General features: G+C 39.1%; 3 protein-coding genes and 3 long non-coding RNA genes across 13 annotated transcripts; 3 read left to right on the top strand and 3 right to left on the bottom strand.

Annotated features, from left to right (window-relative positions):
* Positions 1–40,250: 40,250 nt before the first annotated feature.
* LOC307009271 lies at positions 40,251–42,002 on the bottom strand. The gene is made up of 3 exons (XR_013799979.1): positions 41,865–42,002; positions 41,250–41,305; positions 40,251–40,332 (listed from the first exon to the last, which is right to left on the bottom strand). It is a non-coding gene; the product is annotated as an uncharacterized lncRNA (long non-coding RNA).
* A 3,016-nt stretch (positions 42,003–45,018) lies between these two features.
* tmem229b (transmembrane protein 229B) lies at positions 45,019–69,215 on the bottom strand. 3 transcript variants are annotated; one of them, XM_079632268.1, is made up of 4 exons: positions 68,961–69,169; positions 51,276–51,435; positions 48,671–48,773; positions 45,019–46,861 (listed from the first exon to the last, which is right to left on the bottom strand). In XM_079632268.1, exon 4 carries the CDS (start codon positions 46,855–46,857, stop codon positions 46,282–46,284), a length of 576 nt encoding a protein of 191 aa, XP_079488394.1. In that variant the 5' UTR covers positions 46,858–46,861; positions 48,671–48,773; positions 51,276–51,435; positions 68,961–69,169; the 3' UTR covers positions 45,019–46,281. The 3 variants fall into 3 exon arrangements, with proteins under 3 accessions (XP_079488394.1, XP_079488393.1, XP_079488395.1); XM_079632267.1 differs by lacking the exon at positions 51,276–51,435 and having other exon boundaries at positions 68,961–69,215; XM_079632269.1 differs by lacking the exon at positions 51,276–51,435 and having other exon boundaries at positions 45,025–46,857; positions 68,961–69,184.
* LOC307008951 lies at positions 59,039–61,672 on the top strand. Of its 2 annotated transcripts, none has more exons than XR_013799929.1 (8): positions 59,039–59,728; positions 60,228–60,307; positions 60,644–60,793; positions 60,988–61,122; positions 61,207–61,267; positions 61,385–61,411; positions 61,496–61,567; positions 61,660–61,672. It is a non-coding gene; the product is annotated as an uncharacterized lncRNA (long non-coding RNA). The 2 variants fall into 2 exon arrangements; XR_013799930.1 differs by having other exon boundaries at positions 60,628–60,793.
* LOC307008950 (uncharacterized protein) lies at positions 61,669–63,755 on the top strand. 3 transcript variants are annotated; one of them, XR_013799927.1, is made up of 5 exons: positions 61,669–61,734; positions 62,331–62,540; positions 62,697–62,857; positions 62,951–63,038; positions 63,206–63,755. XR_013799927.1 is itself a non-coding variant. In XM_079632279.1 (3 exons), exons 1-3 carry the CDS (start codon positions 61,716–61,718, stop codon positions 62,774–62,776), a joined length of 309 nt encoding a protein of 102 aa, XP_079488405.1. In that variant the 5' UTR covers positions 61,669–61,715; the 3' UTR covers positions 62,777–63,197. The 3 variants fall into 3 exon arrangements, 1 of the variants encoding a protein (XP_079488405.1); XR_013799928.1 differs by having other exon boundaries at positions 62,697–63,038; XM_079632279.1 differs by lacking the exon at positions 63,206–63,755 and having other exon boundaries at positions 62,697–63,197.
* A 2,054-nt stretch (positions 69,216–71,269) lies between the features above and the next one.
* mta1 (metastasis associated 1) lies at positions 71,270–116,455 on the bottom strand. Of its 3 annotated transcripts, none has more exons than XM_079631972.1 (18): positions 116,141–116,455; positions 103,406–103,473; positions 100,186–100,279; positions 91,629–91,755; positions 89,764–89,827; positions 87,574–87,691; positions 86,799–86,901; positions 86,469–86,568; positions 84,257–84,445; positions 82,361–82,435; positions 82,210–82,268; positions 81,967–82,094; positions 78,768–78,919; positions 78,292–78,481; positions 77,195–77,284; positions 76,938–77,090; positions 74,546–74,699; positions 71,270–72,965 (listed from the first exon to the last, which is right to left on the bottom strand). In XM_079631972.1, exons 1-17 carry the CDS (start codon positions 116,166–116,168, stop codon positions 74,590–74,592), a joined length of 1,848 nt encoding a protein of 615 aa, XP_079488098.1. In that variant the 5' UTR covers positions 116,169–116,455; the 3' UTR covers positions 71,270–72,965; positions 74,546–74,589. The 3 variants fall into 3 exon arrangements, with proteins under 3 accessions (XP_079488098.1, XP_079488099.1, XP_079488100.1); XM_079631973.1 differs by having other exon boundaries at positions 71,270–72,909; positions 116,141–116,437; XM_079631974.1 differs by lacking the exon at positions 116,141–116,455 and adding an exon at positions 103,567–103,656.
* LOC307008805 lies at positions 108,495–110,330 on the top strand. Its single transcript, XR_013799904.1, has 2 exons — positions 108,495–108,683; positions 109,637–110,330. It is a non-coding gene; the product is annotated as an uncharacterized lncRNA (long non-coding RNA).
* Positions 116,456–121,001: the final 4,546 nt, after the last annotated feature.

Here is a 121,001-nt window from a genome sequence, read left to right as displayed (position 1 = left end):
TTTCAGATTTTTTCAATTAATCATTGAACCAGTTTCAATAATTTTTTCATGAATTGGACTGATCTGATTCTCCAGTTTAACTCACTTGCAACAACTGACACAGCAGAAGATTACCAATAATTAACGGCCTAAATTCCAGTCTGTTCGTCACACAAAGCTATTAAATCACTTACTTGGAATATAGCACACAATTCATGAAGACTACCTTTGTGATACTTTGGCATTTGAAACTTGAATGCTCCCTAGAGTTTCAAGGAAGAAAGTCATTTGGGTTTGGAACAACATGAGGGTGAGTAAATGATGACAACATTTGTATTTCTGGGTATAATTATCCTTTAACGAGCTTAACCAGCTAGACCAGCCCAAAATTTGGACCGACATGGAAATAAAGCTAGTCTAAGCAGGTCACTTCAGCGGGAGTAACATGCTCAATAATGTCACAGGAAGCTTTTTGTGTCCACGTCATTTTGTCCACTATCATTAAAGCCAAGACTAAATATCCAGTAATAGTGGCTCTGTCTTTCTCATTGCTCGGCTAGCTCTCCTCCCTCCAAAACTCATACACAGCCGCATTGTTCCACAAGCAGAGTGCTTCAAAATATAAGCGACGGCATTCACTATCTAATTTGGCAAATAAAATTTGGACTGTGAGCCACCTGACTTGGCCTGGTTTTCTTGGAAAGACAAAGAGAGACGTAAATAATGGAGAGCACTCAAATACATGTATCCTGAATGTACATGAGTACGCTAATGACTTGTTGTACACTAGTGCCTGGAAGTCATGGTCAAAGTGTTTCGTCATTATCCAAAGGAAACATCTGATCTGGCATCATCTTAAACGGATCCTGCCCACTTCTTCCATTCTCCCTAGTCTGATCCCAGAGCGGTACAGCAGACTTACATAAGAGTTGTACTGGCTTGTGCATTTCCCCTCAGTTTTTCCAGTGCCTGTAGTGATCCATGAAATGTGGTCTAATCATGCTTTTTATGTCATATTACCAATGCTGTTACAAGACCTCACATTTCTCCAGCTATTATTCAACTGATTTCTGAAGTGAAACCATTCCTGCACACCCTCTCCAAAGCCAACTTTTTAAATCCAGAACTGAGCCCGAAATCAGCCTCACAGACTGAGCCGAGCCCCCCCTTCCCATCGGCTTCTTTTGAGGTCCTCAAGAGAGTACGGAATAAAGGAGGAATAAATAATAATTGTGTGTAAAAAAGCAGATAGGAAAAGAGAAGTGAATGAAAGACACAAAGAAAAGAAAAGTGCTGAGATGCTGAGATTGAAGTGGCGGGACGAGACCCCCTATCAACCACCCCTCCCCATCTCCCTGTCGGACAAAGAAGAGGCATTTCCTTCAAGAGAGGAAGAAAAGTAATTAGTCCCCCCTCCCCACCACCACCACCCCCCACCCCCCACACACACACGTACACACAATTTACACTCTCACTTCTTTCTTTTCATCTCTTTTTAATTCCTCTACTCAGCAATTTCTAAACCTTTTTGTTCCTCCTTACAACCCTACTTCTCTTTAAGACTCTCCTCTTGGACGACACTGGCAGAGATCGAGTGTGGAGTCTGAACCGTGTGTGTGCATTGTGAATTTAAAGCAGTGTCTCCTTCAGGGGTTTTGCATTTGTATGAGAGGCGAGGCGGTTGGATTTGGCCGTAATCACGGCTTTTCTCTAACGCACACAGAGACGAATATTCTCAGAGTCTAATTAATGGCAGTGCTGCAGGGGTGCTTAAATCAAGATATTATAAAAGTTTTGAAGTTTTGTTGCTTCGTACCTCTGCTGTGAACTAAACTTTCCACCTATCCAATGCTAACTAGTATCCTGGTCAACTTAACAAGACCTACGTTGAGAAGTTATTTGTCAATTAACAGATGCTTTTTATCCAAAGCTTTACAATATGTACTATAGTTGTTATGCTGGTGAAAACTCAGAGAGAGAAGGATCCAAATGCAGTTTTATTTAGACAAACAACAATCCGAGCACACGGAGCAGAAGCACAAGACCCGACAAAGAAACACTGGTGTTAATAGAAACTAGGGGTAATTGGCAAACAAGACACACCTGGGAACAATCAGAAAACGAATCAAAACTTCACACTGACAAAAAAATGGCGCTGGAAACAGGAAAAGACCCGGCAGAATACAACGTAAAAGTCCAAATAACAGAAACACCAGATACACAAACCAGAGAACATGTAACAGTAGTGTTGCCGTGGTGCAGTTATGAATAAAACTTTAAATACTGTATACGTATTTACATGGAACGCCATGGCCCTTTAAATAAACCTATGGTGCACCATCATGGTGGTGTCTTACCAAGAATTACCATTTGATTGGTATTTTAATATGGCGTTCGAACAATCTTGGCAATCCCTGCTAAAAAAAGACTGGCTAAGGCAATCATGACTTTCTATGTATTGTCCATAAATTTCGGGCAGGTTAAATTTCAGTGCTAGTTTGATGCTTGTCTAGCAGGTGGATCATCATAAAAATGCTGTTGACTAACATGGTATTTCTGGTGAAACTGGCTGAAGTCTTGCTGGTTCAGGTAGTTAGGGAAAAAAGAAAGACACTGACACACCAGCGTCCAAAACAACAAATGATGGTGACCAATGGAAGCCTGCTTCTGCTTAAGAGTAAAAAAAAAAAAAATGAGTGAAGTAAAGTTTAAAAGAAGATATAGATTTGCAATTGCAATATTGTTGCACTGATAAAGTTGCATTGTGAGTTGCATTGTGAGATAATAACGTCACATTATGAGATTAAAAAAATTGCAATTATGAGAAACAGCTTCAATTGTGAGATATAAAGTCACAATAAAGTTGCAATTGCAGATAAAAAAAGACAACTACTTTTTTCATGTTTCAGGTTTTCAGCAGAGGACATTTTATTTTCACCCAAGTTTATGCCAATTTAAAGGCAGATAAACAATACAGGATGGACAGAGAGAGAGTGAGAGAAAGAAAGAAAGAGGCAGAAGCAGAGAGGGATAGAAGACCAAGTTTGGTAGGGGAGTGGTTTTTAACATTGATAAAAGTTAGGCCCTATGAAAATCCCCCTCTGCTCACATCAAAGCCCAGCCTGCCAGCTCAATTCAGAGAGCCAATCTGCATTCCCATAGGCTCCCCCTGTTTCCTGCCCCTACAAACACCCCCAACCCATCTCCCGGCTCCCCCTGACCACGCTCTCTTAGAACAGGACCACCATTGTCCCTGCGCACTCCCTCCCTCTGCCCAGCGGGTGACCATTCAGACGTCCCCCACCTCGCTGAACTCCACGTCCAGGCCAGCAGACATCCTCCCTGCCCCCATGAGAGGACAGGGGACAGAGGCTTGCTTTGGGAAAAGACCGTTACATGCTGAGCGGATCAAAATGAAAGAGTCACGTGATTGTGTGTGTCATTGTGCGGGGAGGGACAGACTCTCATGTGGGGTGTGAGACAGGTCTTGACGAGAGTTAGAGGTTTGTGGCAATCTTGAAGGAGACAGATATAAGAGTGTGGGACCATGGGGTGCAAGACGTGCATGGAGAAGAAAGGTCAGGTGATGGATGGCGTACAAAACAAGATCTGACTGCCTTAACCGAAACAAAGAAAGGGAAGAGAGATGAGATGAGACTGAGAGTGACAGAGAAACTGATCTGGAATATTTTAAGTAATTTATGTTAGACTATTTTGAGACACTGATTCACTTTCAAACTATCAACAGATAAATGATCTATGCAGCATCTTAAAGGGATAGTTCAGCTGGTCCTTCCAAACTTGTATAACTTTATTTCTTCAGTGGAACACAAAATTAGATATTCAGAAGAATGTTGAACCAGATTGGACTCCACTGACTTTTATAGTATGGACAAAATAAATGTTTTCGAAAAATATTTTTTTCTGTTCCACTCTTGCTTGTACATACTGCATGTTGAAGTCTATGCTGAATCTATGCGTCTTCTCTTCTTTGTCTCTTCCTGAAACTCACTCAATTTGCCTCTGAAAGTCTACAGGTTCAGTCAAGGACAGAGTCAAACAGTGTGTTTTAAATGTCAAACCAAAAGAGCAGAATACCATGGATTCCTAAATGACATTTTAAGGCTCTACACCAGGTTGCCTAGTTGCTCAGGAAAGTTAATGAATGTAGGGCTCAAGTAGGGACAGAGGCCTGTTGTACCATGCCATCTAAACAAGAAAATAAAGTGCAAAAGAGAATAAACACAAGACAATCCCCATTACTTAAAATCATAAAATCAATAATAATTTGGTTTAATGCAGAACAAAGAACTTTTGTCCTCAAAATATTGAACCTAGCAAGTTCAAACGGCTTCCGAACAAAAGCCCCCAAAATTGAATACAATCCCTTTTAAGTCGGGCTTAGAGTTGTGCTTCCAGACACACTGGGGTGCTCACACTCATACACACATTTCCTCTGCTTTTCTGTTTATTGTGACAATAGGGGGATTTTGGGGATCAGCGTGCACTAGTCTGGATTTTACGCTCCCTTACTCAAAGAGAGCTTTGCTTTTCTGACCCCATAGTTTTCACTGCTGTCAATCAGCACGTCCTCTCATCATGTGTGATAAGACTGACTCGCTTTCTTTCTTAATCTTTCTTGCATTTTTTTTTTTTTACCGATTCCTTTCTATGCTTTTGTTTCTGTGATTGTATCACATGATCTGAAATTCCTTAGCACCCAATGCTAGCATGCTATTAGCAGTTCTTAGAATCACATTGATAAGTGCATTCTTAGAACATCATCCAATCCATTTCCTTTCACATTTTTCAGAATGCTATCAGTGTGCACACTATCTGAAACAGAAAAAATGACAACAAATGGATATGAATCTAACAGCTTTTTCCTCTATGAACTCTCACCTCCTTCCTTAAAGTGACCTTGTTTGAAATCAGTGCTCTATTTAAACGATCTTAACCTAGCGGACGATTTGGCAGTGTATTTATTTACAGTTACTCATGTGTGGCCAAGGGTTAAATTGGGCCGAACAGTACAAAAGCATTCTGGAACCAATATTGGTTTGTTTGTCAATCCAGTCCATCAATGTATAATGCAGTTTTTGTTTGATCCATCAGTACACCAATTCTTCTTAAATTTAGTGTACTAGCTTGAAAAATTGTACATTATATGCATTGGCCACTAGAATCACCACCAGATTTTACAGTTCTCCAAACTCCAAAGTCTCAGTGTAGCCCTGAGTGTGGTACATTTCAGTAATGTGATGAATTTCACCACGATAGTGTTCACGTATATCATAATGCAGTTTTAGATATGATTTACTTTCGAAATTTTTTTTTTATGAGAATGTCTATTCATCCTGTCACAAGTTGGACTTGTGCCAAAGAAATAGTCAAATAAACCCTTTCATTGGATGCGGCCTGCCAGTCGTCATCGTACGAGAGCTTGTGGAATGAGATTGTTCTGGTTATTCCATAGGCACGAATCATCAGTCAGTGTCTTTTTCTGACAGTTACAATGTCAATCGTTCTCAGCAGATCAACCTCACTGACTTGTGAGGTAATCTTCCAGTTATTCTTATGGGGCATTATGCAAAGCTTGTCTCAGCAGAGATCAATGTAGCTTTTGTGAGACTGTGAGAACTAGACTAATGTCCCTCAGTATCACTTGGGTATGAGATACAGCGAACACCTTCTAATAACCAAGAGAAACTTTGCTGAATGGCAATGGGGTGTTAGTTTACCTCTAATTTACGAGTCAGCAACAAGGAGAGAGTAAACCAAAGACTGTAAATACAAGGTAGCACACAAGCTCGAGTCATCTGAAGTCCTCTGATCTGCTCGATAGCTTCATGTTTGCTAAGCTTCCTTTGGATGAGGTTCTAACAGTTGCTGTCCTTCAAACAACAGCACATATTCACATTTAAAACGAGAAAAAGTGGCACTTTTTTTTTTTTGCAAGGCAAGGTATGCGGGAATAATCAAGCAACAATGCGGATTGATTCCAATGTATAATTCATGTGTCAGGGTGTATAATATGTCCGGATCTGAGGCAGGATGTCGGATAAATAAACATTCTTCTGTGGCATTGTGAGGTGGAGGACTCGAATACTGGTGACTTTTGAACACGTCCATAGAGAGTAACAGGAGAAAGAGGAAATCTCATAGATCCTGGAGATTTTAAATGTCTTCCTCTTAGCCTGATATAAGCACCTGGTGTCTCTCTCAATGAGTGAAACACGGTTGAATTAATTGGTTTCATTAATGGCACTTGCTAAGGTAAACATCACTATGGCTCATACTTGGGATTTGGATTTTAAAAACTTGGCACATTAGTAGTCTTATAACAACAATAACAATGGGACACTTTCAGTAAAGAGTTTACAGGCTTTCAACAGGCCTCTCTGTTGTTTATTATTTTGCTTGCATGTTCAAATAGCTACCTCACAGTTTAAGGCTAATGCTAATGTTCATATTAATGTTTTAAGTATGGTGTTGCCTGTTAGCACGTTGCTGTTTGTTAGCATGTTGCTATTTGTTAGGATGCTCTGGGTGGTTACTTACTAGCCCAAGTCAAAAGAGCACAAGTCTCTATGATATTTTTTGTCCCTAAATATTTCAGACTACACAAGTGAAGTGACACAGTTTTACATTTCCAAGACTTACAATTTCTCTTTATGAACAATAAAATACTTTATTGTCAAAAAGGACAAATGAATTCTAGACGTGATGCAGTGAGACACTATAAAATATATTTCTTCCATGTTAATCTGAGTTTTTATCAATGGTGATAAGCAATGAGTGATAGGGGTATTCTATTTTTGAAATGTTTGTATTTTCTCAGCGTTAAAGCTCATTAATTATCTCAGGAAATTATGTGTTTTGTATAACATTTAATTGTTAAAATTGTTTGAGATTTGAGATCAATTTGAAATCTTGCAAATAAATGAAAGGAAACAAGAAAGTACAAACTGTGAACAGACAAGTGTATTCCATGACAAAGATTGGTTATTCTTTTAATTCTTATTGTATATTTTGAATAATGTTAAAGTATTTAAAAATGTTATGACATTGTTTAAATCGCTTATCCATTTTTTTTGTGACACGCTCTTCTCATGTGATTCGTGTCTTCTAGTGTTGTCGCATCTGATGTGGACAGAAAACTTGCTTGTCACTGGAATCTTTTTGCTTAAAGTTTGGTTAGGACACACTGTAAGATTGAAGAAGGGACCTATAGAAACCAAAATATCATAACTTGGGGTAAGTTTTATTATATATTGAGCCAGTAACCAAACATATAATAACCATCTAATAGCAAAAACGTACACACAACGCCTTACCAATCTTACCAAAACATTTTGGCAATATAAACCTCTAATAATATTATTTGCTTTTCAATTTCTCAATATGTATGTGCTTTCTCTGCTGAATATGGTTATGAGCACAAACATTTTATTGTTTTTTATTTAGGTTTTCAAAATCTCACTTGGCAGTAATTTGAAATTTGCAACTGGTTTTAATGGTTAAGGAGTAAGAGACTGAGTTTAATAGAGTAAAGAGGGATTTACAGCAGAGAGGAGTCAGTGTGTCCTTCCAGGAAGCGTCCTGCTTTGACCCTGTGAACCCACACATCACTCACGGGTCACCAGCACAAAACAGGCGATTTAACGGCTAACGTGGTATTGAAGAACAGAGAATTTCCCAGAATAAGTTTTTTTTTTTTTTTACGTCAACCCTCCTGCTGAGCTGCAGTGTGGTTTCAAAGCCCCTGACCCTCATTACTGTCTTTTCTCTGCCTGTTTACAAAGCCTGTATAGACATACATACAAACCGACACAAATCCAATATATTTAGTCCCAAATATTGGGAAAGAGTAGATTAATTTAATCTTATACTATTATGAATGCTACATCTATTAACGGCTGCTGAACAGTGATTATTCTTCAATAATTATTTCATCAAGAAATATGAAAAAAAACACACACAATGTAACGCATGCTGAGAACGTTGGTTCGGTCTATTTGCATTTTAGGAATCAAAGTGTGAATATAGTGGCACATCAACAACAAGTCTTCTCATATAGACCAAGGAGATTTTGTAATGTTTTTGAAAGAAGTCTCTTATGCTTATTTTTAAGCGGCAATTACGCCAGTCTCATAAATAAAGATTTGATTCTGTTATTTTGATATGCACTGCCTGAGAGTCTGTAAAGGATTGCACTTGCCTGATCAATAACACTATTGAAGCTTAATTCTTTAAATGAGTGGCAAACTTGATTCAATACTGCGACCCTAAACAGGAAGCAGCAGCAGCACATCAAAGAGGGGCTTTGTGAAGAGAATCAGCAAATAGGTCCACTGACGCAGAGAAGGAGGGTCACACACACACATCCTCAATGGCCTTTCCCCTTCTCAATGTTATTGCTTTTGTCACTCTAATATCTCCTCTCTCTCTCTCTCTCTCTCTCTCTCTCTGACCATGCAAAGAACTATATAAGACCACCGTGACAAGCTCAAGATTAACACCAGAGGAGGGGGAAATAAAGGGTCTCTGAGGGTGTCATTCATCATAATTACAGTACATTACAGAAGAACTGTGCTCTTTATTTCCAAATGTGATTAAGATGATTTACACATATCTTCATGGAAATAAGGCAAAAAAGGCACAAAGACGGCAGCAGCAATGTTCCCTCTATATGATGGAACATTCCTCTGATCTAATTTTCACTTCATTCCTATTATATACAGTACATTGCATTATTTAGGTCAATCGCCACAATGTATTTGAAAGCTGCTGCATGTGTGTGCAGGACAGAATGTCTGCAGGACAGTGGCAATAATGTGAAAAGCAGTATATGGTTTGGTTTGGGCCATGTGAGTACTTCATTTAACAATAAAAACTAGAAATTGTTATTGGTAATTAATATTCATTAATCTAAAGGCCTGGGAGTTATATACTTCTATGATACCATCTCCACAACCTAAGCTTCCTGTGCCCACAGTCTCTCACACACACATATGCATATACCCCGCCTCTATCTTTATGATGCTTTGTTCCCTAATAAACTTTTGTTGTGTTTGAAATTCATTAGAAACAATTTCCTGCTTTACAAAACATCCTGGCACAACAGTGGGAGGGGAGAAGGATGACTCTGATCACTCACTGAGGTGATTCTCATAGACCCCACATCAAAATGGATCTTTAATGGCATTTAGTCGTCTGTTAGCTTTAAACCCATCCATAGGCATCTAAGTTAGTCTTGTAAGCTGATAAAACTTTTTGCAGATTCAAAGTTGTGACACACCAAGCCTACATTAAAGAACTACGAAAGCTGACAGTGTCACCTCGCATCACCTGAGTTTGGGCCAAAAATTTGGTCTTTCTTGAACGCACAAAGACTAGTTATCGGCTAACTTGCACATACGCTCTACGTTCAGAGTTCACTACTGCGCAAACTCGGGTCCAGAGTTCACCACTGCGCAGACTCGGGTCCAGAGTTCACTACTGCGCAAACTCGGGTCCAGAGTTCACTACTGCGCAGACTCGGGTCCAGAGATCACCACTGCGCAGACTCGGGTCCAGAGTTCACTACTGCGCAGACTCGGGTCCAGAGTTCACTACTGTGCAGACTCGGGTCCAGAGATCACCACTGCGCAGACTCGGGTCCAGAGTTCACTACTGCGCAGACTCGGGTCCAGAGTTCACTACTGCGCAGACTCGGGTCCAGAGATCACCACTGCGCAGACTCGGGTCCAGAGTTCACTACTGCGCAGACTCGGGTCCAGAGTTCACTACTGTGCAGACTCGGGTCCAGAGATCACTACTGCGCAGACTCGGGTCCAGAGTTCACTACTGCGCAGACTCGGGTACAGAGTTCACTACTGCGCAGACTCGGGTCCAGAGTTCACTACTGCGCAGACTCGGGTCCAGAGATCACTACTGCGCAGACTCGGGTCCAGAGTTCACTACTGCGCAGACTCGGGTCCAGAGATCACTACTGCGCAGACTCGGGTCCAGAGATTACTACTGCGCAGACTCGGGTCCAGAGTTCACTACTGCGCAGACTCGGGTCCAGAGTTCACTACTGCGCAGACTCGGGTCCAGAGATCACTACTGCGCAGACTCGGGTCCAGAGTTCACTACTGCGCAGACTCGGGTCCAGAGTTCACTACTGCGCAGACTCGGGTCCAGAGTTCACTACTGCGCAAACTCGGGTCCAGAGTTCACTACTGCGCAGACTCGGGTCCAGAGTTCACTACTGCGCAGACTCGGGTCCAGAGTTCACTACTGCGCAGACTCGGGTCCAGAGATCACTACTGCGCAGACTCGGGTACAGAGTTCACTACTGCGCAGACTCGGGTACAGAGTTCACTACTGCGCAGACTCGGGTCCAGAGTTCACTACTGCGCAGACTCGGGTACAGAGTTCACTACTGCGCAGACTCGGGTCCAGAGTTCACTACTGCGCAGACTCGGGTCCAGAGTTCACTACTGCGCAGACTCGGGTCCAGAGTTCACTACTGCGCAGACTCGGGTCCAGAGTTCACTACTGCGCAGACTCGGGTACAGAGTTCACTACTGCGCAGACTCGGGTCCAGAGTTCACTACTGCGCAGACTCGGGTCCAGAGTTCACTATACTGCGCAGACTCGGGTACAGAGTTCACTACTGCGCAGACTCGGGTCCAGAGTTCACTACTGCACAGACTCGGGTACAGAGTTCACCACTGCGCAGACTCGGGTCCAGAGTTCACCACTGCGCAGACTCGGGTCCAGAGATCACTACTGCGCAGACTCGGGTACAGAGTTCACTACTGCGCAGATGTCAGATGTCAGCGCTATATTGGGACATTGGCGGCTTCACTTTTCTACAATGGAAGAGAGTGAAGGTGCGTTGTCCATCTTTTTTACAGTCTATGATTGGAATATTCATATAACATGAAGATGAAAAATTAGAGTTGCCTTCTGTGTATGCCCAATTTACCTGTTTTTTTCTTTTCATGCACTGGTTCGCTAAGCCAGTGAGAATTCAACATTGCTCAGTTGCTGGTCTGATTGGTGCCAATGGTCTGGACCACACAGCAAAAACTAGGCTGACAGACACTCGATGACGGCCTGACATTGGTGTCACAGCCTTTACATGTTTAAAACGTACACTTTTTCTCTTCCAAGAAAATATAAATATGAATGACTCATCCTGCACTCAGGGGAGTGTACAACTTTTTCTCCAATAATACTCACTATGAGAATGTCCCTCCTTCCTCTGACTAGCAATAGCACATAGAATATGGCTATAATGTTATTATATTCCACCCCCAATTTTCTGGTCCATCATGCCTAGAGACAAAAAAAAAAAAGACACAAGTTTTAAACACTTTTTCGATCTGTTGTCACAGATAAATCACGAGATTTATCACCAGCAATAAACAAAACCGTGGGCCACAGGAAGCACATGCGTAAACAGACTTAGTCACTGGGTATTTTGTAGGACATGTGCAGACCGTGTCTCAGTGAATACTGTCCTTAAAGCAGACTCATGTCTGTCTTGTGGTGATTTGCAAAACCCTGAGACGTCACTAAAGCACCTGACTGTTCTTGTCATGTGAGATATGGACCGTATCTGCAGAACCACCAGAGCTTAAAGACAGAAAGCTGGACGGCTGCCAACACAGCATAACTACACGATGAGCGGGAATACGACTGCTTAAGGAAGAAAACAACAGAGCACTTTCAACAATGTCACTTCCCGCCAAAGAATAGCAACAAAGCCTCTTCCTTTCTGCATGCCCCCTTGCATGCGCCCTCACTTCCTGTTTCAGAGCAGAGCCGGCGCTCAGACATGTGCCTGACGCACTCGCCAACTCCCACCCACTCACAGCACTTACAGATATGCACTAGTCTATATTAGTGTTGTTTTTGTTAACTACAACTATTAAAAAAAAAAATTCTGTTAATTAAATGAAGCTGAAAATATTAAAATATAAATATTAAATGAAAGACTTGTAAATGAAAATCACAAAGCTAAACTTGATTGTAATATTAGAAAACTGAAAATATAAAATATCAAAATGAATTCAAAATAATAATAAATGCTATAATGATATATATATAATAAAAATAAACTAAAATAACACTGGTCTAACACTAAAGGAATAGTTCACCCAAAAATCTGATTCTGTCATCATTTCAGACCCATTCAACTTTCTTTCTTTCTTTCTTCCAAGGAACATAAGAAACATTTTAGAAGAATGTTCATATATCCAATATTGAAGCAGTGACTAATGAGTTTAATTCCAAAAGGAACAACAAAAAATGCTTTTTTCAGCCTGCAGGTGGATTTTTTACATTTAGAGGCCATTTACCATAGGCGTAATTCTATGGGGGGACAGGGGGACACGTCCCCCCCAATATTCAAAGAAGGACAATTTGTCCCCCCCAATGTGTGATTCACAATTTCGCCCTTGCCATTTACACTGGATCTACCAGACTCTCGTACATTTCATTTGTACAGAGAGTTTGGCCTCTCTCCATTGACAAGTGTTAACTTCCTTGAAGGCGGGTACTCTGTTGAAGTTTAAAACTATTGGATCTGCCTAGAGCCACTCTGGATCTGCCATAACCAATCGCTAACGTTTGGTCGTGACGTATGACGACTCAAACTAGCGCACAACCTCAATGTCATCGTTCTTAGCAACTCCCTCTGTTCGCTGATTGGACCGGTAAAACATTGACCGGAGAAATCCCAAGAATACACCACAACCCCAGATGTAGCACTGAAGCAAAATTAATATTGAGCGGAAGTACGTAGAAGGGCGGAGCCAGGCTATATTTACACGACACCATTTTCAAATAAAAACATAAAACTTGTTAATGCGTTTTGGCTGTCCATTTACATAAAAACAGCATTTTGTGGGCCTGAAAACGCAAACTTGTGAAAATGGGTTTTAAAGTGCAAGTTTTTGGAAACGGTACCGTTTTCTTGTGTAAACTACGAAACAAATGCATATTACATCGCCAACTACTGGCCTGGCTGAATACAGCGTTTTTAGTCATTCTCGCAGATCTGTGTGAAAGTCCATTTTGACAATGATGTCATCTGTACGCAAAAAAATGCAAAGGAAAAATGTTCAGTTTTTAGTACATCGGAATCGTATAAATCTACCCTTAAATACTTGAGCTAATTTCACTAATAATAAATTCAATTATAACAATTCAAGTTCAATCATGTGTAGATTTTTCAAAAAATTCAAATGACTAAATACAAAAAAATACAAATTATTCCACAAAAATGTAATCTAAAATACAAATTTACAAAATGTTGATTCAAATCTATTTGTATTTTTCCATCCATAAAAATCTGAATAAATTTTTCGCACTGACATACCACATGCAAAAATGACACAATTGTTTAGTAAATTCGCTCCCGCATCTTTTAAAGTAAAACGTAACAGCACAACCAACGTGAATCAATCGTTTTACTATTCGGAAACAGATGCAAAGCAAGCGCCTTTATTTTATCTAGTAGTATACAATAGTGGTGTGCAACATCCTGAGTTCAGGGTGAGGCATCAAAACAATAAGAAAGTTCCAGTCATCCTTAAGTGTACTATTGTTCTACAGAGTCTTCCTCTAAGGATCCCTCCCATCTCTGGGCTTTGAGAGCAGCACGCTTTGATGAGGGAAGGGTTTCTGCAGCTAATAAAAAGAAAAGAGAAAAGGAGAACACCAGGGCTTGTGGGTAATTATGGCACAGGCGAGAGCGTTGGAGGGCCAGATGTGTGAGGAATGTTCTGGCTGGATCCGTCGACGGGGGAGGGGGTTAAGAATAGTCGACTCACCGTCTGCAGATGGTTACAGGGCTGTCGAGCCTCCAGCGGTCTATTTTATAACGTTTAGCTCAATGTCACCACCACAGCGATGCTAAAGATACAGCACAACCATGAGTTATTTGCGACAATGGCCACGTTAAAAATGAATGGCCGAGATTCATTCACTCAATCTGGCACTGTCGGCTAATGCCAAAGACATCACAGTGATTGAATGAAGTAAGTCACATGTTTTCAAAGGTGGGGTTTAGCATGAGAATGATAAATCTGCGACTAACAAAAATAAGCAAGTGGCTAATTGTTTTATCTCATCGGAAAAACAGCATTAAAAGTGGAGTAAAGCAAATTAATTTGAAGTTTTATCTTATCTGTAAACAGTACCTTGGACACAAACCCCCACCCCTCATTCGCTCAGTGAGCCCATTAGTTATGTGCTGCTATGGTTGAGCAGTGCTCCAGAACAGCCTCTGTTTGTTCAGCTGTTTCAGACCGGCCGCAGAAACCCTGGGAGGCCGCAGAGAATTCACAACCCCAACTCATCAAATGAAAGAGGAGATGGTGGAGGGAGAGAGGAAGAATGAGAGGGAGATGAAGAGGAAGGATGAGTGCAGTGGAGCCCAAAGATAAGATGACGATTATGATGATGATGATGATGCCTTCTTTTAATCACAGGCTGAGAAAGCTACTTGCCTATGATCTGAGAGAAGAAAAAAATGCTTTTAAGAAACATAAGCCAGCCCCTATGGAGGAGATTCTGGCACGTGTTGGATATATTGCGGTGAGAACTGCAAATTCATAATTCATACTTTAACCCCACGGCCCTTTTAACATTTTAGTGCTGGCTTCCACAAAATAAGAATGAGCCAGTTCCTCTAATTTGTTTGCAGTACTGCATGAATTTAAATGCAATGAAAACTGAATTAATGTGTCCATTGTGTTTCAGCAACCCCTTTTCGTAGTTAAAAACAGAATTATGGTTTTATACATGTTACAGAATGTATTTCTGGTAAATTCAAACACAAGTAAACACTCAGGGTTCAAAATTACTTTTTGACATACCTGCCAATGGCGAGTAAATATTAGTCATATTTATGGTAAATATATTTACAGGCCACGAAAAAGTTTTACCCATGACTCAGTTTATTACCAAAGTTATTTCACCATTTTTATTATTTTGGATTAATGCCAGGAATATTTGTCACCATAAAATAAAATACTTAATTAATAAATAATTTCTTCAAAAGCGGTTAACGCAAGATTATTAGCCTTATTATTCTTCATAATGTGGCAATGCAAGATCATTAAACTCTTTTTTATTTTTAAGCATCAGCACGCCTAGATTTTTGTCTTTTAGCCTAATTTTCTTTTTCTTTCTTTTTTGCATGGTCTTCAGCATTCTGTCAGCTTATTAATAGTGTGTGTCTTTTGCACACGCCTATTTACAGTTTGACATCAAGACCTTTGTCATCCAGTACATGCACTTATTAACTTTGATCAATTGCCTGATACAGTGAAAGCCAGTCTTAAGAAAAGGCTCTCTGTTTGACCGATGAATTTGAGTTTTGCACACTATTTCTGGTCGTGCTGACAGATACATATGTTTTCGTAAGTGCTAAATAGGCAATCTAGTTCCATAGAGCGCAGAAAAGAATGAGTCAGTGTGTCCAGTTAGTGTTGGCATTTATATGTGCTTCCCAAAGCGCAGAACATTTCCCCAGTCATCACCAAGGCCAGCACACAGCCTCTATTCCATCCTGTTGTGTTCCGTCCTAAAGCGAGTGTGGCCTTACTAAAATGTCATGTCAGCAGCCCGTACTTCCCCAAAACACCCCAGATCAGGTGAAAACACCTGAAGTCTGATGATATGCCAGTCCACATGAGTGGCATATGGTGGTAAGACCAGTCAGGGTCAGAACCAGTCAGCCAATCTAAAATGCTATGCTGTTTTAAGCTGAATATTTTTAGATATTCATTCCATGCTGCATTAAAGGGATGGTTCGGAGTAATTTCAACCTTAGGGTTCTTTGCACCATGACCTCGAGCCAAACCCGGATGTCGAGGTCACTTCCGTGATTTGGGAAATGCCTGTAAAAGTCTCCCCCGGTGTTGCTGAAAAAGTTTTTTGGTATCAAATTTTTTTTTTATTTTTTCCGAAGTGTTGGCAACTTAGTGTTGGTTAACTAATAATTGTTGCAAACTGGAACTACCAACAAAATATTAGTGCATTCCTGGAACTGGGCGTCATTACACTACATCCTTATGCATCGCTTTCTGCCAGGACTTTTACTGGCTTTTCCCAAATCACGGAAGTGACCTCTACACCCAGGTTAGCGGTAGCATAAGCCATCAGGCAAGTGTTATTTAAATAAACTCCTGATGTACTTTCAAACTTCCCAATGCCTCATTTTATGAGTACAGAAACTTTTTGTACTACTGTAGAAGTTTGGTACCATTCCGGGCATTATTAGTGGGGTCATTTACGAGATACAACCTTGGATCCATTAGCGCCTGCATTAAGCCATTCGGCTGATATCTCTAAATAAGCTCTAACTTTAATAATGTTCGACCAAGGGGAAAAAAAGTTTATGTGGGGGTATTTGGCTTGAGGTCATGGTGCAAAGGACCCTAGGTTGAAATTACTCCGACCATCCCTTTAAGGCAGCTTTGTGTTTTTTCTTGCGTAATGGATTGATAAAAAGAGGAGAACAGAGACAGAGTAAGAAAAAGGCGGGAAACCCACACATCGCAGTTGTTTTGAGAGCCAAGTCATTTATTGCCCTCGATTTGCAACGGGTTGAAATTTCAGCCTCGCTAAGCGGGGAAACTTGAACCGATGGTCCAGCTGTCCGCAGGCTGCCGTCCCACAGAGCCTACCGCCACACACTATTCCCTCCCCTCTCTTATTCCATTCATCCCCTCTGTCCCAAAGAAGCAGGTGATCGATTGGAAGAACAGACCCAAACAAAACATGGTCCTGAGTGTTGAGCTGTCGCCCAGAACTCTGTTTCCCTAAACTCTTAATAAAAGCCCAGTTGAGACATGCTACTGCAGATAAACAAATCTGTCATCATGCAAAACAGCTGTTTGATTCTATTAGTCAGTCATGACTGACTTTTTAATCTTATTCATGCTATGGTTGGTTGCTAACAAGTCATTCATAATTGAATTTAGAATTACCTTTAAATTTCAAGTCAATTCCTGAATTTGAATTGAGGTAGCAAATGGGTTTTAGAAATGCAATAAATTGTGAATTTAAATGTGAGGAAAAAAACATTTTTTTTTTAAACAAAGTTTTAATGTTGGCTTGACAAAGGCATGTTTGAAATGTTTATTTATACCTAACAAGACGTAAATCAAATATTTAATTTCCTAGAATTCATTATCTGTTACATTTTTCAGTAAATTTCTCTTCATGTCATTCCAATTCAAATTCCAGCTGAATTTCCTGTGAGTTGTGGCCAATTTTCATTCAAATTCCAATTTATGATGTGCCTTTATGCACAATTTAAGGGAGCAAATTCTTCAATTCTGAATCCAACAATTAAATTCTGTGTCCAACAGTTGCTTAATCAAAACTACCCACCCCAAATCTCTAGGATATTCTGGAACATATATATTGCTCGCAACCCTCCTTCAAAGTAAAGGACATTTTCGTATGCGTTTTTTTCATATTCGTCATCCGAAAAATTCCAACGCTATCTCACGACCAATTCGTACAAGAGATTAAAAGGTGCAAATTCGTACAGGTTGTCTAAACCCACTTGATGGGTAGATTTAGGGGCGGGGTCAGGGGTAGGTCATTTGTACGAATTTCCCACGAATTTGGGGTCGTATGAATTGGTACGAATTAGCCACCTTGTAAAATTTGTACGAATTGCCATGAGATTGGGTTGAAAATGCGTCACGCACAGAAACCTTGCACACTGAGTCCGATGCGTATTAATTAATCCCTTGCAAAAAAAATTGCAAACCAATACAAAATGGAGTCTTCAAGCAGTGAGGATGATTTTGTTGTCCTCTAAAAAGAGTAAAAAAAAGAGGAAATATTGGGTCCATCCAATCCTGAGATTGCGTAAAGAGGAAGGAGCGTTCCACCTCTATTTATCAAGAAGCTGCGGGATTATCCAGCAGAGCGATTCAAATTTGACTTCAGGATGTCAGTGGCTCAGTTTGATGCTTTGCTAGCGATGCTGGAGCCACATATTAAAAAGAAGACCACCAATTTCCGTGAACCAATTGATCCTGAACAGTTCTGGATTTTGCTTGTACGGTGGCTCTGAATTCTTAAAACACCTCTCAAGATGCTTGCTATGTGAAAAATGCAGAAAATTGAACCCAATCTGACCTAATTTTTTTATGACAGACGAAATTGCAAGGAGCTTAAGTCTAAAGGATTCTTCTGTCAATTGTATGGTCCAAAAGTAAAAAAATAAAAAAGTCATGTAGCACTTATCATTACCAAATACAGAAAATTAAAGTGAAACAATCATGAACGACTTTTGGCCAAGATCACTTTCACGTCTCATAGAAAGCTGGTTAATTCTTTGCTCAAGACTTATGACCAAAGTGCTTACCACTGTGGAACAAGTTGACACTGACCTGTGACATGTTATACATGGTGGCACAAAGGCACAAAAAGAAAAAAAAGAAAAAAAGAAGGACAGAGATCGAGTTAAACCTGTCTGCAGATTTGTCAGTTGCACAAGATTTGTAAAGAATTTGAGTCAGAGTTACTTTGTATGTTTGGACTGAGTCACGTCTGAAGTCACCAGTCATGCTGGTGTTATTACACAACCAGACCATGCCAGTTCAGATGGCGAGAGCTATATGGGACGACACAGCTCAGCATGACAACACTGATCCCCATAAATTGCACATACTCAGGGCTAGAGGAAGGAACACTCAGGGACTGACTGACAGACTGACAGAACAATAGATAGATCGAAGACAGAGAGACAGGCTGCAGGTTTGGTGGCTGTTACTTAAACTGGATTTCAGACACGTTTATTGGAAGTTTAAGGGATTTGGGGTTTATTTGATCATTTGCTGCTTGAAAACCATAAATCCGATTGGTTACAAAAATATAAAACACCAAATCAGATTAGCAATATAGTTTTAGAAACCATAACCCAAGTGTGTGCAATAACAGTGTAAACGTGCTTTCCACTAAAGCTTGTGGTGAAACTCCACGTTTCAGAATTCGGTTTGCTTGATTGGTGCGACAGCTGTTATCTGAACAGCCTACTTGAAAAGGTGGTCTAGGGTTCAGTTCATAACCTAAATTACGGAAGTGAACCATAATAGATGACATATAATTTGTATTGTAGCATAATGCATTTCTTAACAAAAATCCCTTTGACCTCGGCTTCGTCCCAAGAAGTTCAACCGAGTGTAAAATAGGCTAAGAAAGAAAGTAGACAAATTTACCCAAACACTTGTGACTGTTTGTCATCTGCTGGAGCTGTCATGACAAGTTTTGTATGCACATCTGTGCTTCGGCATCCGTTTCCTCTCTTGTGCAGTGCTGCATATATGTCCTGTGGTAAACGTGCTATCTGAGACAATTGCTTCAATATGGTTACCATACAACTGATATCAATCTTAATTATTAAATGTTCATCTGATTATGGTGCTCCTTTCACACTGTCTCTTACTATTCTTTTGGCATTGCACAGGATTGAATGGCAGGATATTAAATGAAAGAGTGTGTACAGAAACCCTTTCTTTGTCTTTCTCTTGCTCTACATCTTTAGTGCTCGCTTTTTCCCTCACAAACACTCGAGGCAGAGTGAGACAGACAGTAGCAGCATTATCAGGCAGATGACTGGACGGCAACAGTGCCCTTCCCTCTGTCACACATAGTGAATTAGGGACCTCGGGTGGGACAATGAAGGATTGTTCTCTTTAAGTTCATAATCTTTCACGTCTCCATTGGAAGCCAGAAAGGTCAAAACAGCAGGAACGGTCAGAGGCAGAGAAATTGTATCTGATCATTTGATTTTTAGGTTATTCAAAAATTATGTTTTATTAAAGTTTGTGAGGAGCATGTTCAGATAATCTACCCAATCAGCACAAGAGGAGGCATATATAGCCGACTTACCCGCCCACTCTGGGTTCGGGCCAACTTCCAGACTCGGAGCCCTCTCCTCGGACAGCACACCAAATACGCATACTGTATTCTGTATCTGGTTATATGCAAGTGTAAACTCATGAAATGAAAGTTTTGTCATTATATCAGTAAATGCAACTCCACTAACTCTCATTAATTTGCAACTACATGTCAGCTAACTCGCATTAGAGTATTAGTAGACTGTTAGGTTAAAGGGGTGATGAACTGAGAAATCAAATTTTCCTTGAGCTTTTGACATATAAGAGGTCATCATACTATAAGAATATACTGTAAGTTTCAGAACTGAAAACTTCCTTGTTAGTCCAATAAAAGCTTTTATTGACACCAGGCACAGAGAACGACAGGTTTTTTCAAAGTGGGGATCTATGACGTCAAAGGGTATCAAACACCACCTCCGCAGAAGAAGATCAACGCCTTCAACACTGCCTGTTTAGCCCCGCCCACCGATTCGCGCATTACATGAAACTCATAATATGCAAAACTGTTATCCCATCATAGCAGTGGACGCTTACTTCCAAGTCTTCAATGCGGCACGCCCATAAAAAGCGAGCATTTCAGGAGCTAGGCTCAAAACCAGGGTAGAAAATAGCCTATTACTTATTCATTTTGATGTTCTTTAATGTAAAAACCAAGCGAACATCATAAGTTGACCTCAGACAACAATATAAAAAATATAAAAAAGCCAGTTCATGATCCCTTTAAGGTTAGGAGAATAAGTTGACATGGACTTGCAAAGTTACTTATACAGTAGTCAGAAGAATGTTTGTTGGGGACCAGCAAAATAAAGTACTCAAAATAAAGCAGACAGTCTACTAATACTAAATGACTGGTAGTTGACCTGTAGTTGCAAAGCTACTCATAGTTAGTAGAATGTCTAAAGTGTTACATTTTTCAAAAGATCTCTTCTACAGAAGATAGTCATAAGCCCAAAGTACACTTTGGTTTTTAATCGTATAGATTAAAGAAAATCTATAGAATCGTATAGAAAGAAATAAAGGAGACAGAACAACCAACTTACTGAAGTTTGCAACAATAGACACCTGTGTGAGGTGGTTAAGAGATACACACAACTCTAGTTTAAATGAGTACAAAGACATTTTATCTATCATAACTTTTGTAGATAAATAGCATAGAAACTGGATACTGTTCATGCAAGCTGTCAAGGCTATACGTGTTGGACTGTAAAGTGTTCATGTCAAAACTGAAGTAATTTGGGCTATACAGGTTTGGAACGACGACAGAATTTTCACTTTTGCATCTATTTGGGTAAGCTAGTCACCAGTTTATCTGGTCTGGGCTGTCTCAGTAGGGTAAACTAATAGAAAATGCTATTATTAAACAAATTACACTTGGTACATAAAAAATGTCCTTCATTCTGCATAGAAAACGTTCTCTTAGTGAGTGTGAGAACGTAACTGTCCTGTAATGGCCGTGCTGCTGGGAGGACAGGCTGGCACGGGTTCTAATTGTATATGGTGCAGGGCATGAACTGGAGAAGAGAAGAGGAAATCGGGAGAGGAGGATGGGGGCCAACAGATGTTTCAGCTTTGGGTTTTTGGCTGGAAAGGGCAATTATGAGGCACTCTTAATGACGCTGGCAGCCGCCCCATAAACCTGGTTCAGTGGAAGAGCTGCTCATTAGGGTGACCCACCAAAAAACACTGCAACCTGTCCAAACTCTTCCATGTCCCCCCAAGCCAACCAAACACGCCAACGTCATGGCTACAGGAAGCCCAGCTGCAAGAGTTGGGAACTGTATACGGGTCCCATGGAATATGCAGACGACGGTGTTTGAGCATGTGGATCTTGGGTAACAGTAAAGCGCTCTAGACGGGAAGCGAGTGGCGTAATGATGTAGGTTTTCCATTATGCAGGTCTGTGCGCAGAGGTGTTGGAAGCTGGTCGACCAGACTGCAGAGAAAATGATAAACGGAGAGAAGGGAGAGGTGGGGTGACTGAGGGGGGGTGTTGGGGAATTGGGCACATTAAAAAACTGAGTTAAGAGCCCAATATAAGACATCCTGTAATTTACACGAGTGATTTTCCCACTCGTTCATACATATTAACTTCACCGGGCGCCATAAATCTGTTTAACGACCACAAGGCTCAGCACCGACATGGCTACCTCTACAAGTTGCTTCGGCTTCGGTGACGGCAGGCAGACTGCGACATGTTCCCTAGCGCAGGGGTTTACGAGAGATCTCCCCCATTCTCATGCACCTTGGCACGGCTAGACCTCAGACCTGTCTTTCTAGGCGAAACCGCTGGCACGCGAAAGCGCTTGGCACGGGCCCTGCTATTGAGTTTTCATGAAAGTAGGTCACTGCAAAGCTCCCGTCAGAGCTGTGGAGCATAAGAGAAAGAAAATAAATGAGGAGATGAATGAAGATAGAAAGAAGATACCAGCAACTTCCTATCCAGCAGTATAGGAGGACACATAGGGACAGGAAGTTACGCAATATACTGATAACGGTCTTGTCTTCTGCAATCTTGAGACACCTTTGAAATGACAGCAAGAGAGTAGGAAACACGTTTGCTAGCCATATGTTGCCATTGCTGTGGTTTGCTATGAGAACAAGCTGTGTTTGGCAGCTTTATACCTACGATAGATTTACTCTACAAAGTACAATTTAAAATGTTAAAGCTCAACTACATGAGGTTTAGGTTAAGGCTCATCATGCACTGGTTTTGGTCAGTCTGGACATGGAAAGGTCGAACCTGTTGAGAACGTAAAAATCTCAGTCAAAAGATTCAGCTGCAGCTGACGCATGTGTCTTGCACATGTTCAGAAGGATTAAAAATAAAAAATAGCAGAAAGGTGCTATGGCTCTGTGAAATAATTTTCATCCTAATTCATCTTAGCACATGTGTCTTTCCACTGCTGGACTTACCAGACACTTCATTTTCCATGTGTTTGATCTTGCACCCCATAGGTTTAACAAATCATTTGGGACTTTTAGGATCATTCACTCCCTCCGTCTTATTCCTGTCCATCACACATGTGGTCATCCTCCAATATCCCACAATTCCCTTGTCTCATCTCAGATACCACATGGAATGGCGTAGATGGACGACATTTTAACAACCCGACGTGGAACAACGATTCTGAGAAAGAAAACTCAGAATTCTGTGGAATAAATTTAAACTTAAAAACATTATTACATACATCAACATTATTATAATGCAAGTATGAATACTGGATATTCATTTTGAAAGATTACGGTAACACTTTGCAATAATGGATCATTTGTTCAAATTAGTAAACTAAACACTTCTAAAGCATGTATTCATCTTAGTTAATGTTAATTTCAACATTTACTAATACATTATTAAAATCAAAAGTTGCTTTCTGTGGAGTTCTTGGGTTCTTTCTTTGCAGATTCCATTCTAATTAAGTGTATATTATCAAATCATCTAATTACAGTAAAATGGGATCGGATACAGGACATCAGGACAGCACTCCCCATGTCTCTTTCGCAATATGCGAGGCCAGATGGGAAAAGAGAAAAACACTGTTTTTACGTGACAGATCCAAAGTCTTGGATTTCAAAGAACACACACACCAACAGGTGTGTTAGATCATATTGTGGAGAGATTCAATTATACGCTGCGTGCATATGCACACACAGACACGTGCGAACATTCAACATGCTGAACATTCTGGCAGATATTTTTATCATACGAGCATGTTTTTTTTAGCATGTTACATTTTTAACATTTTTAAAGCACTTTTCAGTTCAGCTAAAAAAAAGAAAGAAAAAAAAATTCACACTTGTCCGCACGTGAAACTACTCATATCTATATTCAGATAAAAATAATCACTTCCTCCTCTGCAACACCCAAACACACGCACATATCAACACAGAGCCAGGCCACTGTCAGTGTGTAGGATGTTACATTACTTAATATAGAACTCATATCAAAATCCCCTTACAATCACGTGAATCAATTGGGCTGTTACGAAACCAAATCAGAAGTGAGTTTTGAATTATTTGTATACTGTACATGTAAGTTTGTTTACAGCGTCTCATCTGAACATGTTTTAAAGAAGTCGAAACCAGGTTTGGACATATAGCAGTGTGTAGCAACTCTTATAACCACGATATGACTAATAAGCTAAAGTTAACCTATAACCAGTATAAAACATCACTCTCGCAGCATTCAAAACACATATTCATCACTATGGAAGAGTATAAAAAGAAGAAGGGAAAGAAGAAGTGGATAGAGGACAGTGCACTTGATAAAAGGAAGTGAGAGTGTTTCAGTGCAACATCTGCTCCTCCTGTGGCCCGTCTCTCGGCGAGCCGCTCTGTTTGTCTACGGGTCACAAACGGCCAAAAAATACAAACACCAACAAAGGCATTCACGGACATGCGGACGCATAGAAAGCCAAGTTAATAAGTAAACAGGCAATGCTCCATATCTGATTTGGCATGGATGGAGCTAGTCTCACTGAGAATAACAAAGGGGAGTGACAAAAATCAATGTTATCTTTTCATTTGGAAGGGAGAAAGCAAAAAAAGTGACGAGGGCCCACGTCAAGAAAGGAAGCGAGGGAGAGAAAGCCCCCTTCTGACTGCTTTAAACCCACATACATCTCCCCTGCTTAGCTTAACCTCCCTTTCTCTTGGCAACACAAAGTCCTGCACAAAGAATTCCAGCGTTCAGCCAAAGGTAAAAAACAGCTAAAGCTCCACCTCCCAGTTTGATAGACAGTTGCCCATGGCAACATGAGCTTGATAGATTTAACCTGTACTGTGACTGGGATCTGTTGTAGAGAATACCCAGAAATAGTATTTGTAGCAAAAACTCAAAACATTAGTTTGAGTTAGCATGGTGACTTCTTTTAGAAATGGGCTAATTTGATTTAGCATAGCCGCGATGCTACAAGGGGCCTTTTTACCGTGTGGGTGTCCTTATTAGTAGTCCAAAGATGCTTTCTAACTCCTTCACTGCTTTGTTATTCCACATACACACTCTCTCTAGCTCTGTTCCAAAACCTAGCAAGCTTTGCCTTGCTGTCTGCCAATGCCTTCTAAGGCAGCAAACTAAATAAAATGGACCATTAAGTGACTGATTTGGAACATTTTACATTAGCGGCAAATGTATGCAACACAAAAATAGAACACTTTACGTGAAGTGACCCGATTTACATGATTAGCATGTTGCTAAGCTAACAAACACAATAGGCCTACTCTAAAGCCACAATACTTTCAATAGCATACTTGCAACAAACAAAAAGCCATTCATTTCTAACAGTTGTACGTGGAGTTCTGACCAAAGGTTATTATAGATACGGTTTGCGTTTAATTATTTCATCTTGCGAGACTAAACAATGTTCTAATCCAAATATGTGTGATAGGAGAATTGTCAATAGTTTTTGTTTAACTTTATCTTGCAAACATGTACCTGCTACATTGAGCAGACTTTTATACAATAAGAAATCAAAAGCAAATACTGTAAGTTAATACTCAAGCCTTGGGCAATTTATAATATGCTTCCTTCAGAAGTATTGGCAGCTATTTGTCCCAAATGGATAGCTATTCATTCATTATTCATACATCCCACAATGGTCAGTAAGTGGAAAGTAAATGGTCTTGCTTTCACGCTCCTTTACATGAAATGTAAACAAAATCTGCTTCATAAACAAATTGAATGCTGAACTATTGTCATTTGCAAAAACAAAAAACATACCCAGGCATCACTGACAGTGAACAGACGTGCACTTACTGTTAATAAGAAAGAAAAAAAAACTTTTTACAATTACATTAAAATGAATCACATTAGCACTCTATACTTTTCATTATTAAAAAGATTTCAGGTTTTGCAACACTGCTTTTCTTCCTCTTACAAACAAATAAAACTGATTGGGCAGAGGTTAACTTAAGCTGATCCATCAGTTTGGACTGCATCAAGAGAACGGACATGCAGACAGGGCCCAAATCACCCACGCCACATGACACACACACACACACACACACACACACACACAGCCCGCCAGCATACTGAACAAAGTGAAGTGCTAGAACTGGACTTCTCGCTCATCACCCGCTTTCATCTTGGCGTTGGCAGAACGGTTCATTTTCAACGCGAGCCCACATTTGTGTCTGGTCTGGCCACTTCAGAACGACTGATGTACTCTTTACAGCTCCCTCCACCACTGCGGCTGCACTGGGCCAAAGCCACAGGCGTGCAGGAGAATCTGATAGTCGTGGAACCCGCGCTGCTCTCTCTCCGTGCTGGAATGCATTTTTGCAGAACTGCACTTTTCACCATATCAGGGGAATGATTGGAGGTCCCCACCAGAGCGATCAACTTCCATGTTCAGCCAGACAACCAAACCGCCCACACACACACACACACACACACACACACACACACACACACACACACACAAGCACACACACACACACACACACTCCCTATAATACTGGACAACCTCAGCAGATTGAATGTGTGCTCAAACATATGATTCACATGCAGAAAAATAGTTTTTTGGAGTTCGGCTTTCACTTCTGCAAATTCTGGTGTTCTAACATTTCAAGAAATCAGTGTCAGTTTAGCTAACAAAAACACACGTACACATTGAAACACAAAGTATAATGGCCCAAGAACAAGTTAAAGGAATAGTTCATTCAAAAACATAAACGATTCACAATACTCACTATCATGAAGCTTTCACATTCATGAGATTTCATGAGGAAAGTGAACATGAGAACTCAAGAGCTTGTTCTTTGGAGTCATATCTTTTCAATGATCTAGTTTGCTGATCTAGTTCACAAAAGCAGTCTGATTGATTCTTTCAAGAATTATACTGATCGTGATCACTAACTGACTCAACGGTCTGGTCACAGGGGATGACTTCAAAAACTTGAAATACACTTGAAAACTTGAAATAAAAGAACAATAATGGTGCTTTTGTGTATCTAATATCGGTCTCTCGTCTGAGATTGAAAACTGTGATTTATGGATACGGAGAAAAAGAAGATGAGCAAAGCAATCACTATTAAGATGGTGTAGGTTTTGAGTGAAATTTACATTTAGAAACTGTGTCCATGTGAAAAGTCAGTTTGCCATTTAAGACATACAATCTATGAAACCTCAAGATCATGAACATGAATTTGTCAGACTTTTTTATGTTGCAGCCTATACTTCACTTGATGGTCTACAAAGAGAGATATCCCCCTTTAACGTCCTCTGGGAACTGTTACATCGCCCCCTGCTGGATCAACTGCTAGTAGCTCTGTTTTCAAGCTGCCTTTTCTACAGGTAAACTGTGTTAGCCTCTCAGATATAATTAAAAACACTCATATATCCCTCTCATACTGGCTAAGCTCACAACCTTTGTCCTCCTGAGAGCTCCATCACATGATTCAATACCTTTAAACGGCCTCAATCTTGAATACAGCCCACGACAATAATTTGTTGGTTATGAAACAAAGCACTCACAAAAATATGATGTATGACTTTTTCCACATTTTACAGCTCTTCACACAGGCCATGAAATATCTCAATGAGACAGGTAGAGGACACATGGAGTGTCCGAAACTTTTGACAAGAAATGTATAGTGTTTGGTGCATGGTTTTGTCATTTGCACTGCTTTTCTCTGTATCTAGCCATCTCTCATTTTCCCTGAAGGTGAATGGGGGAATCTGACACCACAAACATGCACCACACCCTATTTAACTCCACACATCCTCATTTAGTTTTTCAGAGCATAAAAGGGGCAATAATCTCAGCTTTATCAGAATCATTGTAAAGATATATAGGCAAGGGCAATAGACTGCTGTATTTTGTCCTGATTTGATATCACTGAAAAATCGGAATTCCCCTCAAGCTGGAAAGCTTCAAACTTAAAAAACTTACTTGATAATAACACTCAAAACTGAGAAATTCTTAATTTGGGTAGTGTAAAAATGCTTCTCCTTGCCGGTGCTCCAAATAACATACTATTTTTGACTAAAATGAAATATGCATGGTCTGAGTATGGCTATGTGAATTTCTATATGCACATAAAACCATAGATATGGCCACATTTATAAGCTATAGCTATATTTTGTCCACGTTATACACTGTTAATGTTTATTCACACAACAATGTTTTATGCATTAAAGATGCATTCTCAAAAAAAATAACTTAATACCTTTATGCATTACTGCTTCTCAAATTATTATTATTATTTTTGGATATTTTAACTGGAAAATACGACAAAAAAACAGAAGGCGTACAGGAATATCTTGTCAATTTGTTTTTCAAGAGCATGTGGACTTTACGTTTCGGCACTTGTTTTATTGACTTCACGAGTTGCCTGATGGCGGGGATTCCCCAGCACTGTATTGTCATGAGATGGTAATCGCCGTGGAAGTTGCTTTCCATTACATTCCAATTTTAATAAACTTGTTGTAAATCATTTTGTTTGTGTCCAGCAATTTCCTTTCTCTCTTTTAGACCAACAATCAATGTGTTGTTCTTGCATACTGCGTTCAGTATCCAATGCTGTTTTTAAGAATTGTATGCCTATGGTAGGCAGTATGGATTGAATCCAGGCCCTGGCTCTCATTTCAGCTCATAAATCTCACTGTGAGCTCTACAGCCAGTTCTGTGCAGCCGCTGAAGGTAATCTTATTGTAAAATATTTTAAAGTCCCAAATTACGTCCAGTTAAATGCAGATCTCACACCAAGTTTTACATCAACTTCAGCATGAAACCGTTGAGTAAAAGACCTTGGAACATATAAAGATACTCAGTCTTTTCCAAATCGTTTTCTTGCTTTTATAAAGAAACATTATCACTGGCAAGTGTGGTGGAAAAAGAGTATTACAAGCCTTTGTTACAAGCAAACATTCTGGCTTGTTCACTTGTCAATCAGCGAGTTGTTCAGACGAAATAATGGATGAGCCGCAATGAATTGACTGGAGATTCCCCAGTGGTTTTAAGAAGGCTTGTGCTTACTGGTTTGATGGCCTGATTTCCAAGAGAACAATAGGTAGAAGAGAACACTACCTGATAAGGAAGTGAGAGGCACTGCTGTGATTTGTTTTTCCCAGCATGCGCAGAGTACGTCCCATTCAGGTATGGTGACTCATCAAGTGCTCAGAACTGAGACAAAGTTTGTCTCAGGCAAACAGCCACAACAAAACACACAGGGCAGGCGAAAGAAAGCGACAGGGACAAACACTGTGCATCTTCAAACAAGTGATCCATCGTATGCACTGGGCTGACGTACGGTCTGAAACTTTCGAGGCACTTACCACAGATCCAACTTAACCACTAAAGTACATCTAACATCACATGTAATGCAAAGACCTACGCAGAAGTGGGAAACAAGTCGGTCATGTTGAAAGGGCGCTCCTATGAGATAATGGCCGCAGTCTTATCTGACCAAACACGGGAATGGTTATACCACCCTCATTACATCTCCTCTGATCTCACACCTGCTTCAGACATCCATAAATTCTCACATATACAGCTCAGCTATTCAGCTTCATGAAAAAGGAAACAGCGTCCTTATAAACACAACACAGGCCTACATAGATTCGCCTGGACACTATTGACCTAAATACAAAACAAAGTGTTTAGAAGTCACAGTGTGTGTACGTTTAACTTTTTGAGAGTGTACTAGATGTTACATCTGGATGTAAACAGAGATTGTCTGTCCATAATATGAGGAAATAAACTCTAGCTTAAGTCAAAGGTGAGTCTACGACAACATCTCAAGGACCATAACTGCGGATATGCTGTTAGCGAGATGTTATCGCAAAGTTTTGACTCGAGACATTGTTTGGATTTGCGTGTCATGAATCGATGCTTTCCAGGAACACTCCTTCCAGCAGTATCAAGAAATCATGACTCATCAGCGCAGCAACTTTTGCTACACTGACCACAGACACAAACAGCTCAAATCCGACCTTAAAAACCCCAAACAGGACTGAAAAGGTCTTGATCCCTTTTAATGGAGGCGACAGACCCTCGTTGTCCAGACTGGAGATACTAGATAGGACAGATTCAATGTCTAGTGTTAGACCGGTCACGTATGCTTTGAACGCGACGCAGGCTGTGCGAGCAGGCAGGTTAAGATGGATCCAGATGGGCCCGAGGGTTGGGGGGCGAGGGGTCGAGGGAAAGGCACGGTAGAGATACGTAAACCTGTACGATCTCAAAACCGGGTGGTCTGTTATGTGGCTGAGGAATGTGAGGATCGCAGGAAGAGCAGACGCTCAGGAAAGCTGAGGAGCCCACATCAAACGTGATGACCAGGCGGGCGAATGTTGAGGTGACCCGATACAGCGTGTGTGCGTCTGTGTATCACCGAGAATATGTCGGTCGCACGCTGCTCAAGCTGCTGTTCGTTGGATCACAGCAGCCATTCTCAGATCTGTTACAGGGTCCCACGGGAAGAAAGAGCCACCCACCCACAGTGCCACTGTCAAGAGCATCAGCCCGCTATCTCTGAGCCTTAAGTACAAACATATGACCCCCGATATCTGACCCTAATATGACCCACATTATACAGGTCATTGAACTCATAAGAGTGCTGAAAAGCTTTCCTACAGAAAACATACAAATGAGTTGTTTTTCAAATGTTTGTGCCATTAGGTAGGTATATACACAATAACTAACTCTTTTAAATGTTGCTCTGCCAGTTGACATTAAAAGTGAAAATTGACCATAGAAGAAGACAATATGCTAATGTGAACTATAGCGCCCCTTGTGTTTACATGGAGACCACAGCATGTGGTGTTCTGACACATTTTGTGAGACAACCGCATGTGAAATTGAACTTAAGCAGCCATAAGCGTTCCTGTTCACATACTAGCATAAAGTCAGGCCTAATTTCTAGAGCTAGCTGCTTTAGCATAAGGCTACATTTGTCCAGGACATTTTTTTCTTTAAATACTCCTGTCATACAACTGTTTTTAGTTAAGCGCCCATTGTTTTGTTTTGACTATGGCTCAGGGATTGACATTCCCCCCATCTAACTCTTTTCAGATGTACTCTTTTCCCCATCTTCTATGATAACCCCAGGAACAAGGTCAGTCAGGATTAGGACCAGTACAAATATTTTTTCCCTTATCAGTATGTTTGTCTTGTTTTGAGTAAAATATCTAAGGGTTAAATCAAGATTAATTTAATGTTTAAGATAATGGTCTGGTTTCACAGACAGGGCTTAGATTAAGCCAGGATTAGGCCTTAGTTCAATTACAACATTTAAGTAGCTTTCTCATAAACATGCAGTAGAAAAAAACATCACTGGTGTGCATCTTGAGACAAAACAATGGTACTGACATATTTTTTAGATATACCCGGCTGTAAATATTTCTGGAAACGTTTTAATTGAATATATATAAAATTATTTGATAAATTATACACCAATATGTATATATATATGTTTTGTACATAAACTTAGATTTATGCTAAAAACAAGAAAATAATGATGAAGAAATTAAAATTAACTGATATTGTTATTAACTGATATGATTTTGTTTTGCAAAAAACATGACCCAACTGTGATTAGGCTGATTAGCTCTGCCTGTTAACTCAACCTAGTTTCCTTTCATTGTCATCGGGGTGAAAAGGATGATTGACATCTTAAAAAAAAGCAAGAACAAACATGAATGAGGAGGTGTAGCAAGCTTAATAATAAGATAGGCTAAATGTCAGTAGGTGTGTGTAGGTGTGTGTGTGTGTGTGTGTGTGTGTGTGTGTGTGTGTGTGTGTGTGTGTGTGTGTGTGTGTGTGTGTGTGTGTGTGTGTGTGTGTGTGTGTGTCAAGTCACTTTATCAGTGACAAAATAAAACCCCAAAACACAGAGCCATCTTAAAAGAGTTTTCCCACTGTTACATCATAATATATTTGGTCTTTGCTCCCTCTGTCTGGTGACGAGCTGTCAGCCAATTAAATCCTGCTGGGAAGCGCCTCATTGATTGGTAAGCCTCACAACTATTGGCAGTCAAATGTAGAGGCCTGTTTCACAGCCCAGAAACAAAACATGATTTCTGTTATAGTCATATAATGATCTGCGATTGATCAGTTGGTTTATGCATATAGCTTATGCAACATCAATCAATCTTTAACAATAAACAGATGAGGTGATAGTACTTGGGTTAGTAAAATTGTAATAAAACTGATCCTATTGACAGCTGTGATTTGTTCACATGTAAGAAATCACTCAACCTCATCAATCGCATGCACACAAAAGAAGGCATACAAAAAAGCCTGTCTATGACTTTGACCTGACCTAAACCTTGGAGCCGCTTCAAGTCGAACACACCTAAAAAGCTTGTGGAAAAACTGTAGTCGGGAATTAAAATGTAACAAAGGTGAGCGATGATGCCCAACAAGTTGCTCAGGGGAACATAGTGACAGCAAAACCCTGTCCTGAGGGAAAAGAGCCAACACTGAACCAAACTCAAACTTGCTTCTGATCCAAGAACAACATTCCAAATGTAAGCGTGGTCTTTTTTTAAACCAAACTAAATCACACTTTTTACAATCTGAAACTTTTTATAGAAACCCAAATGAGCCTCTCGCTTGAGCTCCTGTGGCTCTAGTGCGTTTTACAGGTCCACGGAGAGTCAATGAGCGCATTGGGACTACTATGTTCAGAGAGGAAAACCACCTAGACCGCAAGACATTCGGCAAGTTGTTCAGCAGTGTAAGGACCAACCCCTCTCTATGAGTGCAGATGATTTGTAAATAATAGCATCATGTTATGTTATATTGAAGGGATGCACAAAACTACAGATTTTTTTTTTTTAAATCAACTAGTTGGGGGTTGCCTCAATGACTAGTTGAGTAATCAGTAGTAATGATGCATTTGCATCATGTCGGAATTACTGTAATTAAACATTTCTGACTTGAAATCCATTTATGCCTGCGTCAACCTCATAATTACAGGTTGGAAATGGAATTGTCAAAGAGCTCTGACTTCTAGCACCTGACCGCTGTGATGTTGTGTTTAAACAGCCAATATGGCAGAACTTTGGGAAGTAAAATGTATATCTGGTGTGCTTTCTGTGTCCTTCAATATTTTGTAACAGCATACAAATGTGAATTAAAGTTATTGTGCTGTAGTCGACAGCACAACCTCAAATATTATTTTTTTGCATTAAGCGTCGTCAAAGAATAATCATCTTCCAGAAATCGCAATTGCAGTAATTCCAACATGATATGAACACACCATAAGCATGTGGGACAAAACTATCGAAAAATAATGAGAATCATAAAGACATATATGAAACAAAATGAAAAGAAAAGAGTCTACAACTAGCTGAACAATTAGTCAACCACTGTTGTCCAATCCCTAGTGGCCTATATTGTGCCTGTTTGGTTCAAACGGAATAAAAACTTTTATTAACACCCATTAAACACAAAGACAGTGTTTATACACAAACACACATGACTTGGAGATTAGATCATAGGTGACCCCACCTTTAGAGTCCATAATGCACCTCTCAGTCAGTCAGTCAGTCGTCATACAGAAAACATTTCTTAAAATAAACCTCATCTTTTTTCCTCTCATGCGAGGAGCGGAAATTTCATTGCTTTTCTTAAAGCCTCAAATGGCCACTTTAACACCGACCGAGCAGTTGAAAAAACAGAGGTAGTGAAACGTCTCACATATTTCATAATCAGATGTAATATGCGCACACACCTGCAATAACACGGTTCACACTGTATCGTACACCCCAGCGGGTGTGCTCTTACACCAAACACCCCAACCAAGACCGCTATACCGCAACTCTGTCCTCAGGCATCATCGTCGCTCGCACCTCACTCTGCATCCCTGTACGCAGCTAAAATCTGGATTAAATCAGGATCAGACCACACTGAAATAATACAATAAAGTAAGAGCGATGGTTGATACACAGTCACACATTTCAGTAAATAGTCAGTACATCTAATGCTACAGTTAATGCTCTTAAGTCCTTGAAATTCATTTCCCGTCAAGGGCTGGTTTGGATGCTCTTTGTGGAAACAAATGCATAGATCTCACAACTGCCAGCTGTTCGCCTTAATACCTTATTAAAACCACACACACCCATTACACTTAAAACTTGGATACTAATCATAAAGTTTGTACAGCTAGCAGCTGCTTTGAAGGAGACGCCCGTCCATAGTTCATTAAAAACATAACCGATACTTTTATCTTTATTATAGTAATAATAGATTTAGACTAATCTAGTTCCACTGAACCGAACGAAAACTAACGACTTCCTGCAGTTCATTCGATAAATGATCTGTGGATATGGGAAAAGTAAGTAAGTAAACTGATCTTTTCTACATGACCTTTTGACTATCAAAGAAAACATACCGGTACAGCTGTTTGGTACCAACCGTTTGGATAGCCTAGAGCGGAACAAGCAAATCTGTTACCTGCTCTCACATGCACGGTTGCTCAACTTAAAGGGTTGGGATTAATGTCTTACGGCTTGAATCTGTCATTAGGACAAAAAAAAAAAAATGGTGTGTGAAGGGAACTTTGAGAGACTTGGAGAAATGGAGACAAAAAAAAAACAAAGATTAAGCCTATTCAGCCAAGATTGACTTTTGGGTTTTATGACGTCAGGTTGTACCAAATACTAGTATTCCCACTTCAAAGGCCAAAGATGGGGGTGGATTTGTTCTTCAGGAACAAACTGGGTCCATCGGCAGTCTTATGGAGCTTGTTAAGGACGTTAGGCAGAATGGGGCCAAGGACCGTCAAGTATCTGGCAAATGGCCTAACCATGCCATTGTGCCGAGCCAAACCAACTACGGAAAAGTCCGGAGAGAGGGGGCTTTGACGTGTAATGGGAAGACACATACAACATTGATGGAAGTGTAGGTACGAGACGGAAGAAAGTTGAGAGGCCTGGCTCTCCACCCCTGCCTGGGGTCTGGACCGCAGGATGAGCGGCAGCTATTCATTTTAATAACTGTACTTATTTTCTCCCCTGCCAGGAGCCATTACCATAATTCACACTTTCTGCACAGTACCTGGAGAGCTTTAGTGTGGTTTACAAGTTTTGGATTTTAAAAAGTCTGGAAAAGTCTTTGAATTCTGAAACGGAGCAAGGCAGAGAGAAACGAACCAACAGTGCTACAGATGTTTAGCGCAGACATACAACAAAAAGAGCGAGTCAGGTTTTAGATCACACAAAAATGAAAACTCTTAGGTCGTTCCAAATCCGTATGATTTTCCTTCTTTCTTGGAACGCAAAAGACGGATTTCGAAAAAGTGTACTTTTTACTTTTTGTAGAGTGTACGCTCTTCCAATCGATTACAATGAACATGCACTTTCAAGTCTTCTAAAGCTATATAATAGCTTTGGGCCAAAGATTAAATCATTATTTCCTGAACATCTTGAAACTTGCGAGTTCATGATTAGAGCTGTCAAATTTGTAAATAAATCATTGTTTTGACTTCTTGATTTCTGACAAAACTGGATTTGCCCGCAAATCAGACCAGTTCGGTTTTCAAGTTAAACTCATTGACTTGAAGTGGGTGCAATAGTTACAGTAACAGGTCAATAGAGTTCAAGAGTATTCAGTGAATCTTGACTAAAATGTTGATCGGTTTCCCACACATTACATGCAAAAGAAAAAAAATTATATTGTAGCCACGATTTAAGAATTAATTTCCCTGATTTATTCATTTGTGGCCTTGTTTTATTAATACATCCCCTAGTTTTAGTTAACTTGAGGCCACGTTGTACTAATTTGTTCCCTAGTTTTAATTTGGTTGAACCATGACTAAATTTTGACTTTCAAAATTCTTAATTAAACGCCATGACATTTTAAAATAATTTCCCCAAATGTCATGTGCGTGGTTCCGTACAAATCTGTGGTATGACTTCTAATGACTACTCCACAAATCATATAGACCAGGGGTGTCCAAACTCGTGGGAGGGCCACTGTCCTGTAGAGTTTAGCTCCAGCTTGCCTCAACACGCATGCCTGGAAGTTTGTAGTATGCCTAAAGGCCTTGATTAGCTGGTTCAGGTGTGTTTAATTGGGGTTGGAACTAAACTTTGCAGGACAGTAGCTTTCCAGGAGCAGGATTGGACTCCCCTGATTTAGATTATTTTTGTATGCCTTTTTGAAGGTTGAAAGCTCAGATCTCCATTTATTGTAATTGCATGGAAAAGAGTGACCAGCACATTCAAAATATCTCTTTCTGTGTTCCACAGATGAAAGTATAAGTTTAAAATGGCATGAAAATGGATTTTCATGCATGGGAACCATTCGTTTAAATTTGCCATCAACACTGAGGATTGTTTTACGAGGCGGTAGCTTTGACGATATCTGCAAGATAGCGAATGGAGAGACCGCCTCCTTTAAATCACACCGTGCAGAGATAAAACAAGGTTTCCATCCATGCTTGTGCAAATTCCTCTTCCCCGTCCTCATCTACTCTATCACACACATTGTACTGGAGCTATGGAACCTATAACAGTCCTTCTGAGACGTGACAGCGGTTGACAACCACTTGGCATCTGCTTAACTGTTTACACAGAAGCCTTACCCTCAAGCAGCAAAGCACTAAATTTAACAGAAGATACATATACCATAAAGAAAAATCAAGGGAAAGTTATTGCTCTTATCTCAAAAAAGAGAAAGAAAACTGCTGCTCAAATAGTCTGCTGCTCAAATACCCTGGTAAAAATGCAAAGCAGTGTGGGAAACCTCTGTGTAACGTTATGCAAAGCTGAGTGGGAGATAAGCGATGGCCGTTTACATAACAGCGACAAGCCAGAGTGAGACGTACAGCTGTCCACCGTTTAAAAAACTGTCATAAGCACTCCTACAGGTGGCTGTTTGTTTTGGCTTTTGAAAATTACATTATTGGCGAACGATTTGGGCTTCATGCGGAGAAAAAAACTGAAGGAGCCGAGGAGGAACATAAAAATGGAGGTTCGCAAGAAAATATTAAAATAATCACGCACATATAGCTCACAATACACTCAACCCTTAGATACAATCTTTTTTAAACCCCATGTTAAGGCCACATTTACACTCTGTGTTAAGCAGCATTTAACCCTAGGTTATGAAGCCTGGCTCCAGAGAACTCTATTGGCAAAGGTGTACATTAACCCAAGTACAAACACAATCTCATGGCAATTTGTAATGTTACATTTGGTGTAATTTTACATTTCGTACAATCTGCTTGCGCCCCGCTGGGTAATTTTATGGGTGGAACTTTATGCATACTTTTTTTTTTAAATCATACGTTTTTGTATGGATCAAATCATATAAATCGATATGAATTAGTCACAAATTCACTAAAATGTTAAACAACGTAAAAACGTTTCATGAGATTTAGTTGGCACGAACAGTTTAACAATGAAAAGCCTATGTACATCCAATTTACAAACCATAACATCACTATTACACTGTCGTGTAGAGAGGATACATACATCAAAATAAAAATTCTGATATATTTTTTTTAAAAGTCAGTGGTGTTCAAACAACATTGTAAGGTCAAACAAACGTATAACAAAATACTGTTGTGTTTCAGAGAAGACAGTAGTCATACAGGTTTGAAATGACATGATGGTGGTTATTTTGGGGTAAACTATCATTTTAACTACCAAATATGAACTAATATACAGTTTAAAGCGATGGCAAATTAACATGATTTATGATGTGTTGTACTATTCTAATAACTTTTCTATCTCTAAGTGTATAATTAATCTGATTGGCCAGTTTATAAACTGGCATTACCATCACTGTGTACCACATTTCAGGGTTAAAAAAAAAACTGGTTTACAAAGCAGATCCATTCTGTAAGGCGAAAATAAGTAAGCCTAAATATAGTTGCTCTACTAGTCTTTTGTTAAAGGGATAGTTCACCCAAAAATTTTAATTCTGTCATTTACTCACTCTCAAGTTGGTCCAAACCTGTATGAATTTATTTATTCTGCAGAAGAATGTCAGTAATCAAAGTTGCCGGTAGGCATTGACTTACTAAAATAATACTATGAAAGTCAATGGGGCCCATCAACTGTTTGATTGCCGACATTCTTCAAAATATCTTCTTTTGTGTTCTGCAGAAGAAAGAAATTCATAGAGGTTTGGAACAACTTGAAGATGATGACAGAATTTTCTTTTTGGGTGAACTGTACCTTTAAAATGCCTTAAAAACAGGCAAGAAGTGTCTCAAACCAAGCCAGTTTTTCTACGGTCACTAGTACTACCACTCTGCATCTCTAATAACTCACATAACATGAGCCCAATTGTCAAGCAGGTTTCCCCCCATTGTATGTTTTATATGGTCTTTCTCCATTTTAAACCTGCTTTATTAATGGATCTGAGCCTTGACACTCAGATCTATTCAACATGGGCTGCTCTAGACACACACCCCTTAAATGCAGCATGAAGCCATCGTCTGCTCCACCGCTCTCCGACAGCTTTGATGACTGACATGTTTAAAGAATACTGTAGTGATACCCCTCCCCACAGACTCAGTTCCCATGCAACACACTTCATTTAACACCCCTCCCCCCAACCCAACCTCCTGGAGCTGTTTGAGCTGGATTCTCTGATTGTGAGCCGCTTTGCTGCTTCATTAAACTGGAATGGATTTAAAAAAAAAAAGAGCACAGAAATCAGACAGAGACTCTACACACACACACACACACACGTCGGGAGGAAATAAAGGCTATTTATGTTTCACCTGCCCCTTAAAGGTTAGGACCTGTCCATATTTGGAGTGTTGACGTATGATTGGCTGTGTCGCTGCACAGCAAAATCCCCAGAGTTAAATTAACTCTGCTCAGATAACATTTGGTCCCTCTCTACATAGAGTTAAAATAACTCTGAATCAGTGTTAAAGTTAATGAGATACTTAAGTGATTAATTAAGTGATGATTGGGCATGAATGATGAACACCTGCTGTCAACAAGCAGAATCACTGAAGGAAAGAGAAACTCAAGAACTACAACTGACTTCCAGCCACAGCAAGATCTCAGCAGAGGAGGATTAAAAACTCCACAAACAGCATTACCAACCTCACTTATTACTAACCAGACTGACTTTATTTCTGTCAGACGTCTACAGAAGGTCTTAGTGAGAATTAACAGAGGTATAGATGTTGACGATTTATTTAAATTTTTTGTTTACCATTCTGGTGAACAGTGTTTCCTTTAGTTGGGCAGTTTTACTCTTTATTTTTTTTGTGTGAGTTTGTGGTTTTTGTAACAGTTTTTACCAAAACATGTAAATTGTTACAAAGAAAGCCAGAAACAAAGATGATCAGGTGATTTAATTTTCAATTGCAAAAAGTAGAGTAATGCACTTCTCTCATCACTGTCCAAAAGTGGTTATTGGATATTAGTAGATTATTTTCACGAACGATACTCGCTACAGATTGGACGATCTGAATTTTAAAACACTTTTTAGGGATTTTTTTTCTTTTAAGACACAGATGTCAAGAATCAGCATATGAATCTCAACAATGGTGACAGGTTTCATGCCGCAATGCATCCTGGGAGCCGTGAGTTTTATACTATTGTGGCTCTCAGCATGCATTGCGGCATGAAACATGCCACCATTGTTGAGATTCATATGCTGATTATTGATGTCTGTGTCTAAAAAAAAAAAAAATCCCATAATGCATTTTAAAAATCTAAATTCAGATTGTCCGATCTGTGGCAATGGAGTATTGTTAGTGAATATAATCTATTAACATCAACTAACCACTGTTGGACAGTGATGAGATAAATGCATTATTCTACTTTTTGTTGTTGAAAACTAGATCACCTGATCATCTTTGGTCCTGGCATTCTTTGTAACAAATTACGTGTTTTGGTAAAAACTGTTACAAAAACCACAAACTCTCAATAAATGCTATGAGTCAAACTGCCCAACTAAAGCAAACACTGGTCACCAGAATGGTAACCAATAAATCGTCAACATCTATACCTCTGTTCATTCTCACTAAGACCTTCTGTAGACGTATGACAGAAATAAAGTCAGTCTGGTTACTAATAATTGAAGCTGGTAATGCTGGTAATTGTGGAGTTTTAATCCTCCTCTGCTGAGATCTTGGAGAGATGTAATGTCTTCTTTTGTCTTCAGTGGATTTTATATAAGGCTTTGGCTCGAAGTCAGTTTTAGTTCTTGTGTTTCTCTATTTTCTGTTCTTGTTGTTTCTCTTTCCTTCAGTGATTCTGCTTGTTGACAGCAGGTGTTCATCATTAATGCCCAATCATCACTTAATTAATCACTTAAGTATCTCATTAACTTTAACTCTGATTCAGAGTTATTTTAACTCTCTGTAGAGAGGGACCAAATGTTATCTGAGCAGAGTTAATTTAACTCTGGGGATTTTGCTGTGTGCTGGAGGCGGAGCCTGGGTGTGTGTTTTTTTAAGCAGACCACACCCACCACAGTCAGGTGAGCTCATAGTTGAGCTGTCACTGCAATCAAAGGAGATGAGAGAAGAGTTACCAAATCACAAATGAAGGATTTGTGGTGACACATAATCGCCTTAGATAGCCGCAAGGGATTTTTGACAGTCTACAAAAAGGGCAGGAAACTGGAGAAAAGAAAGAGAGCGCATAGGTTGAAAAGCCTTTCAATGATATATGGTGACACATGGATTAAAATGAATTGTGAGGATTAAGTGACAGCATGCGATCAAGTGTAAATGTCTGAAGCTAAATGAGCTGGTGAATTTTCCGAAGTTCTGAAATGAATATTGAAAGAAGAAGAAAAAAACGATCATAAATTGTATAATCTGGCCTAAAGTCTCAAGTATTTTGATAGAAAGCAAAACCGGCTAAATGGACTAAGATATCATGTTCATATAATAACCTGCAGATTCAAACCATTGTAGGTTATACAAGCTGACGTGGATATGAGGTGTTGACCAGTCTGACACAGAAATACACACACAGCTCACACATCACATCATATTCTCTGAAAGATAACTAAACATACCACATACCCTGAAAAACAATCCTTCCTGTTTTGTCTTTTTTTTTTTGTTCTTTTTTTGTTGTATTATTTTTGTATTTTGATGACAGGTATGATACCAAGTTATTATTGTTGTATAGTAGCCACCATATAGGCCTATAGGCTAACATAATATTCATACACTTTTGCAGTTTCATTAACTTAATGAAACTGCAAAAGTGTATGAATATTATGTTAGCCTATAGGTCTATATGGTGGCTACTATACAACCAGGTTTATTTTGTTCATCAAAATAAACCTGAAAGAACAAAAAAAAAGACAAAAAAGTTCTTGAGATTGAGATGAGATTATTTTATAATGATTTTTATACTAGTAACAACAGCTGTAGAAACTGAGGTAGGTTAGCAGAAGCAATTACCTTCAACGTGTTGGTAAAGGCTCCAAATCCAGGTTCTTGTGGTGGTGCGACGCCATCTAGCGATCAAGTGAAAGCATCACACATTTATAGACTAACCTGCATTTAACAATGTCAGCACTGATTAGATAACCGCTGATAAAAATAATAAAGAGCTTCGCCGCTGTTTTAACAGATTCTAGAAGAGCCAGCATGTTCACTTAACATCTCACTGCAGGCCAACAAAAGCTAAAATCTGAGACCTCATTACAATAGTATTATTTGCTAGATTTTGTGGCACCACGATACGAATATGGAAAATGTTCAAGTACATCTTTCAAGTATCAATTAGAGTTAGACATAAATTTTCTTCGGTGAATAACAGAGCAGGCGTTTTCCCCCCGTCCACATGAGGGGTCCGACGGCCTCCATCTGAGGCGTTTGATTATCTGCCCTCAGAAGTCGAGTCGAGCACTAGCCAATTTCATAGAAGGGGCTGTGAAGGATCATTTCATTTGTTGAATATGTGTATTACGATACGCACCATTTACTGAACGAGTCGCTTTTTGGAGTCAGTCTGATTCGTGCGGCACTGAGGCATCTCTAGTCACACGTAGCCTAACTTCTAATAATACTTACTTGTTTTGATCGTGAACGACTCAATTGAATGATTCAGACAGCAAAATGCAGTCAGAGATAGCACCTCTCACTTCACTAGTGACTATTCCATACATTACAGCACTTCACTAGCCCACTGAATGAGGGAATGAAAACGAGTGTGTGAACTTAGACGCCATCTTCTGGTGAGACAGAGCATGGATATTAGAGGCTAGCCGTTGAGTGCCTAAGCATGTATAGCCTACATATTTATTATGTCTTGATTAAGTGTTCTGGTGCATCTCAAAAATTAAGGCTAGGCCAATCAGTGTTGCCAGATTGGAAATATCCAAGTATCGTACCAGAAGCTCAAAATTATCGTATTTGGAAGAAAATGATCGTACATGATGAAAACATGCGCAGAATTCTCCATTTCTGGGGGGGGGGGGGGGGGGGGGGGTGTTGCTGAATAATTTGCTTGGTTGGGTCCTTACCATAGACTGTAAAAAAAAAAAATAGGTCCTTACATGCGCTTCGTGAGGCACACACGCACACTAGCCATAGACAGTATATGACACTAGCACACACACGCAAGGTCTCTCGCACCCTTTCTCTGCTGTGCACGCGCTACACATGCGCGCTCTTGCTTGCTCGATCTAGATTCCGGGAGATTTTTTAACTAATTTGCGGGCAATTCTGAAATTATCGTACATTATGGGATTTTTTTCATTATTGATCGTACATCGTACAGAGGTCAAAATTATCGTACAAATACGATAATTATCGTACGTCTGGCAACACTGAGGCCAATCTAGAGAGGGTGTGTCCATCCAGTCATTTAGAGGCTTTCGGTTTAGTAAGTGCCCCCCACGGCGCCAAAATAGCCTACTAGTAAAATTATAATCTGAAAAATAATTTGTATTAAAAACATTTATGACAACTGACTTTATATTAATGCAGCACAGTTAAGCGTTAGGCTATGTGATTAATTTACAACAAAATCTACTCCAAAATCTTTTATTTAATTTTTTTTGGAAAAGCTCAATGTGATACATTTTTTGCTAATTCTTTTTTTTTTTTTTGTGAATTGGAATGTGTGCAAAGGATTGTGGGTGATTGGAACACTCAAAGGATACACTTGATGCATCCTTCAAAACATGCTGAATAAAGGATGCAAATTGCGAATTGCCTTGTGATTGAGAAGCACCCTACATTGTTGCTTGGCCTAAAATACACTTTGGCGCATTCTTTATACTTGAATATATCAGTGCCTTTTTTTATCTTAAGATGGAGGTCCCTCACATGATGATGATGGTCCGTGGAATCGAAAAGTTTGAAAAACCCTGCTGTAAGCATTAAGCAATGCTTATTGGCTTTAGTGTCAGGTCTGCCAAAAATTTGGTACTACTCCCCTATCCAACAAACTAATACTAGGTAACTGTTCGGGACAGCAGCAAGGGAAGAACACACAGTCACAGACTGGTCATCTTCCAGGCCATCTTCTTTCAGTCTCTTTAGTTGTTGTGTTTCTACTTACATGAGAAGGATCACGGTCACTGTCACAGCCTTTCAACATTGACAAACTATGTAAAACCATCACTGTTTTAATTAAAGGATAATTCCGGTATTTAACACCTTGAGTCTATATTGTAGTTTGTTTTGGATGAACAAGAGTGGTGGACAACATTTTTTTGACAATGGTTCCTCTCTCGAGTTTTTGACTATAATAGAATTGGCCATGGACACATTTAACATTGGAGTCAATGGGCATGTCCGAAAATGTCATTAAAACAGCCAATAATGTTCGTTTACAAAACTGTTAAACTCACCGAGTGGTTAGTGGTGTTCGTTGATGATTATAAACAATATATCGTCGCAATATATGATTCCAATCCGTTTATTTTTCTATAGTGGAACTATTTTTTCAGACACTTCACAACCGTGTAACTTCCGCTCAGTATTTGAATCTGAAGCGTTAGCACACTCCCGTCCACTTGATGGCGATAACCGATGTTTATGTCTCGCGGGACACTCACGGTCACAGTCGAGTTCAACTTCATATTGCACTGGTCAGTGGTCACGTCTTTCAATATGGTTAGAATTTGTGCGGTCAAAAACTGCGGTAAAGTTCCTTAAAAAATTATTGTTTATTTCGCTTACTCTCCCGGAGCACAGTTGCTCTGCTCGCTAGCCTTATGAGAAACGGAAGCGAGCAAAAAGACTACATCGACCAAATGTAAACAGCCCCCTTTCCGTTTCCGGTAGCGCATTTATATTAACTAGCACTCAGTCCTTCAACAGAATTCAATGGGATTTTACAAAATGACGAATAAAACACGACAGAAACTGTATTTCGCAACACTTTTTGTTTCTGGAACATCAACTAACATCACTAATCACTCGGTGAGTTGCACAGTTTTGAAAACTAATGTTAAAGGTTGTTTTAATGACATTTTCGGACATGCCCATTGACTCCAATGTTAAATGGGTCCATGGCCAATTCTTTTATAGTCAAAAACTGGAGAGAGGAACATTGTCAAAAAAATGTTGTCCACCACTCTTGTTCATCCAAAACAAACTACAATATAGACTCAAGGTGTTAAATACCGGAATTATCCTTTAACTGAAGAAAAAAAAATAACAACTGTCAAATGTATGAAAGTTTGAGTTGCAGGTTCTTGCTTAAAACCGCAAATTCAATAGAAATTCAAATAACAAGCACTTATTATCGCATTGCTTCAGAACCTCAAATTGTCAGTGCCTGAATGCACGACCGCGGTGAACAGACATAGACATGGCATTGAGAAACGTCTACATTTCTGCTGTACCTCTGTTGAAATGGTCCTTGTCTGAGGGACTGATCTGTATTATGACATTATAGAGTGTGATTACAATGCAGGAACACAAAAGCTGCACACCGCTTACAAATAGGAACGTGAAATTTCAAGGGGGCATAATAGCGCTATTCATCAGTACTTGATAATCATTTAAAAAGTATACCTTTGAAAATCATATAGCACACCAAAGAGACAGACATACAAAGCGCTGTGACATTACAATAAACTTCAAAACAATAGATGCGCAACTAAAGCTATGAAAATAACATATAATATTTATATTGCACATTTTGTAGAAGGTTAAAATAAAGACTTTTTCACTTTAGACAATAATATTGAAGGGAAATATGACAGGACTTGCATTCAGAAATAGGTGGTTTTAATACATTTTTAGTTTGGTCAATAACAACATAACCAATACAGTTAAGCAAAACTTTCTGGCAAATCCACAACCTGTAACTGTAACCATGCGGGTAATACCAAGGTGATGTTGGCATTTTAAAAAAAATTGCCACAATATTTTTCTCAATTTTCATCCATTGTTCAATGGCATATGAGAGGTGGAGGTGAAACAATTCAAATTGACATACCTGAGGTCAGTGAACCTACATATTAATGCCTTTATTGTGACCATTGTCAGATCCCTCAACACGACTCAATGAGGATCTAGCACCAGTTCATAACACGCAATAACATTCTCTCCAGTGAAAAAAAAACAGGATACTGTGATGTTTTTATGGTTTCAGTGCTGAGCACCCGGACTCTATATATGTAACAATACAGTACTCCTTTGTGTGTTCATCTCCATGAGAAAATCATTTTTAAAAATGGAGGAAATAAATTGTACACAACATCGAAGATCGGTCTCAGAATGAAACAAATCTCCTGGAAGACAACTTTCATGCACGTTCAAGCACTGAATATTTTGATGAATATAAAAAAACACCAAATTCAAGTACAAGGCATTGCTTTAGGTTATACAGTGTATATACACAATACATTTTAGTTATCATTTCTTAACTACAGTACAGTTTAGATATTAATAAATAGCACAAACTAACATTCAAAAGGTAAGCTTTTTTCCTAACAGTTATTTGCATTTCCAACTACATACAGACAGTGTTTATAATCTAAAAGGACTCGCTTTGTTAAAAGCATTTGATAGGCCTACTGTAAAGGTTATCTCTTTTCAACTCTTTTCAAGTGATGTGTCTGCGTTTTGTTTTGGACGAGGGAACACAAGTCAACCCTCCCAGAGTGTCTGGATGGACTGGTTTGAGAGGTATATTGGAAGAGGTGGAATGTTTTTTCTCTTTTTGCCACCGGGCACCACTCCTACTGACAAACCTTGAACTTAATAGCTACTCGCCCGAAGTGAAGACAGTAAAGATTGTGCACTAAGGTGGCAAATGAACATCCCTCCAGTTGGGCGGTCTATACAGTAATAAATCAGAAAGTTTCTCGCAGTTGTGCAACTGTCTCAGTTGGCGCTGCACCAACTGTGTCGGAGCGACTCTTTCCCTGGAAGCAGGTGGGAGAGAGACTAAGATATGTGCGGATAGAGTCATGGGTGGGAGTCATGGGAGGTTTGAGAAACTGGGGAAAGGGTGTTGAAAACCTTCTCAATCCCCCTTCACGTAGCCGTTTGCGCTGGTTGCTCCAGCTCTGGCTCCTCTTCCTCTTCTCCCACTGCCTGCTCTTCCTTCCCCGCCTCTGTCCGACAGTTCTTCAGCCTGGCCGGGCCCGACAGCCTCGTCGAAGCACAACCGGAGCGTGTTGCGTATCACTAGGCGCTCAACGATAAAGGAGGCGCAGAACCAAGGCACGGCGTACTCTGCCGTGATCAGGCCCATGAAGTTATATTTAAACTCAGAGTAGTCCCACGGACAAGCGTTAAACTGCCGAAGCAGCAAACCCGTGCCAAACTCCCACAGATATGTCCACAGTGTATAAATGATGCAGCGGAGAAGCACATTGCAGCGGTCCCGCAGACAAAGATACATGCGCTCTACGATCAGGATGCAGGTTCCGTAGATGAAGAGCGCCCACACACTCGTCACGCCGGGAAACTTCCAGTTGCAGTTCACCACAAACTCCCAGGCAGCCGTGAACATGACTTCACAGAAGTAACCGTGGATGGCATATAGGTACCACCGAGAGAGGGCAGTAAGGGGCTCAGGGGTCGCTGTGGTTGCCATCTTCCTTTTATTTTGATGTGTGGAATTAGTAGGGTTAAGGAAGTTAAAAAAAGAGTGTGTTACATACTGAATACCCTGCAACAAAGGCTATATTCGAAATGGAATACTAGTATACTGCATTTTGGCCACAATAATGCAAAATTAAGTGATAAAAAAAAATGGCCACTGATAAAATATCTGTTATAACAAAACAAAACAGCCAATTTATGTATTGCTAGCAAAACATTTTATTTTGTTAAAACACATGGCTAGTTTTGAATGGCCGTCAATCGAGAAGACAACTTTTGGCTGCTGAAAGTTGGTTCATGCTAACCAGCCAAACTTGACCTCTGGGATTTAGTGAGTGATATCCAGTTATCATATCAGTATTTACTATTTTCACATGGAAATGGAAGGTCAATATGAGTGCATTACATAGTGGGATACAGTATTTCACGCAGAGTGCTTTGTTGGCAAATCAGGACCAAATAGTAGGGTATTCGGGTATTCTCTGCCAATAGAATCTGCAATAATATCTGCATGTGGTGGCCAATTTAAACTACTGTTCAAAAGTTTGGGGTCAGTAAGATTTCATTTATTTTTTCTTTTCTCTTCTATTCTGCAAGAAAGCATTAAACTGTTCAGAAGATACTGTAGAGACATTCATAATGTTACAAAAGGTTTGTGTTACAAATAAATGCTTTTTTTGAACTTTCTATTTATCAAAGATTTCTCAAAAAAGTATCATGGTTTCCATAAAAATATTAAGCAACACAACATTGTTTTGACAACGTTGCTCAATAAACATATAAATCAAAAAAATGTAATCACAAAATCAGCATATTAGAATGATTTCTAAGGGATCATGTGACACTGAAGACTGGAGTAATGGCTGCTAAAAAATCAATGTTGCCCTTATAAAAACTGTTACTTTAAATTGTAATATTTCTTCCCAATATGACTGTATTTTGATCAAATAAATGCAGCCTTTGAAAGATTAAAGACATCTTTTAAAAACATCTTACCAACCCCAAACCTTTGAACGGTAGTGTATACTGCAGAAATCATAGTGTGCAATGCTAGTATACAATTCCGAACATAGCCAACAAAATACAAATGTTGCATGACAGCACAGTAGTAGTATTTACTAATGATGATAATATATAAACTTACGCATGCAAGTTACATGAACATGGATCACATAAGGACATAATAGAAAAAAATGACTGATCTTAGTATGCAAATCCATGCACGCTGAGCACACACGCTATACACAGCTTAAAATACAGTATCATGTGTCAGTGGGCCTATGGAGAGCTTAAAGTCCTTAAATCAGCTCATCTGTGTACAAATAATATCTGAGTGAAACTGAGATGACTGGTCAATTCTAAGGCAATTATGACTCTTCTGATATTCAACTGTTGCTGGAGATGTGTGTAAAACTGAATTAGAGGTGAGTGTGATCTCATTATGAGCTATCAATTACACTTTAGCAATTTTCCATTTAGCAGATATTTTTCTCAGCCAAAGCTGCTTAACAGAAGGCCAATTGAGGGACAGTCAGCTGCCTGGGAGCATATGAAGGTTAAGTGTCTTGCTCCAAGGGCATCGTGGGAGCTCAAGTGACTCTTTAAGTCTTTAAGTTTTAAGACCTCCCGGGACGAACACAAACTTTTACCACAAGTGTGGCATCACATCTAAAAATATATCTGCTAAGCCAATTTGAAGAACGAAAACTAATATAAGCTGTACTGTGACTAAACTAGACTGAGGATTTATTTGATGGAGAGGTTATGTAGGGAAACGAGTAATTTTTTTTGCAGATTTCACCCACCCTGCTGTCTGGCAGTCTCAATGTCCACACTCAACACCGTCTGTCAGAGTCCAAGAGGAGCGGTACTGAGTTCTGCTGCCGATGCTGACGTGGTACTCATGAACTGAAATAAAAAAAACACACAAAAACAAGTCATCAACATTAACATCCTGTTTAATTGAGTGAAGTACTACAGGTGCAAAACAAGTTAAGTCAAGCTTCTGTGACATGCTGTATATTCTTCCATACAAATGTTCCAATTGAGCTGTAAAGTCTATAAAGTTTACTATAAGCAAAGCTCTTAATTCCTCAACAGTGGCAAAATACACAGCTGATAAATATACAGCCCTATAGGATTAAGTAATAGATACAGTAGGTGTCTTATTAGTTGGCTATGAAAGCTCATACGTTGTTGAGGGAAAATAATAATTATTATTATTATTATGAGGGTTGGTAGGATTTTTTGATATTTTCTTAAATATATATATATATATTTTTTTTATATATTTTTTTAATATATATATATATATTTTTTTTATGATTACATCTTTGTTTTGTGAAGTCATTATTGTACTCTTTTTTTGTTTGTGTCATTTAAACATTACTGTTTTGATAGACATTGTTATGTCCACTGTTTTTTAAAACCAAAAAAGAAAGTGAGAGATTGTTGGTGTTATAAATAACACTCGATAAAAACTGCATTTCATACTTGAAAACTCCAAAGGTTTTTATCAGCGTAACTCCATGAGAGTGCAGTGCACTGCTAAAAGGGTGAAACACTCTAGTGGAAAGGCCATTATTAAATATTAATCTATGCATTGAGATAAGACACAGCTCTTGTGCCGCAATAGAAGTGCTCAGTCATCCGGACAACCTAAAGGCATTAAAAAGTGCCTGATACAGAGCCCAGTGGATGCCATGGTGTTTACATGTAGTGTTTGTATCCCATCCCCCTCGTTTACTGGCCTTGCAGTCAGCATTGCTATTGATCTTCTCCAGTCAAACCTCTATTGACCTTCTCGGCAACCTGAACAGACCAGTCAGTGATGTCAGCATGGCCTTCACTATACTAAACAGACACGCAAGCTCATCTGCACAGATCAGCATCAAAGCAGAACCACTTCTGAAAGTGCTGGTTAATGTGACGCTGGATGATGATAATTGCTTCTGTCTAGGCGACGGGGAATCATTGTGAAATGTGCAACCAATAAAAAGAGGAACTGGATGAAGAAATTGTCTTTTAGTGAGGGCAAAATACATGAAATTGAGGTTCATGTAATGTGCAGTAAGAATGTGCACCAAATTTAAATAAATAGACAAGAGTTTCAGCAAATAATGCTCAATCGACAGCCTTCAAGGCATTAGGTTGATTACCACAAACAATTATTTTGTTAAAACAATTATTATTATCCCTTATTTTCTTCGGTAAAAAAGCTGAAATGAAGGTTACGGTGAGGCACTTACAATGGAAGTGAATGGGTAAGATATTCTGAGGATTTGAAAGTATAAATGTAACGCTTATTTTGTAAAAGGCAGGGGGCAGTCGTGGCCTAATGGTTAGTCAGACTGGTAACCTGAAGGTTGCGGGTTCCATTCTGAATACCGGCAGAAAAAGACTGAAGTGCCCTTGAGCAAAGCACTTAACACCCAATCGCTCCCCGGGCGCTGCAGCAAAAATGGCTGCGCGCTGCTCTGGGTGTGTGTGTCCACGGTTTGCAGTGTGTGTGTGTGTGTGTTCTAATTTAAACGGGTTAAATGCAAATAATTTTTTACTGTTTTTGGGGGGTTGTGAGTTTTGGACGTTTAGTTTGAAAATTGAATATAACTACAAAAACCAGGTTAGTGATTTTATTTTTCACTAAAACCATCTTTACACTCATATTGTAACACAATTCAAATTGTGAGTATTTTAATGATGTTTTATTAACAAAGTTCGAGAGGACAACGTTCAGATAATCTACCCAATCAGAGCGAGGAGGCCCATTTATAAATAGCCAACTCACCTCTGTCCCACGACCCAGCATCCCTCCTCCACTCAAACTCCTCACGCTCAACTGTTCCTCTCCCAGTCATGGATGGGGAGGGGAAGTACTCTGGGTTCGGGACACATTACGAGCTCAGAGCCCTTCCCCGGACAGTACGCATGCATACTCTTTAGTCTATTCAATTATATGTAAGTGTGAACTTGTGCAAAGTTTACAGATTGACCCCATTCACTTCCATTGTAAGTGCCTCAGCACTGTAACCCAGATTTTTGCTCTCTTTTTTTAAAGAAAATGAAGTGGAAATTACTTTTTGTGGTAATCAAACATTATCAAGTGCCGTTGATTAAGCTTAATTTGTACTGAACCCAAACCAGCCATTACCATTCTCGGTAATTTAAATAAACCTGAAATCAAATCAAATATACACTGATGAGCCAAAACAATATGACCAGTCACAGGTGAAACCAATACCATTGATCATCTCCTAACAAGGCCACATTTTAAAGTCTAGATTAGATGGTAAGCAAACAATCGGTTCTCGAAATCAACATGTTGGATGCAGGAGAAATGGACTAAAGATCTCAAGCCAGGGACTTTGACAAACGCCAAATTGTTACGGCAAGGCGACTGGGTCAAAGTACCTCTGAAACGGCAAGGCTTGTGGGTTGCGCCCGGTCAGCAGGGACAAACCACAAACCGGCGACAGGGTGTTCATCGATGTTCATCGTGCCCAAGGCTCATCGATGCACAAGAGCAATGAAGGCTATCCCGTCCAGTCTGAGCCAACAGAAGGTCGATCTACTGTGGCACAAGTCACACAAAATTTTAATGATGGTTATGGGAGGAATGTGTCACAACACACAGTGCATCGCACTCTGCTGCGTATGGGGCTGCGTAGCCGCCTAGTGCCTGTCCTGAGTGATGACCCCTGTCCACCGGTGGAATGCCCCTGCAATGGGAACGCGTGCGTCGGAAGTGGACCTTGAAAGAAGTCCCGTTTTCTTTTATATCACGTGGACAGCTGTGTACTTAGAAATGTTGCTGGGCAACTAACTGAAATAAAATTTGTTTAAGTTAAAATACAAGTACAAATAAACAAATAAAAACACAAAAATTACTAAAACTAAATTTTTTATTAAAATATCAAAATAAAAGCTAATTCAAAATGTTAATAAACAGTATAATAGTGTATAGCCTAAATAATACTAATATAACTTTAATAACTTATTCATTTAATAAGACTTACAGCACACACGGATGGACATATGGACTACATTTATGGTGACAGCCCCTGGTTGTTGCTTCCACCACACAGATTGAACATTTTACTAAATATCTTTTTTTTGGGGACCTGTCCCTTTAAGTGCCTATTTGAGTACTATGAGAATTTCAGACATAATAAAGGCTACGCTATCCCGGTTTGTTTTTACTCTGTCCTTCCTTTGTCAATTTCAACCACACACCTCCCAAGAGAACAATGGCGCATTAATGACAGGGACAATATACTATAACTTTCTCCTTTGCCGCACTGGAATGACCGGCTCTGATGCATTCTTACTGCCGCAATATCTAGAGGTGACTGATGAGAGCTCTGGTCTCCCATCACGAGTTCACTACACTCTGCACAAATATAAATGGCAATGGATCAATAGCGCACACAGCTCAGTTACTCTAGATAGCACCTTGGCTCCAGGCCGCACACAGACTTCATTCTTCTCATCAGGTATGAGCAGTGCTGCTGATAAGCCTCCTAAGATCTGTTAAGTGATGATCATGTTTCAGAGGGAGGCAGAACCAATTTCATTAAATTCTTCAGCATGAGGCGGACAATTCAACCTGTGTTTCACTCATCAGGGTGTTTAATGCGCCTAATCAGGCACAAACGAAACATAATGGGTAAAACAGTAGCTGAAAGCTGTTAGTAATGGGGAGTGGCTAAATAATTATGGTTTGTGATTTTCAGATTCCAATATATATATATAGCCTAGTCATGTAAGTATTTCCGTGTCGACTCAACCAGAGGTTCTAGCTAAAAATTTAGATTTTGATCATTGAAATACACTATTATTGGAGGGGAGTCATGTCAAAACGATCATTTTCACCGGAGATTTGGAGCCAGATTCCAGGGGGATAGAAATGACTTTAAAAAGATGGCAGCATCATTATTTTATTTTTTTTACAGTGATTGGTAGGTCTATTAGTAAAATCTTGTTGAGACTTAAACAATCTTTGCTGCATTATATGACAATGGTGACAGTTAAAAAAAAAAGCCCTTCTTGTGTTTTTTTGCCCAAAATGTACATGCCTGTAACTCAAGAAGTATTAAAGATCACTTAAAGGGCACCTATTATGACATTTAAAATGTTCCTAATGTTGTTTTGGGAGTCCCCAACAACAGTTTTACATGCATGCAATGACAAAAAACACTTTTGTTGTCATATAATATGCATTTAATTTTTCCTGATTTGCTCACCGACTCCCAAATGATTCGTTTAACGACTCACTTTTCCAAACCCCTCCTTTGCGCGACGCTAATCTGCGTTGATTGGTCAGATGACCCAGCAGTGTTTACAGTGATAATACTTATTGTTTAACACGGAGTACAATGATGCTTTTATCAAATAAATTGTGTTATAATAATGATTATAGTCCACTGCTTTGTAGTTTGTAGTAAAAAACTAAAAATAAGATAAAGAATTTAATGTTATGTTAGCGAGCATAGCCCAGAGTTCATATTGTAAAAGCACAATCAGTCTTTTTTTGCATTAGCCCGATGCATAAACATAACGTTTTACAAAAAAAAAAAAAAATTTGCTGTTACGTTACTGCGAGGTATTATTCTATTCTTTAAGACAACTCCGAAAACAACGACAAACACTTCACATATCTCAATACAATTGTCATTGAAGACCTAGAAGCTAAACGGTGCTTACACAACAAACAAAATCATTATTAAGCATGCTACATAAAACATAAAAGCAACAATTATTAATAACACTTACAGGTTGTGATACGGAGGAGGAAACTGATGCAAATACACTTAGAAATTAACCTTCCTTCAATATCAGCCAGCTCGCGAATCCAAGTTTGATTGCATTTAAGTTGGTAAAGCAATCGTCTTCAAAATGGCGCAAACAAAGCACAAGGCTCGGACTATACTTCTGTGGTATAGTTGTATATATGAATTGTAGCCACTTAGTCTTCAAATGCTCCTCCTTGGGCAGATGAAAAAAGTTGGCTTTTGAGTCGCACTTCAGAACACAGCGTCTCGTCGCCATGATATTTTCCCTGGCCTTGGAGCGCAATAAGTGGGCGTATCGTATTCAAATAACTTGACAAGTTGACGTCATCTAGTCAGAGAAAAAGCTTCGGTCTTCTAACGATTCATAAAAATGACTCCGAGTCGACTCTCACTTTTGAAAGACAATAACTTTATATACGGTGCACTTTCATATTTCAAACTTTGCAGGATGTTTTTGTTCACTTAGATCTTTGTTACACACTATGAAAGGTAAATGTAAAAATTCCATAATAGGTGCCCTTTAACATCTTTTATAAATTGTGTTTTTTAACCATTTTTTTCTTTTTGGTATCTAATTTTTAATGCCCAATATGGTTCATTTCCAGAGATATGGGGATTTCAACGTGGTTCCATGAGAAAATTGGTAAATTGTAGTTTTCAGTGGTCAAAAACCAAATACTTTTTTCTTTTAAAGAGGAATATGAAGAACAAATCATGTTGAAACTAGAAATGTAACTTTTTTTTTTTTTTTTTCTATCAACACAATTTGCGTAGAATATTCCTGTCTGGGTGCCATACTAAATATTGTTTTTCCAAAGTTTGCGCACCTGTAACACAAAGTATTAAAGATATCTCAATATCCTTCTAGATTCTCATTTTTAATAAACTTTTCTTAGTAAATATGGTTATATCCCATAGATATGGGGATCCCAGGCAACTCCATGTCCAAATAGTTGAATTTTACCCATTTTCAACGGTCAAAAACATGTGGGTAACCTTTCAAATAGCTGATTCTTATTGTGTTTGAAGAAGAATGTCTGAAGAATAAATAATACTGTCACAGTGTCTGGTTTATGTTCCTTGGGTCACCACTAGATGTCCTCCTTCCCCACGGTGTCCATCACACTATTGAACTACATTTCCCACGATCCTTGTCTTCTCATTGCACTCGGCTGGTTCCTTATCACTGATCATTGCACTCAGCCATTTCCCCATTATCATTGTCTATTCCCTGTGTATATATACCCTGTCATTTCAGTGTTTGTCACGGAGTCCTTGTTAGATGTCCTCACACTTCCTGGTTGGTTTCTTGTCTGTTCCTGTAGTTTGTTATTCTTGTTGGATTGCTTACATGGTATTTGACCCTTGCCTGGACTGGATTACGCTTCACGGATTACCAAATAAATACATCTGACTGCACTTGGATCTGCTGTCTCTCCATTGTGTGTGTCGTGACAGAAGGACTCCGTCACAAATAGATCCAGCAGTACGGATACGATCCGGTCGGTATGTGGATACCGCGTGGTGAGATTTTCCCTCCGGGAAAGGATGAAGGATCCTCGATTTCTTTGTTGGCCTATTTTTCAATGTGTGCTAGAAGGAATGAGGAGACCATAGCCGCCAGGTTCATAGAGGAGACGGTAAATTCCCCAGAGATGGTGAGTTCGATGCCACCGAGACGCCATCATGGACGGAGGAGGAGACACAGCCCGTCTGCCCAGTCAGAGTTGGTTCACGTCCCGTCTGCCCAGTCAGAGACTGTTCACGTCCCGTCTGCCCAGTCAGAGACTGTTCACGTCCCGTCTGCCCAGTCAGAGACTGTTCACGTCCCGTCTGCCCAGTCAGAGACTGTTCACGTCCCGTCTGCCCAGTCAGAGACTGTTCACGTCCCGTCTGCCCAGTCAGAGACTGTTCACGTCCCGTCTGCCCAGTCAGAGACTGTTCACGTCCCGTCTGCCCAGTCAGAGACTGTTCACGTCCCGTCTGCCCAGTCAGAGACTGTTCACGTCCCGTCTGCCCAGTCAGAGACTGTTCACGTCCCGTCTGCCCAGTCAGAGACTGTTCACGTCACGTCTGCCCAGTCAGAGACTGTTCACGTCCCGTCTGCCCAGTTTGAGACGGGTCTAGAGATGCCCATTTGTGGGGCCGCCAAGGCAATGATGGACTATTTGGAGCGTCTGGCTCGGATCCTGGACATGCCAGTGTCTGCTGTTCCAGAGCCGGAGCCAGTGTCTGCTGTTCCAGAGCCGGAGCCAGTGTCTGCTGTTCCAGAGCCGGAGCCAGTGTCTGCTGTTCCAGAGCCGGAGCCAGTGTCTGCTGTTCCAGAGCCGGAGCCAGTGTCTGCTGTTCCAGAGCCGGAGCCAGTGTCTGCTGTTCCAGAGCCGGAGCCAGTGTCTGCTGTTCCAGAGCCGGAGCCAGTGTCTGCTGTTCCAGAGCCGGAGCCAGTGTCGTCTGTTCCTGAGTCGGGTCTGGTGGTTCCGATTCCGGTGGTCCGGAGACGGAAGAGGAGAAGGAGAAGGGCCTCTTCAACGGACCGTCCGGTGGTTCCTAATCCAGAGACCATCCCAGAGGTGACTGCCATCCCTGACGCACCGGTTAGGCATGCTGCTCTGCCGGCCCCGCCCGAGCTGCTCACACTGCCGGCCCCGCCCGAGCTGCTCGCCCTGCCGGCCCCGCCCGAGCTGCTCGCCCTGCCGGCCCCGATCCAGCATCACGTCACGCCCGCCGAGCCTGAGCTTCACGTCACCCCAGCTGAGCCTGAGCTTCACGTCACGCCCGCCGAGCCTGTTCCTGAGCCGGTGCCCGTGTCTGTTCCTGAGCCGGTGCCCGTGTCTGTTCCTGAGCCGGTGCCCGTGTCTGTTCCTGAGCCGGTGCCCGTGTCTGTTCCTGAGCCGGTGCCCGTGTCTGTTCCTGAGCCGGTGCCCGTGTCTGTTCCTGAGCCGGTGCCCGTGTCTGTTCCTGAGCCGGTGCCCGTGTCTGTTCCTGAGCCGGTGCCCGTGTCTGTTCCTGAGCCGGTGCCCGTGTCTGTTCCTGAGCCGGTGCCCGTGTCTGTTCCTGAGCCGGTGCCCGTGTCTGTTCCTGAGCCGGTACCCTTGTCTGTTCCTGAGCCGGTGCCCGTGTCTGTTCCTGAGCCGGTGCCCGTGTCTGTTCCTGAGCCGGTGCCCGTGTCTGTTCCTGAGCCGGTGCCCGTGTCTGTTCCTGAGCCGGTGCCCGTGTCTGTTCCTGAGCCGGTGCCCGTGTCTGTTCCTGAGCCGGTGCCCGTGTCTGTTCCTGAGCCGGTACCCTTGTCTGTTCCTGAGCCGGTGCCCGTGTCTGTTCCTGAGCCGGTGCCCGTGTCTGTTCCTGAGCCGGTGCCCGTGTCGTCTGTTGCAGTTCCTGAGCCGGTGGTGTCTGTTGCAGTTCCTGAGCCGGTGGTGTCTGTTGCAGTTCCTGAGCCGGTGGTGTCTGTTGCAGTTCCTGAGCCGGTGGTGTCTGTTGCAGTTCCTGAGCCGGTGGTGTCTGTTGCAGTTCCTGAGCCGGTGGTGTCTGTTGCAGTTCCTGAGCCGGTGGTGTCTGTTGCAGTTCCTGAGCCGGTGGGGTCTGTGACTGTTCCTGAGCCGGTGGTGTCTGTTGCAGTTCCTGAGCCGGTGGTGTCTGTTGCAGTTCCTGAGCCGGTGGTGTCTGTTGCAGTTCCTGAGCCGGTGGTGTCTGTTGCAGTTCCTGAGCCGGTGGTGTCTGTTGCAGTTCCTGAGCCGGTGGTGTCTGTTGCAGTTCCTGAGCCGGTGGGGTCTGTGACTGTTCCTGAGCCAGGGTCTGTCTCTGTTCCGCCTTGGTCTTCACCGCCATGGCCGCCCGAGTGGTCGTCTTCACCCTGGTCGTCTCCGCCATGGCCGCCCGAGTGGTCGTCTTCACCCTGGTCGTCTCCACCATGGCCGCCCGAGTGGTCGTCTTCACCCTGGTCGTCTCCGCCGTGGCCGCCCGAGGGGTCTTCACCGCCGTGGCCATCCGAGGGGTCGTCTTCGTCCTGGTCGTCGCCCGAGGGGTCTTCACCGCCGTGGCCGCCCGAGGGGTCGTCTCCGCCTTGGCCGCCCGATGGACTGTCTGTTTCGCCCTGGCCGCCCGATGGACTGTCTGTTTCGCCCTGGCCGCCCGATGGACTGTCTGTTTCGCCCTGGCCGCCCGATGGACTGTCTGTTTCGCCCTGGCCGCCGCTTAAGCCATTCCCCTTTGTTCCTGTTCCCCTCCATGGACCTGGCCCCCCATCCCACCCCCTGATCCTCCACCTTTCCACCTCCCGCCTGGACTCTTGTTTTGTTTGTTTCTTGTGGTCTTGGAGCGTCTGGTAGCCGCTCCGTAGAGGGGAGGTTATGTCACAGTGTCTGGTTTATGTTCCTTGGGTCACCACTAGATGTCCTCCTTCCCCACGGTGTCCATCACACTATTGAACTACATTTCCCACGATCCTTGTCTTCTCATTGCACTCGGCTGGTTCCTTATCACTGATCATTGCACTCAGCCATTTCCCCATTATCATTGTCTATTCCCTGTGTATATATACCCTGTCATTTCAGTGTTTGTCACGGAGTCCTTGTTAGATGTCCTCACACTTCCTGGTTGGTTTCTTGTCTGTTCCTGTAGTTTGTTATTCTTGTTGGATTGCTTACATGGTATTTGACCCTTGCCTGGACTGGATTACGCTTCACGGATTACCAAATAAATACATCTGACTGCACTTGGATCTGCTGTCTCTCCATTGTGTGTGTCGTGACAAATACTGAAACTAGAAATGTATTGTTTCCCTCTATCATACCTCTCTGAGTGCAAAAAAAAATATTTTTCTGAAGTTTGCATGTCTGTAGCTAATGAAGTATTAAATATATCTTATAATATAATTTTAGAATCTTGTTCCAATGAAACTGTTCTTTTAGAATCTTAATTGTTTTAGGACCTATATGAGTTAGCATGTAGCCAAGTTACAATACTGCATATTTAAACTCTTGGAGAAAGCTTCAGAAACTGTTAAAATGAACAAAATCCCTTCTTTCAAAAATCTCTGAAACTGATTCAAATAGGCTATAGATTCTTATAAATAAACTTTTGAGAGCAAGTTAATTTGCCTCAACCCTTTCAGTAGATTTGTTTCACTTTTTTGGCGGGTATGTTCTATGCAATTGTTTTTATAGAGGGAAACCAGATCCATTTCTAGTTTCAACGTTATTTATACTTCAGACATTTCCCTTTAAATACAATAAATATCAGCTATGCAGTGACTCACATTTGGTTTTCGACCATTGAAAATTAATAAAAATGCAACAAATTGAACATGGAGCCACATTAAGATCCCCACATTTATGGGAGTGAACCACATCCCCACTAACACAGAACGTTTAGGGAACGTTAGGGAACGTTAGTTTATGGTTCTCTAAAGGTTAGTTTGAACCAAACCAAAAACGAACGTTTAGGGAACGTTCCCTCAGGGTTATAACGTTCCCTAAACGTTAAGGGAACCAACCAACTAAAACGTTCTCCTGTGGTTGCACTGTACCTCCACACAACGTTCCCGTTTGGTTGTTTTTGGTTGTTTTTGGTAATGTTTATTTAAACAAGCTCCATTTAAGTTTTTGACGTAGCATATAAAAGGTTTGCAGTCAGTTGATTTAATTCACTCAAAAATGATTGGTCTTATGAAATCCAAGTAAAATAAACAGATTATCAAAAGAATATATTTAATTTTAGACTGATCAATTTAGCAAACAATACTTTTGTGCCTGATTTCGTTTTTTTAACTGTATTAGTTGAAAATACTTAAAACAAGAATCTATCAATCGAACGATTTTCACAAATAAGAAAATTCACTTCCAACAAAGTAGGTTTTTTTTTTTTCAGTGTACAAATTCAACCGTTACACCCCCACGCCAGTAGGGGCAAGTGCCTCTGTTTTCAGGTGACCGATTGAAATCATGTCCTGTGTCCTGACTTCCGTGTTCTGCGATTTACACCAAAGTCCTTCTGGATACACAACTTGCATGGGAATCCGTCTTCTTTCAGTGGTTTCGTGTAAATGGACGCTCAAGATAAATTGTTTGAGCACAGGTATGGAGCCCTTAACGTTATAGTGCTAGTTCGTTTTTTCGTCTCTTTAGAAATACACACGTTGCACCCACTGTTTGTGATTTTCACGTAGAATAATAATAGTTCGGTAAAATATTTTTAGAATACTTTTCTGCTATCACTGTTAGAATACATTCAGAACATGTTTAATTTATTCCTGTACCGTTGGCATTTTACACTCACTTATGTGCATGTATGCAAAGCAAGGCCTCTGATTAGGTGGCAATGGCGTCAATGCGTCTCTATCCAGTAATTTTCAAACATTCCAATGCCGTGTTAAATGTGCTAACGTTATAGCATTGTGTGTCTGATCGCTCCTCTATCAGTTTTAGAAACTGGTCAGACAATAACAGCTATAGTCTACATAATCCTACAGTGAAATTAAAAAAGCCATTTCACTACATGCTAATCTTGAGCAATATCATTTTCTCCTTTTTTTCCACCTTTTCTCACACCAAACAACGACGTACGACGCCATCAGAAAGCGCATTTTGGGAAATGTGTGGATCCGTCCGTTCGCATTTCTGTGTTTCTATGCATGTAGACTAGAGCATCATTGTGGTACGTATATGTTTTTACGTATGTTTGCCTGAACCATGTTTGTACAACTAAACGTAGCACAATTTGTGTGTATATATTATAAAATAATCTGTATAGTGGATGTAATGCTCGAACCATGATGCAGTATCTGTCTGCTTACTCGAGCACATACGGATGTGTAATGTCACACACTGTAGCATTATACTTTTACGTTTAAACAGTGCATTAAAAAAACAAACTCCATATCTAATGTTTAAGAAAGAAATAACAAATATTCGTGGTCGGGGATAGCAACACTCCATTTTAGTTTAAAATTACCCTCTAAAATGCTGATTGGCCAGGTTTGCTGACGTCAAGGCATGTGACGCAACACGAACGTTCCTGATTGGCTGGAGGAAATGGATAAGTCTACGTAGAACTCAGTAGACCGTTCACTATCAGGAAGTCTTGGAAAAACAACCAACAACGACCAACAACAGCAACCATTGAGCTTCACATTCTCAAAAAGTAAGTGAAATACGTTACAGTTTCATGGTTGTAATGCAAGGGTTTGGGGTTTAACTTTAAGCCGTCTAGAAAATCTGGCTGTGTACAGGTGACTTATTGGTGCTATACTATATATAAATAAATACGTTTTCTCTGTATGGAAATACTGCTTTGTTCGGCTACTGTCTCACAAAAACTTTGTTCTCTTAATGTAGATTCCTATGACAAAGCCATGAAAAAATGTCGGCGACTGATGGACACTTCCAGCATTGAGACGGAAGACGATGCGAGTGTCCACAAAAGGCAGTGTAAACGCCCAAGGAGGTTCATGACGGATTCTTCAAGTGATGGTAAAACCTTAAGTACAGACATTATTTACAAAATTAACATTTTCTTTTAGCAATCTGTACAAATTTTTTGGTCTTTTATTTCAGATGAATCTGTTCCACAAATGAGAGAGTGTGAGAACGGAGTGTGTGTCTGGAAGCCCTGTCCGTAAGTTAACATTTAAGAAACCTGAGTCATATTTCCTACCATGGAACTACTGACATTCAACCTAGTGCATATCATGTGACTATTCTGATGTGTTTGTCTCTTCCTGCCTGTTTCCAGGTCCGCAGCTGCCTCCACCACCTGCATGTAAGTTTTTTTTTCTTCCTCCTCCATTTGCAAGAAACCTACCATAAATGAAGTGACCAATATTCATATCTACTTTCTTTTTAGATGAGTCAACACCACACAGAAAACCAGCCGGTCGCCCAGAATTGGATGGGTCTATTATGACGCAAGCTGAGGGTACAGTGGCTTTGCATTTTCCATTTCCAATTAAATACTATTTCATGACAAGGAACTTGAGAGTAACTTGACTTTTTTGTTGTTGTAAACAGCAGAACTCATCACTAAGAGGGAGGTGAGACATCACACAGAGGGAGGTGGCTCAGCCATGGAGACGGAAATGAGAGGTAAGAAGACTCACTTAAAGGAACACACCGACTTTTTGGGACTTTAGCTTATTCACAGTATCCCCCAGAGTTGGATAAGTCCATACATACCCTCTTCATCTCTGTGCGTGCCGTAACTCTGTCTGACGCACCCACCACTAGCCTAGCTTAGCACAAATACTGGAAGTAAATAGTTCCAGCTAGCATACTGCTCCCTATAAGTGACAAATAATGGCAACATTTTCCTATTTACATGTTGTGATTTGTATAGTCACAGCGTGTACAAATAACAAGGTCACATGTGAGACAGCCATCTTCTAATCATATACATACTCTGAACTATATTCTCAGAAGGCCGAAGCACTGCTACTTCTGCGGAGTGATTTACTCCAACTCTGAGCGAACTCTCTGCTCCTCACCACGGGGGTTCTCAGGGGCTACAAGCAAATCACTCCCCAGAAGTAGCAGTGCTTCGCCTTCTGAGAATATAGACTTATCTAACTCTGGGGGATACGGTGAATAAGCTAAAGTCCCAAAAAGTCGGCGTGTTCCTTAAGTTGTTCACATATTCAAGTAATGTATAACAACTAAAACTAACATAATTAATTTTTCCATAGCCATGTGGACATCCATTACCCGTATGGCACAGCGAATGGAAAAGATGGAGCAGAGGCTGGATGAGGTGCTCATGCTCTTAAGGAGCTCCCAGTCCCAGTCACCTCCCTCTGCTCCTGTCGATGATATGTTGCTGTCGCCCTGCTCGACAGTCACAGAGCTGGAGGAGTTTGACAGGAGTCTCGGTCAACAGGAGAGGAGGGGAAAAAATGGTAATTAAGTTGCCATAGTCCTGCCCTAAGATTAACACTATATAATTGCATAACTTCAAATATCATTATAACTGAACTGACGGCTCTTACAAAATGAGATTGTACAAGCTCTCCACTTTGTTCTACATGTATAATTTGTATTTCTATGTTTTACAGCAACTTTTCCTGACAACTCTTGGAGGTTCGACCAGAGGTACTGCCATCCGTCGCATGCTACGGCGAGTGGCAACTATTGACGTCCATCAAACAGTTTAGTCTGCGGGGCAGAAAGGCAAAGAAGGCCTTCCAGGACCTGACAATCTGCAGGGTTATAACAGGCAGGTGTTATTTTATTGTTCACATCAGTATTATGCTTAGCTTGGAGGTTTTAATTTGACTTGTAACTTTACTTCATTTTGACTTTACTCTAGCGGCCTTCCAGAAAAACTTCCCGGCGGTGACTGCAGCAGAGACGGAGGACTTGATTGGGCAAGTGCTGAAGTTTGCCCCACACAGACGGTAAATTAGAATACTTCTATGTGATGTTCATAATTATCAAAGGAATGGGAAAACTATCAATATTTGTCATAATAAAAAAAACAGGGTTGTTAGTAAGGCAATTTGTCTTGCGTTTGTCAACGTGTTCATTCTCAGTATGACATATCAAACTTTTGTTTATTTTTTAGGCCAGCTGAGAAGGACTGAGAAGGGCTGATCGGTCAAGACAATGGAGCTCTTTTTTTATTTATTTTTTATTAAACAATTGTATTTTTGCCACTTTGGCCATTCACTTTATTGTCCCTTTTCAATGTGAAATTTGTCTTGGACTCAAAGCTGCATTTATACACAACATATATATACATACACACAACAACATATGCACAACAAATGCACATTACATTATCATTCCAATATGCATCTTGCACACTACATTTGCACTCTTCATCACACTCTTTGTACTTAAATTTCTGTTTTATTTGTATAGTTGTAAAACTGATTCTATTCTTGTATTTTTTTTAGGCCTTTTATATTTTTGGTATTTTGTAATTTTATATTGTCTATATTAAAGTTTTAAATCCCATCAAGTTTGCCTGTTCATTCATTCCTGCTAACATATAAATTAATTTCTGCTTGTATAATAATTAATTCCTGCTTATGCACAGACAGTTTAAAGTAATAATAAAATTGGTACCATTGTTAGATTTTTAAAGGTTAGTGGAATGTAAAAAATAACCTTAGGGGAACGTTACCTAAAGGTTGCAATGTTAGGGGAACGTTCTAGGAACGTTCCCTAAAGGTTACAACGTTAGGGGAACGTTCTAGGAACATTCCCTAAAGGTTGCAACGTTAGGGGAACGTTCTAGGAACGTTCCCTAAAGGTTGCAATGTAACCAAAAACGAACGTTCCCGGAACGTTAAGAAAACTTTCCATGGGAACCAAAACCTAACCTTAAGGGAACGTTCCGCAACCAAAAACGAACGTTCCCGCAACCAAAAACGAACGTTCCTAGAACGTTCTGGGAACCATAAATTGTTACCTGGGATAGGGTCTTGAAAATTAAGATTTGAAAAGACAAGTTTGTTAATATCCAGAATCTAAAATCATATTGAGATATCTTTTTTTATCTTTTAATATTTTTAACTTTACAGGTATGCAAATGTCTGAAAAACAATATCATGGCACCCAGGAATGCTGTTTGACAGAAATAAACGAAATACAATTTGTAGTTTCAACATAATCTGTTCTTCAGCTTTTCCTCTTTGAAAGAAAAAAAGTATCAGCTGTAAGAAAAGTGACCCACGTTTGGTTTAAGCTCTGAAAATGTGTACAATTTAACAATTTAGCCTACTCTTGCCACATTGAGATTCCAATATATTTGGAATTGAACCATATTGGACCGGATAACAAAAGTTTGTTAAGAACCACAATCTAAAAGGATAATAAGAGATCTTTAATACTTCTTGGGTTACAGGCATGCAAAGATTGCTAAAGTCAACAGATTTCTAATGGACCTATTGGAAGTCATTTTTACCCCCCTGTAATATGGCTCCAAAATCTCAGGTGAAAATTGTCATTTTGACCACCCTCACAAAATAGTGGATTATTCTGTAAGTATACATCCATGACCATGACATTTAATATTTTGGATTTCAACATTATGTTTATCGCTCTTCATTAAAAAAAATAGACAAAATCTCAAATTTGAGCCAGGGAAGTTTCGGAAATTTGGTTGATTTGACACGGATAGAGCCACTAGCGTTGTTATTGTTAACTGAAACTAAAACTGGGTGGGCCAAGCAAGCTCATGTTGGATCAGGACCACCCAGTCCCGCTCTGTAGACGGGCCTGTTACTTTTTTACTTCAAGTGATTATGAAGCAGCCCGAGAGCTCAAAATTCTTACCTCGAAGGACCACAATTATGTCCCAAACATGGGCCAGTGCCAAGAGATTAACAACTTCTGAGCCTTAATAGAGAGGGTTAGTCACATGACTGCACCAAGCCACAGTGATGTTAAAACAGACTGACATGGCAAGACTTTGATTCCACCACGAAGAATAAAATAACGACGACACCCGTAATTACACATCTTAAACGCTATTTTGAGAAGAAAGATTGAGATGTGGACAAGTTAAACTGCATGTTGTGCACTGGAACTGATCTGCCACAGTAAACAGTAAATCCCCAGTTTTAATCAAGTCAGCTTTGAATGTCTTTGATCCCGCGCTGCTGATGTAAGTGGGGCTTCAGCTTAGCGCTGCTATGAAATATGAGGACATAGTCAGCGTAGTAAATATTGACCCATCCAAACTATCCCGGTGTTGTGCCGAATTTCGACTCCCTGCCAGAATCTGACTCCCCTCACGTGCACGCGCAATGACGTCACTTCACTAGTCGCGGCGGTCTTTTTTTTTATGTTAATCGCGGCAGTTTCCACACGTGTAATTCCTATCAGGAACTCTGGATTCATGTTTTTTTTATAGTTATCTTTATTAATGGTGGTTTTGCCCTGCTTTATTTTGTTTTCGTTCTTAGCCTATGTTATTTTTCATACGTTTGGGTTCAGTAATCTCTATGTCAGTCTGTCTGTTCCCTCCACACATTTAAATGTAGGCTATAGTTCGTTTGTGTGCGTGTGAATTAAATAATATTAATATTAATTAATAATCCATACAGTACGTGCACCTACCAAAAAACAACAACTGTTTATTAGATCTCATGGCTGAGGAAGAAAAAAAGGTTTGAGAAAAGGTGGGGCGAATAAACTCCCAACACCTCTTTTATGGAGATAACTTATGAGCTGGTGCAGCAGGTCTCTTCTCTTGTGTTCAAAAAGAAAAAAGAAGCAAATATATATGAAAACCTTTGTTCCTTTTACGAATTAACAACATATTTTATAACCATCTGCAAATAGTTTATGCAGTGACACACACATAAAACCATTGTAATGTTTAAACACAGCACCTGCCGAAATCGTACTCTCCGCCAATGTTAGCTTTGCAAGGTCTGAGACATGAAACTCTTTCTGATGACACCTTTCTCCATGGAGGATCTCGAGAACAGCAAAGGCCTCTAGCTTCAGCAGGAAGCCTTTAAAGTTGGGGAGTATGATTTCGGCAGTGTGTATTCAGTCCCAATTCTAAGGTGTCACTCAAGTGTTCGATCTGTGCTATTATAATTTACTCACAAATGATTTACTATGCCTTTATTTCTGGTCTGTTTTGGGTCAATTCTGCCACAGTGCCACAGCAAAAACAGTAGAAAACTGCAATAAAAGTGCAATGAAATAAATTGCATACATTCCAAAAAATGCTAACACGTAACCTTTTTATGTAACATTGTTGGATCATGTTTATAATAATTTCAAATTAGATATAGTAAGATTCATAATGTACCAGCCTGAATTTTGTGTTTTTTTCTTTTCATGTCAGGACCATATACTAGTTGAAATGTTTGGCATACAGTTTGGATTGGCGGTGTGGTTCTGTTCTGGGCTAAAACTCCCTGCATATCCATGCAATTCAATAATTTTATGAACACATAATTTGAGAAATTAGTCTGATTCAAATGGGAATCAAAGATCAAACACTGACTGGACGAGACTGGGAGCTGGGGATGGAGGAGGGTTATTAGCTCCTGAGAAACGCGTCTTCTGATAATATTGAAGGACTTTATGGATTCTGTGATAGGTGTCGTATCCCTGAAGAGACGTGGATCAGCTGAGTCAGCTAATGTGAGTTTGAGATTACAGCTGATACACTGGCATTGAGAAACCATGTGCAGTCCATGATAGATCATTAGTTCTTAATATAGAAATAACAACATACTCTATTATGGAAATCTAACAAGTGCATAGTATTTACTGTATAATTGACTTCCATCAACCATCAGTGAGTGGTGAATGTGGTCAACACATTAATGGTGAAGTAAAAACCTTTAATCAGTACTCTCTTGACCAATTCCCTAATAGCCTACTTACTTTTAGGATAAAGGCCCCAGGAAGTGCTGTCCCTTTGGTTTTGATGTGGCAGTGTGTCTCTTAGAAGAAAAGGTTCTATATAGAACCTTAAAAGGTTCTATAGGCGCTTCGTATTTGGAACCCCTAAAAGGTTCTATACAGAACCCAAGAAAGGGTTCTTTCTTGTCATTATAGAACCTTTTTAGCATAAAAGGTTCTTTTGAGTTGAGTAAAGAACCCTATGGTTCTATATAGAACCCCAATGAACCCTTTTTTTCTAAGAGTGTAGAACCTTTTAGGGGTTCCAAATACAAAGCGCCTATAGAACCTTTTAAGGTTCTATATAGAACCTTTTCTTCTAAGAGTTGAACACCTTTTTCTCTCATGAATGACCTGTTATCAATGGAATAGAACTACTCCACAATTTTTTTGTCCATCTAATGTTCATTGATGATTTTCCCCATTATAAGAGTTGTTTAAAAGGTTGGATAACAATTATAGTGATTTTGTGTCACTTAATTGATATGCTTATGGTATATTGTTAATCCATAAAAGGGACAAAGGTTTTACATATTTGCTTCGTTTTTTCTTTTTGAACACTTTTTTTTCAGTTGTCCTCAAGAGAAAGATGCAGTCAAGAGAAGAGACCTGCTGCACCAGCTCATAAGTTATCTCCATAAAAGAGGTGTTGGGAGTTTATTCCCCCAACTTTTTTCAAACCTTTTTTTCTTCCTCAGCCATGAGATCTAATAAACAGTTGTTGTTTTTTTGGTAGGTGCACATACTGTATGGATTATTAATTAATATTAATATTATTTAATTCACACGCACACAAACGAACTATAGCCTACATTTAAATGTGTGGAGGGAACAGACAGACTGACATGGAGATTACTGAACCCAAACGTATGAAAAATAACATAGGCTAAGAACGAAAACAAAATAAAGCAGGGCAAAACCACCATTAATAAAGATAACTATAAAAAAACATTAATCCAGAGTTCCTGGATAGGAATTACACGTGTGGAAACTGCCGCGATTAACATTAAAAAAAGACCGCCGCGACTAGTGAAGTGACGTCATTGCGCGTGCACGTGAGGGGAGTCAGATTCTGGCAGGGAGTCAAAATTCGGCACAACACCGGAACGACCTCTTAAAGGGCAAGTATCATATTTATATACCCTTTACCCTGCTGTATAGTAGTTGACTAGGAGGGGAGAAGTGAGCTGCCAGTGCCAAAGGTCTGTTTATAGACAGTGACCCAATATGTGTGAAGAACTTGAACTCTTTGGTGTGTTTAGTCACAAATACCGTCTATTTCTGAAGTGTCATCAAATATGATGCGAATGAGGCAGCTTTATTTAGCATCTGATATGTTAATAAGAATTGTTTGGGATGTGAGCATTTGAGGGTTTATCTTATGAGACGGAATATACCGCAGTCGTGACAGCTGCGCCGTTCGGATGCGCAGCGCAGGCCTCCATGACAACCGACCACTGCAGCGCTGCGCAGACACAACTGTACTATCACACTGTATGAAACAACAAAACTATGCATTTATAACTGTATGAATCTGGAGCATTGCACTTCCTAGGTATCCTAGTTTTAAAAAATGACATTAAATAAAGTTCCCAATCAAGTACCGTATCTGACCACTAAGAAACGATATCAGAATCAGCATCGCAAATTGTCAAACTTTAGCAAGTTCATTCGTAATTAAAGATTTGAGCGCAAATAAGTGCGTTTAGGATGAAGCGAGCGATGGAGATGACAGCATACTTCCTCGATCGCCTGTTTAGATGAGGATGATAAAAGTCCGTATAAACAGCGAGCTGATGCCCGAGAAAACATTCAGAAAGGTGCAGTGAATGGTAAGTTACCGGTTTACTATGACTCTGGCTCGCGTACATTGTGGGATAACTTAACCCAAGCAGGAAACCCATACGGGTTTACTGAAACACCAAAAAACCGGCGAGACTTACCGTATTATTCTTCCGCCGCTGTTAGATCTAAAGAGAGCCGGGCCTCATTTTGATGTAAAACAATAGAATTCTACAGAAAACCGTTGCACCGGCTGCCTCTCAGAGTGCATTTGTACCCGCCTCTCTCTCTCCTCTCGCTCCTGTCCGATGATAACTGACATATTTTACTCCACTGCAGCAGTAACAGCACATGCTCAGACACCGGCTGTGTTTCAAAACACTGCGAGCTGCCTAGCTAGTGCCTACGGATTGAATGGTTCTTTTGAGTCGGATCTTTGTGATGAATTAGTTGAATCGTTTCTTCATAAATAGGACTTAATCGGCTCTCATTCATTGATTCAATTGAGTCAATTGATTCATCGAGCATGATTCGTAATGAGCCGAGAACAACAGAGTGAACCGAGGATTTGACTGGCAATTTTACCATAAGAAATAGCCTACTGTATGAAACTGACATGGTTTTAATAGCTTTTTTTTTTTTTACGCGCAAAAACGTCAGCAAGTTAGCTAAATTAATTATTGTATAGCCTAGTTGTAAATTGTAGCATTGAAACATAATTTGCATTGTATAGGCTAAATTGTATTTAGTTTGTCATTTGCTATTGTATAAATCTGAATAATGAACTGAACTGAGACACATGAAAATGTGTGTTTAGTTTCATATGTTGAAACTACAAATTGTATCTCGTTTATTTTACAGCATTCCTGGGTGCCATAATATTGTTTTTCAGACATTTGCATACCTGTAAAATTGAAAATATTAAAGGTATCTCAATATGATTTTAGATTCTGGATATTAACAAATAAAATAAACATAAACGTTAGATCCCAACAGCAGGTGTTGTGCTGAATTCTGACCCACACCAGATTATTTAACCCCCTTAATCCCCAGTGTAGATTTACGATTACGTGCTGACGATAGGATTAGCCAATCAGGTAGCGGCTTCAACAAGGGGGTAATAATTTGGCAGGGAGTCAAAAATAGGCACAACACCTGTTTTACACTTACTATTTCTCAAGGGCGTTTGATTTTGAGATTGGTGGGAACTTCCCATGCAGCGGAGGAATCAGGAAATTCTATATTGTCTATATTGACCTTAACAATACGTTAATTCATTAATTCTGTAATGTTACTGGTAACTAATAAAGATAAGGAGGCAGTTTAACATAGACTTAACTTTAATCCTTTCATAGTGCAATAGGCTACTGTCTTGTTGCTTGCTTTTTGAAGAAGCCAAACACGTCTGTATCTTTCATTAAAGGGATATAGTTCACCCAAAAATTAAAATCATTTAGGCTACTCGACCTCAAACCTTTCACCAAACCAAACCTCACCTTTCCAATCCTGTATAAATTTATTTATTCTGCTGAACACAAAAGAACCTAACCAAACCAAACAGTAGTCATTGACTTCCATAGAAGGGGAAAAAATTCTATGGAAGTCAATGGCTACCATCAACGGTTTGGTTACGACATTCTTGAAAATATCATCTTTTGTGTTCAGCAGACATAAGAAACTGGTTTGAAACAACTTGAGAGTGAGTAATGATGACTGAATTTTTATTTGTAACTAAGTGAACTATCAGAAATGAACTCTTGGCATATTTGTTTCACATCAATACTGTCCAGTTGGGACATGGCACACAGCAATACTGTCAAGTGTCACTTGTGAGTGACCATTGTATCGGTCTGAACCGATACCTCACAAAACTAATTTCGGACAGACTTGAGACAGCGTTAGTTTAATCATCTACAACATATAGAGAAAGCTTTGGTTAGAACTAAACATATTTAATTACTTTAATAGTAATTGCTCACTAGAAATGACATCAGAAGTGGAAAAAGTTGGTCAGAAACAAACATTTACACACAAACTGACCACCAACCACAACTTTCAGACATCTTTCTTTTTATAGCTCAACTGTCACCGAATGGAACGCATAGGATTGTGGGATATCAAAGGCAGCAAAGGATACATCTATGCTGCCTTCATAAATCAATCAGGTGAAGGCATCTCAGGAGACAGGAAGTGATCGTATACGAACGTGCCTTGATGGCTTCCTACCTTGGAATGCGTCCTCCGAAGGCAACATTTTCCGTTTTCGGATGCAGCCACAGTCTTAATTTAGCAGTTATGTTTATGCAACTGGACCCTGGAGTATAAGAATAGATTATGGCCAATAGGGCCAGTGCCCAGAGGCTTCAAACTGAGGAGTCCAACAACCGTACACCATTTTAGGCAGTGCTTGAGTATGTGCCAGTAATATAATAAAACACAAATCACTTAAAATTAAAAATGCACGGCAATATCATTCACAATTATGTTTAATTAAAACATTAATTACAAGGTGTCCAATATTCAAATCCTGGATTTAGTTGGATTTTACTGCTGTAAACATAAAACCCTGTTTTCTGTCCTTTATTGAAAAAATAACTTCACTTTAAAGTCAGCATGAAACTGGAGTCTTTTCTTCCTTATTGGGACATATATCCAAGCTTCGGAAAAAAAAGAGGACTGGGCTTGATTTTGTCCATCAAGGATTGTTTGGAGCGTTCCTGCTATTGCTGTGATCTCATGTGAGTGAGAGGTTGACCCCTCACGCCCCAAATGACAGCGTTTTTATTTTAGGTACAAAATCCCTTTAATAACTAAATAACCTCGCCTGCTATCTGTTGTATAACAACTAGTGTCTCTTTTTTCATCCCATGTGACGTATTCAACATCCGTTTTGGAAGGAATTCAATGATATTCTACAACCTATTCTGCTTTAGATATGATGGTAGATCTATAAAAACATATCACTCCCCAGTTACATCCTATCACTAACCTTTTGATACCAGTTAACTCACTGTCTTTGGTTGCAGTCATACATCATTTTCACAGATTTTCCAAGTTCAGTCGGTTGTATGTGTATACAGCTTGTCATTTTAACATTTCTTTAAAAAGGAAAAAATGTGTGTTGAGTTTGAGATGCTCTGCGTTGGCCTGAAGATATCAATATTTGATAAGCCAACTGCAGAGTAAACTGGGTTGTATCACATATCCCTGGTCTAGTTTTTGAACGCTGCGTGCAAATGTGACGGAAAAACATGGACACCACACTCTCATTCAGGCTCATTCTTAAGAAGGTGCATGATTGTATTAATGGGGAAGTACCTTTTCAGATTTCCCATCACCTCTCCGTATATGCAGGAGAGACCTAGGAAGGTTTCCTTACAAAATGACAATTCAGAGAATACGCTGTGCATGGTAAATCCATTACAACAAGCTTTGATAACCGCCAAAGGCCCAAAATGCACCACTGTACAATAATGCCTTCCTCCTGTTTTCATTTACATATTCACAAAAGAGAAATTACATATAGAAGCAGTTGCAATACTCGTGAAAAAGGTAGAAAAAGAACGTTTCGTTGTCTTTCTGAATAATTTAAACTGCTGTGGCAGGACGGGCTAACAGAACCAGAGAATACAAGCATCCAAACGAAGAGAAACAGAAGTCATATAGTCCTTCACGTCAACGCGGAGCTGACATGTTACAAAACAACGCAGGAGACAAAAATGACAGTTCGTCCCACCTTTACATTATGGATCGGGAGCAAGCCGTAGCAAGAAACGTTCAAGATTCTTACATTTCCTCAAATCATTAAAAAGAAAATGGTTATACTTCATAAAAAAGAACATTAATAATAATTGTAATAATTATAATAATAATTACAATGACAGAAGTAACAGCTGATGGTAAATAATAATAATAATCAGTCCTGTACAATCAGGTCAGTCCTGCGATTAGCCACAGGCTGTTAGAGGACCCGCGGAGACGTCAGGGCTTTGCAGTCTTTTCAATGGCTTCAGCTGTAAAAATGGGTCACTTGGACAGGACATTCTGACCGCAGATCCTTTCATAGGTCCGCCCGTCACTGAGAGTTGAAAAAAAAATCTCCCGAGTCACCTGGAAATCGAGTGTTATAGAGATGCTGTCAGAGTCTGTAGTAAAACGCAAGACACCTATTGAGAATTAAAGAAGAAAAAAAACATTTGCATAATTCAATATTCAGTATCTTAAATAAATAAATGGCACACTAAAATTACACACTAAATAGCCCTAGTTGAGAGGGATACATAATTTTAAAAAAAAAGACTAGGGCCAGAAAGACTAATATTCTTGAGGATTTTAAAATACAAACACTATCATTCAGAAATGTAAAGTTGGTAAGATTTGTCAATGTTTTTGAAAGATGTCTCATGCTCACCAACGCTGCATTTATTTGATAAAATACGCAGAAAAACGGCAATACTGCAAAATATTATTGTAATTTAAAATAATTATATTTTAACATTTTAAAATTTAATTTATTCCTGTGATGGCAAAGCTGAATGTCCAGCATCATTCCTCCAGTCTTAAGTCACATGATCCTTCAAAAATCATTCTGATTATCTTATTTGCTTCTGAAGAAGTTTATTAAAAGGGCTTATTATGTTTGTGGAAACCATGATAAAACAAAATTCAGAATTCTTTGATGAATAGAGTTCAAAAGGACAGCATTTATTTGAAATAAAGTATTCAAAGTGTTTTTTACTGTCACTTTTAATCAATGTAATGCTTCCTTGCAGAATAAAAGTATATATATATTTTTTAAAATCATACTGACCTCAAACTTTTGAAAGATAGTGTATAACCATATTTAATATTTGTAAATAAGATGGAAGGGCTTTTTAAAATTATTGCAATGACTTGAATGTGCCACTTCAGTTGCGACACCTTATTATGTTTGTATTGTGTTCTGAATACTAAATATTGTGTGCATTTGTAAATATTGTGATAAGAGAGGCCATAAATCCCTCTATACATATTGGTATTAAGTATCTGCAAATAACTGTAAAAATACATATTTACCCAAAAAATATACCTTATTATTAGACCGTTTTGTAAAGCTGCACAAAATATTTCAAGCACTTCAAAATCTTAATATAGCATAGAGCTACTGTGAAATCACAAAGTCTGCGATTCAATTAAATAAGTATATGCGCTGCAGGTTTCAGAGTGAATTGTGAAGCTTTATTTAAATGCGTGCAGGTTGTGTTTCCCAAAGCCGCTCCGTTCACAGTAAATGCTTCTCTACATGAACTCAGTCTCTGCATATGCTGTGACATAAATGTTTGGGTTTCCAATAACGTGCGCTTTGGGAACGTGAATAAAGTCTGACCCGCTTTTTGATTCATAGTGAGTAGTGTAGCACTGTTATAATTTACATACATGGAGCGCATCTCAGCAGCTCAATTAACAAACTCCATCTCTGCATATGCTGCAAGTTTGGGTTGCACATAATGTTCATCTGGGAACGCAACGTGCGTTTTATAAGTCACTTATAAAAGTAAAGCACTATGCCAACACAGGAGAATACATCAATATGTTTCTAAATATGTGTTTTCAAAATAAAGGTTTAAACCCTAGTTAAAGTTTAAAGGCTAGGTTCACTAAAGGTTCGCTTAGGTCAATTTTTATCCGATTAATCGTTGAAATAATCGACCAATTACTCAATTACAAAAATAATAGTTAGTTACAGTTCTAGTCAGGAGACCCGTACCTGCTCATCCGGTCAACAATAGCAGACAGTCGTCAAAGTAGAGGTCAGTCCAGTTCGTGAACCTCATCCTGCATGCCAGAGGGAGTACGGCTTTGTTCAGTCACCCTCTTGGCCATTATTTCCCACTGTGGACCCAGAACTTTGGGTTTGGGCCCTGACACGCATAAAGAGAGAAACAGAGGAGATCAATCCATCTATACATGTTGGTAAAGAAGTATTTGCAGTGTATATATATATAGATAGATAGATAGATAGATAGATAGAAGTATATATACATTTATAAAACGGTTAGTTCCAATCCTTGATTCTGATTGGTCAAGAGCTGTGTTTCACGATAAAACACGGCTATGACCGCTTCACCCAACGGTTCTATGTATCACTACACAAAACCCCTAGCAACCACTCTTAACAATGTAAACACATGTTTGTTCTCATTGATTTTGTTCATTGAAGCTAGAGTAGAGTATTGTGAGAGATCGAGTAAGCGAGTGTACCTGGCTGCATTTACAGTTAGATATAGCATTTTCCTTCAGGTCAGTCCTATATATTCATAATAAAAAAAATCTGTTTGAATGTCCGTTGCGATATCTTGTCTTTTTAACAGTTAAGGGTTTTCACCATGCCTATAGTCATCTGTCAGTTGCGTCTTCCTTCTCCGTGATCACACGTTTGAGTTTATACTTTCAATATAAAAGTCTTCTCTGCTGACTGACTCGCTCATAAAGACAGTTTTTGCCGCCATCTATTGGTGAAATAATGCATGTAAACTTCTGTTGCTCTTTATGGTCAGGGACTATTTTTTTCCAGTGGAAGGAAGGCTTTGAGGGATTTTACTTCATAAAATCATCGTGCCTAACAACGCCCTTCAGCCATGACTTATTCACGATACAGCAAAGCCTCTCGTACCTTATTGCTTACATATATATATATATATATATATATATATATATATATACACACACACATATACTATATGTGTGTACTATATTTATTATTGTGTACATTTGTAAATATTAACTGTGATTAGAGATGCAATAAATGCCTCTATACATATTGGTAAAAAGTATTTGCAGCTAATAGTCCAAATAAATATATAATATATAAGGTGATAAATCCCTCTATACATCATAGTATATGCAAATAATTGTAAAAAATAAATGCATAAATATAAAATGTATTAACATAGAAATTAAATATATACTGTACATGTTTGTATTGTGTTCCGAATACTAAATATTGTGTGCATTTGTAAATATTAATTGTGATAAGAGAGGTCATAAATCCCTCTATACATATTGGTATTAAGTATCTGCAAATAACTGTAAAAATACATATTTACACAAAAATATAATCTATTTGTATTATGTATTGTAGATTACATATTGTGTGCATTTGGAAATATGAATTGTGATAAGAGCCGCTAAAACCCCCTCTATACATGTTGGTAAAAAAGTATTTGCAGCTCATTTCAAAATGAATGTAACGTAATATAAATTGGTTGAGTTGAGTGTGCTTCACAAAGAAAGCTTTTTATGTGGTGCATGGATATGCTTATGATCAGCACTCCAAATCAGTCACTTATGAGATTGAATTTTAGTTAGGATGTTACTTTTGAAGAGTATCAAGGCAGCTTACTACGTTTGGGGAAAAAAGAAAAGCAAAAGCTACTGTCCTTGAGACTCCAGTCTAGTTTCATGAAGGGTCATGTCACCCTATTGGTTCTAAGAGGTACTACAGGCACTCTTCTGCTAACCCCATCCTTTACATAATACATGCGGCTCACGTGATAGAGGACCAGGTTTGAGGACGGCAACATGGAAACGAGCCATTTATCACAAATCACATAACGCCAACTGTAACAATAAGTGCATAAAGACCCCAAATGTAAAAGCAATCTGAAAAATCAGTATGGGGTGAAGAAAAAGGACTCGCTGCTTCGGACAGAATGGTGCCAAGCTCATCAGGATTTTATATAACCGCTGAACATTGGTTTCTCTCCAAACCCTTCATAGAGACAAGAGGGTAATGAAGCACAATGTGACAGGGGAGCATACATAAGTGTTCCTAACATCCGTGCCACGTGTTCGGGAAGCCCTCCTTTTGAATCGACATTTACAGTGCCTTTACTCCGTGTTTTTGGGGTCTGATCTCCCGCAGGACTAATGATCCATGCGAGTCACTGCTGATCCGTTACCATGACAACCCTGAAAGCCATTCAGAGATTAAAGTAGCGCGCGTGTGTGTGTGTGTATTTTCCTGTATGGGGGTTGGTGGAGAAAAGAGTGGGAGAGTTTAAGACAAGTGAATGAGGCATGGCAAGAAGAGGAGGAGGAGAGTGTGTTGTGTGGGCAGCGCAGAAAGCACGTCTTGCACACACAACCCGATCGCTTACCGTCCAAGCCGTTGTGCTGCTCGTAGGAGCGTTTGCCCAGGATGGTTGGGGAGCCGTTGTTGAGGATGGGTGTGGATTTGATGGGCGTCAGGCTGCCCATGGAAATGGTGGGTGCTCGTGGAGGATCTGGTTTGGGTGGGCAAGGGTGGGCCTCTGGAACACGTGTGGATAAAACATGATTATCATTAAACATGATAATGGGTGCGCTTTATAAAAACAAATGTGAAAGTTTTTGAAAGCAAGACAGCTTCACTCACCCAGATATCTAACCACTGACTCCAAAGGCTTCCTTACTGTTTGCTTTAGAGGTGCAGGCTTTTTGGACAAATCTGGCAATCGCACAGCACCTGAAATATGTTTTTAAAAAAAGAAAAATGAAGAAACAGCATTAAAATGATTCAATTTATTAGGTTAAAACTTTCATGGTAATACAGTACAGGCTAGTGTCAATGATGCAAGGCTCATTTTTGTTTATTCAGCAAGACTTGAAAACACCTCTAACAACAAACATGCTTTTCATCATCTTTTGATGATTTTGGGGGGTATAAACAATATCATAGAATAGTACAACTTAATGAAAAAAATAAAAGCCTCTATAAAAGAATTTACTAGTAGTAGTAAATTAGTTTTTATTCACATATACATTTTATTTTATAATAATATTTGAAAATTAATATTTGAAAAAGTGTCATTAGCAGTCATAGTCAAAAACATTAATATTAGCAGAAACACGCTAAGGACTGTGTTAATGTCACTTATAATATCAGATCATTTTATCTTTTCATGACAAAGTTCAGGCTGTAAGATGCCATTGTTACAATATTATTCATTTTTGTTATTAGTACTTAATAAAGTACAGTCATTCATCGTTTGTTCATGTTAGTTCACAGTTCTAATGTTAACAAATACAAGTTTTGTTGATTTTAATAATGTATTAGTAACTATTCAAATTAACATTAAGATTAATAAATGCTGCAGAAGTATTGGTGATTCTTAGTTCATGCTAACTAAAGTAGTTGAGTAATGTTAACTAATGAAACCTTATTGTAAAGTGTTACCCTTATTTTTAAGCTATTACTTTTGACTTGATGGCCATTAAATGTAAAACATTAAACTTTTCTTTTAAAAAAAAGAAACCAACAAAAATACAAAAAGTACATTTCTCTAAGAACTTGGTGCATGCGTTTTAAGCTAGATTTTAAAAAAATCATATTTGTCATTGACCCACAATTTATTATATAAAAAAAACACATTAAATCACCACACAATTCATAGATAAATTCCATAATAATAAATATCATCAGAGCAATTCAAACTTGAAGTAGTACAGTCATGTCTGAAAGCAAATACTCACACTCGGCTTTGATAGCGGCAGTGTTGACAGGTATGTACGGGTGTCTAGCCACGTATCTGGATCTCAACAGGTCCTGGCACACGCGTCGAGCCGCTTTCGTCATCTGAGACGTGTGCAGGAAGAAAGCCTGTCTGGTCTTAACGGCAAACTTTGGGCTTCCGCTGTGTCTCACAGGCTGACCGTGAGGACTCTGAACACAGACAGCGAGATGAAAGTCAAGTCCTGGGTGACAGTTAAATCTAAATATTGCATTTTAAATCTGTTGAAGTGAACACATTCTACTTTTAAACATAAATGAAAGAAAGTTTCGCTCATTCACTCATTCATTTAAGAGGCATAATAAAACAGAATTGCACAGTAAAAGAAGAAACAGACTAAATAAAACCAACTTGTGGGGAGAGAAAGAGAATATCATGTGAAGAATTGACTCTGAGCCCTGTGGAGCATGTTTGGAGAGAATCCACTTTCACACCCACCATGTTGTTGCGGTTGGGTCCGGGCCTCTCTCCATCCAGTCTGGTTGGCATCTTCAGACCTCCGTATTTTTTCCAGTAAGTCCAGCAGGAGGCACACAGTCGGCACTGCATGTTGGGCGGCCCCCATGAGTACCACTGATACGAGCTAGTGGCTGCACACAAAAACAAAACACATAAAGCTCCATCCAACACGACTCTGCTCTACTCACTGTAGTTCAACCTTTGACCTGAACTCATATTAAAGGTACAAAATGCAATATTTTCTGCCGCTAGAGGGCGCTACATTCCAAACAACAACAACAGCGTAGCTTGATGACGATGTGAAGGAGCGTGGAATGATGGGAACTGTCGTTTTTAACTCCACCGTGGATGTAAATCAGTCGAAAAATCATGTTCATGGATGAGGTAAAGTTCTATTTTTATAAATGTCGCGTTTAATGACATGCTTTTATTTCATTAAAATGAATTAACCGCAAGTAAGGTTTAATACTAAATTGGTTATGTTACTGTATTTGTCGAATTCATTGTTGTGATAACCACATCATTTGCCAAAAGACTGATTAATCTTTATGTATAACACATGCTATATTTATTTACATGGCCATAAACACCAGACGTGATAAACAATGTCAATAAACTAAACACAAGCCTAAAGCAATAATATTTCCTTACATAAACATAACTATTGCCGAATGCTACATTTGGAATATATAAAATTGACCCGTACGTTTATGGGACTTGTCTTTGTCGACAGAACCAGCTGCAATCAGTAAAGAATAATTGTGTTCCATAACAACTGCGCGAAACAAGCTAACGTTTGTTGCTTGATAGACGCTATAACTACAACTTCCGCATTTGTCCAGGACTCCACGCAGTACGAGCGGAAACCGAGGGTAACGCGGATATGACGCCATTGACGGGCGACTCCCAGCTCACCCCTGCTCACACACCCCGTTTCCTTGGTTAAAATCGCAATTTTCGCACCATTTAAAAATAGTTGGAAACATTTGGGATATTGTAAGTAATCACCTTAACAAAATATATAACACTGGCCTTGTGATTTTGGGATATTTTAATGCACAAATATTACATATTGTACCTTTAAAGCCAACCATAGAAAACAGGATCTTTTTTTAAAGAAGTAAAAAAAGCTACTTTATTGTATTCAGTCTGCACAGGGAGGGGCGTCATTACTTATGACTTGCTTATTTAATTTGCAAAGAGGTAAACGAATCATAACAGATATCATTTACATATAAAACAAGTCTTCATTTTGTATTATTTATATGTACTATTATAGTTTCCATTTAAATTTGAGTAATTATGTGCTTTTTGTCATTATTATTATTTTAATCTTTCGACTTAACTATAATTTATCTTTCAGTTAGTTGCCAAAGCAACATTTCTCATTTTAGTTTGAGTTCAAGTGTTAGGGCGTGTTCAGACTTGGTGGGTTTGGTTCAATTAAAACAAACTCTGGTGCGATTGCTCTGTTAGTGTGGTTCATTTGATATTGCTGCCATTGAACACTGGTGCGCACCAAACAAGCGGACCGAGACCACCCACCTTTTCAGCAGGGTTCGGTCCGCTTCCAAACGAACTCTGGCGCATTTTGACTGCAATATGAACTCAATCAAAGACCAAAAACAGGATGTCACAAAATGCTAGGTTGCCCATTACAGAAAATATTTCAGAAAATATTAATGAACTTTCAGAAGTGGTGTGTGATTATGTGTACTTCTGTACAGATTTCATTATTCCTAACAAAACAATTCAAGATTTTTCTTAATGACATAAGAAAATTTACTGCCAATAAATATTTTTTACCAGCCATGAAACAGATTAATCTTTATTAAAGTTACACAGTCTAGAGCAGTGAGTGATTTTTCTTTGTCTTTTGTTGTTTGATTAACATTTAAAGCACAGACAGCAGCAGGAATATTACACTGTTGTCACTTTAAGAGCTAATGCACAGATTCAATATAATCTCTCAACTGTTTACATTCACTTAAGACATAATCGACGTTTATGAGACAAAAATGTTTATGAGGCTACTTGCCAAGATGGGCATTTTGAACTAATTGCTTGAAAATGTCTGTTCAAGTGCAAGAAGAAGTGAAAGAGCTCAATTTAGTATTCGTGCTGTCTGAGATGCAAATTTCTGGGCGCGCGCTTCGGATGTTTGTGCACAGAAAGCTTCCCATACTTTTTGCGAGTAACAAATTGAGTTCCCTTTTGCGTGTTCTAGTAGCCTGGCTCCGCCCTCCTACGTACTTCCGCTCAATATTCATTTTCCTTCAGTGCTACGTCTGGGATTGTGGTGTATTCTTGGGTTTTCTCCAGTCAATATTTTACCGGTCCAATCAGCGAACAGAGGGAGTGGCTGAGAACGATGACGTTGAGGTTGTGCGCTAGTTTGAGTCGTCATACGTCACGACCAAACGTTAGCGATTGGTTATGGCAGATCCAGAGTGGTTTTAAACTTCAACAGAGTACCAGCCTTCAAGGAAGTTAACGCTTGTCAATGGAGAGAGGCCAGACTCTCTGTACAATTTAAATGTACGAGAGTCTGGTAGAACCAGGCTAGTGTTCTTGCGCTTAAATACTTAAATTGGCAAGGCTTAAACTTTTGTCAGATGCATGAACTTTTGTCAGATGCATGAACACATTCATGTTCTCCAAATATTGATATCGATTATATCTTTTCTCAATCCCTTAAGTTGCAAAGAGACAACTATGGATCTACCAATTTGACGCTATTTTTGAAGTTTAGTCAAAATTTTCAGAAGCGACACGATTGCTTTATATGATGAAAAGCCTAAATTAAATTGTTCATCATATAAAAACGATCGAGTATCTTCCGAAAATTTGGACTAAACCGCTCAATTCATGTGGAATTGCGTAGTTGTCAATGAAGGGACAGAAAGCTATCAGATTTAAGCTCTCAGAAGCTCTCAAAAATATCTTCATTTGTGTTCCGAAGATGAACGAAAGTCTTACAGGTTTGGATTTTCATTTTTGGTTGATCTATCCCTTTTACTAACATTACAGGGGGGAATAAAACGTTGCAAAACTGTAGTAGAATGTGCTCTTCAAAGGGGAAGTGTGCCATTTTTTGGGACATACAAATAAAGTTTCATATTCCAGTTTAATGTCACCTTTAACATTTTAAGTACTTGACAGCAGGTCAAATACTCACTGTAACAGCTCTCGCACGCGCGGCCCAATCCGACGGGCTGGCCTGGCGCTCCTGGAAGAGCCCCTGCTCCATTCACCAGCGCTGGTTTCACACTGTTCATGCTTAACTGGTTAGGGTTGGGCTTGTTACTGTAGGAAAAAAGCAAACAAGGGTTACTGTATTTCATCTGGTCAAAGTGCAAGCACTCAAAGCTCATGGTGAAATGAAATCCAGGGTTGAACTTTGACTCGTTGAAGTACTCACTAGTTTGGGATGTAAACCTGCTTCAACTTGCTCTCAGCTTCAGCTGCTTTTAATCGTTTCTGTATGAAACAAGAACCAGTTAGTCTCAGTGTGAAAACTATCTAGGTTGCCTACCTGCACACAGAGACTTGAGACAGCCGGGTTGTATTACCTGCTGGACGTATCTGTCTGTGGTCTTCCACATGTAGTAATACTCAATGATGCTGGTTAGAGACTTCCAAGGAAGCTGTAATAATAAGAAAAAGGTAATTTAGAAAGAATAATTCACTAATATCATAAACAAAATGGCTGTTTATTACATTTAACCCCATATTTGTTCAATCAAAAAATGAAATTGTCATTATTTACCCTCATGTCTTTCCAAACTCCTAAGACATTTGTTCATCTTCGAGACAAAAACATATATTTTTAATGAAATCTGAGAGATTTCTATCCTTCCATGCAAACCTAAACTTTGACGCTTCAAAATGCTCATAAAGACATTGTAAATGTTATCCATATGAATCGAATGATTTAATCAAATGTCAAAAGACTTTTTTAACTAATTTAATTTAGCCTTTTATTCACATATAAACATAAATAAAATTGATCGGCAGACGACAGTGCAAGTGTTTCATTCACATTTGCTATTAAAAATAGATGTGTGTGCACTGTAAAATGTATTTAGGAGCACGAGTGCGAATAAAATGTCTTGAATATCCTAAATGATATAACAAACGTGTTAATTATAATTTTAAGAGGTCTTAAATTTAGGGATGGGAAAACAAGAAACTTCAAAAGGCTATGATTTATGTAAAAGTATGAGAGCTGCAGGTTTCAAAGTAAGAACGAGGCCCTGTTGTGCATTCAACAGGTTTTAGAGCCGTTTACATTGCCAATAGACTGCTTATGATCTACTGTTGAGGAATTATGACAATGTTGACTTTATGGTGTTTATATTGTAATATGTTGGAGATGGTTGTAAGAGTGCACATTATCTCCCTTTCCCTTATCTTTTTAAAAGAGCAGCCGGCGGCAACAGTATAGCATAAGCATTTCCAAATAAGAGTACCAGCCTTGTTTATAATTAAAACTAAAAGTCTTGTGTACATATATGTTTTTTTTTTTTGCCTGTTATTATTGGTATTTTGGTTACATGATGAACTGTATCCATCTTTGAATTCAACATAAACTCTTATTGCTTCTGTTTGGGCAGATACATTTTGATAAATTTGCATTGCACCCCAGAAGTGCTTCAGAGTATGTGTGCTCTTAGGGAAAAAAAGTATGAACGAACGACTGGAAACCACCATGACTAGATCACCGAGTCAGTTTCAATAATTGGATTAGTCCAAATCACTGACTGATCCAGTTGCAGCGGCTCTTGAGGTGCAGCTCAATGCCGGTTTAGATTATGATATGTTTCATATACAAAGTTTTCTTATGGCTTTAGAAGATTTGAAAATGAGTCATATGAACTTGTTGGGGTTTGAAAACTATGGTTGCAGGAAATTCATTTTAAAATATCAATTGTTTTCCCACAGAAGAAAGTCATACGAGTTATAAAAAAATAGAATAAAAAACAACAACAAAAAAAACAAACAGGTGAGTAAATGATGACCGAGTTTTCATTTTAGGGTGCATATCCCTTTAAAGCATCTTTCTTGCTCTTATTAGAGCAAATCTGGTCATGATGGCAAACAGAAATCCAGCTCCATTTCCCATCCTTTGTGTCCCTGAATAAGCTGGTTCACTTCTTTAGGGTGTGCCCATTTTCCATGACAGGCTCCTCCCTGTTTCTCTAAGTAGACATTTCTGATGGAAGCCCAGAGCTAAAACATTCAGTACTGCACATACATCTCTCAACCACCAGGTGGCAGAGTTAAACATGCACTTGGCACACTCACTGTCCCCTGAACAAAGGCAGTTTATCAGTCATTACTGCCACAATTATCTTAGCATATGCTGCTCAGATCTTTCTAAAGCCACACTATTCTGTAGCACAAAATATAGGAATTCAATTTGATCTCTCTCCTGCTTGTGTAAATACTGCTAGGGAGGAACTTACAAAGTCTTGCTGGATGTCAGTGAAGTCTTTGCCGTATTTCTCGAGCGCTTCCTCGAACAAGTTGGCTTCAGATGCACTCCATTCCTCCATTTCATCCCTGCAGAGCACCGGCCCACCCTGGGGTACCAGCGCCGCGATGGCCCGTGTCATGTCGTAGCCGTTCTTATGCAACGTGTCCATGGCGTGAAACTGAAGATAAAGCATTTGAGATAAGAAAACACGATAATTGTTGGCTCAAATCCAATATACGTCACCAAACTCCATTGTTTTAGCAGTGTGTTGTCAAGCAACTCAAAAAATCAGAATTGCTCAACCCTGGGAACACCACAACACTGACACTAGACGGAGAGGAATAGTGTGGGCAGCACGAGAGTGTGTGTTTATGCATGGGGATGTTGCCCTCTGGCGCCTTTCCTTCATGTTTTGTACACAACGGGCAGAGTTGGGTGGCAGGAGAGTGAATACACTGTTCTGCTGCTCTTCTCGCACAGCCTATAGGCAGAGACAGAGCTGGCAACAGGCCTGTCGCAATTATTACATAATCGCCTGGTGGAGATTATTTGATCTAATCGTGATTATCACTGTGCACTTTAAATTCTAATCACATTTTGCCACCCAAATTATGGAGTTCGTTTAAGCATCCTGACAGAGTCTGAATGAGTTTGGTGTAGGGCGATCTGTTTGACTGACCAAGGTGTTCGCAAAACCAGTTTGTAATAGTCATTATTTTTTCAATTCTGTCTGGCGCACTTTGACACACTTTACATTTAAGCAAAATTGAAACTGAAAATGATGGACACTGAGACAGAAGCTGAAACCAAAAATGGTCATTTAAAAGGAGCCTTTGTTTTGAATAAGTATACATTAAATTAATAATAAAATAAATATATTAATTGGTGTCAATGGAATAAAATGTCAATGCAAACAACTTTGAAAAATATTGAATAAATCTAAAGAGTGCAATTATTTATTTATTTATTCATGTAATTATTCAGTCTGTATTGTTTAATGCTATTTTGACTGTAAACAAACTACTACAAACTGAGTAGATGCTTTTGTTGACCATTATGATGTGCAGAACAGAATACTAACAATAATCTCTCAAGCTTAAATTAACTTTTGGCTGATATAAACAACTGTCCTTAAAAGAGGAACTGGCTCTTATGTTCCTTTCCTATAAAAAGGGACAAAAGGCTTTTTTTTCCATTTCTATGTTTTTATGTATTACCAAGATGCTGGTTTAAATGGCCTTTCACTCTCTAGTGCACGGGCAAACAAGTAAGGCTACTATCCAAGCATGAGAAAAGCATTATTAATGTGAAAATCTAATCAAATGTGAATACTTTTATAGTAGTACTTTTTATAGTTTTATAGTAATAGTTTACTGTGCATTTGAATTTTGACTGCAATTTGCTTCCATCTACTGAGATTGTTGGGCAGTTGCACATTATCTTACTGGATTTATCCATAAAACTCACAGCATATACAGAGAGGTCTGTGTGTCTCAAAAAAACAATATATTCTGTAAACACAATCTCTTTTCCATCAATATATCATCCTTAAGCAGTCACATTAAATCTAACTAAACCTGGATCTTTTCATGTGCACTGTGCTTCACTTCATTGGTTCTGTAATCAGATGTTAACCGTTTCAGTTCAAATTTGTAGGCGACTTTCTTTCAGACAAAAAACAAACAAGTAAGTTTTTGTGGTTGAAATCGTAGTGTATCCCGTACAGCTTACCAGACAAAGCTAAATAACATCCGATGACAAAGATAACGAGATGAGATTTGGAAAGAGGAGCATACTAAAAAAAACTGATGAAAATAATATGATGAAAAAGCATCAAGGCTTTCAGGATTATGCATTGCTGTATTTGATATTTTAGATTGAGTCATTTATTATACCTCTACTCTACCATGACAGGATTAATATAGTCATTTTAATAATAATAGCAGTAGAAATAATATTATAACTACCATTCTCTGGCCATAATACACTATAAGATGATTAATTGACTAGAAATACAAGAAATCAAATATTCCATTAGCATTTACAACCAGTTTCAAAATTGGACAAGTGATTCAAAAAGGTTGCTTTTTGTTGTAAATGTCTGCCATTAATTAGTATGAACCTGCTGAGCTTAACTAAAGTGAGAAGTGTTCCAGCAGTGTGTGGAGTGTGCGAGAGTGAGAACATGAGCTGTGCCGTACCAGTGTGATGTCTCTGGAGGCTGCCGCAGCGCTCATGTGCAGACTGGGCTGCCGAACTGAACTGCTGCAGTCTAGAGCCCGCGCAAACGTACCCACAGACCTGCAGGGGAGGGGGGTTGGGGAAGTTTGAGAAAAAGAGGGAAAAAATGTGAAAGAGAATGAGGGAGTGAACAGAGCGAAATATGCAGTTTGAAGTAACAAAATTAAACATTATTTTGGAGGCATCTTGTTGGAGCATTTTGTTGTTTTTTGTCTTTTAAACTGTTTTGTGTTCACAACAGATTGGCACACGTAAAATAGAGGAAACCCGCTCGCGCTGCAGAATCTTACCGAGCCACGACGAGGAACTGGTCGATCTGTTTCTCGATGAGGGGGCTGCTGGGATCCCACACCTTCTCCTCCAGTTTCTCAAGCTCTCGATCATCATTCTCTCCTGGCAAACCAACAGCCACACATCACAATCACAACAGAACGCATACTGCTTTGAGATGAGACTTTTGCTGCTTCTTCCTGAAGCCAATATTTATCTAATGTGAACTCAATTTACTTCTTACAGTTTTACTTAGTTTTTTTCCCACAGTTTTTCCTTTTTTGTACAATAAAACAAAGCATTTTATCTATCAAACCAACACACTAAACAACTACACTACTCTGTATTAAAAAAAAGAAAGAATTATAAAATATACACTACTAGTCAAAAGTTTGGAATAATGTCATTTTTTGTTTGTTTGTTTCTTATGCTTTACAAGGCTGCATATATTTGATAAAAACAGTACTATTGTGAAATATTATTACAATTTAAAATAACTGTTAAATATACTTTCAAATGTAATTTATTCCTGTGATGGCATATCTGAATTTTCAGCATCATTACTCCAGTCTTCAGTGTCACATGACCCTTTAGAAATCATTCTGATATTCCGATTTGCTGCTCAAAATTCTCATAATTAATGTTGAAAACAGTTGAGCTGCTTCATATTTGTGTGGAATATTAATATGAAGAGAGATAAACACGAGCTGAGATAGTGTTGAATATGTTAGTGGTCTCATCTGAAGAGCTCAGAGCTTTGGCTGTCTAACTCAATATGGTGAAGAGACATCTTACCCTCTTTGAGGAGGTCAGTGATGTCCGCCTGGTACTTATTGCCCACTCTGATCTCTCCCTTATCAGCCAGCAGAGTCTTCTGCTGAGGATCGTACACCAGCGAGTAGAAAAAGGCATCCTGCAAAACCAAGAGACACCCTAATGAAGTCTAGGCTCAAAACTCACTGCACTAAAAGTACACAAACGTAAAAGCTTGGACTTGTGCTTCACTGTGTCCCAAATGGAACCCTAAACACTCGCGGTCTTCTTCCGAGGTCACACTTTCGTGACGTAGTCGTAGTGCCACTTTGACTGTCGGGTAGACGTCTGCTGCAGAGCTCGCTTCAGTGCGCATCGAGGGCGCTTAAATCTGACGCTTGCGAGCACCCTTCTAAAACCTAAAATGACAAATGAAACACCCTGCAGACTTGTGGACTTAACGGACATGAGCATGCGGTGGCAGAGCCCAAGACAACAACGCACACTAAAGAAGCTGCTATACTTCAAGCGAATTCGAGGAACGAACTGGTGTGATGATATTTCAAACAAAATCAGGCTAAAGCGAAATTCGTTTTGAGTTAATTTCGTAAGATCGGAACAGCTTAAACCATCCGGAAGAGTTCACTCTGGCTGGTAAACGCCTTTGAACTACCATTGAAATTACGTAATTTGTAGGCCTTTAGGGTGGAAATCTTCTCTGGCACATTTCTTCTGTTCAGTCCGTCGAGGACATCAACACAGGAGAGCTGCTTTACAGTAGAAATTTTACTTTAAATTCTAACTGAAACAGTCACGGACACTGCGTTTGATACTGTAAAGCTGCTTGCTTAATATATTGTATAAAGCGCTATATAAATGAACGTAATGTGACTTTACTGGAGAGCATGTGCAAACATCCACATCGCTGTGATCAGAAGCTTTCTTAACTGCGGTTTTCTCACCACTGTCAGTTTTATTGTGTGTTTGTGTGGTTATTGAGAGGAAAGCGTGGAGCACATATTTACATATTCTGTAACACTTTATTTTACAATGTCCTTGTTACACGTTACATGTAATTACTATAGTAATTACAATAAATTGTGCCTTAACCTTAACCAAACCCTAATCCTATAGTAAGTATATGTAGTTAATTAATATTACTCAGTACTTAAATGTATAATTACCCTGTAACACGGACAACTTAAAATAAAGTGTAACCAAAAAAATCTAATCCTAACCCTGTAGTAAGTACATGTTGTTAATATAACTCTTAGCTGTAAAGCTGTAACAGTGACACCTTAAAATAAAGTGTAACCACATTCATTTAAAGCTACATTGTGTAGGATTTTCTCCCATCTAGCGGTGAAATTGTATATGACTACCAACTAAATATTACTTTCTAGCTCCTCCCATTCCGAGGGTGTTAACTCCTACGGTGGCCGTGTTATTTCAAACCTGCCGGCAGTCGTGAGTAATCTCCCCCTCGCATTCGTCACGGTGCCACAAAGTGTAAAAACATGAAAGGCGAAGCTTGAATTACCAGGTATGTCCCTCTTTGGCTAATGTATTTTCAAGATGGAAGCGCAACATGGCTGTCACCATTCGAACGACTCAGTCATATGTATTATAAATGGCAGATTCTACACTTACGAGAATACTTGATTAGTTGGTAGAAGTAATTATACATTAAGGAACACATATAATTTTGTGTTTTTTGCTAAGAATCAACTTAAAAATGACACAGTGTAGCTTTAAACACCGCTTACAGAAGTATAAGGTACTTCGAACTTCTTTTGAAAAAGGGACTTCACTGTGAATAGATCAGGGAATTAAGTGCAGCACACTTTTAATGCGATGACGAAGCTTATGTGCATGCGTACTCGTTTAAAGCATGTTTCTCTCTTTTAATATAAACATAAACAGACAAATGATCCAGTGAAGGCCAGTGTTTGACATATTAGAGGACTGGCTTTCCTCTGTAGTCTCCAGTCTCCTCATTACTAAATATGAGGAGGAACATACTGGGTCAACACACTGAATTATTCATTTGGATCGGGACTCAAAACTAGCTCCCATACACACACACACACACACACACACACACGTCAGATAAACATTTCCCTCTTGAAGACATACTGTGAACGGAGATACTAAGAGTGAAAAGCAAATTCATGCAAACTAAACATTTCGCACATGCGTACAAACACCTTGGCATAGTGCTGTGACACTCACCTCTCTGTCTAAATAGGACTTGAGGGCTTCCGTCTCATTCAGAAGTGTAACACAGCATTTCCCCCTGAAAACGCAACACATAACACAGTTTTAACGCTGGCTGGACTGAATCTCACAGTCCCATACGTCGTTAAACTGATCTCATTTGCTTTGCGCAGGTCATTCACAGTGCTGTGCTGGACAGAGATTCGTACTATAGTGAAATTGTTGTAACAATAATTATAACAATCGTAACAGTAAATGTTACAATTACACAGCGTCTGTGACTGTTTCCTGGTTGTAGTTAGACAGGTGTATTCATTCACAATAGATTATCTAAATCTTACCGACTGAGTTTGGGGTTAAAAAAAAAATATTTTGAGGATTTATTCAAGAAGTTGTCTTGAAGTAAAAAAAAAAAAAGTGCAATATTAAACAATGTTATTTTCTTTCTGTAAAATTACACTTCTAAGAGGTATAATTATAGGAGGTATATATTTTAATATGTATAAAGTTTGAAAACGTATAAATTAAAAATCAAAACTGGTCCCCAAGATATTAAGATACAAGAAAAGATGCTTAAGTCATTCATTAAAAAATTTATTTGTACTTTTTTTGATTAAGTTTGCATGAATTGGCACTCCTGACAGAACCCAATAGACCTAGAAAACACCAAAGTTAAATGCGCATATGCAAGTAAATATGAAAAATCGCACACCCTAGCCTCTTTACAGTATCACATCAATAAGAATTATAGCAAAAGGGCCATAAATAAAATAAAATAAATGCTACACTGCAAAAAAAAACATTCTTATTCAAATTTGTCTCGTTTTCCAGTAAAAAAATTCTAAACATCAAACAATATAAAATACTTCATCAGTAAAATGACAGTTGTTACGTTAAGAAAACGTAGTGAGGTTTATTTTATAAACTTGTTTCCCCTATGAAGACTATTTCACCTGTAATTTTTCCCAAATAAATCTATCTTGTTTCAGTAATACTTTATTCTGGAAATCCTGGAAAACAAGACAAAAATACTAATTAAGAAAGTTTTTTTTGGCAGTGTAGCCAAAGCCCTCACATGAGATTTGAGTAAATCCTGCACTTAACATTCATTAGCTATTGTTGTGGTTAACGCCAGTCGCATTTGAATAACTTTTAAAGTTAATTATCTCTATTTTTAAATGAAAAGGTTTCCAAGCATAATCCTCTTTTGGTATTCACTGCCAGTATCCTCGTCCATGTTTTTTGGGTCACTGCAAACGGTACAGTAAGAGAGGAGGAAAATGCTAATCAGAAATATTTTAAAATTGAGTCACTCGATTAATCGTTCCAACCCCTGAGAGGCTCGATGCTGGCCATCCACCTCCCATCACCAAACAACAGTGAAGAACCTGTTCATCCAGAAAGGATTAAGGTCAAGCTCGCTCCACCCTTGAGTCTGACTTTCTCCACAAACTCGAAAGAAGATTTACATGTTCGTGAGATCTGAGACAGACGTGACCTGGCCAGTGTGATATGGTGGTAGAAAGCGCAGGCTTCTGCTGACTGGCTGCTTTCCTGAGAACATTGATTACCAAAATAAAAGTGGGCATGATTCTCATGAAATGGTTCTATTCACATGTATAGATGACTTGATGACATATACAAGCCCTTGAAGCAAAAACGACATTGACTCAATCTTCACCTGCTCTCTGCTGGATTCGTACCAATGAAAGAGCAGCGTGAATGAACGAGAGGCTAACACTGTTCTGTGCTGGGGATTCCATCAGGCCAGAACATGAAAAAGACTGAAAGGAGCCGGCGTGAGCGCAGACGCTAATGAGAGCGAGTCTGGTCGGCTGCAAGCGGGAACACGTATATCGACAGAGCTTTTTGTAGGTTACCTGATGTGTGTCGCAGGCAGAGACTCCAGCTGTCTAGAGAGGAAGAGCTCTCTGTGTCTCAGCTGATGCTTCTGTATCTCTGGGAGATCCACCATTTCGGGGTTCTCCATCTCCTCCTCCATTTCTCCTATAAGTGAAAAGAAAAGATAACCTGGTCATCACCTTCACTTGTTCAACCTTAATTAATATTACAAATGTGATTCTGTATGCTGATACCAATCAAATTCCGACATCCTGAAAAAATTACTATTAAATGGGTATAATATATAGGCACCAGTATAAAAGCAGGTGGTGATTTTAATATTAGCCATAACATGAAAACAATAAAAGGCTTTGAAGCTACAGTTCTCCCTTGTGTCAGTTCCACCTACTGGAACATTATTGATTTTCAGATATTCTTGAAATAAACTTATACAATACTTACACAAAACCAATGATCCCACTTTATATTAAGTCTTTAACTATTATGTACTTAATTTAAATTAATTGTTTAAATACAATGCACTTATTGCGTACATGTTTGTGTTTTACATGTATTTCTGTAATAACATAATTACACTATTGACCCTTCTCTTACACCTTAACCCATCTTTAAACCGGACCACACCACTACACCTGTCCCTTACCTTAGCCGTATCCCATGTCCCATACAAATGTTTTGCAATACATGAACAAAGTGCATTGTACATTATTATTATTTTTTTTAAAATAAGTACATGATAGTTAAAGACGCCTAATGTAATGTGTGACCAAATCATTTCCCTTCATCCAATTTAAGCAGTTTTGTATCATTTGGTATGATCCATGTTATATCATGCAATATGATATATAAAGCATCAGTAATCCTGCTTTCCAAATGCGAGAAATTGAACAGTGTCCACCAATCATTCTATGCTTTTTTTGTGGTGAAATCTTAGTAGATTTTTATAGTACCGGTAAACTTAACTTTTATATTGATAGTATTATTTCAAAATGAACACTTACTGGACAAAAAACTTAGGTTTTCTTCATGCACAATGGATTAATTTTAGAAAAACCATGTTAACATGAGTATCAAATATGATGCATCATGCTTTTGAGGAACGTTTATATGTTATTATGTTTTGCCCCCCACAATTAAAACTACATTGGGAGACAACTGATGGCAGCTGATATTTATATGCATTTTATGCAACTAGTCAGCTATACTGTATTAATTTAATTGATTTACATTACAAGCTATCAGAATTTCATCTTACTTTTTGGCCATATAAAAATCAGCAACTGCACCAAATTGCATATATTTGCTCAGTTTGGGCCTCTTAATAAAAACAATTTTTATACTCAATTATACTCAATTCTCATTGAGTATAAGCTCCATATTCTCACTACATCATAGAATATGAGCCACAAAAGCCTGATGTATCAAATACTCAACTTTTTTTTTAAATGATAATTTTCTGACTATTATTTCGTATCCCATGCATTGCACGGTTAAACCTACAACACCTACAAGCACTACAAAGACCCTAATCAGGGAATCAGTCCGTCTTCACAATTCGACTGAAAAGTTGAAATTGAAGTGCGGATGAGTTTGTGATGGCCATATATCCAACCTAAAGCTACATCTTTTAAACACAGACTGATCAAACGCAATGTCAGTAAATGTGAAAATGACTGCGAACAACCAAAAGAGAGCGAGACGAAGCAGACGCCTTCTCTTAATTCAGTTTATGCAAACACATCATCACCCTTCTCTTAAAAAGATTACTAGGTAGGTACAGAGAAAGGAGACATCTCTCTTGACAAACCACACATATATGTGCTGTATGGAGGCAGAGTGCGGCGGAGAATGATAAGTGGGAGAGAGTCGGATGGGAGGGAGAGAAACCAGTGAGCGTGCTCCAATTCATTTGGAGTTTCATTAGCGAAAGAGAGAGAGACAGATGGAGAAACATGGAGATGGAGGGAAAGGCAGAAGAACAAAAAGAATCAAGGGATTTTCAACAACAACAACAACAAAAAAAGATGTTTGTCTAAAATCAATAAGTATTCCCTCCTCTTCCTCACCCTCTCCAGCACACGTATGCCACTGCTGTCTACCTGTCACATGCTATCCGGTTTTATTTCGCCATTAAGAAATCTGAAACTACATCGAACACGAGCGAGCGGTCACTTTACAGCGCTGCACATCAGTAACCATTCTATTACAGCTGCGCGTGGAGTATCGACAACCCCTGCTGAGCTGCACGCGGAGCAAGGGATCGAGATGGAGCCTGAAACAAAGAGAGTGAATGGGGAAAAGATGAAGAGAAAAAGAGTGAGCAAAAAAGAGAGAGAGAGGAACAGCCCCTCTGGCTAAGACCAGCCTGCTGCGTCCTTGAGAGCCGGCGAGAAGATGAGCTGAACTCAGTAAACTCCATAGTTCTGAGAAAGAAAGAAAAAAAGAGAGAAAGAACCCAATCATCTGGCCCTGCACCCTGTCTATACTCAACAAATTACCTCTCCATTTCACCTGTCTTCACCAATTATCAATTATTGATGAATGAATCTCCTTACCAGGTGGGGGAGGAGGAGAAGAAGAGAAGAGAGGAATGAAGGGAGGTCGGGTTGAGAATCAAAACCACAAGGGCTTCATTTTCGAATGATTTAAGGCGTTTGGTTTAGCGGTTCTTGAAAGTCTGCATTCATCCATTGGTGCGGAAGCATTTCATGCGTGTTATTTGTGTTTACGTGTGACAAGCTTTGTTGTGTTCTAATCAAAGGGTAAAAGAGTGCTAGAATGAAGAGAGGTGAAGTTGGGAACCACCAAAAAAATCGTTCTTGTTAAAAAATCCTGAATTTAGGACACTGGGTTCTGTTAATGGTTCTTCAATGTCTGGATCCTTGCACTGATGAAGACAGAACTCTGTACTAAAACACTCTGACAGTGTTTCCTGCACCAGTACTCAGCGGTTGCACTGCAGAACTAGCCAATCTACCACCACAGCAAAAACAAAGTTAACCGTTCACAAGAGGTGTGAATTTGCAGCCTGAAGGGAATCCTGAAAAAAAATTGCATCATGTTTTCCGCAAAAATATTAAGCAGCATAACCGTTTTTGACTGAAAATGTTGAGAAATGTTTCTTGAGCACCAAATCAACTAATTTGATTTCTGAAGGATCATGTTAGTAATAAATAATCTCTTAGTAATCAGACTAACACAGACTGAAAAGACTCAACTCAATCCGATTGAGCTTGATCCGAATTAAAATTTGATTGGATTTAAAGGGGTGGTGTAGACCTGAAATTATTTGATCAACAGTAAAAAAAAATATTAAGTATGTAAATGCTTGAATCCGACTATTTTCTCAATTTGATTCAAAAATACCTTGCGCAGTGCCATGATGCATATGTTTACCTACGTTATACATCATAAAAACATTCATAAAATTATTTATGTCTCATGTGTCTTACAAACTGTTCAGTGGATGAGACTGAATATTTAAACATTTTTGCTAAAAACCCTTGACAAATGTCAGGTCTCTTTTTTTTGGACGTCATTAAGGCAAAAACTACAGTTATTCTCATGGTAGCTCCGATAACATTATTGCGGGCTTTCTCTGGTTCTGAAAACGACGACTGGGCACTGCACATGCTCTGAAGTTTTGTTTGGAATACATGTAATGCACATTGCAATCCGATTCACATATTCGGTTATATGTTAAGAGTTCATATAAACAGAACGTCCAAAATCTGAAATTGGAATGGATTCATTCCGACTGACGAAAATTACTGCATATAAACATACCAACTGAAGACTGGCGTAATAGCTCCTGAGAATTCAGCTTTCCCATCACAGGACTAAATAGTAAATACTGAAATAGAAAACAGTTATTTTAGTTTGAAATAATATTTCATAGTATTAATGTTTTTACTGTAGTTCTGATCAGGTAAAAAGATTTATATAGACCTTATAATTCACATCCCTAAATAGTTTAAGCCCGTACTGATCTGTGTCATATCTGGAGGTCAAAGACTATTTTTATTCATTCACCTCTCACATGCACACACACTGGATACAATAGGTAATGCCCCCATAACTACCCTCTAAAAACCTCCATACAAAATCTTGTGGTCACAAGTCCATAGACGTTTGCTTTGTGTGTCCTATGTGTTCATATAAACCCACACCATGCACAACCTTTCGGTTGACCAGGTCATGAGATGATACGGAGATGAATTCCGGTGTCTTTTTCCAACCGCTGTTTGTTTATTTTGCCCTTCCAGTTCAGGAAGAAATGTAAAACACACAAACACAGCTCACACCGACAGCTGTGACTCAAAGCTGTTGCACTCAGTACCAAGAGGTCGAGCAGAAAGCACAAACAAGTGGAGCGGCTGAGGCCAACGAGTGAGGTGATTCCAGTGAGTAGTTCACAGCAGAGTCAGGTCTCTCTCTCTCTCACTCTCGGCACACATGGCGCCTCGCTGCCTCATGCTCTCAGGGCCCAGCGAGGCGGAGCCAGCATCACAGAGAGCAAAATATTTCATCTGTGAGTCACAGCACCCGCACGCTGCTGACTCCTCCGACGCTGGAGAACTGAAGTTTACACACCAAAAGCTCTGTTGATTTATATCAAGGGTCAAAGAGCACTAGAAACTTTATACAAGATTTCTACAATCTCTGGAGGATCATGCGCGATCGCCTGTGCAGAACTGGAAGGAGGGAAGGACAGAAGGAAGAACGGATGTAGAGATGTAAGAAAGAAAGAGAATGAACGAACAGATGTAGAGACGGAAGGGAGGAAGAAAGGATGTATGAGAAGACAGAAGGAAGGAAGGAAGAATGGATGGATGTGGGGACAGAAAGAAGGAAGGAAGGGAGGAAGGAAGGATGTGGGGACAGAAGGAAGGAAGGCAGGAAGGAAGGACAGAAGGAAGAAAGGAAGGAAGGATGTGGGGACAGAAGGAAGGAAGGCAGGACAGAAGGAAGGAAGGAAGGAAGGAAGGAAGGAAGGAAGGAAGGAAGGAAGGAAGGAAGGAAGGAAGGAAGGAAGGAAGGAAGGAAGGAAGGAAGGAAGGAAGGAAGGAAGGAAGGAAGGATGTGGGGACAGAAGGAAGGAAGGCAGGAAGGAAGGACAGAAGGAAGAAAGGAAGGAAGGAAGGAAGGATGTGGGGACAGAAGGAAGGAAGGCAGGACAGAAGGAAGGAAGGAAGGAAGGAAGGAAGGAAGGAAGGAATGAAGGAAGGAAGGAAGGAAGGCGGGACAGAAGGAAGAAAGGAAGGAAGAAAGGAAGGATGGATGTGGGGACAGAAGGAAGGAAGGAATGAATGAATGAATGAAGGAAGGAAGGAAGGAAGGAAGGAAGGAAGGAAGGAAGGAAGGAAGGAAGGAAGGAAGGAAGGAAGGAAGGAAGGAAGGAAGGAAGGAAGGAAGGAAGGAGGTTAGGTATTTGTAAGCAGCTCTATTAATGGACAATGGGTCGAGTCGCTGCCTCTAACTTTCATGAAGGCACATGAGACCTCCTCCAGCCGGCTCTGAACTTGTGTCTTCCTCTTTTCCCTCATTCTCCCTCCACTTTGTGACTTTTCTTTTTCCTTACGCTCTTCCACTCATTCTTTAACTCCCTTTCCCTTTTCCAAAGGCAGAGACAGGATGCAGCCCACACCCATGCGGTGAACGACCATTCCTGCCATGCATTTTTCACATATTGCAAATGTCTGAAGGTCCACGGAGAGGCTGCTGGCATTGAGGAGAGGTCCATAACACACACACACACACACACATACATACAGAGACAGAGAGAGAGTTCCTCTTCACTGCATCTGTGTGGTCCACATGAACAAACAGGCTTCGTGGTCTCAGAATCAGACTTGTGTGCTGCGGACCAAAGATGAAATCTCTTTTATACGCATAAGCACTGTCTAACCCTGTACTTACAAACCCCTCAGATACCCTTCTGCTGATAAATCTCTACAGCAGCCATTTTGGAGGAAGGTTCTGCTCACAGCAGGAAAAGATTCTCTTTTAAAAGACAGTTCATTCAAGGTGTTTTAGGGCTGTCAATCATCTGAACATCACATAATGGACAAGACAATTATCTTGCAGCTTTTTGCCTGCACCGCTAACAAGATTTAAAGGATTAGTTTACTCCGTAATGAAAATTCTCTCATCATTTACTCACCCTTATGTCTATCCAAACCCATAACTTCCTTCCATTGAACATAAAAGGAGATCTTTTGAAGAATGTCTAGGATGCTCTTTTCCATACAATGTAAGTGAATGGGAACCAGGGATGTAGAGCTCCAAAAAAAAAAAAAAGTGTTGCACCAAGTCTGACGCCAATGATAATCACGAGATGCAATAATGATATTTTATGCCTTTTGTCACACTTGGAGTTGACAGCACTGGTCATTCGCTTTCTGGAATACTATATGCCATTATTCTATGGAACAGCAACGTCATTCTGATCTTATTACCTCCTCATCTGTTCCATACACTGTAAAAAATTATTGTTGGTTTAACTTAAAAAAGTAAGTAACCCGGTTAACTTAAAATGTAGTGTTTATTGAACTTAAAATTTAGTTAAAGGGATAGTTAGCCCAAAAATGAAAATTGTCGTCATTAATGCCTGGTTCAGATTACACGATTTTAGCACGATTCGTTTGACGTAGGGTGTAGCGGGGATTCGTAAACGACAACGGGCGTCGGGACGCAAGATTCGATAGTTTCATCTCGTATAGTGTGTCATTGTGGGCGACAACCTACGTCGCGTCTGCGATGCTTCACGACAAAAAGACTAGCATGTTTGTTTGTTTTTCCGGTCCTCCACGACGAGAGTGAGTGAGTAGTCTGACATGTTTCTTATCCACGACACGACAAGATTTTACGAGTCAAAATCGCGTAATCTGACACAGTGACTATCGTAACAGACAAAAAAATCGTGTAATCTGATCCAGGCATTACTCACCCTCATGTTGTTCCAAACCTGTATGAGTTTCTCATTTCCGTTTAACACAAAAGATATGTTGGTAACCAAACCGTTGACGGTAGACATTGAGTACGTTTTACCTAGTATGGAAGTCAATGGCTCGTCAACTGTTTAATTACCACCCTTCTTCTTTTGTGTTCAACAGAAGAAAGAAACTCATACAGGTTGGGAACAACGTATAACATATAAATTAAATTTTGTGGGTGAACTATTCCTTTAATACAATGAAGGAGATTGGTTTAATCAACAGAAACTTAAAATATTATGTTATCTGAACCACATTAATTATCTAAGCTGATTTGACAAAAGAAAAAAAAGGGAAGAGATACATCATGAAAATATTTTTTTACAGTGCAAAAAGAGACCATACAAACCTAAAACATTAAAGTTGTTCTTCACAATGAATCTGAATGCAGAAATTGCAACAAATGTGTTCAAAAATCTAATTAAGATTATAGAGAGACTCTAGACTGAATTAAAGAAATGTACACACTGCACAGTCAGCACTTTGGTGATGTTCTGATAATGGGCGAATGTAAAGAAACAAACTCGAGTGTGTGATTAAAATCAGCCTGCCATCAAAATAACTTGCCACACAATGACACAGACACAGGCTTTCCAATCTGTGTGTGGTAATTAGCCAATAAAGACTTTTGTCAACTTTCTTGTGCTGTCATCTAGTAGACCTCATTGTCAAAATAATATGCAATTATTTAACAGAGAATTTAAATTATGTTAATACATTTTGACCATATTTCAATTAATTTTTTAAAACTTCAAATTAAAAGACAAAATTGTCTCAGTTTAACAGAGTTTCTGTTCTTACATCTCAGATTCTTATTTAAACTGACACCATTTAACCAATAATATCATAGCTTAACAGCGCTGATCCAATCAAATCTAAATGGATAATAAAATCAAGCGCCAGCTATATTATTTCCCAATGAATATTCTGTTTTACTTTAATAAAACATCATTCAAATGAGTGTGAATGGCAAATCAAATTTTAAAGAAGTAAACGTATCTTTTCAATATGAGATGTCTAAAACTAAATATTGAAAACAGGTGCATTTCTAGAGCATTTTTTTATATATATATTAGAAACGATCACATGGGATAAACAAGCAGATGTCTTCGGAAAAAAATTCAGGTTTGGTGAGCTGTCGAGGAAGCATTAGGTGCACTCCCAATTCAAAGTCTCCAGAAAGTAAGCAGCAGAATTATTTAGCCTAATAAGGTGCTAAAATATACCTAATTTTGGCCAAAATCATATGATGTAACAAGGTTCCATTTCAGGATGCATCCTTAGTTGAGCAGACAGCAAGGCACGAACCAAAACTGAGCAAATTATTCTTTTAAAAAGTTACAAATGTTAATTGCTGTCAATTTAAAACAAAATAAAACAGACAAAAGCATCCATCTACCGTTTAGAGAAATAGGTCCAAAGGGTAAATTGTTATCCAAATAACTATAAACCTCAAGGAACAAACTTGTTCATGTGTCAGTGCGTCACTCTTAACTAAGTGCTTTCCAAAGTCAAATCTATTTTTATGAACGGTCAGCTCAAAGCATTGTGGGTAAAGCAGTCTCTCACAGCTACTCACGTGCATGCTTATCCGCGAGGGTGATGAGCGTTGTGGAGATGTCTCTGCGTCGGTAAAAACACACCACTTTGGCCTCCACGTTCCCATTCGCCGTCTGCAAACGGAAACAGAGTTGTCACAGCAACAGCCTTTAGACCAATCAGCTGCTGGGGAAGCCTCAACATGCAAACTGAGGACTAAATCATAACCGTGACCTAAACACCTCTGCACTTCCTGGGTGATTTGAGAGGGTCTCGTGATGGAGAGAAGATGAGGAGGGCAGAAGGAGGAGAAGTGTGATGTTAGAGGAGAAAGTGTGAGCACGGTGAGAAAAAGAAAAAAAATTGAAAACTGTAGCTTTGAGATCTGTCAGTCATTTAGGTGTGGGTTTTTCCAAGCGCACACTGCAAAACTGAAGCTTGTCACCCTGCATATATTTAAAGAAATCGTTCATCCAAAATTCTTTCATCATTTACTTATCATGCTGTTACAAACCAGTATGATTTACTTCTTGAGTACTGGGGCTGTCAAGCTTTGAAAAAAAAGACAAAGCACCAGAAAAGAATCATAAAATTGGTCCATATGACTTTCAGTATATTCTTCAGAGTATTTCAAGACCATACTATAGGTTTGTGAGATCAACATTTTTGACACAAGCTAAGTTTCCATCCACTTGTCAATCGAATTATCTGAAGTTCGGTAAAAAAAACTCATGCGAATTAAGCTGGTGAAAGTGTGTTTCCATCCAACGGCTTTAAAGCAGGGGTGGACAAAGTACACAACTTCCTTGAGTAAAAGTACAGATACTACTGGTCAAATATTACTCCGTTACAAGTAAAAGTTGTAAAGACAGATTTTTACTTAAAGGGTTAGTTCACCCAAAAATGAAAATAATGTCATTAATGACTCACCCTCATGTCGTTCTAAGCCCGTAAGACCTCCGTTCATCTTCGGAACACAGTTTAAGATATTTTAGATTTAGTCCGAGAGATTTCTGTCCCTCCATTGAAGCTGTATATACAGTATACTGTCCATGTCCATAAAGGAAATATAAACATCATCAAAGTAGTCCATGTGACATCAGTGGGTTAGTTAGAAGTTTTTGAAGCATCGAAAATACTTTTTGGTCCAAAAATAACACAAAATAAGACTTTATTCAGCATTGTATTCTCTCCCGGGTCTGTTGTCAATCTGCGTTCAGGACTCCGCAGTGACGCTGCTGACGTAAGACGCTGATGACGTGTTATCTGGTGCGCCCGAGCTTCGTTTACAGTCTGAGGAAGACGCACGCTATATTCAAGCTATTCTACATTGTTTGCGTGGATATCATTTTTTTAATGGTGCGTAAATGTGCATGTCGCGGATGAGACACTTTTACAGCGTGCGTTTCCCTCAGTCTATAAATGCAGCTCGGGTCAGCGTCTTACGTCATCAGCGTAACTGTGAAGGATTGACAACAGACCCGGGAGAGAATACAATGCTGAATAAAGTCTTATTTTGTGTTATTTTTGGACCAAAAAGTATTTTCGATGCTTCAAAAACTTCTAACTAACCCACTGATGTCACATGGACTACTTTGATGATGTTTATATTACCTTTATGGACATGGCCAGTATACTGTATATACAGCTTCAATGGAGGGACAGAAATCTCTCGGACTAAATCTAAAATATCTTAAACTGTGTTCCGAAGATGAACGGAGGTCTTACGGGCTTAGAACGACATGAGGGTGAGTCATTAATGACATTATTTTCATTTTTGGGTGAACTAACCCTTTAAGTAAAAGTACAGAAGTACTCATTTTTAAAAGTACTTAAGTATAAATGTCAATTCATTGTTTTAGTATTGTTGCATGTAATAACCAATTTACAGTACCTTATGCCTCTGAATCTATGCCTGCCCTCATATCAATATCACATGTATTTCTAGAACACAGTTCCTGTAGTGGGAATGAATAAGTCACTCAATAACTTCCACAATGGTTTTGAGACACCCAAATGGCTGTTCCCAGTTTTTTGGCTTTTAGTATGAATATGTTAGCCTTACTGTTATCTATAAGCTAGTGTGCTCCAAAACAATGACAAAATTTGCATTTAGAAGACCAAACCCAACGTTGAAAATTAAAATCATGTTGATGTCAGAATCCAATGTCAGATTGACGTTAATCTCCAACGTTGGACAGACGTTGTATTGTGGTTGAAAATCGGTTGACGTCAGAAACCAACATCAGTCGAGTTCTGACGTCAACCAGACTTTCATTTCCAACCAAAATGCAACCAAATCATCCTTGACGTTACTACTCTCTACTCAAGGACCTTGACAGAAATGTAGTGGAGTAAAAAGTAAGATATTTGTCTTTCCAATGTAGTGAAGTTAAAGTAAAAGTTTCCAGAAAAAATAATACTCAAGTAAAGTACAGATACTCCAAAAGTGTACTTAAGTACAGTACTTAAGTAAATGTATTTTGTTACTGTCCACCTCTGCTTTAAAGTGAATAAAAACCTTAAGTTTTGCTAGACAAAATACAATTCATTATTTATTCGGCAAATAACGTTTCCATCAGCGTTTATCGCATAAGCCGTATATCGATCAAGATAAAATCCGATGAGACCGAACGCATTTCATTTGAGTCGATATTCATGAAATTTCCATAAGGCATTTTTCATTCGATATCACTTAACTCGGATAAAAACGTGTGGATTGAAACATAGCTACTGACTCTCATTTTGATTAGTTAGTGCGGTAAATTAACAAACTGAATCAGTTCAATTAGTGAATCAATCATTCAGGGTTAGGCTTAAACCTATGATTCAGATTTAAAAGGACTGGATAGCTTAAAAAGAGTCAACTCAAAAGAACAAATGTCTTCCTGAATCAGAAACTGCTCACCAAACCTAACAGCGAAAGAAAATAATTTTCTTTCATAAATCTTCACATAAATCTATCATATGTCTTCCAGTCTTATTTTATAGTATTTTTTCATATTTTAAATTAGCTTTTAATTTTGCATTTTCATTTTAATTTGAGCAATGTTATTGTGCTTTTGTCATTATTTCAATTTAGCTTTAATTCACTTTTTATTTGTATTTTAGTACTTTAACTTAGCACGAGAAGGATGCTGCAACTTGGCTACAATCAAACAATCGTTTTGTTGCAGACTTAAAGCATTAAAGGGTGACAAGCTTCAGTCTCATGGTGTTCGATTGGCTTTTAGCAACACACACATTCGTTTGTCACTCACCTTGTTGAGTTCCTCTATTCGCCTGATCAGCAGTGGGTTACTGGAGGAGTTTTCGAAATAAACATAATCTGTGAGGAGAGAAAGAAACGAGCGTCAGTGTTCACACACCTCCAGTCTGGCAGCATCTCCTGTCACGCTCACACACACCTGCTGAGGCTTACCGGACGGTTTCAGAGACTAAACAGAGCATTCTCCGCCGGGCTACATGACAGGAGCGCTGCTGCGTTTGGCGAGTTCCCCAACAACAGCACTTGAAAACAAATGTGTTGACACTGTGAAAAGCTATGGCGTTTGTAACTCAACCTCATATATAACCTTCAGTGCCCACTTTTGACTGGCACCAAACGACATACCAGTAACAGGACTGTCACGGGCAAAACCGGCCATTAAACACAAACAAGTTAGACATGACGCTCATTTTGTTGCTCTACATCAATTAATTAATTCGTACCTACATTCAAAAAATGCTATTCAAACACACAATTTAAATATAGCTATTCTATAATTAGCATGTTTTTAATTTGTGAATTAAAAATAATAATTAATAAAAAAAAAAAAATAATAGAAAAATTATAAATTCATCAAACCACAAGTGTCAGGGACTCGGAGAGATACAACCCACCATGATTTTATAATACAAAAAATCATTAAAAAGACAAGAAAACCTAAAGTAGTTTGTATTGTTTAATATTTGAAAAACTTTAACCAAACTTGTCCACCAAAGCATACAAAAAACTTGTAAAATAATTTAACCCTCATGTCGTTCCAATCCTGTAAGACTTTCGTTCATCTTCAAAACACAAATGAAAATATTTTTCATGAAATCTAAGAGATTTCTGTCCCTCCATTGAGTCCACGACATGAGGACGAGTAAATAATAAACGGCTTGGAACGAGTAAATAATGAAACATTTTAAATTTTTGGGTACACTAGCCCTTTAAGACCAAAATCATGTAAATCAACTGACATGCAGAAAGTAAAAACTAAACAGAACAGGAAATGATATCATAGAGAGAACCCCCTGTGGACTCTCATGACGGTGTCAAGGTCAAGAACACAAAACTTCTTAACTTTTGATAAAGCAAGGTTAGTTCAGGTAGTTAATGTCATGTAAAACAACAATATTTTTTATAAATCATTTACCTTGACATTTTTTTAAATTGTAAATATTTAAAAACTGCACATTCACATGTATTCAGGGCACGAGGGACATACTTTCTACTTGAATAACACGAGTCATTAAAATTAAATTAATTAAATCTTGTCTTAAAAATGGTACAGCATTTTTGGATGAAATGCTATATAAAAACATAATTTCTAAGAACTTAGCACATGATAAAAATTATTTTATCATAGCCTCACTTTTATGTCATTGACCCTCCTACCGATTCTCTCAGTCTTTCTTGTATCAACCCTCCTTTCTTGTCGTATTTGTGTGTGTTTGTGTTCTGTGCGTGTGCTGTTGGCCTTGCTCCAGGGCGTGTGGGCTCTGTGGAGGCTTACGGCTCTGCGGGACGTCCCCCGCAGGCCTCAGGCTTGGTGGGGTGCCTGGTCTTAACCCTGTGTGTGCCAGGACCTCTGGCAGATTACACCCCGCATACAGCAGACGGCATAAATACACACACACACACACTACAACAGTAATCCCATGGTTTCGGGGGGTGGGGGGGGACCAGAACACAAAGTCTGGCAAAAACACATTTGCAAACTCCGTGTTTGGTAACACAGCCATGTGAGACTACACTTCCTGTTTCATAGAGAAGTCTGTTTACCTGTATATCAAAATGGTTGAATTTGCTGAGAATTTAAACAACAAAAAACTAGTGGAACTAAACTTCAGGAATGAAGGCTGAAAATGACAAACTTTGATTTTGAAAGAATACACGAAAATAAAACTGTGTAAAAACAACTTTTAAGTTTAAGTTTTTTATTAACAAATTTTAGATGTTCTATAAGAAAGGAGAAAAAACGCTGTATTATGTGGAGCAGGATTTTAGACCAATGACATTTTATGGTGGGTGGGCTGACCAGCTCAATGCAAAGAAAAAGACACCAAGCGCAACCACTCGTTGTGGTCACCGCTGATTAGGATGAAACTTAGATTTAAATGTAATAGAAAGCTTTTTTATCACTTGTCACTTTACACAGTCAGGCCTGGAGAGAACACAGTGCTGACCCTTCATATGTCCTGTTAAAAAACTCTGTCTATGGCACCATTGGCTATAAAGAGACAGGAAGTGACTTTGGTTTGTGATGACCTAATATGTTGTCTTGGAAAAACTGGGAGGTTCCTGTATGCTCCTGTTTGTTGTTTTTTCTTCCACCAAGACGTGTATGCTGGCTGGTCCGTAGCACTTTACTCAGACTTTCAGACAGATGTTACTGTATACACAGAACACAGTGGTCTACTACAACTGAAAATAAACCAACACAGAACACCAGAGATTTAGATGTGATATTTTCTATGTACTGTTTAGGATTTGTAAAGCATATTGAAACAATATATACAATCAAAAGAAATGTGCAGCTCTTGCCCTTCTCTATTAAAAAGGGGTCATCATTTTTGGGGTCCTTGGCAACAGTAAAGATGAGATGCACACTTTCAACTTACAACGGGAACGGGTCGCATTCAAAACAGCAAAACTGAGAGTTCTATTTATTTATTTTTTAAAGATGCAAAAAATAAGCAATTTATAAATAAACCGGATTGAATAGTAAAATTAGTTGTTAATCTTACGCATGTCATTTGCTGCCTAAAGTGTACAGCTTAAAGACCCCTTGCGGTTTTTAAAGTTGTTTATATGTATATGTGGTGTTTTTAATATGCTTCAAGACAAACCATGTGCAAATTCATAAGTCAACACCATTGATGAGTATTTTCTCCTTAAAACTGCAGTGGAAAAAAATGTGGTTTGAAATCGCCGGCGTTTCTTACATTCCAAACCACCGTGTAACCAATCACGTCAACGTGCGGGAGGGCTTTAGCATATCATTAACTGTGAAGCAGGGGAGTCTCAAGAGAAGTCAGTTAATCTCGCTATATTTTTCTATTGATATTAAAAATCGGGTACATTTATCAAATTAGCGGGTGAATTATGTCTGTATATTACAATGTTATGATGAACTGCATGCCTTTCTTTACTGACGATCTAAGTTGTTCAAAGCGTTTCTAAGGATGCAGATTGTTAGAAGGCACCTGCCCGACTCTGAGATGGCGAATGGGAACACGGTAACATTAGGGACACGTTATTAGCTGTTTGATAGTCAAGCCAAAGGCTAGTCATATTAATTACCGTTATTATGAGTCCGACATTGTAGAGAGCGATACATAAAGCGCATTGCCATTCTGATACATCGACTTGTAGACGAGCTTGTGTGAGTGAGTGGAGGCGGGGCTCATTTGCATATTCATGCTTCCGCATATACTAAATGAAGCAAGGGTAAAGAGTTACACTCAAGCTATTTTAAGGCATGAATACATTTTGTTTCACTGGACAAAACTTTTAGATATGCCATTTTGGTGATCAAAGTTACGTTTTAAGGGATACAATTATTGACAACAGGGAGACTTGTGCGTAGCGTGTTGGGATCTCAAGAACTTTGCAACCTAAAAACATTGATTGTGGATCAAAAGAGGTTGCGAATCCCTGCCATACACAGTCATGAATCTTCCACTCCATCTGAGACTCATTCAGTCATGTGCGTTTGACTGTATCTATCAAGTGTGTATGTGTAAGACTAGGGCCGCACCTCTTTGCTGCTTATTTAATGAGTACAAGTTCTACCAGAGGCCTCCCGGGCCGGAGCAAAACACGACATGGAGTCAGAACCGGGAGGAGAACGAAGAGGAGGATAGAGAAGACCTGGATGCATCACTGCTGTCTCTCTCAGCTTCTGACAACCCTCCTGCCATCTCTGCCTGCCTGTGCCCACAGCGAATGCTGTGCCCCCATCCCCCCACCAATCAGCAGGCGACACAGCCTGTGACATCACAGTGCAGTCAAATTTCCTGTGATCCAATCCGTGCATGTTGCCGAGCCTTACTGAGACTGAGACTGAGGGTGAAGGAAAGACAGACAGAAAGAGAGTGAGTGAGTGAGTGAGTGAGGGAGAGAGTTAAGTGCAGGGAGTGAAGTTGAGTGAAGAGAGACAGACAAAGAGCGAGCGATACAACGAACAAGCCAACATTTAAAAAAGAGATACTTAAAGATACAAAAAAAAAGTTCAAAGGACGTAGGGCTGCGCAATATATCGAATTTATCGAAATATCGCAAATGTATATATCGCAATATGCATATCGCAACAGCATGCAATAAATGGGGTCATGAACAAAAGACAAAGTTTTAGCTTTAATAAGTATCAGGATATATTTAATTCATACAGTGAAAACTAAGCAATGTTTTATTTTTATATTTTATGATTCAGTATCTTTTATTAAATAAACCTAATGTAGGATAACCTGAAACCCTGTGGTTTACACTGATGTTAAAATAACACTTCTTATGCTACAGTAAAACACTGATGTTCACTTTCAGAAGTTATAAGGATATTTTCTAGTCATAAAAAGAATGTGAAACACATGTAGGTTAGATCATTTTAAATATATTTTAAAGCTAATTGAAGTTTATTTTACACACTTTAAGCATTATCGTATCGCATATCGAATATCGCATTATTTAAGGAGTTATTGCATATCGCATTTTTCTTCAATATCGCACAGCCCTACAAACTAGGGATGAACATTGTCACATTTAAGTTATCGACTTCATTAAATGGACAGGCCCACATGCAATCAGGCTGGACTTCAGGAAGTGTAGGCTGCCCTGAGCTCAACTCTCCGCGACCCGGCCGCTGCAGGAGACCCCAGCCTGCACAGGTCCTCGGAGGGTACAGAGGCCATTCAATCCCTGTCTTAGGACAATCAGACCAGGACCCACAAGACATCCGTTACTATGGCAATGCCAGTTAATTCAAGCTTATGTGCCAAACACATACACAGAGCATTAGTGCAGATCTTAGGTTATTCTTGCTCTCTGCCTCCGGCTCAGGGATTCGAGTTATACAACAACAACAACACCTCCAACAATACGGAACCAAGTGTGTGTCTTACAACCTAAGAACCAGTGGTGTGCTGGAATGCACCAGACACTTGAGTTAAACCCGCTTGTTTCAAAACCGGAACTATAAATCTGAGAAGCCCTCAGATTACATCAAAAAGATCTTAATTTGTGTTTTCCGATGATGAACGAAAGACTTACAGGTTTGGAACGACACGAGGGTGAGTAATTACTGACAGAATTTATATTTTTGGGTGAACTAACCCTTTAAGGCTGATGTTTGGATATTTTTTGTTATGTTTTTGAAAGAATTCTCTTATGCTCACCAAGGCTGCATGTATTTGATCAAATAAAACAGTAATATTTTAAATAACTTTTTTGATTTAAAATGTTATTTATTCCTGTGAGGGCAAACCTGAATTTTCTGTATCATTAATCCAGTCTTTAATGTCACATGAACCTTCAGAAATCATTCTAATATGATGATTTGGTGCTCAAGACACATTCCTTATTATTATCAATGTTAAAAAATAGATGTGCTGCTTTCTTGTGGAAAATGTGATAATTATTTTAATTCAGGATTCTTTGATGAATTAAAAGAACAGTATTTATTTTTAAATATTTAGTAACATTATGAATGCAGTTACTTTCACTTTTTTGACTAAATAATCTATCCGTGCAGAATAGGCTAAATGTATTTCTTCTTTCAAAAAGAATTTTACTGACCCAAACTTTTAAACTGTAGCCTTTATTTACAATTTCTATTTTGAGTTCATACTCTTTATTTTGTTGATAAATTATTAAATATCAATTTTTAGCTATAGATTTATGTAGTGATGTTTCGGTTTATGTCTCTGTGGTCTTTCAGACGAGACTAGTATAAATGAAAGAGAACGAGGCGTTGTGTGTGAAATTGCAGGGTCTGTAAGTGTGCCACCTTCATTTACACAAAGATCCTGACACAATGTACACTATGTGACAAGCATTCAGTAGCAAGTCATTTTTCTGTCCACACTAAAAGCAAAAAAAGCAGCATGAAGTGACAAAGAAAAATCTAATATTTGATGTTTAGTCAACATCAAATGGCATTCATTCTCTACCATTCACTTTCACTGAATAGGGATATTCAAAGAGAAATAAAATGCTTGATTTTGATACTTTATTTTATTCATAGGTCATTTGTTGGAACGTAAAAACTGGTCTTCCACTCCACAATAAAGCCAGACATGAATGGACGTGAGGATTTTTGAGGAGGATTTTTGACTGGAACATCAAGGTCAAGTTCAACTGTGAGAGGGAGAGCATTTCAAGTATCCCAATGTTTCAATGTGGAGTTTCAAGGCTTATTAATCAATTTAAATTAAATTTAAACTGAAATTGATCATTATTTGCAATATTGAAATAGCCTTTATTACTTTTACTGGGATTAGTAACACTATTTTAAGGTGACAGTTAAATATTACATGTACTTACTATAGTAATAACTAAACCAAACCCTAACCGTAACTCTATAGTAAGTACATGTAGTAGTTAACTAATATTACTTAGTACTTATTTAAGTACAATGTAACTACGTCATCTTAAAATAAAGTGTAACTCTGGGATTAAAGGGGTGGTTGAATATGATTTCAGTTTTCTAATTTAGTTAGTGTGCAATGTTGCTGTTTGAGCATAAACAACCTCTGCAAAGTTACAACGCTCAAAAGTTCAAAGCAAAGGAAGATATTTGCTTTTAAAGAAATAGTTTAAGGACTACAACAGAGACTTTTTACATATTGTAAAAAGGGGCATTAGTATACCACCACTTTAAACTACAGCAAGGCTTGAATTTCCTAATAATAGCCTAAATAGCTATTTGGAAATTGGTTTTTAAAAAAACGTGACCAAAATGGATGTTCCACAGGAACATTTTATTTAATTGGAATAACATGCACTGATAAATCATGCACAACAATAAGTTTAGGAATGTGTAGTAGAAAGTAAATGGGACCAATTTTGACTGGCATGATTTGGAACAATTAGATATCACACTGTTGGTTGAACATCCCAGTGCGAGGAGTCCAAAATAGAGAGCTAAAATGTATTGTTTGTCATTACAGTGATTACCTACAGAGTATTGAGCTCGGTAAGGTCATGGAGTAAGACACGGATGCAAACAGTCAGGGCAAAATAAGCATAATGAGCAATGAATAAAAAAACGGCAGAATAAGTTCGCTAAGAACACAGCATCTGCTTGCAGGCATTTTTAGAGCTAATGGATCAAGGGTCAAATCAATTTTTAAAAATCAATATGATTTAAACACTTTATCATAAAATAAAGCTACTGCAAAAGTAATGGCAGAAACTAGTTAGCTAATCCTCTGAGCATCTTCTCAGAAACAACGCCATTCCACTCATCTCATTAAAGAGTCTCTGCCAGCTGAGGAACTATTGAATAAATGATAATGTTGCTGTTTTAACTGTCAATCACACAACTGTACTAAAGAGATAACTGCTCCTGTGGAGGTGCTTCAGGACTCTGCAGCGCTCAGAGCGGCCTGGACTGACGCTTTGCTCGGCTAAGGCAACTTGCTGTTTCTGTAACGCCATCATTACCTGTATTTAAATATTACAGAACTACAATCCCTGTTGTCTTGCTTTGTATACTCTAGATAGAATACCAAATGGCCCAGGAAGAATGTGGGAACTTTTTTCTCTCTATTTTCTGCTGTTATTTTAAGGTAAGATCAGAAGAATTATGTGGGATTATCAAAATACATTCAAATTAGCAATTAGCATTAGTTATGAGTAGAACCTTTTGGATGACGAGCATGTCTAATTCTACTGTAATCTCTTGAGCTTTAAGGGTCATTGATAAGTCCCCACTATAAAGAAAAGTAAAGTAGTTTAAAATGTGCCATATTCTTACAAATGTAATCCTTGAATTAATGTTGGTTTAATAGATTTTTAAAAAATAAATCATAAAAGAATCATTCTAAAAAGTTGTCATGTGGTGTAACCATCAAGTAAAATAACATACTTTACAAATGAATGTAAACATTTACACATCATAATAATAATAATAAATGACATATAATAAATTATAAATGGATTAATAATTCATAAATATATATTATTATTTTTTTGGGAGTCAAAAATATATGACATTTTACAACCTGTAGGAAATCCAGACTCCACAAACACCCATAAGACTGATTTTGTATATTTCCTTATATTTTTAAGAGCCTATGATATCACTTCCTGTTTTATTTTTCTGCATGTTGGTTGGGCCACATGACTTTGATTTGTCAGGTAATATTAAAGCGCACATATGCTATTTAAAAGGTTCCTAATTTTGTTTTAGAAGTCTCCTACAACAGGTTTACATGCATCCAACCAAGGTCATCAATAAAACGGAAAAAAAAAATCATAATATAAATTGCACATCACCTAATTTCTCAAAGATTCTGAAATTGGTTCATTTGAAGATTTAGTCTCTCTAAACCCCTCCTTTCATGAGCCATATCTGCTCTGTAGGTAAGACGACCCAGTCAGTTGTGATTGATCTTTCCCGAGAGAAAAAAAAAAGAAGAAGAAAAAAGCGCCTATCACCATATCTGAATTTCAGCTCCAGAGGTTTCGTCAGGGCTTGATCAGTATTTCGAAGAGGAACGATGCCGTCTACAAAGTGGATTTGCAGTGCTGAAAATAGCATTTTCTCAATATGTCAACAACAGGAACCAAACTCTTCCAGACCTCCACAGTATACAAAGTAGATGTTGTTCAAGGCAGCCAATGAGGACCATAGGCTGGCATTATGCAAATGTGTTACATTATTACGTAGGTATGTAACAGGAAGTGAGACAGGAATTGCTGAAAACTCATTTCGGCAGTTTAGAATCTATTCTTTCTTTAAATTGAACAATACATTTATTTGCCATGCACTTTGACCTTTAAAACTTTTCAGAGCTTTTACATTCACAAGCGTGATATTACACACTGCATGAAAGGTAATAATTAAAAAAGCATAATAGGTGCACTTTAATCAAATTTAATATTATAAATATAGTAACAAATGATTATGCCAAACTAATTCAGTTCTTTTCAGGAATTTAATTATTTTAATGAGGTTTTTATCCTCATTATGATATCAGAACATCTGTATCACCCTGACATTCTGATCTCCAAAAATTATCAATAACTTTTCATTCAGAAATTGAACATGCTCATCGTAGAAACTGTGTATTCAAGTCATTGCATTAATTAATTGATTTTTTCTGATTTTTTTAAAATAAATTACCAGAAATTTACCAGAAATGCCCCCTTATGCAAAGTTCTGCAAGCACAGATTCCTGGCCAGTTATTTACAGAAGACTCTACTAGCTCACTTCAGCACAAACACAATGTTAAAGCAACTGCATTTTCCCTAAGGTGGATGTAGAACAAAATGCCTTTTCAAAATGTACCACGTAATAGGCTACGGCTATTGTATTTGTACCAGACAGAAAAGTATGAAATGTTCTTGCTTTGTGGTATCATACATCAATTACTCCTAAGACCAACTGCAGGGCAAACACCCGCACAGACCGGACACATTAGAGATAGCAGACACCTGGTAAAGCTTCCCAAATACCATACATCTCTGCTCACTGCATCCATTGGCTTACGTTTCTCATTCATGGCTCCCAGCTCAAACCTGACCCATCCCGAAGACAGCCAAGTTCAACGCCACCAATCGCAATGCGATTCATTCAATTTCCATCGTTTCTCTGGCTGTTCATGGTGGTCTGTTTTGAATTTTTTTCCCTCTGATTTTCTTGGCACATTTATTCTACGCTGGAGTCTAGGAGAAGCCTCCCTTCTGGGAGAAGAAAAGAGAGCCAGAGAAAAGCCGTTAGCTCAATGAGAGAGAATTCAGGCCGACTACCTTCTCCATCAAGTGTGAGGGAGGACAAAGGAGGAAGAGAACGCTGAGGCATTGTTTCTCCCTCACAGGGCATTGTTTTAACCATTATGGCTCCACTTCCAAATTCAATACCCCAAAATCCACTCAAAGGGAAACGATGATTGTATTGGAGCTATCAGGAGAATCACGATGAAGGTATCTGGGGGTGCTTTAATGAGATCCAAATGACAGTTATGCCACATTAGTACGGCTGCGCTAAGTGTATAGGGTGCACAGCAGAGGTCTGAACATGGAGGTGTAAAATTGTGCAAAACTGGCTTCGTTCCAGTCTGAGGTTGGTCAATGTGCTTCGTTTGGTCCACTAGACCGATGAGAGAAAAAGAGAAATGGAGAGAGTGCAGATGTCGTCGATATGTATCAGGTGATGCAGTAGCCAGCGGTATGGAGGCCCTTGGAGACTCTCTGCTGGATGAAGCGCCTGGGGCCATTTTCAGCCTCAGCAGCCAAAGATGTTGCAAACACTGGGAGGAGCGTGTAACAGAGTAACAGATATTTTTGCAATGATCTTAAAGTGCTGAACGAACGCATTCACAAACCTGTGATTCATCTCTGTACAGGACATCCAGTGAGAACAGCGACTGTTCAGAATCTGCTAACTATATGCTGAGTATTACAGATCCAATACAGCCTTTGTCTAAATACTATGTGAAAACCGTATGAATTATTAAACCCTTTCAAAAAGTGGTAGGCTTACTTTGTCACATGAATACATTTTTTTAAATTAAAACTTCTTAAAATAATAGTTCAGTCAAAAATGAAAATTGTCATCGTTTACTCACCCTCATGCCGTTCAAAACGAGTTTTGTTCTTGCACTTCAAGCGAGTACAGTTGAGCGTTTGTTACCAGATTTGATGTGCTCTGTGCATGTGCATTGATCAATATTTATATATGAATAAAAGCCTAAATTAATATAAAATCTAAAATCTTATAAAGTGATCGTGTCTCTTCCGAAGACTTGGATTAAACAACTTGATATGAATTACTTTTACAATGTCTTTATGAAAATTTTGAAGTGTGAAACTTTTGATTGCGTGTACTTTCAATGGACAAAAATGATGAGAAAATATTAAATACATTTTCATTTGTCTTCAGCAGATTAATTAAAGTCTACTGGGTTTGGAACAACATTAGGGTGAGTAAATAATTACAGAATTTTCATTTGTGGGTAAACCCCTTTAAAAGTTGGTAAAAACTGTGGCAGATATTACTACAGTTCATTTGTGACACTGCAAATGAAAAGTCAAGTCAAGCATACTGCTCCTTTTCACAAATATAGTAGATAAACACAGAACCTCTGAATACTGTATACTTCATATATTAGAAAAATGTTTTTAAACACTAGAAACATGTTTAAAAACTAGACAGAAAAGAAGACTCCTGATCGGATGTCCGCAAGTTAAACCAGAATGTGTAAATTCCCTTGTAACGCACCTGATGAAAGATCAGCTTTTCTTCAGGTTAGACCAAGTTCATCAACTCCCCCTGCCTCAAGAGTAACTTCCCAAACCAATAATTACACTATGGACACTGTATAAGCACACATTCATTCTCCCTAAATCAGCATAGCCAGGATCCTAATGGATAATTGATACCAACAGGGAATCCTTTACAGAGCCAAATGCAATCACTGGAAGGGATAACTGATCAAAATTTTTACTTCTGGCATCATTTACTCCTAATGATGTTTCAAATCTATATGACTTTGTTTCTTCCACGGAACACAAAAGGAGAGGTTCGGCTCAATGACAGCCTCAGTCACCATTCACTTTCATTGTATGGAAAACAAATGAAAATGAATGGTGACTGAGACTGTCATTCTGCTTGTGCTTAACATCTCCTTTTGTGCTCAGCTGAAGAAACAAAGTCATATAGATTTGAAACATCATGAAGCGGGTGAGTAAATGGCAGAGTTTTCAATTATTTACTGTTCCTTTAAATTGATATCTGAGCTTCAGCCACAATAGTTAATTGTGTTAATTAGAGATCATTGTGAACCTCTTTTAAATGTATTAAATATATATATATATATATATATATATATATATATATAAAGGCAGCAGTGCATTATTGGCATCTTCTTTCTTTATGAAAACACCAATTTGGGTATGCCAATATACATCTTCAAGTTAATTATTTGACACATAGCATTATATATAGGCTACTTTATATCTACACAGCTTCTCCACAAGAATTGGAGTCACTGGACTCAATCTACTGGCTTAAAGTTTATGTGCCAAAACTTTCTCACTTCATCCATTACATTCAATATCTATAAAAAGTAAATTTTAAGACAAAGATTTGACACTGTACCATCCTCTCCCATTAAAACAGAGTGTTTCCGACCCGTCAGAGTGTCTTAAGTGGGGCGTGCAGCTCAAACTTTAACTTAAAAAAAAAATCAAACGCTTCTCTTATGTGTAAATTTAAGAGTTACCCGCTTGTTACTAACACTCAATGACACCCGCATGCGCTACATCATGCTAACGGCAATAAATGTAGCGCCAGTTAGTAGTAAAAACATTCTCGGGGTCCCGAAACGAGAGTGTTCCTCTTCATCTCGCTGCTCGCAATCCCCATCACCATCATCATCCTCTCACTGTAGTCCTACAGTACTTTAAAAAATAAAAGAGGAAGGACAAACCTAAAACTGCTAAGCCCTGTCGCGAAAAAGCATGAACGAGAGCGACACACACAAAAGGGCACGACATTTTTTACCCAGCATGATCTCTTACCTCCGACCCGGTACATGTTGGCTGCCATGACTGCCCCCGGTCCTGCCTGGCGTCTCCAGGTAGGGCTTTCTCTCTCCGCCGCCGCCGCTGAGTGCTGTGCGCTGGAAAATGGTGGATTGATCAATACGAAGCGGACTAGTGAAGGGATCTTAAAGAGACAGTGCACATATTTTTACGAAGCCGCGTTCCACGGGGCGGTGTGAGGGATCTCGTTCAGAATCACCCGCGTGTTTAGAAACACCTTCTCAACAAAGCGGGATCCTTACGCAGGAGCAGAGACTCGGGCCACGGGGCTGGAGAGAGCAGCGCGAGAGGGGAGGGGAAGGGGGTCTGCACGGGCAGCATCACTCGCGTTTCCCCGCCTACTTCAAATGACCAAAACCATTGCTGCTGTACTACTTTGGACCCGCTAGAGGCGAAATGAAACAAATAAACAACTGTTGCTCTCAGACTAAGTTTCAAACAAAGATCTAAACGAGTTGCCAGTTCAAGGAAAGACATTTCTCTCTGTGGATGATCATATTTGAGTAACTAGATTTTTTTCTGAAGAAAAGCTGAGTGGCGCCTTCAAAATGTTAGATTTGCCTCTGTATGGTGCGGTGCTGAGTCCAAAGATCGCATCCCAGTGTCTCTATATATAATATTCTGATGCTGAGATTTGGCTGGGTCATGGGTCACCATATGTTTGCTATAGTTGCTAGAGCATGAGTAGGCCTAGGAGTTGCTACAGTGTTGCCGAATGTCTGCTTGTTGGCCTGAGTCAAAAGAGGCCACCAAAGACTCATATGATTCATTTTTCTACTTTTTCTTACTTTACTTTTCTCTCTTTTTTGCGTTGTTGCATTTCATTTTTTGTCTTGTCTTCATCTTCGTTTGTCTTGTCTTTCCTCAGTATGCAGAGGTTTTGTCTGGAAAAAGAAAATCAGTTTTACCTGCCAAGCAATAGTTAGAGACAGTCTGAATATGCCTAGTTCCCTATAGTCAAAAATAGTATGTGAAAAGAGTAGTAGCATACACTGTAAGAAAAAAAAGTGTCTGCCTTAAATTTTACAATCAATTTGGATGTCATTTCAACTTAAATTACATTACTTAAAAAATGGGTTGAATCTTTAAACATAAAAAAAGTTAGAAAATTGTTTCTTATTTTGATGCGTTAAAGCAATGTGAAAACATATGTTGTTGTCATATAACTTATTGATCATATAATTTCTACTGTGTATGTCCGAATTTACATGTTCATAAAGCACAATGCGAAAAGTACCCGGATGACCTACTAGTTCTGGCATGAAGTGTGCATCTGATGGACACTTTACTATCCCATGAGGCCACAGGAGAGAAGTTGGAAATGGAAGTGAAACAAAACTTACACCGTAAGTCACATGACAATGGTGACACGGTGAATATACTACGTCCGGATTTCATTCATACCGCATAGGACATAGTCATTTTTATTCAAATGTAGCTACCAGTATATGTGATTTCAGATGCAGCTGGGGATTGTGGTGATGGATTTGGATATACTCACTGCTGAAAAGATCAGGATATTTGGTCGCCAAAATATGTTGTGTCTTGGATGCTGGTCTCCAAATAGGCAATTAAAAATCTTAAAAAGACTTCCTTGGTCAATCAGCTTCACCCGCCAAGTTTTGGTCAACAGCATGGCGTGGAAATTCATGCAGGTCTAAGTCTAATTCAACCTGAATAAATCGCATAATTAACTATACTTTTCACATTAAGCTTAACTGTGGGTTAATGTATTTTACTAAACCTGGGCTGACGCCACTTTTAACTCTGGATAACATTTGCAATTTTAGAGGTTCAAACTTATTTTAACCACTTTAAAAGGAATAGTTCACCCAAAAATTTTGTGATTATTTACTCACCACCGTGTTGTTCCAAACCAGTGTGAGTTTCATTCTTCTGTTGAACACAAAAAAAAATATTTTGAAAAATGTTGGAAACCAGACAGTTGATGGTAGCCATTGACTTTGATCGTAACCATGTGACTTTGCCAAGTAAGACATCAGCATATTTTGTTGATCCTACAATCAGAGGGAAATGATAGGTAGCCTACATAACACTGATGTTGTAAGCCTTGGCATAAACTGTAAACTTCTCCCTCAAATCTGATTGGTTGATTGGAATGTTGTTTCAGGGTCAACAAAGAGGTTCACATTCACCTCATTGACTTCCATTTTTTTTTCTACTGTTTGATTATCAACATTTTTTTATACCTTCTTTTGTGTTCAACAGAAGAAAGAAACTCATACAGGTTTGCAACAACTTTTTTCATTTTTGGGTGAACTATCCCTTTAAGGTTTACAGTGTGACACATAGAACAAGACAACTATGATTTCGTTAACCCAGGCTTAAAAAATGGCTCTGGGTTTATATGTCAAGTGTGAAAAGCCTAATGGTCATCTTGTGGAGCTAAGGGAGATGGTTTTAATGACAAAAGTCTGTCTTTCTGCCTGAAGCACCTTCTGGTACATAATAAAGAAATGCGGTAGTTTCTATGTCTGTTTAAGTTCTGAGCAAGTAGTCTAAACATTGGTTGACAGTTACTTAACCAGATTTTTATAAACTGAGGTCCTGTTTTATTTATTTGTTCACTAGCCTTGGAATAAGCTCAAAGTCTCAAAAGCCAGTTTATAATTATACTTTCCCAGCATACACAACTACAAAGATTTAGCCTCTTCTAAGTTTGGTCTGAGGGAAAGCGGAACACTGCTTTTCAGAAAGGCGTTGTGGGTGGCACATAAACTGGTCATTAAATCATCTAAATAATCAGATTAAATACATTTCGTTAACAAAATTCAACCAACAGTCCAGTCAGATTACTTCGTTCAATTCTCTGTTCAAAGAATATAAACTCACACTGGTACAAGATGCGACACAAAAATAGGTCATGAGTAAACAGGGCTGTCGTCGCCCACTCTTCGGCCCTAAAGGAGGGGGAACCCCGTGAATATAAGCAAATAAAAATGAAGATGATCATAAATTAATAAGCAAAACATGTGATCATAAACGCTCCTGACTATTTAAACGAGGCTTGACACGTGTTAATAATGTCGTTTTGGTGGAGAAGATTCAAGGGGAGCTGGGTGGGATTTCGTGAGCGCTGGTTTTGGCACAGACTGGTAAGGCACCTCATGTTTGGTGGTTGTTGTTAGTGAAGGCAGAGTGGAATGCTGTGGTGAGCAGCTGATTTACACCATATGAAAACCTTACAAACCGAGCTCTGCCTCGAGCTGTAATCTGCAATCACATGACCGGCCTCAGCCAATGGCAGGTTCCAACTTACCCTCTGTGGAGACTCACAACAAAGCAAGTCCCTGCTGCTGATTTGTGTGAGTGCCTACGTATTTATTGGTAGATATGTGTGTGTTTTGGGGGCCTGACTTCAAATTGAAGCAATCCAATTAATCTTACTACACCAAACGATCATGAGGCGGTTATCGTGATGTAATGAGGTGTTATGAAGTTGTAATGTAGTGTTAATTTTCTGCAGTCTGTCCATACCAAGGACTAAACACCTCTAAGATGCAGTAGAAGGCTTGGGGATTCTTGAACTCTGTCTCTGGATCTTCCTCGCTCTCGGCAGAGCCCCAGCTGGCCTTCTCCCAGGGCTCTTGCTCTGCACAGCAGGCACTGCTAGAGAAACAGAAGAAATCAATTAAGGCGTGTGGCCTGATCAAGCTCCGTCTTTTCTTGTGTTCTCTTTATTACGGACTTAATTACAGCCAAACACTGTCCACAAATAACATAACCGCTGTTTTCCTTCTATGGATGTGACCGTGAACTGGGGGTCCTTAATCATATGATAGGAATTGAATCATATTTTCACACTGTCTGCATTTAACAGCTTGACTTGATTAATGACACACAATAAAACAAAATTACATCTATAATATTTATATACTGTATATATATTATAGATTTGTTTTGTCATGTCATGTCTCAAGCATGATTTTAGTGGAATTGACTTCAAAACAATATAGCAGCTGATGTAAAAAAATCAAAATATGTATTGAAGACTTGAAGTGGTTTATTTCTGATTATTTCCCTAAAAATAATTATGCTAAAATATATTTGAAAGACATTTATTTTAAGTCTTTGAAGTATTTAAGTATTTTAATTCATGCACTTTATTCTATTTCTTTATATTTCTCAGGACACAGGTAAATGACATTTGGGTTTATTATGTGAGGATGGTTTTAAGTTAACTTAAATTAAAAGTTGTTATATTTTTAAAGCCTAATAAATGTTTTTTTTTTTTAAACGTATAGCTTTTAATTAGACTACATGTTGAAATGCTACAATTAATGTTTAAAATTGAAAAAAAAAAAGATTTTCATTGAGACACTAGTAGCTGTATAGTATCAGTGATATGGCCTTCGTTCCTTAAAAGATGCCATTAAGCAAGTATTTAAAAGATACTGTCTTTATGTTGTTTCTACATTAATTAAAAGATTAACTGTGAAATTATTACATTATTAAATATATTTAAAAGGTATAAATCTTATATAAAAACATGTTTTAATCGCAATTAATCACATAATTGTTTTTATTAATCTATTTTCTCATATCGATCAGCAGTATGCTGATCAATTTCATGTGATATATTATATAAACAAACATACTGTTAAAAAAAATATTGTTTCAACTTTAAAAAGTAAGTGTTTGTGTTGCCTTAAGATTTTAAGAGTCAACTCAAATATCCAAGTTGTCACTTAGTACAACTTCACATTTCAAGATGACAAAACGTAAAATTTGAATGCAGCACAAACAAGTTGAAACAACATTTTTTACAGTGTATCAGAAATGAAGGTAAAATTCACCCAGAGACAGAAGTGCTTTA

This window comes from Phoxinus phoxinus (genome assembly GCF_949152265.1).
Source record: "Phoxinus phoxinus genome assembly, chromosome: 13".
Taxonomy (NCBI): Eukaryota; Metazoa; Chordata; class Actinopteri; order Cypriniformes; family Leuciscidae; genus Phoxinus; species Phoxinus phoxinus.
Note: the sequence above shows the minus strand (reverse complement) of the source record. Positions and strands in the feature narration are given on the sequence as shown.

What these genes read in the sequence shown, in the direction of transcription:
- mta1 (XM_079631972.1), bottom strand. Translation starts at nt 116,168, where the DNA reads ATGGCAGCCAACATGTACCGGGTCGGAG. An exon ending in CTGCCTGCGACACACATCAG is followed by an intron (nt 89,828 to 91,628) that starts GTAACCTACAAA and finishes TTGCGTTTTCAG; the next exon opens with GGGGAAATGCTGTGTTACAC. An exon ending in CAGGTTTACATCCCAAACTA is followed by an intron (nt 82,095 to 82,209) that starts GTGAGTACTTCA and finishes TTTTTCCTACAG; the next exon opens with TAACAAGCCCAACCCTAACC.
- LOC307008950 (XM_079632279.1), top strand. An exon ending in GGAGAGGAGGGGAAAAAATG is followed by an intron (nt 62,541 to 62,696) that starts GTAATTAAGTTG and finishes TATGTTTTACAG; the next exon opens with CAACTTTTCCTGACAACTCT.
- tmem229b (XM_079632267.1), bottom strand. Translation starts at nt 46,857, where the DNA reads ATGGCAACCACAGCGACCCCTGAGCCCCTTACTGCCCTCTCTCGGTGG.